The sequence below is a fragment of the Borostomias antarcticus genome, assembly GCF_949987555.1.
Source record: "Borostomias antarcticus genome assembly, chromosome: 16".
Classification (NCBI taxonomy): Eukaryota; Metazoa; Chordata; class Actinopteri; order Stomiiformes; family Stomiidae; genus Borostomias; species Borostomias antarcticus.
This window is the reverse complement of record NC_140249.1, coordinates 19,685,702-19,800,176: the sequence shown is the minus strand read 5'-3', so window position 1 is coordinate 19,800,176 and position 114,475 is coordinate 19,685,702. Positions and strand designations below refer to the sequence as shown.

Below are 114,475 nucleotides of genomic sequence, written 5' to 3'. Positions count from 1 at the left end.
TATCGGCTAAACTGCATCTTTCATGTTACATAATGGCCGTCTGTAGTACTTGATGAATGTGCCCTGGAGCGTGCTCCGCCCCCGCAGACAACAGAAAGAAAAAGGAGATGGGGGGGGGGAGGGTGGAGATTAGAGGGAGGCGTGTAGGAGAAAGGGGAGTAAGAGGAGATGAGAAAGAAAAGGGAGAATGTGAGTTAACTAAGCGCAGACTGTAGGTGGGAGTGCGGAAGGGAAGTGGGTGGTTGGGTCAGGGGAACGGTTCTTTGCCCAGCGGATCCTATTATAGGAGCCGACTTCCATGTCTTGCACTTTAACATGTTCTCCTATTGTGCAGCATCAGCTTAGCTTGGGGCCAGAGCAGCAGGACGGCCCAGCCAGAAAGAGCCTCTCTGCCTCATGACATTACTAAAACAGGGAGTTGTTGTTGTTGCTGCAGGGGGAGTCATATTTTAGCTGGTAACTGCATTCTAACAATTTACTGAATACTATGCTTTAACTGTGTGTGTGTGTGTGTGTGTGTGTGTGTGTGTGTGTGTGTGTGTGTGTGTGTGTGTGTGTGTGTGTGTGTGTGTGTGTGCGCGCGCGTGCATTTGTGTGTGTGTGCGTGTGTGACAGCTTTACTATCTGCCATAAGACGGAGGTGGTGAAGAATACTCTGGACCCCGTGTGGCAGGCCTTCAAGATCCCTGCCAGGGCCCTGTGTAACGGAGACTATGACAGGTACTGTAGCACGCCTGCACAGTCCACTTGTGTATGATGCATACTCATTTATGAATATGGAAGAAGAAACTACCCGCATTCTGACCTCTGCTCACAAATAGTCAAATAGTTCTTTGTTGTATTTGTGTTTTTCACACAAACAATTAAAATGAAGTTGGTGAAAACATCCTCCACATTATTGAACCCATCAGTGTGTTAAACTCTAAATGATCCCACTAGCTACGGTAGGTGAGAGGAATCAGTCCCTGTGTGATTGTGAATGCGGTAACTCAAAGCGTTTTGAGCCCAGGTGGAAAGGTAGAGTTCAATAAATCCAATCCGTCGTTATTGTAAAAGTCGATCCACCGTATGAGGGACCAGCTGGTCCGGCTCACAGCGCCCCCCAGGGCTCAGCCCCACGACATAACACACATCAGTCAAAGCCGTCACCGCTTATGAATAATCATTAATAATCTTCACCACACACATTTGGAAGCATATTTCCAAGTGCAGCTGAAGTTCCACTCTTCAGCCCCCATTGTATCTTGTGATCTTTTTATGATGCTGAATCTCAATATCGGACCCCCTCCCTGTCTGAGCGCAGCCTGCACAGAGCCACAATCATCCTCTTACACAGATGAGCAGCTCTCCTTTTAAGTAGACACATTCTTAATCAGCTACCTAATTGTTTTTTACCTCCGCCCCAGGGGCAAAGCCCCGCAGGGCGGAAGGTAATGTTTTCGCCCCTGTCTGTCTGTCTGTCTGTCTGTGTGTGTGTCTGTAGGCGGACAGGATTAAACAAAAACTACCGGCCCGATATGCATGACACTCGGTGGAGGGGTGCAGCATGGGCCAAGGAACTCACCGTTACATTTTGACCATGATTCATTCATAGGTGGCTCTATAGTACCCATATTACTGTAACTTCAGTGTAGTGGGGGATTTAGGTTTCAGTTTACTCATAGGTTTCAGGTTCTTGGCGCCACTTGCAATACCGAGCTTGGCCACTATGCCAAAAACTGGCTGTTCCTGGCCATGGGGGCTTGCTTCATGCGCCACTGAGCAACTTTCATTGGATTGAATGGGCCGCCATCTTTGCATGCCTTATCCACTTCTTATAATACATCCATGATCCAGCCATGATCAGTTATGCTCGTGTCAACAGGCTGGTGTCTATTTACTTTTTCAACTTGATCTGGAAGGTTGAACTCTAGAGCCCGCCTACCATAATTTTTCCGTCCGGTGGATGGAAGATGATGCTGCAGCAGTGTTATTATTTAAATCAGCAATATTTAAATTTCGCCTTGCGCCTGACGAGACTACTGGCTGCAGTGTAGAGAGCGACAAACAAGCTGCTAAAGCTATTGCTGATAATGGTGTTTTGTGCACGCAATACCACTTAGTGCATTATCAACTTGTTTGCTAACAAAGGCTAGAGCTATTAGTTAGCTGTTGATAACATGATCAGCTGTTGCAACTGGAACGCTCACCTCGGGAGTGACCATTGCCAGTTCCCACTCGCACCTCCCGAGACAAATGGAATGCACCACAACGTTATATTTCTCATTCATATGGATAGTTGAAGCGATGCATTCTGTATCATTCTGTACCATGTTTAATGCTTTATGTATATTATCTGTTAGTGTGAAGTGTGATGATTTCTGTACGGCAAAAGATCGAACCCAGCATGGGCAAGTGAGCGTAAAGGCAATACAAGCACACCGTGACACCTGTTATATAGACTAGTGTCTCAACTTGCATTTAAAGTCGCACCGAAAGGGAAGTTGGAGAACATCTTGCTTCTGTACTTTGACGTATTTCCGCCTGAAACGGGCTGCAAGGGCAGGACATACATTTAGATGAATTTCATTGGAACGTTATCGAGCGGGCGGGATATTCAACACTTGAGGCTGCAGAGTAGTTGACGTTTTGATTGACAGGGTGGATGTCGTGAGATTATTGGCCTAAAATCTAAGGTACCTGGTGTCATAATTGCACGTGACCTACCATTTTCCAGGAAGTAAGAAATTATATACTTTGATATAAGATTACAACAAAAGTAGAATTTTGTAATTTTTTGGCATACATCGTTGAATAGGTGAACACTATGACCAATTATGTCAACCAAAATGGGACAGAATGCTTTTTTCATTTCTGTGCGACTTTAAACGATAATGTAAACTTCAAGCATTCAAAGTAAACTGCAGACACTTTCAGGTGGATGAAAATAAAGTGCACATTAAAATGATTGACTTCATAGAAAACTATATAAATAGACTATAGATTTAACATGTCATTGGCTGTATAACTCCCATCTCAAATGTACATCTTGTAAACTACTGTCTGCAGACTAGCAACGTTTTGGTAATTGGAGAGGAAAGATGTCAAGCAGAAAGAGGAAACTACAGGTGGTGCTACAGTAACCAATTCAAAAAGCCAGTAGGAGAGCACAGCACATGAGAGGTGGTGGTGGGAGGTGGGAGGAAAGGTAGAGGAAAGGTAGAGGGAGGGGGGACGGGACGTGGAAGGGGGAGAGCAGTTGAGGGGGGGGGGGGACAGGGGCGGAGGTCTGCACTCTCTGAGTGCAAGCCCCTCTCGGTTACAAATACAATACTCTATTCCTAGGGCTTGTTTCTAATGGAATTTCCCTCCTCCCCACAGAAGCATAAAGGTAGAAGTGTACGACTGGGACAGAGATGGAGGGTGAGTGCTCACTCTCTCCTTCTCTCCTTCTCTCCATCTCTCCATCTCTCATTCTGAGCCCTGGATTTATACAGTGGCTATGAGAAGTATTCACCCCCCTTGTTTCACATGTGTTAGTGTGTTAGTGTTGCTAGTATCGCTTCCACCCCCCACTTGCCCACGCTGGGTTTGATCTCAGGTCCTCTGACTTGCCAACGAACATAACCACCTCTCACCTCTTTTTAGCCAGCTAAGTCACTGAAAAGCAGTTTGATGTTGCGGTGGGGGGTATTTATACTGAGTTTAACCCATTACGCTTTTTCACATTTCTTTGTGTTACAACATGGAATCAAAATGTATTTAATTTGTTTTATTTGTCACTGATAAAGTACTCTACTATAATGTGAAAGTGAAAAAATAAATCAACATTTTTCTAAATTCATTAGAAATAAAAAGACGGTAAATAATTGATTGCATAAGTATTCACTCCCTTTGCTTTGAAACTAAGAAAATAGTGCATTCCCAAATTAGGACTACACCATGAAAGCCAAACCAAGTCCAAACAGGACAAGGTTCTTGAAAAGCACCAATCAGGTGAAGGATATAAGACCATTTCCATTTACTATAGTACTTTTACGTATTTATCAATGACAAAAAAATAAATTAAATCCATTTTGATTCGATTTGATCCATGTTGTAACACAATACATTTGAAAAAGTCCAAGGGGGTGAATTATTAATTTACTGTATAGGCAGTGTATGTCAAGTGATTATATGAGTCAGTTAACAACTATTAGAGACAACAATTAGAGAATCAAATGTGTTTTTTTTAGCCACTGGAAACTCCTAACATATTAATGGAGGGTGTTTCCCAGGTGGAAGGAAGCTTATTGGTGTGTTTTGTCTCCAGTCATGACTTCATAGGAGAGTTCAGCACCAGCTACCGGCACATGTGCAGAAGCCAGTCACAGTTCCATGTCTATGAGGTGAGACTGTCACTTGATAGTGACACACACACAGACACACACACACACACACACACACTCACACACACACACACACACGCACGCACGCACACACGCACACACACACACACACACACACACACACACACACACACGTACTCACATACGTACCTCTCACACAGCTCCCTACACACACACACACACACACACACACACACACACACACACACACACACACACACACACACACACACACAAATATAGCATATGTGAAGCCTTTTACCTCTTGTAGTGCATTCTGTTGACTTGATACAGGCTGTTGATCTCCAGGGTTTGTCAGGGGGCCCCACACTCTTCTTTATGAGCCTAAAGGGAGTCAGACGTACATCTGGAGAGAAAAATGAAGTCAGGTTTGTAGCACCTACTGATGAGCAGACAGACTGAGTAAGGCCACTGAGCGATAGGAAGACAAAGAATGACCTATACTTCTGCTGCAGGGGCTCTTTTTGGACAGTGTACCTCCTTTGGGTACTGCGGAGTCTGATAATGATCTCTGCTCTCATCGCCGTCATTGCACAGTCAATTTGATTGATGAAAGGAGCCAGTCTCTGAGTCAGGATCACTTGGTTTCTGAGCTTTTGTTTTCAACTAGAGATCAATGGGATGCACTGGAGTGAAAAGGGCAATATTCTCCGCAGGTACTAAACCCCAAGAAGAAAGGGAAGAAGAAGAAGAAATACCTCAACTCGGGAACGGTGAGTCGATATGCAGCTCCACTCAGCTTAAGAAGGCCATCTACCTTTCACAGTCTCCTGATGCCATTCTCTTTAGCCGTATGAGTGCCTCTCTGTTTCTTTTTGGCACTCACCGCAGTCAATGATTTTAGTAGGACTATGGAAGTGTAATTTTAAAGACCGTCATGAGTTTGAAATAACAGCATACCAACTGTATCACAGTGTTGTATGTTTACAGCAGTGGGTACAGTACTTTATATTCGACAGCGTGCCTCCTGTTCTCTTGTCAGGTGACCCTGTTGTCATGCCTGGTGGACACAGAGCTCTCCTTCCTGGACTACATCAAGGGAGGGTAAGTTCCGAAACATTGTGAATGGACTTTTATGCCGGGTTTTCACGCATCAGCTGTGACAAGCGCTAATTTGAGAATGAAATTGTGTTTTGTCGTTAAGATTTGGCAGGTTGATTCTTGAAACGAATCTGCAGTCTGCAGTCACAAACAATCAAATTCCATAGGGCCTACTAAAACGGCTTAAAACCGCCTTGGCTGTTGGACAGTATGTGAACTTAGCTTCACTTCCTCTCCCACGCTCTCCAGGGAGCCTTGTACCGCAAATGTTCTACTTAAACTCTTAATCTTCGCTACTTGACTGGAAGCAAAGTGGCTCTCGGTTATTCCATTAGAATCTCTCCACCAACTGCCAGGCTCGCTTGCATTTCTAATGTGGTGTGGAGGATGGAGCCACTCAGAATTAGCATCAGCCTGCTCTCATTGGAGGGGATAGATGTTGGTAACTCCCCTATCAACTGCCGCTTTAGATCACTTGCTTTTAATCACACTGTGATCTAATCTTGCATGATTTAAAATGCAACATTCCACTGTGATTTGATTTTTCTCTCGCAGGACTCAGATTAATTTCACGGTGGCAATTGATTTCACCGCCTCAAATGGTAAATGTCTGAACTAGCTCTTTGCCCTTGTCAGTGACTTTACACACTTCCTTTAGAACAGCCTTTACACGTGTGTTTCAGTTAGAACAGCTTTTACATGTGTTTTACACTTCCTTTAGAACAGCTTTTACATGTGTTTTACACTTCCTTGAGAACAGCTTTTACATGTGTTTTACACTTCCTTGAGAACAGCTTTTACATGTGTTTTTATGTTTCACTTGCCTGTTTGTTTTTTTCTGCATGCGTCTGATTGTTTTGTCTCTTTGATCCCTTGTTTAGTCTCAAGCCTTTTTGTCTGTTTGTGTGTCTGACTGTTGTCGGTCTGTGTGTCTGACTGTCTGTTGTCTTTGTGTCTGACTGTCTGTTGTATGTCTGTGTGTCTGACAGTCATCTGTGTGTCTGACATCTGTCTGTCTGTCTGTCTGTCGTCTGTCTGTCTGTCTGTCTCTGTGTCTGACTGTCGTCTGTCTGGGTCTGACTGTCTGTTGCCTGTCTGTGTGTCTGACAGTCGTCTGTGTGTCTGTCTGTTGTCTGTGTGTGTCTGACTGTCTGTCTGTCTGTCTGTCTGTCGTCTGTCTGTCTGTCTGTCTGTCTGTCTGTCTGTCTGTCTGTCTGTCTGTCTGTCTGTCTGTCTCTGTGTGTTTCTGTCTGGGTGTCTGACTGTCTGTTGTCTATTTGTGTCTGACATCTGTCTGTGTGTCTGACTGTCGTCTGTCTGTGTGTGTGTGTGTGTGTGTGTGTGTGTGTGTGTCTGACTGTCTGTCATCTGTTTGTGTGTCTGACTGTCTGTTGTCTGGCTGTGTGTGTGTCTGTCTGTTGTATGTTTGTGTATCTGACTCCCTGTTGTCTGTCTGTGTTTCTTTCTGTCTGTCGTCTGTCTGTGTGTCTGACTGACTGAGAGTCTGTCGCCTGTGTGTATGTCTGTTGTCTGTCTGTGTCTATCTGTTGTCTGTCTGTCTGTTTTATTTGTCTACCTGTCTCACCTGTCCCTCTGTTTATCTCTCTGTCCATTTGGTATCAGCAATGTTGACTTGTTGCTCTTTGTTGTGCAAAGTTTAGAACTTTTATATTTATATATATTTATATTTATATACTTTCATATTTTATAACTTTTAACAATTATTAAGTTTCCACGCCATCAGGTTGTCTTTGATTCAGTGTACAGTAGCATGATACCCCAGGGGGACGGGTTGGAACGGCGCAAGACTGATCTCTGTTTTCGCGTATCTCTTCGGCGTCAGGTAACCCCTCCCAGCCCACCTCCCTCCATTACATGAGCCCCTACCAGCTCAACGCCTACGCCATGGCACTGCGGGCCGTGGGGGAGATCATCCAGGACTACGACAGCGACAAGATGTTCCCCGCGCTGGGCTTTGGCGCCAAGCTGCCCCCGGACGGACGGGTCTCACACGAGTTTGCCCTGGTGAGAGTTAGACGCCACCTCCTCCTCTTCTCCTCCATCGCCATCCCCCATCTCCATCCTCCTCCTCCTCCATGCTGATCTGCCACCCTCACAGCCCAGGCTAAGTCCTGTCCTTCTGCCACTCATAACTGACCTCTCCCTCTATACGTCCCATCCAGATGTTGCGCCCGAGGCCTCGGTAGCCATTACAGCTGCTTAGCTGTTGGGTACTACTCCCCCCAGAGGGGCCGGAGCCAGAGACAGGCCCCGTACGCATGAATCTAAGCAATAAGGATTTACAGAGTCAGCTTTTAAAGAGTAAGGCCACATGGGAGCAAAGAACCAGCGTTGGAGACGGGATTACACAAGCTCCATTTAAAAAGCTAAGAGGGGCTGTTCCACCTTCATGGGCAGCCAAGCAGACATGGTCACAGTGGTCTGTTCCCAAGATGCTGGGCTAATGCATTTTGTTCAGGGGTGAGATGAGTCCCAAATTAGTTTTGATATTGTGTTCTGAGAACAACACTGTGCTGTGTGTGCGGCAGCAATATCTTCATAATGGATTTGTCACTTTTCTTGTGCTGACCAGTGCCTCTGGTTTTGTATTCTTCATATTCATATTATGACAGGCTACAGACCAAGTCCCAGAATAGAGCATATAATGTTTCTAGTGTTTACTGTTCAGGCGTTCATTGCACTCTAAATAAGAATTCTCAGATGGGTGGAAGTTAGACAAAAAAAACAGTTTCTACCTGGATTGTGCAAGGCGATGATGGATGTTTGTAATCTTTGTGTCTGTGCAGAATGGAAACCCCCAGAATCCATACTGCAGTGGGATTGAAGGGGTGATGGAGGCCTACTACCAGAGCCTGAAGTCTGTGCGTCTCTATGGACCCACCCACTTCTCCCCTGTCATCAACCACGTGGCTAGGTAGGTCACACACTGTTATAGTATAACATGGAAGGGATAACGTATGGCCAGCCGGGGATTATCGAAAAAGAAGAGCCGGACAGTGTGTTCGGATGGTTTTGTAACTCACTGAAGGGATCTTCTTTTTCGATAATCACCAGCTGGCCATATGTTATCCTGCTTATTACACAGCTACTTACCAACAACATTCATTCTAATAAGACTACACTTTTTTTTATTTTTTTTTATTTTAAATGGTTCTGTGTACTTGCGCAACAGACATTTTCAGAGATTGAACATAGGCTACAACAGCCAGACCGTTATTGTTGACAATGTTCAAACTTTCAACAAACAACTTTTAACTGTCGCCCATAGACATGTTTAATGTATTGCCCTTAGCAGCGGTGAATATTGCTCTTGACCGGTGGATTATTTCTTGACAATTCACCTGCCAAGAGCAATATTCACAGCTGCTAAGGGCAATACATTATATGTCTATGTAGAATGTGCGATTGTCTAATCAGAATCGAGTATTTCAGAGAGCCATGCAATAAATAATATATATTATATGAAAATATATAAACCCGTGGAAATGGAGTGTACACACACACACAGGTCCACAAGCACATGCATACATGGATGTATGCAGGAGCAAATTGCACTCAGCTGCAGCACCGTATGGGCGTGTTTGCATTAGAATGTCATTAGCGCAATATCTTAAGCGAATAGGTCGTTAAGACGGAGCACATAGTGGGCGCAAATGACACGCAGTTCATGGTGCTATTTGTGGCCGCAATCCATTCTTTATGAATTCGCCCCATACTGTAAGACCAGTCGACCAATCAACCATTTATTTTAAATGGTCGATTGTCCGTTATTAGACACAGTCCGAGTCTGACCAGCTCCACTATGACCTGTGAACCTCCCAGGTAAGAGAGGAGATCAAAGTAAATGTGCTAATGGCTCTGCCCTCCCAGTGGAATCAATACTAACTCTGGTGGCATGAACGCATGTAACGATCACGCCTGGCCTTTGGAGTTTGAGTAAATCCTTTAGGCTTTGTGTGTAACCACCGTCTCTCTGTGATCGATTGAGCCCCCACTCAGGTCGCGGCAATCAGAGAGAATAATTTTCTCAAACACAGGTTGAAGAAAATAGCCACACATAAAAACAGTTGAATGTCACAACTCCCACCATCACAATGGATGAAACTTGGATGAAAAATCAGGCATTGGATTAGATAACCAACAGTGCACTGGTGCCTTCATATGAAAAAAATCTGGCTTCACATTATTAGATTAGATTAGGATGATATATTGGCGCCTTCCAGCATTATTCCCTTTACTGTATATTGCAACAGTAAACTGCTAATGCAGTCAGTGGTCTCCTCAGAATTAAGCATTCAACATTGGCAAGCGATAGCTGAAAAAAATATGCCTTCTAATATTGACCAGTCGAAAAACGATTGCCCAATCCACATGGTTGACCAGTAATGGGGCCGGCGTGCAGAAGTAAACCGGTTTTGAGTGTCTTTCAGTGTCTTAGGGCGCCATGCTCCACTTGGTGTTCTCTATTGGGAGACCTTGTTCGGTCATCAACAAGATAGACTGTAACAAGCTCCCCCCACCCCCCCGTCACTGATCACTGCCCCACATATCTCTCTCTTGGAGCTGTCCACCCACTTGCGCTAAGAATAGCTTCATTGGTCAATCGCTCCATTGGTCAACGACTGTTTCTTTAGTGTGGGCGACAGAAAAACACGCAGGAGACCCATTTTCACAGTAACAAGTCACACTAAATGTCAAAACAGACTGCTTGTATGCTTGTTTTTTTGCTATTCCACCGAGTGTGCAAGTGAGTGCAAGTGTTTTAACTGATGTAAGGACAAATCACCTGAGAAAGGGAGTGGTACTAATACTCTTCCTTGGGGTACTCCAACTGACCCAGTAAGGCAATGTTTTAATGAGTCAGGTGTAATTTTACACTAAGCATTTCATTTGGTGGCTGTACAGCTTTTGCTCTCAATTAGAATCACTGAATTGTTTGGGGCAACAGAAGGTGTGAACACCTTCTGCTACAACAAGGTTGACTCTCTGCACATCTTCTTTATATGTCTCCAGCTCTCACAGTAAAGGCATTTTGGGGCGGGGCTGGCCACGCAGTAGTCTGTGAAGACAAGATTATGTGTGAATCTTATCTTACCAACCACTCACTCCCTCTCCATCTCTCTTCCTCTCATTCTCTCTCCCAACCCTAGGTATGCATCTGCTATCAGAGACGGCTCCCAGTACTTCATCCTCCTCATCATCTCAGACGGGGTCATCACTGACATGGCGCAGACCAAGGAGTCCATCGTAAACGTACAAACTTTCCCTCTGATACAGAATTCTAATACAGCTGTGATTCCCTTGATGTGCCATGGAGAGAGCGCACAGACAGGGGCATTGCTCATTGTTGCATTGGGGCTAATATTGTACCTCACTAATTGTTATGGGAGTGCTCAGCAGTCCTGAATCTTATATTGCGAATCCTTGCTCTTTGGTTGCCCAATTCTCCCGTGTAATGTAATTGTGGAGTCTAATATGAGAACGATGATTACTAAGACTGCTGAGAGTAGCATTCCCATTCCTCATATGAGGCCAGATGAGGTTCCAGCAACACAAAGTTATGAAACACAGAAGAAAAAAAAACACGAATCACAAAACAATTTATCATTCTCTCCAGCCTTTGGCGTGCCACTCAAATGAAATTCAATAAACAAAATTGCAATTGAAAACCACCAGCAGGCTCATCTCAGGCTGACTGGTGCATGAAGTTAGAGAGAGCGCTCATTCTAGGATTAGTCCCCACAGAGGCATCACTGATGGATCTCTGACACAGTCTGTGGAGCTTTACAGAACCATAGACTTTGAAGCACTTAGGAGGAATTGTGAGGCATCTTTTCTGTCTCCTGTCCCCTCCTCAGGCTGCCTCTCTGCCTATGTCGATTATAATTGTAGGGGTTGGACCAGCGGAATTTGATGGTAAGAGGGTGTGCTGTGTGTGTGTTTTCATGTGTGGGTTTTCCATCCACCAATCCCTTTCCCTGCGTTCCCACACTTCCTATCTGTAGTCCCACATGTTCTTCCCCTCTCATCCTCCAGCTGTCCTTTTCCTGCTCTCTCCATCTGCCTCTCTCCCCGATCCAATTTGCTTCCAAACCCCCATAGTATGTGGATGTTTATTGATAGAAAATCTGATTTTTTTTCTGAATCAAAGTAACTATTCTGAAAATGAATAAATGAGGGATTCCTCATCTCTCGGTTGTACTTTTGTTGGAAAGACATTGATATTTACAATTTATATAACAGCCCTCAGTACACTTTGTCTTTCCCATTCCAATTCCCTGTGAGCGATTAGCCTGCAAAGTCAGTGGGCCTTAAAAATGTGTGCGCATGTTAGCATGATGTCCCTGTTGCACACATCGTTGGCTTCGCTCACTCATCGCCCTGCAGTAGTGTGCGAGTGACAGCCGATGCACCTCACGCACCACACTCTGTGATTCCGTGTACTCCTGCTGTATTTGGCATTGCAGCATCGCATGGAAATGTAAGGCTCTCGTCCAATAGCGTGCTACCGCGGCTCCGCTGTACACCGTACACAAATTACACGTACAGTAGGTGTCAAACTTGGCGGCCGACGTTGACGTGGGAATGTGCGTTTATGACGTGGCATGGATGTGTTTCTCTCCTCAGAAATGATTGAGCTGGATGGGGATGAGGAGAGGATCTCATCTCAGGGACGATTCGCTGAGAGGGACATTGTTCAGGTACGGAGGTTTCCCTCCTGTTCCACTGCCGCCCAGAAAGAAGAACTGAACATTCAGCAGAATGTCTCCATAGATCCCTTATAGAAATGGTCTATGTGTGTGAATGACTGTCTCCCTCTCTCACCTCTTCCCTTTCATGCTCAACCACACACACACACACACACACACTCTTCTCTCCACTCCTCTCCACTCCTCTGTGCTCCCCTTTCCTTTCATTCCTCCTCTTCTCTCTTCTCTCTGCTCTACTCCTCATCTCCTGTCCTCTTTCCTCCTCTCCTCTCTTCTCCTCTCTCCGCTCTCCTCCTCATTTCCTGTCCTCTTTCCTCCTCTCCTCTCTCCGCTCTACTCCTCATTTCCTGTCCTCTTTCCTCCTCTCCTCTTTTCCTTTCACCCCTCCACTCGCCAGTTTGTTCCGTTCAGAGACTATGTGGACCGGCGAGGGAATCACATCCTCAGTATGGCTCGTCTGGCCAAGGAGGTCCTGGCTGAGATCCCTGACCAGTTCCTCTCCTACATGAGGACCAGGGGGATCAAACCTGGGCCCTCTCTACCTCCCTACACCCCCGCTGTGCACCCTCACCTCAACCGCCGAGTAAGTCGGATCTGAAGGGTAAGACTTTGACCTTGGCCAGCTCTCTGCATTTTCTTCTCTCTACTACTCTTCACTGGAGTTCGATGGCAGACGGCAAACTGTTTGACTCTCATGTCACACTTTCCGGGAACTTTGGGAATACGTAGAGGCATTTGATCAGACAGGTGGAGGGGAAAAAAAGGGGGTTTTCTTCCATTTTCCTCCCAAGAGGTCAGAGGTCAGCATTCACTGTTCTGACACGAGAGGAGCTCATTGGACAGGAACCAAGTAGGAGCAGTGTCCAATCAAACCAAGGTGCAGTTTGTGAATAGAGAGACACAGTTCTACTTTCCATGTCCTGTTTCTACTTCTTCCTCCTTACGCCACATCTTTCACACAAACGATGGCTCTCTATGTTTACAAAGGATGAAGGTTTTTTGTCTTACTGGAGGATACATTTGTAACGCTCAACACAAACACATTAACAGACTCTTGTTTAGCTGGCTGCAGATACAGTACTTGTGGCTAGCAGCAAAGATACTTGTACAGAGGAGCCACGTCCCTGGCACAGTGTTTTTTAAACGGAGCATGTGCTAGTGTAGAGAAGGATGCAGTGTCGTCCTGCACTCAGGGCTGTGTCATTCCTCCACTTCCACCTTCCTTTTAGAACCTACCCATCAAAAGGTGTAATCTTCCCACTCTCGTTTCCCTCTCAGTATGCCTGGCTCAACTCGGCGGGGACTCGAGGGTCGGGTCATATCAGATGTAGCAGGGAGTCCAGCCTTACTCTCTTACTCTCGTTTAGATATATCCTCCACTCTCATAAGGATTCTGGATTTGTGGATCTCAATGCCCAGAAGTCAAGAACACATTGCGCATCACAGCGAACCACCCCCACCATGTGTGTTTGTCCTCTTACAGTACTTCTTTTAAAGGTGTTTTGAACACCATGTTTGTTAGGGGTGTAACGATATACTAATCTCACGATACTATACACGATATTGGATTGACGATAACAATACGATACGATACACTAAGGGCAGGTGTGAAGTAGGGCTGGGTATCGATTCGAATTTCAAGAATCGATTCGATTCTGATTCACAAGATTCAGAATCGATTATCACGATTCAATTCGATTCGATTCAATATCGATTCGGTTAGTGTTACTAAAACCTTTTTTTTTTTTGCTGTAACCTTAATTACATGCAACACATCAATACTAGGGCTGGGTATCGATACTGATTTCCAAAAATTAATGAATGAATGAATCATTGAATGAATTAATGAACTATTCATTCCTTCATTTATTCATTAGTTCATTAAATAAAAGATCGATTTTGGGATTCATTCTGAATCATTTGATCGAAAATCGATTCATCGATTTTTTTAACCCAGCCCTAGTGTGAAGCGCTGCAGTAGCGCTGCTGTTCACACCAATAGTGCATTTCTCCACATCTCTACTCCAATACACTGTGAATTTAGAGCTTAATTGTTGTAATATCATGGATAGGCCTAGAGACAAAAGACGTATTTGTTACCAGCGTTGTGTAGCCAGTGTTCACTGATATACAATAAACATATCACAATATTGTTTTCACCTTGACTATATGTATTGTGACGTTTCTGTATCGCGATATATTGTGGCACGATATATTGTTACACCCCTAATGTTTGTATTTCAGATTTTATTTTATTTCTACCTCTTCATATGTACTGGATGGTACTTGCCAAACACTGTATGATGAAGTAGCATGTTCCTCATGTGCTTTTTCAGCGTTCGATATTTGAACCTAAAAGTTAACAATGCTATGTGTTTCTCACTCTGTGGAAATATTTGCCAAATTTGTGATGATTTCGGCACTTTGATAGCTACCAATCAAAAGACAACTCACTCCATAGCATACTAACGGTAGATATACCATTCATAAAATGCTACACTGATGAAGAAACAAGGTGGTCATTTTTTTGAGTCTACTCTTTGAGAGCGACAGATCTCAGCAATTTAACATGCTGCTCTTGTCTTTTCTAAGACCACATATCAGTGATATCATTTGCATGTAGTTTATACAAAAGTTGAATTACTCAAGCCCAACCAGGTAACTGCACTGTCACTTTTAGCCAAATGTGAGGGTGAAACTCCAATTCACGCTGGCTTTTTTCACCTGGTTCTACTGTGTACTGTATATAGATGACAACAGTCTGCCACCAAAGCACACACCATTCAATTATTTCAGAACAGTTTTAGGTATGTGATCCCATGTTTGTCTGCCTCATGTACAGTATAGGTGTGACATAGATAACCACTGCAATTTGACATGGTAACTATTTTTCTGTATCACCAACTGTAGATCTGTTCACCTCAATCTGTAGCATGTGAGGCCTGTTCAGTCACACCAGGTGAATCATTGCCAGGAAAAGTAAAAAAACAAAACAAAAAAAACAGAAAAAAACACTCTTCTCCTATTTCAAGAATGCATGTTAAGAAACTATATTTTTGGGGTCTGCTTATAATCAGCTTATAAATGTCTGTATCCTGTTTATAAACTGTTTATATATTGTTGTATTTCTTTTATGTGTATACATTTGTATAATGCTGCTTGTTACTCATATTACAAGCATATAACCTTTTGTTCAGGGCCTGTAATCATATTTAAATAATGAATAACAGGCCTTATAGATGTATTAACAAGTTAATCATATTTAAATCATGAATGACAGGCCTAATCCAAATTTTTATGAATAAATAGTTTATGATTAGAAAAATAATCAGCATACAGTACAAATTCTTTAAACATGATTGCATAATGATACAAGCACACTCTTTGTGTGGAGGAATGTGTGACTCATCCCGGACCCTGGTATTCATATTTGGTTGAATAGTGATTTTAGTTGTCTGTTGGGGAGAAGGTTTGGCTGGTTAATGCAGGTCAGTGTTCCCCTCATTGTAATGTTTACTGTCAATGTGACCCTCTGAGAAAGTGGCTGTTGGACCGGGCAGCACCACCCAGCTATGGACTGCTTAGTCTTTGGGAGGACCGGATTGGACTGCATCAAACCAAACCAGAGTAAACCGGACCAGACCAGATAAGACTAGAACATCCCCTGTATACTGCTGGCACTGTGACTCTCACTCTAAAACAGGAGGCAGGGCACTTCATTTATTTATCACGACAAGATTTCTACTTCATCTCACACCCACATATATATACAGTATGTATTTATGTATGAAACATGCATGACACTTGCATAACAGAGGGGTGGTTCCAGTGAGGATAACTATTGCTCCTTATTTCTCAGAAAGGGGGGAAAAAGGGAGATAAATGATCGACATATATTATGAAAGTATTCACACACCCATGAATTGCCATCTACAAATGTAAGATTGTGCTGTACATCATTCTACAATTACCATTCTACAATTACAACAACTCTATATTCATGATGTAGATATGAGGGGATATGAAGGCAATTCAGGCATGCATGTGTTTGCCCTCAGGAAAATTATATCAAAGCTAATCTCAGTGTATGACTGTAGAGTGGAAGAGATTTCAGAATTGAAAGAATGTGTGCTGTGCATGCAAAACAAACCACTGTCTCCTCAAGTCAGGAGTTGTAAAATAATAATCTAAAAAGCATTAATTGGAGGGGGAAAAACAATCAAGGTGTTGGGTATATGGCAAGCAGTCCCATGCTACTGTACTTGTGAACAAACAGCTTTAATGAAGTTCTTCACTGCCTCCCACAGACAATGGTGTGCATCCATGTCACTTTGCCAAGACTATAACATGTGAGCATGCCAGCGATCCTGTGACTGCATCGGACCACCTCAAAAAGCCCACGTAGCTTCACGTTATGACATGAGCGTTGTTAACCTATGAAACTCAAAAGTGATTTTATCGAATGCTTGTGGTGGTATCCTACTGTTTTTGAATAGCATGCATCATGTTTGCATGTGTGGATTTTTCTAATGGAGATGCACCAGTAATTGTATGTGACATGTTTTGTGTTTCAGACTACTATGGAAAATTGTTGCCTTAAAATCTCAGTGAACTCTTGGAATCGGGCAATGCCTTCAGATGTTTTAATGACTGATTTTTGTGTCAGTGCTCAGTTGTTCTTGTATATCCATGCACAGCCACTCCTGTGTCAGAAAGAATCATCTTTTTGTTGTTCTCTCAGAAGTGGTGGTTAGAGTGATGGATCTGAACAGTAAAATCTGTGTTGTGTTATTCTCAGCCAAGGGGTAGAAGTCAACCAGTTGACATTATATTGTCCAACCCTGATACAGCTCAGCCTTTTTTCTTAAAGCTACCTTATCTATCAGTCATGCCATTCTTACACCCCATATACAGTATAGCTGGGAGATTTGGGTCATAATTTGCACGTAATTGTACGGTAAAATATACTGATTTTATTTAAACTAAAGCTATAAGAAATGTACAGTAACATAACATATTTTGCCTGATCATAAAACATTCAACTTATTACTGGACATCACAATCCTAATGGTAAGTTACACAGCACAGCTTTTACTGTTCTAAGTGGTGTAAACCACATGAAATTAATATATATTACTATTTCTGTAAGAATTTTCATTATTTCAATAAATATTAATATCAAACACATCTTTGCTTGTATGCACACTAACACAAAGGGCACATGTTCAGATGTTTCAGCGACATGAACATACATTTTCCGAACAGATTTCCAGACCTCATGATTAGGATGCTCAACTTGATGGACACAATTTGTTTATTTCCTGAATTTCAAATTGACACTTTTGACAAGTGGGCTGACAGTCGCAGTGTGTGGCTGCTCTGTAACGAGTGACAGTGTGCTTATTGTGTCCATGTTACTTTTTTTCTCTCCAACTTCAGACATAAACTTCAGTTGTCCAAGATTTTAATTGGCCCCTGTATTGAAGTTATATTCGTCCACATAGATTGTACATATATTTTAGGCACATGTCCCACTTGATAACCTTTCACTGTTCCAACTAATCAACTCCATTTAAAGAGCATATTGCACGTTGGAGACCCCAGTGAGTCAATGTGTAGGAAAAGTATGTAGGAATTAGATTTTCATAAAAATTATAGAAAACATACACTACAGTGACTTCTGGAGCTGTTTTTGTTACTTCGCCAAACCGGAAGTGACGTAGCAGAGGGGAGTCTTGAGTTCAACAACAGTAGAACAACATCAAAACAATGGCTAGTTTTGCGTTATCTAGCGATATCTATGATGTGTTCACATTATAACTATCAAACAGATGATTTGTGAGTTTGAGCTTTACCAATCAAGGGTATCTTTGTGGATGCTATAATTAATGTTAGTTTGGAAATAAGAATAACAGGAGTCACGCAAAAAACAGCCAAGCAGATAAGGTTAGGCTAGGATGATCTTGAATTGTAGGCTATCCAATGTTTACAGGTTCCAAAACAAAAACACTTAAAATCATAACCCAAAACAAGAGTAGACACTTATAAATAATAATATTCTATATTCAATAATCTAATTCAGTCCAAATGTTCAATTTTGTAGTCCTATCAATCGCTAGTTGTGCTTACATAGAGCATAACTGTTGTGGTTTTCACATGCCATGATCTTTAGAAACGTCTTTCGAAACAAAATAGCTTCCTCACTTGCTCCAGCACTAATGCGCACAGCGCGCAATCGTTGCTCCAGCACGCTGTGCGCATGCGTGCTGGAGCAAGTGAGGAAGCTATTTCGTGTCTAAAGACATTTCTAAAGATCATTACAGAGGCATGTGAAATACCACAACAGGCCTATGCTCTCTATGTAAGCACAACTAGCGATTCATCAAGACAGATTGATGAAAACAACCGTTTCGCGGCAGAAAATAGATTTTTAGAAGCTGCATTCTCGTTGCCCCCACCACCGCCATTACATGGATATACTGGCTCGCGCTGGATTTTAAATTTCTTCTACAGGCCTCCGAACTACACCAAAGTGATCTCGGTGAGTCAAACGTCTTATAATATGTCGTAAATAAGGTCCAGGTTGTCAAAAACGAGCATTGTCCTTTAAGTCCTTCATAATTGTTTGTTTCTGGCTGCCAGCTGACCCAGATTTAGGCCTACAGTATGGGCAACCCAAATTTATTATATGAGCTTGTGGGGGAAAAAGACATGCAGTAAAACTACAGTGCTATCCATCATCGCCTGAAGTTGCCTGACATTCCATGAAGTTGCCTTACATGATGAGAAAGAAAACACACTTTCCACTTGTGAAGGAATGCAATTCAAGTCGCGAATCAGAAGATAATAATGAATGTAAAGATGGATTTTTTTCAGATTTTATTTTTGAAGTTGAAAAAAAAGTTAATTCATTAAAAAATGCAACCTGCAATATGCTCTTTAAGTTGCTGTCTATAATAAAATGCATAAGTACAGAGCAAACATAATAAATGCGACCTTTGAATACCTGTTATAGTTTATATGCACAATGTTGTATAAATAAGGCTCACTTGGCTCATCTGTATGAGCAAAGCGCACCCACACTAGCACATTAGCACTGCACTGCTAATTAACTGGTGATTGTCATCTTGACGTTCTTACCATCTTGTTATTCATTTCACATTTAACTTGCAGAGTATCAGGGATTCAGCATGAGCAGATAGGAACAAGGGGGATTCAATATGGAAACACTCAGAGGATCACACCCTCCAGGCTCTAAGTGATGAGAGCTCCGGCCCACAGAACAGAGATTCAAAAGAAATAACAGGAACCCAATATTACAACAGCCAATATGAAAAAGGGCATCAACAAAGCTGCTGTTTACAGTACTGTAGGCATAGGACCATGTTGTGGTATTCATACCTTTCAAGCTGCTTTTTCGCAGCAAATGAGATACAACCCTGCGTAGGAAATAGGTAGTGATGAACGATGACATATGAAGGCCTACAAGCAGTCTGTATCGGCGTCTTGATGCGGCCTTGCCCAACCTCTAGCCCCACTGCCTAAACGTACAGTAAACCTCTGATGAGTGGCAGCTGGATGGATGGTCGTGGAACATTCATCTGTTGCTATTCTTAGAAATGGAATGATGTGTTGATGCTAAATATAGCAAGATCTTTTTGTGCTTACTTTTCACTTTAGACCAGGCGGACCATTCTTGGACTCTACTTACATAACAAATCTTGGGTATTTTTACTCTCAAACAAAGTGTGATGTCTAATTTGGTCAACTGAGGGGGAGGGAAATGAGTTGATGTTGGAGGCATGACATCTTGTTTGTGTGTGCCTTTATTAGAGCAGTGTGATTCATAACGAACTAGGAGGGCAGATGAGGAGTGAAGACCTCCGCCCACGGTGCATGTCGTCAGCATGTGCAGTGACATTACAGTACCGTTTATGAGCAGTGGGGTTTGGCCGAAGTCGCCTGATGAAGACCTAAGGGTCGAAACGTTGCGATATTTTCAATAAAGTGGACCGGGAGAAATCAGTGTGTGGATCTTTCCTCTTCTCACGTTTGGCCGAACTGCCACGCTCTTCACCTCTGCTCTCTAATCAGCTACCTAGCTAGCTAGATATGACATGACTGACAGCAGTAATTTAGCTAGCTATGAGCAAAATAGCTAAGTAGCTAGCTAGCTCAATCAATGCCTCCCTGTATGTAATCGATAGTTGATCTTACCTAGATAAAAGCTAGCAGTGTATCCTAACCATGGATATATTAAACATTGTACCTGTACAGTATGTGCCAGTGTGGTCTATCTAGCAATGTTAACGAAAGTCAAAAATAATTTGTGGATCCGCCCTGTGATTTGGATCTGTTCCAAAATTTGGCTCTTCCTTGGCCCACCCTTGCACCAAGTTTCATGACAATTGGTCTGGTAGTTTTTGAGTAATTCTGATGATTAACTGACTAACAGATAACTAACAAACACATGCCACCGAAAACATAACCACCTTCCCCCGGACTTCGTCTTGAGCGGAGGAAATCAAATAAGACTCATTCAATCCAAAAGATACACGGATGGCAGCATTCCTTCCAGGACTCTGGTGTCCAACAATGCACCGAGGAGTCACTCAAGCACAAAGGCACACTAACCACCCATATGTGAAGCAGGCAAGGTACTGTAGTTAGCATCACAGCAATGACCAGGTGTCGTCCCTTTACTTCCTAGTTGTGGTTCAGTGGCCTACTTTGTGTTTCACAACTGAACAGAGGCCAGAGACACACAAGCTAGGCTATTGTATACTAGACAAGTTAATTACATGCTCAAAATGAAATGAAGTAAGTAAGTAATAAATGATTCATAATACATTTACTATTTGGGGCTTGAAATATTAAAAGAGCTTGGCCATAAAATGTGATGTAAATGCATCTATTTATAGAGGAGCAGAGGAAGTCATGTGGAACGAGCTGCTCTGAGGTGTCTTATACTGTAGCTTTTAGACGAAAACGACAGGAGGTGGAAAAGAGGAGAGAAAAAAAAAACTCCAAACCACATCATTAAACTTTTATAGAATGCACCAGGACTGCAATAAATCATTTCCACATTGAAAAGAAGAAAGCCCATGCTTGACTACCACGTCTTTGCCACGGTCCCGCCATTGTCCCTAAAATCCTATACTTTATGTGATGGAATTGTTTTGAGTGGATGGAGAAAACTCCAGTCCTCCCGTCCCATCTTTTCTTGGTTAAGGTCCTCCTAAGGCTTTATCTAGTTTACTCTACAGTATATTCTTTAGGAGCCTATCTGCTTAAGTGCTTATTGTGCCTTACTATGTGATTACACTTAAATATTATATTATGGACTACAGGGATAGCTAACACATAATGGCCTATACCATGTAGATAACATCTCTGTAACTATGTATCTACACTACTGATAGTCATGTCTCTCTAATGAACTATTTAACCCATGTTTAGTGCTCGGTAAATGTTCCTAGCCAATAGACTTAAACATTTTACAGGAGCTTTCTCGATCGTCTCGTTGAGAGTGGTCAGGGAAGAATTTTTACAGCTCACCTTTTCGGCCCGAGTGTACTGTTTTTTGTGTTGCCTCTGTGTATGAAATGCCCTATACGAATAAAGTTGATTTGATTTATGATACATGAAAAACTTACCTAAATACACTCAATGAACATATACAATTGGACCACTCACGAAAACTTTGGCAGACACTGAGCTGTGAGTGTGCAGAAGCCAAAGGGTCATGACATACAACTTTATTGCAATTGTCCACATATTTATTGCGTTTGTGCACATCCACATTTATTGTGGTTGTCAACATATACTTAATATTAAACTTGTATATTGCCCCCAAACTAATGCTCTAGCTGTACAGTATATGTACAACACAACATCCGAGCCACATCATCAATTCAATCCATTGTGTTCCACTGCCATCTACTGTCGCCTTGTCATTGGTGGAGTGCAACAGGGAGGGAGACTGCAGTGTGTCCTGTCATAGACTAAACGTTCTGAATGACAGAACGCATACTATGACATTATAGAAGACATTTCATTAAGATTAAAAAGGATAATGACTTTAGTTTGACCCCTTTATTGTTTTAGTGCAGCAAGCCTTTTCAGGACACAAACAGGACCAGTGTGCAAAAGCACTCTTTTCAGCACCATGGACAGCGCCCTTTGCATTTAACGGTAGCCTAGTAATAAGACTATTTGGCCCTTGCTTATAAACTAAATGTTCCTGCTTCATTGCAAGTTAGCTTCAACGTTTTTGTATTGCACTTTGGCAGACAAGATTGAATCTTCTTATAGATTACGTATCTTTTTGGAACAAGCAGGCAGGGCTATGCTTTACACAAGCAGTTCCAAAAAACCTCTATACCCCCCCCCCCCAGTGGAGAGACCTCTAGATTCAGACCAAGGTGAATTAGAAGTATACATGAAAATAATATATTCTCAAATCATTTTTGTGCATCCATAGTGCTTATACATAGACCATAATTTAGATTCCCAGAAGCATAATGGCAAATTAATTGAGGTGCACATAGATGCATATTTCATATAAACCAGATTAAGAAACACATTACCCCTTAACTTAAGAATGAAAAATTAGTTTGACACATAATCAACATGCATCACAAATTGAGATGACAATATCAATGAACTCAGTCTCTACATTCCTACAAGTGTTTATTGGTCAGCGTTGAGTTCAGGCCTCAATGCAGGTAGTGAGAGGTGTTGGTCTTCTTCAGTAGGGGTGGTCACGGACATACTCCATGATGTGCTTCAGAGCCAGCCAGGTCTCAGAGGCAGTGGGGATGATCTGATTGGCAGGCAGGATGAAACCGTAATGACCGGTGTCCCTCAGTTCGAAGGCGAAGGAATACTTGATACCCAGGTTGTAGGACCAATCGATGCTGCCGCCACTGGCTTGGTCTGGGGGTAAGACACAAGTGGATAAGGTCTTTGTAATTGTATAATTACATAGCCCAATTAAAGTCATTTGCAGGGTTGCCAACTTTAACAAGCCGGTTGGCGTGAGATTGAGCTTTAACATGAATGCACACGCATGCACACACACGCACGCACGCACGCACGCACACACACACACACACACACACAGCAACACACACACTGCTTGCTCCGCACGCACGCACGCACAGCAACACACACACACACACACACACTGCTTGCTTATGGTTGTCCATCGTATCCGATGATGACAATCCTGCCTCTGCTATTCATGAGTCTTCATGTGGCTATAAAGTCCAATCCGTGAGCCACACTGTCTGCTACAGACAGAACAGGTGAAGGCACTGACTGGGGGTGTGGGTGTGGAACTGGCTTCATGTCTCTTCAAGCGTCTCCTGGTCCGTCGATCACCTCTGTCCTCCTCAAGCTTCTGCACCCCTTGTTGACAGAGCTGCCGCCAGATGGAACGTTGAGCGGCAGTGTCCTCTAGCTGGTTTGGGTTCAGGCTACACTTTTTCATGGTAGTCTTCAGTTGGTCCTTGTACCGTTTTTTCTGGCCCCCTGCCAGGCGACGGCCAAGATGTAACTGGCCATACAGCACTTTACGGGGTAGGCGCTCCCTCGGCATCCGGATGATGTGACCAAGCCAATGAAGTTGGTGCTGGGTGACTGTAGCCTCCATACTGATGCAGTTGGTCTTGCGTAGGATTTCAGTATGGGGCACTCGGTCATGCCAGGTTATCCCCAGGATGGACTGGAGGCATCTGATATGGAAGGCCTCGAGCATCTTGAGGTGGCGACTGTATAGGGTCCATGCCTCACAGGTGTAGAGGAGAGTTGTGATGAAAACTGCTAGATAAACTGATACTTTGGTGTGCAGGTTGAGGTCTTTATTTTGGAAGACCCTTCTCCTGAGTCTGCCAAAAGAGGATGACGCTTGTTTAATCCGGTTTTGTATCTCTCTGTCGATGCTGGAGTCGTCAGAGAGGAAACTGCCCAGGTATTTGAAGGATTCCACTATTGTAAGTGGTTTGTCGGAGACGGTGAAGGTTGGTGAGAGAGATGGAGGGGTAGAAGCCCACTGGCATATAACTTCAGGCTTTGCCACGTTAATGGAAAGACCAAGCCTACCATACGCCTTTGCAGCGGCTGCAAGGGTAGCTTGCAGGGCTTCCGGAGTATGGGCCACAGCCGCACAGTCATCAGCATACTGTAACTCGATGATGCGCTCAGATGTTACTTTTGTGACTGCCTGGAGCCTACGAATATTGAACAGATTCCCGTCAAGTCTGTAGTCCACAGTAACTCCACTATCCCTCTCGATGTCCTTGTGGAGCAGTAGCGTCACACACAGGAGGAAGATGTTAAAGAGAACTGGAGCAAGGATGCACCCCTGGCGTACACCAGTGCACACCCTGAACGGCTCGGATTCCTGGCCTCCGGTGGTCACGCGTGCCATCATCCCTTCGTGGAACTGCCGAAGGATGTTGACAAACCTTCGTGGGCAGCCAAACTTCAGAAGGATGTTCCATAGGATCTCCCTGTTGACTGTGTCGAAGGCTTTTGACAGATCGATGAAGGCTATGAAGAGGTCCTGTTGTTGCTCCCTGCACTTCTCCTGGAGTTGTCGTGCTGCAAATACCATGTCCACATTACTCCTGTTCCTCCTGAACCCACATTGTGACTCGGGCAGCAGCTCCTCCGAGATGTTCTTCACCAGCCTCTGTAACATGACTTTGGCCAGGACTTTTCCAGCAACAGCCAGTAGTGAAATGCCACGACTGTTGCCACAGAGGGACTTGTCTCCTTTGCCTTTATATATGGAGACAATGTTAGCATCCTTCCATTGCTGGGGGACGGTCTCATTCTTCCATACATGCGAGATGGTGAGGAAAAGCGCACGGGTGCAGAGGTAGCCTCCCTGTCTGAAAACCTCTGCAGGGATGTTGTCAGGGCCAGGGGACTTGTTGTTTTTTAGCGACCTGACTGCACTATGAACCTCTTCAAAGGTTGGTGGAAGGTCGAGATCTTGGATGGTGGGGCGGATAGGTAGTTCATCCAGGACTGAGGGATCTGTTGGGGAGGGCTGGTTCAGCAGTGTTTGAAAGTGCTCTGCCCACCTTCTCGTGATGAGTTTCTGGTCCTTTATGAGGGTGGTACCATCTTCAGACTTCAAGGGAGAGACGGAGCAGTTTCGTGGGCCGTAGATGGTTTTCACTGCATCATAAAAGTTGTGCATATCATTTCTGTCGGCACAAGATTGTATTTCATTTGCCTTTGCTATCCACCACTCATTCTGCAGGGCACGCAATCTTGACTGCACCTCTTTCCTGGATTTTTGCCACTTTTGTCGGAGAGTCGTTGATGTAGGATTATTGAGGACAGCACTGTGTGCTTTGTGCATGTCTTTGAGCATGGAAGTTATTGTGCCAGTGTTGTCATTGAACCAGTCCTGTTGCTTTCTGCCCTTATACCCGATGGATTGGGAAGCTGCCTCATAGAGCCTAGAGTTCACAGATGACCACTTTTCATCAATAGGGTCATCTGTGTTCAGGAGATGTTCAATGTCCTCCAGGTCTTCAGCCAGAGACAGACGGAGGTTGTCCCGGATCTCAGCCCTTTCTAGCTGGATGCAGTCAATATTCCTCTTCCCTGACCTCTGGAGACGGACAGCAGGGCGCACTTTCACCAGGAGCCTGGTCATGATGAGTCGGTGATCTGTCCAGCACTCAGCCCCTCTCATTGCACGTGTGCGTAAGACGTCTTTTATCTCAGAGCGCCTCACAATGATGTAGTCCAACTGGTGCCAATGTTTGGAGCGTGGGTGCATCCAGGATGTTTTGTGCTTATTTTTGAGTTGGAAGAGTGTGTTCGTGATGGTCAAGCCATGCTCGGCACATAGGCTTAGTAACCGCAGGCCGTTAGCATTGACCAACGCCATGCCCACCAATGACACCACTCCACACCTCGTTGTTGTTCCCCACTCTGGCATTAAAATCGCCCAGCAAAAAGATCTTGTCCTCCTTGGGTATACGACGGAGGGCCTCGTCTAGTGACTGATAGAATCGGTCCTTCACGTCGTCCCCTGATGGTAGTGTCGGTGCATAGGCACTTAGGAGGGTTGCATAGCGTTTCTTGGCCAGAGGGATCCTGAGTGACATGAGCCGTTCACTTATGCCAATCGGTGTTTCGGTGAGTCTTGGTAGGAGGCTGTTTTTTATTGCGAGTCCCACACCATGCTGATGTTGTCCTCCGGTGGGGTATCCCTTCCAGAAGAAGGTGTAAGTATCTTCCTTCAGGGAGCCTTCATCCAGGAACCTTGTTTCACTCAGGGCGGCAATGTCAACATTGTAGCGGTTGAGTTCCGCTGCAATGAGTGCAGTCCGTCGCTGAGGTCTTTCGGCGTTGCCGTCCAGCAGGGTTCGAACGTTCCATGTTGCCAGTTTAAGGGGGATAATTTTCTTTGCTTTATTTCGACCGCAGGGTGGAATGCCCCGACAGGCGCGGTAACCTGTCCAGGGTAGATTAAGTGGGCAATGTTTAGGCCACCTTTTCTAGGCCCCTCCCCCTAGGGGGTGAGCAGTGCACTCCTAAATAGGGCTGCTCAGTCGCACAGGGGTCTGCCGAGAGCAGCTGCCACTTGTCGGCTGCTAGCGACCATAGATAGCCCTGTGCCGCTGACGTGCAGGGGTCTGGTTAGAGGCTTCCAGTCTATTCGAACCTGCCCCCGTCACCAGGCACCCTGTCGCCGCCAGACTTCCCATAGTTTCCGGTGCTGGTCTCACCGAGGCAGAGGTGGATACCTGCGCAATGACCTTATTTAGAGTGCCGTTGGGGATGCGCATGTCCCAGCAGCACTTCTTCGCCGCAAGAGGGTGGGATCTGGTGGCAAGGGAAACCCAAGACGGCCAGCACTCTCCCACAGCTGCAGGAGGCTGCCGGAGCTCCAGTCTTTCGGAGGACCGCCTGTCGTGCGCCGCCTAGCCTTTGTCTTCCTAGACTTACCCACAAGGCAGCGGGACAGTGGTTGGTCAATGCCAGTGCGTGTCCACTTCACGTGGGCCTGCACATTTGACCTCTGGGGACCACTGCAGCTCCGAGATCCCCTTACAGTTTCGCCTGGGGCCGCGAGGTACCAAGTTTCCATGTGTGGCCGCGAGGAGGCACTGCAGGAGTCTTGGCAGTAGAGAGGCTATGTACCGGCAGGAGGAGACTTACGCACTCGGCTCCTCTTTTCACCCCCTGTGAAGGAGGCTAGCCGGCGGCAGTAGCTGAGAGCAGAAAGTAGCAAGCAGAGGCAGCGTGCAGCATGCACTACAACTACAACTACAAGTACTACTACCCCAGTAATACTGCACTATCGCATCAGCTGCCCTGTGCACTAGCACACACACACACACACACACACACACACATACACACACACAGGTTAGCTTTGTAGCACTGTAGTACTCACAGATGATCTTGCAGATGCTGCCCACTTTGTATCTGGTCCCGTGGAGAGAGGTGAGCTTCTTCACAGCAGCCCTGCCCACTGAGTCCTGTCAGAGTACCACAGAAACAGGACAGTCAGAGACAGCACCAGTACTGATAGAGGACATGCCAGTCTGGGACAGATGATGCTGTCAGGCATGCTGACAACACAGCATACAGTAGCAACAGTGATTCATCTTGGGATTATTGTCAGTTCAACAAATAAATTAAACTTATTACTGGGGATAGTTTGGGTGGACACTGGGAAGTGTGTGTGTGTTACCAGCTCAGTCTTGTGTAAAGCATCCTTGCAGGTATAGCCGTAGGGGTACAAGAGCAGTTGGTGGTAGGCGTGGACAGAGATGAAGGACTTGAAGTTGCCGTGGTTTTTGATCAGATTCACCACATTCTTCACCTCAATCTCAGAGTGGGCAGAGGGGCCACGGTAGGAGTCGGAGCAGGGGTTAGTACTGGCACCGGGGCCTGGGTGTACAAAGGTACCACGCACACACACACACACACACAGAAAATCACACAGGATTTCATTTTTAAGACCACACACACACACACAGACAGGAGATAAACATGGACGGCATTTCATTTGGCTACCAGTTGAGAAAGTCTGTTCCATAGTACTACCCACCACCAAAGCCGGCATCCCAGTTCCTGTTGGGATCAACACCGAGGCACTTGGAGCCAGGGTTCCTGGAGCGGGTCTTACGCCACATACGGTCCTGTGGTGAGAAAACACATAAGGTGCCGAATCGATACACTTCACCACCCCAGACTGACACACTTCACCACCCCAGACTGACACACTTCACCACCCCAGACTGACACACTTCACCACCCCAGACTGACACACTTCACCACCCTAAACTGACACACTTCACCACCCCAGTCTGTAAGACCAATCTGTTGGTCTACAATGTAAGTAAATGTCACTCACAATTAACACTACTCCTAACCAAAAACTTTGACACCAGTGAGCAGTGATATGCTGTGTGAATGAAACCAGTTGTGTTGCCAACTATTGTAAACTTATTATGACGTATAACTATTAAGCGGTGTGTAATCACCAGTGAGGACCTACACTGGTGTGAGAGTGGACGTAGCCGTCAGGATTGGTCAGGATCAGCAGGTAGATGTCCATGGTGTTCAGCAGGGAGGTGACGGCGGCATCACTACCGTAGTCTGTGGCAATCTGAACAGAAATTCAAGGCTAACTTTAGAAGCCAACTATAATTACAAAGTAAGTGTAGTCCAGTCAGGGTTACAATGTGGCTAGAAATGAATCAGGGACATACAGAGTAAACCAAGTGTGTGATCTTTCATAGATGATGTACTGTAGAGGTTTTAGTGTGACTCTCAGACTTGTTTTCCTGGATAATAAGCCATAATATAAAGCGTTTTATTTGTACATGTTAGCTCGGTACACTAACCACTTTAATATGAAGGGTGAGGTTGTGTGTTCTAGCGCCCTATACTCTCACCTTGTTGGCGGTCCACACTCCAGTGGCCTGAGACACCCACTCCCTGGAGTGAATACCGCAGTCGATCCACACGGCGGGACGCTTGTTGCCGCCAGTGCTGAACTACACAGGGGGGAAAAAACAATCATTACAGTATGTTTATTCCTGTATTCTATTTGTCCTGCTTTTTGTTTTAAATGTCTATAATGCCTCTGTGTCTATTGTGGATGATGTAGCATGTCCGTAGAATATTCTCTCCCCTATGATGTTTTTAGCCTCTCTCACTCTGAAATGTAATTCAATGCAATGTATTGCTTCATAAATGTTCTTAGCCGGTAGACAAACATACTCCTGGAGCTTGCTCGATCGCCTTGTTGAGAGGGGTCAGGGAAGAATTTTTACAGCTCACTTATCTGGCCCCCGGGTGATTACTGTTTTTTTGCTTCCCTCTGGAATATGTAGAGAGTGGGTCGTATGCCCACCTCCCTTGTTCTCTGTAAAGCGCATTGTGTTGCCTCTGGGTATGAAATGCGCTATATAAATAAAGCTTTGATTGATTGATTGATATAATGACTTGCTTTTTGTTTTAATGCTTTTAATTTGTCCTGCCTTTTGTTTTAAATGTCTATAATGTCTAGCTTTTTGTTTTAATGCTTTTAAAGTCTCATGTAAAGCACCTTGAATTGCCCTGTGGCTGAAATGTGCTATATAAATAAACTTGCCTTGCCTATGTCTATCATCAAAACACAGTGAAACTCGCGCTTATTCCCAAACCCTCCATATTCCAGTCAGATCAGGGTCGATCAATGATTTAACAGAATCAATTCTCACCTTCAGCACGTACATGGGTCTGCCCTCATAGGAAGTTCCGATCTGTTCCTTGGTGATCAGCTTAGGGTACCTAGCCACCAGGGTGTCCATCCAGGGGTAGATCTGAAACACAAATGATAGATCTCTAACACTGTGTGCTATGAGTATGTTAGTGATTTTGTGAGTGTATTTTTATTGTGGAATTTTAAACAGGATATACAGCACACAGCATACAGTAGAGATGATGAAATATCAGTATTGGGGTGGAGTGTCTGTGTCGCTTGTGATGAACACAATGGTTTGTGTGTGTGTGTGTGTGTGTGTGTGTAGGTTAGCATACAGTCTCCAGAGGGTGGTAAGCTCCGAAGTTGAAGCTCTTGGAGCTGTGCTCCTTCGCGTTGTTCTCCTCTATCTCAACCTTCTCTTCATCCAGGAGCTCCTACACAGGACACAACCAACACGCTGTCAACACAATGAGCACATCCCTCCTACACAGGACACAACCAACACGCTGTCACCACAATGAGCACATCCCTCCTACACAGGACACAACCAACACGCTGTCACCACAATGAGCACATCCCTCCTACACAGGACACAACCAACACGCTGTCACCACAATGAGCACATCCCTCCTACACAGGACACAACCAACACGCTGTCACCACAATGAGCACATCCCTCCTACACAGGACACAACCAACACGCTGTCACCACAATGAGCACATCCCTCCTACACAGGACACAACCAACACGCTGTCACCACAATGAGCACATCCCTCCTACACAGGACACAACCAACACGCTGTCACCACAATGAGCACATCCAGGACCCACTACACAGGACACAACCAACATGCTACTGTATCACCACAATGAGCAGCTCATTAATTTCTTACTAAACATGAGTGTGACGCATAATAAATCATTGTCATTATGTTATGTTCTTCCATTTTAGAACTGGTGAATCGGCATGTTTTTTATGTTCCCACCAGAGAATCAACGGGATTATGTACAGTACTCTCATCCTAACAGTGAATCAGCATTCTACTACTGTACCTAGACATGTCACATAGCACGTATAGCGTTGGTCAGCTAGGGTCCCCCTGACTGTATTTAGAATAGGGTCATTGTTGGACCTGCAGGTTGTTGATCATGACGGAGTAGGAGATGTTGTGATGACGGAGGTAGTCCTTGACAGCGTGCAGGCTGGAGCAGGGCATACGGATGTCCACGGGCAGGTCAGTGGAGACGGGGTGGAGCCAGAAGTCCAGCTGGGGGGAGAGGGGGTGGAAAAGGGCAACTCTAAGTTATAAGGCCAGTTAAACTATTGAAACGTAACCTGCAAACAGGCAGAACCAATAAGGTTAGAAGGATGGATCTTGAAGTGAACTCCTTTCATTGTTTCATTTATTGTTTTCATGGTTTCTTTTTATGCATCCTTATTATTCTTTATATCATGAATGTTTCTAACATTTAAGAATGAGCATTTCAGTATTCTGTGAACAGCAGGTGCAGCCACTTGGCTTTGACCCTGTTTCACTCAGTCAAACAGAACGATCTACAGAGACCTTAAACATTAAGCATATACAATTTATGAAATAATATAATGGACTACTTTGAGCGAGTGTGTGTGTGTTGTCACTGTATGCAGTATGCCTGACAGCATCATCTGTCCCAGACTGGCATGTCCTCTATCAGTACTGGTGCTGTCTCTGACTGTCCTGTCCCAGACTGGCATGTCCTCTATCAGTACTGGTGCTGTCTCTGACTGTCCTGTCCCAGACTGGCATGTCCACTATCAGTACTGGTGCTGTCTCTGACTGTCCTGTCCCAGACTGGCATGTCCTCTATCAGTACTGGTGCTGTCTCTGACTGTCCTGTCCCAGACTGGCATGTCCACTATCAGTACTGGTGCTGTCTCTGACTGTCCTGTTTCTGTGGTGCTCTGACAGGACTCAGTGGGCAGGGCTGCTGTGAAGAAGCTCACCTCTCTCCACGGGACCAGATACAAAGTGGGCAGCATCTGCAAGATCATCTGTGAGTACTACAGTGCTACAAAGCTAACCTGTGTGTGTGTGTGTGTGTGTGTGTGTGTGTGTGTGTGTGAGTCATCGTCACATCTCTACCTCCCAGTACTGATCTCTTTTCAGGTCACACAGGTACTTGATCTGCTCCTCTGACTCCACGTTGACCCTGATGACCTGGTCTCTGGGTGGAGAGAAGGATGTCATGAAATGACTCAGACAAAATAAGCTAGTTAAAGATTCTAGACAAATGGTGCATACTGGGACAGTTACATTTATAGTGCTTGCTTGCTTGAATTAATTTAAGGTAATTTGTTTTAAGCTAAACTTAAATTTATAAGATGATACTTTATTAATCCCCAAGGGGAAGTAAAGTTTGTCAGCAACAGCCATGCACAAAGAACATCCGTGTTAATCTACATGACCAAGATGGCAGACATGACATACTAAATCAATGCTACAATGTTAGATTGCCACTGTCTTCACCTTCTACACACAGCAATGGGCATGTACTGTTATACCACTGTATTAATTTCTAATGCCTCATGTACTTACCCATTGAAGACCCTCTCACACTGGGCAGCCGCAAGAAGCGCAAAGAACAGCACAACTCCCTTCATCTTGCCTGTACGGTGTCTAGTAAGACGCGCTACTGCAGGCTTGATGAGCACCTGTACTAACCCCTGCAACATGTGCATGATTCTCATTAAAGTTGCCACACAATCCACTCACATAAGGGATGTTTATGCTGAGTGAGGCAATCCTCAGTAGTTATTTTGGGGAATGGACTTAATAAGTTCGATTTGTTTGTTCCTTGGCTAGGCCCCTCGCTGCTACGGAAGCCCTAAGTGGCCATGCATTCATATATTTTTTCCCACGTTTTCTCGTGATAACGAGATAATTGTATTCGTCTTCTCGTGATAACGAGATAATTTTCTCGAGATCTCGAGATAACCAAACTTTGTTTTCTCGTGATAACGAGATCATTTAATTTGTTTTCTTGTGATAACGGGATAATTTTCTCGAGATATCGAGATAACAAAACACGGGCCTATAGCCTAATTGCAAGAAACACGATTCAGTCCGTGCAGCAATGTCGGAGAATATCAGACAGCAGCATTTCTATTCAATCAAGGCCTGACACAGGCTGAAATAGTTGTGTGCCTTGCCGTTACTTAAAGGAATATGCTCGTTTTTGACAACCTGGACCTTATTTACGACATATTATAAGAAGTTTGACTCACCCAGATCACTTTTTTGTTGTTCGGAGGCCTGTAGAAGAAATATAAAATCCAGCGCGAGCCAGTATATCCATGTAATGGCGGCGCACGGGGCATAGGGAATGCCGTTTCTCAAAATCCATTTTCGGCCGCTAAACGGTTGTTTTCATCAATCACATTGCATGAATCGACAGTTGATATTCCTCTACGCCAGCCATTGTTTTGGTTCCAAATAAGGGGTCTTGATCCTCTGTAACAAGCCTCTTTACAAGCCGCTCCCCCACTTGCTCCAGCACGCATGCGCACAGGCCAGCGCGCAGACTTGCTATTCTCCGTCTGTAGGCTACACTCGCGGCTCACATTCTCTGCGCTACGATCGGATTTTCTAGATCCTCTAAATCTGACAAATATTCAGCCATATTGCACACAATATTCTAGGCACCAACAATCCGATCGTAGCGCAGAGAATGTGAGCCGCGAGTGTAGCCTACAGACGGAGAATAGCAAGTCTGCGCGCTGGCCTGTGCGCATGCGTGCTGGAGCAAGTGGGGGAGCGGCTTGTAAAGAGGCTTGTTACAGAGGATCAAGATCCCTTATTTGGAACCAAAACAATGGCTGGCGTAGAGGAATATCAACTGTCGATTCATGCAATGTGATTGATGAAAACAACCGTTTAGCGGCCGAAAATGGATTTTGAGAAACGGCATTCCCTATGCCCCGTGCGCCGCCATTACATGGATATACTGGCTCGCGCTGGATTTTATATTTCTTCTACAGGCCTCCGAACAACAAAAAAGTGATCTGGGTGAGTCAAACTTCTTATAATATGTCGTAAATAAGGTCCAGGTTGTCAAAAACGAGCATATTCCTTTAAGCAATAAACTCCGCTTCGCGTCGTGCCTAACAACGCCCCCTAGCTGTTATAAAATCACTATAACACACGGCCTCGAGTGGTTTATTGCTTTTATACAACGGTTACTACATCTATTAGTGTAAAATAAACACACAGCAATGTAAAATATTAAGATTTATTCAAAACGAAGCATCATTCCCTCAATTCCGCCGAGCAAAATAGTTCCCCTAACAAAAGGGTTGCAAAGCAAAAACTACAATGTATTGGATCAAATGGGAGGCGCATTAATACTGAAAATGGAATGATATCCGGTCCAGGGTGTGTGTTACAAAGTATTTTAACACGGCTTCCAGCCAATCAGAATCAAGAACCAGAACTAACCATTGTATAAAAAGTATTTTAACACGGCTTCCAGCCAATCAGAAACAAGAACCAGAACTAACCGTTGTATAAAGATATATTAGTGTGCGTCATCCCAGAAGATTGTTAGCAAAGCTTCAGCTTATCGGCGGCGCAATCAAAGTGAGCCTGATATCGTCGTAAACTAGCTGACCAGCTACGGGGACCTGGCGACCGGATGATGATTGAGAGATGTGGGTCACTAGACATCTGGTGTATGAAGTGCAATCCTCCTTCTCTATATAAGAAGCTCCTCTCTCTCCTTGTATATCTCCCTGTCTCACGTGCCTAAATCACCACCCCTGTCGCTCTGTATCTCCAGGTTGTTTGGGACCATAGTCATGTTGATACTGTGACTTATTGCCAGCTTCATCAAACTCTTACCAACCTTCCTCCCTTACAATGTGAAGTTATACAGCTACAGGAGGGTGTTTGTAGGCTACTGTTGTTAAGCAACTGTTCTTTTAGCTCTCTGGTTTGAATGTTCGTTTGTAGCTGATTGAAGTGTGTCCATCTGGGAGTGTTATTGTACTGTAGGCTATGTCCTATACAGTAGGCTATATAGCCTACTGTATTTACCATTATTGTGTTGGAATGTGATGTGACTAGGCCATTGTAATACTGGTATTAAAAAATAAAATAAGAACTCTCCAACTTGCTTTTGATTTCTTGTTAGGAATAGTGCTTACTGTTTGACAAGAACCTGAACTTTATTGTTTTAGTGCAGCAAGCCTTTTCAGGACACAAACGGGACCAGGGCGCAAAAGATCTCTTTTCAGCACCATGGACAGCGCCCTTTGCATTTAATGGTAGCCTAGTAATAAGACTATTTGGCCCTTGCTTATAAACTAAATGTTCCTGCTTCATTGCAAGTTAGCTTCAACCTTTTTGTATTGCACTTTGGCAGACAAGATTGAATCTTCTTATAGATTACGTATCTTTTTGGAACAAGCAGGCAGGGCTATGCTTTACACAAGCAGTTCCAAAAAACCTCTATACCCCCCCCCCCCCCAGTGGAGAGACCTCTATATTCAGACCAAGGTGAATTAGAAGTATACATGAAAAATAATATATTCTCAAATCATTTTTGTGCATCCATAGTGCTTATACATAGACCATAATTTAGATTCCCAGAAGCAAAATGGCAAATGAATTGGGGTGCACATAGATGCATATTTCATATAAACCAGATTAAGAAACACATTACCCCTTAACTTAAGAATGAAAAATTAGTTTGACACATAATCAACATGCATCACAAATTGAGATGACAATATCAATGAACTCAGTCTCTACATTCCTACAAGTGTTTATTGGTCAGCGTTGAGTTCAGGCCTCAATGCAGGTAGTGAGGGGTGTTGGTCTTCTTCAGTAGGGGTGGTCACGGACATACTCCATGATGTGCTTCAGAGCCAGCCAGGTCTCAGAGGCAGTGGGGATGATCTGATTGGCAGGCAGGATGAAACCGTAACGACCGGTGTCTCTCAGTTCGAAGGCGAAGGAATACTTGATACCCAGGTTGTAGGACCAATCGATGCTGCCGCCACTGGCTTGGTCTGGGGGTAAGACACAAGTGGATAAGGTCTTTGTAATTGCATAATTACATAGCCCAATTAAAGTCATTTGCAGGGTTGCCAACTTTAACAAGCCGGCCGGCGTGAGATTGAGCTGCATGCACTTCCACGCACGCATACACACACACACACACACACACACACACACACACACACACACACACACACACACACACACACACACACACACACACACACAGGTTAGCTTTGTAGCACTGTAGTACTCACAGATGATCTTGCAGATGCTGCCCACTTTGTATCTGGTCCCGTGGAGAGAGGTGAGCTTCTTCACAGCAGCCCTGCCCACTGAGTCCTGTCAGAGCACCACAGAAACAGGACAGTCAGAGACAGCACCAGTACTGATAGAGGACATGCCAGTCTGGGACAGGACAGTCAGAGACAGCACCAGTACTGATAGAGGACATGCCAGTCTGGGACAGGACAGTCAGAGACAGCACCAGTACTGATAGAGGACATGCCAGTCTGGGACAGATGATATTGTCAGGCATGCTGACAACACAGCATACAGTAGCAACAGTGATTCTTCTTGGGATTATTGTCAGCTCAACAAAGAAATTGAAACTTATTACTGGGGATAGTTTGGGTGGACATTGGGAAGTGTGTGTGTGTGTGTTTGTGTGTGTGTGTGTTACCAGCTCGGTCTTGTGTAAGGCATCCTTGCAGGTATAGCCGTAGGGGTACATGAGCAGCTGGGAGTAGGCGTGGACAGAGATGAAGGACTTGAAGTTGCCGTGGCTTTTGATCAGATTCACCACATTCTTCACCTCAATCTCAGAGTGGGCAGAGGGGCCACGGTAGGAGTCGGAGCAGGGGTTAGTACTGGCACCGGGGCCTGGGTGTACAAAGGTACCACGCACACACACACAGAAAATCACACAGGATTTCATTTTTAAGACCACACACACACAGACAGGAGATAAACATGGACGGCATTTCATTTGGCTACCAGTTGAGAAAGTCTGTTCCATAGTACTACCCACCACCAAAGCCGGCATCCCAGTTCCTGTTGGGATCAACACCGAGGCACTTGGAGCCAGGGTTCCTGGAGCGGGTCTTACGCCACATACGGTCCTGTGGTGAGAAAACACATAAGGTGCCGAATCGATACACTTCACCACCCCAGACTGACACACTTCACCACCCCAGACTGACACACTTCACCACCCCAGACTGACACACTTCACCACCCCAGACTGACACACTTCACCACCCCAGATTGACACACTTCACCACCCCAGACTGACACACTTCACCACCCCAGACTGACACACTTCACCACCCCAGACTGACACACTTCACCACCCTAAACTGACACACTTCACTACCCCAGTCTGTAAGACCAACCTGTTGGTCTACAATGTAAGTAAATGTCACTCACAATTAACACTACTCCTAACCAAAAACTTTGACACCAGTGAGCAGTGATATGCTGTGTGAATGAAACCAGTTGTGCTGCCAACTATTGTAAACTTATTATGACGTATAACTATTAAGCGGTGTGTAATCACCAGTGAGGACCTACACTGGTGTGAGAGTGGACGTAGCCGTCAGGATTGGTCAGGATCAGCAGGTAGATGTCCATGGTGTTCAGCAGGGAGGTGACGGCAGCATCAGTACCGTAGTCTGTGGCAATCTGAAAAAAAATTCAAGGCTAACTTTAGAAGCCAACTATAATTACAAAGTAAGTGTAGTCCAGTCAGGGTTACAATGTGGCTAGAAATGAATCAGGGACATTCAGAGTAAACCAAGTGCGTGATATCATATCATAGATGATGTACTGTAGAGGTTTTAGTGTGACTCTCAGACTTGTTTTGAGGTTGTGTGTTCTAGCGCCCTATACTCTCACCTTGTTGGCGGTCCACACTCCAGTGGCCTGAGACACCCACTCCCTGGAGTGAATACCGCAGTCGATCCACACGGCGGGACGCTTGTTGCCGCCAGTGCTGAACTACACAGGGGGGGAAAAAACAATCATTACAGTATGTTTATCATCAAAACACAGTGAAACTCACGCTTATTCCCAAACCCTCCATATTCCAGTCAGATCAGGGTCGATCAATGATTTAACAGAATCAATTCTCACCTTCAGCACGTACATGGGTCTGCCCTCATAGGAAGTTCCGATCTGTTCCTTGGTGATCAGCTTAGGGTACCTAGCCACCAGGGTGTCCATCCAGGGGTAGATCTGAAACACAAATGATAGATCTCTAACACTGCGTTTTATGAGTATGTTAGTGATTTTGTGAGTGTATTTTTATTGTGGAATTTTAAACAGGATATACAGCACACAGCATACAGTAGAGATGATTAAATATCAGTATTGGGGTGGAGTGTCTGTGTCGCTTGTGATGAACACAATGGTTTGTGTGTGTGTGTGTGTGTAGGTTAGCATACAGTCTCCAGAGGGTGGTAAGCTCCGAAGTTGAAGCTCTTGGAGCTGCGCTCCTTCGCGTTGTTCTCCTCCATCTCAACCTTCTCTTCATCCAGGAGCTCCTACACAGGACACAACCAACACGCTGTCACCACAATGAGCACATCCCTCCTACACAGGACACAACCAACACGCTGTCACCACAATGAGCACATCCCTCCTACACAGGACACAACCAACACGCTGTCACCACAATGAGCACATCCCTCCTACACAGGACACAACCAACACGCTGTCACCACAATGAGCACATCCAGGACCCACTACACAGGACACAACCAACATGCTACTGTATCACCACAATGAGCAGCTCATAAATTTCTTACTAAACATGAGTGTGACGCATAATAAATCATTGTCATTATGTTATGTTCTTCCATTTTAGAACTGGTGAATCGGCATGTTTTTATGTTCCCACCAGAGAATCAACGGGATTATGTAATCTCACCGTAACAGTGAATCAGCATTCTACTACTGTACCTAGACATGTCACATAGGACGTATAGCGTTGGTCAGCTAGGGTCCCCCTGACTGTATTTAGAATAGGGTCATTGTTGGACCTGCAGGTTGTTGATCATGACGGAGTAGGGGATGTTGTGATGACGGAGGTAGTCCTTGACAGCGTGCAGGCTGGAGTAGGGCACACGGATGTCCACGGGCAGGTCAGTGGAGACGGGGTGGAGCCAGAAGTCCAGCTGGGGGGAGAGTGGGTGGAGAAGGGCAACTCTAAGTTATAGACTATTCAAACGTAACCTGCAAACAGGCAGAACCAATGAGGTTAGGAGGATGGATCTTGAAGTGAACTTTTATGCATCCTTATTATTCTTTATGAGCATTTCAGTATTCTGTGAACAGCAGGTGCAGCCACTTGGCTTTGACCCTGTTTCACTCAGTCAAACAGAACGATCTACAGAGACCTTATACATTAAGCATATATAATTTATGAGATAATATAATGGACTACTTCGAGCGAGTGTGTGTGTGTTGTCACTGTTGTGTTTGTGTGTGAGTGAGTCATCGTCACATCTCTACCTCCCAGTACTGATCTCTTTCCAGGTCACGCAGGTACTTGATCTGTTCCTCTGACTCCACGTTGACCCTTATGACCTGGTCTCTGGGTGGAGAGAAGGACATCATGAAATGACTCAGACAAAATTAGCTAGTTAAAGATTCTAGACAAATGGTGCATACTGGGACAGTTACATTTATAGTGCTTGCTTGCTTGAATTAATTTAAGGTAATTTGTTTTAAGCTAAACTTAAACCTATACGATGATACTTTATTAAGGGGAAGTAAAGTTTGACAGCAACAGCCATGCACAAAGGACATCAGTGTTAATCTACATGACCAAGATGGCTACATTTGGCAGACATGACATACTAAATCAATGCTACAATGTTAGATTTCCACTGTATGACAGTTTTCACCTCCTACACACAGCAATGGGCATGTACTGTTATACCACTGTATTAATTTTTAATGCCTCATGTACTTACCCAATGAAGACCCTCTCACACTGGGCAGCCGCAAGAAGCGCAAAGAACAGCACAACTCCCTTCATCTTGCCTGTACGGTGTCCAGTAAGACGCGCTACTGCAGGCTCCCTGAGCACCTATACTTATACCCCCTGCAACATGTGCATGATTCCCATGAAAGTTGCCACACAATCCATTTGTTTGTTCCTTGGCTAGGCCCCTCGCTGATACCTTCAGCTGCCTATCTGTTCTTTTTCCCCAGACACTTGATAGGCTCAAGTATACTGCACATATTACATTTTAAACATTTAACATGCAACTTTTTCATGACTGTAGGCTACATCCCAGTCCCTTTATAAGTGCCACCAGCAGTCACAGAAAGGAAAAGGATTTTAAAAGCTTGTAGAATAATGGTCAGATGATAGAACATTATCACTTTTTTTTAAATTAAAAATTGTAGATTTAAATTAGAATTATAAAAATGCTATGAAAATTACATTAAACATTTTACAAGTAGCCTAATAAAGTAGACCTGTGCAGAGTGAAAGCAAGTATAATTTCTCATATACCATAATGTATGTTTACATATGTTATTTAAATGTAATTATATTATTAAAGGCTATATAATATTATATATATATATATATATACATTATTACATGTAACTATATTATTATAGGCTATATCATATTATATATATATATATACACTACATTTTCACATGCATAGTACAATCCTTTAGCTAGAGGTCAAAGGCAGCACTTGTATTCAGAGCGTGCTCTCCGTTCCCGCTAAAAAAGAAAAAAAAGGTTCTATTCGCCTCACTCAGCTAGCCAACGTCCCTACTCAAGTTTTAAACTGCTAAACCTTCGGACATATATGAGCTAAAAATGGGTTATCTGAAGCAACTTGAAGTGGAGAACTTCAAGTCATGGCGAGGGGAGCAAGTAATCGGTCCTTTCAAGAGGTTTAACTGTATTATTGGCACGAATGGGTCTGGTGAGTAGGTGGTGAGTCTCTGTTAGCTATAGCTAACTTGAATGCTAGTGCTAGCTAACATAGCTAGCCAGCCACAAATCCCGCTAGCTAGCTACTGTAGCTGTATACCTTGCTTTCCCATTTAGCTAGCGAGCTCGTTTAGGCATATGTCATAAGACATAACCTGAGCTAGCTAACATTTCCCTGTAGGTAAATCCAACTTGATGGATGCTATGAGCTTCGTGATGGGTGAGCGAGCCGCTGCTCTCCGGGTGAGACACACCAGGGACCTGATTCACGGGGCTCACATCGGCAGAGCGGTGGCGGACACTGCCCGCGTCACCATGCGCTACTGCGGCGACGCGGGAGAAGAGCTCAGCTTCTGCAGGAGCATCTCAGGTGAGCGGCGTGGTGGGAGTTAGCTACAGCTACACAATGGTTAAAAGTAGCTAGTAGTAGTAGTAGTAGTAGTAGTAGTAGTAGTAGTAGTAGTAGTAGTAGTAGTAGTAGTAGTAGTAGTGGTGGTGGTAGTAGTAGTAGTAGTAGTAGTAGTAGTAGTAGTAGTGTAGTAGTAGTAGTAGTAGTGGTAGTAGTAGTAGTAGTAGTAGTAGTGGTGGTAGTAGTAGTAGTAGTAGTAGTAGTACTAGTAGTAGTGGTAGTAGTAGTAGTGGTAGTAGTAGTAGTAGTAGTAGTAGTAGTAGTAGTAGTAGTAGTGGTAGTAGTAGTAGTAGTAGTAGTAGTAGTAGTAGTAGTGGTGGTAGTAGTAGTAGTAGTAGTAGTAGTAGTACTAGTAGTAGTAGTAGTAGTAGTAGTGGTGGTAGTAGTAGTAGTAGTAGTAGTAGTGGTGGTAGTAGTAGTAGTAGTAGTAGTAGTAGTAGTAGTAGTAGTAGTAGTAGTAGTAGTGGTGGTAGTAGTAGTAGTAGTAGTAGTAGTACTAGTAGTAGTAGTAGTAGTAGTAGTGGTAGTGGTAGTAGTAGTAGTAGTAGTAGTAGTAGTAGTAGTAGTAGTCAACAGGCACCATTCACATAAAAATGTTTAAATTTTAGCATATCATCACTAACTGCAGACCGAGCTGAATAAGTTGCAATTAGTTAAAAAGGCAATACAAAACTAAGTATGTATTAACATTATACAGATGTTGATTTTTCAACATTTGCTTTATCTTTATGGTTCATTTATTTTCAGCCCTAGATCAGGATCATTGTAGGTCTCATCCAATAAAGACCGCCCACCAATAATGTCATGTAATAATCACATTCTCTCAATTTGGCCAATTTTGTCCTTTTTTGTTCTCTAAACATCTATTTAGTGCAGAAATGGAAGTGAGCATAATATTGTCTAAAATAGTCTTACTGTAGCTTGATCCAAGGCATTTGAAATAAACCTATATACTGTACACAAACCAATCAAAACAGTGTAATTACCCTGAATCGTGTGTCAGAAAAGCATGCATCAAGAGGTGATTTAGAATGCTGTGCGACAAATCAAAACAAACTGTGATAAACTAACTCATATGCATAGCTTTATGGTTAGGGAGAAAATTTGCTGATGAGGTCACTGAGTGACACCTGGGTCCCGAAACATTTATAAGTGCACCGCCCACATCACAACCTGGACAGGCCGCTGATGGCCTCATGACACAGGTTCTCGTTCCACTGGGCTGAGCCAGATGTGGGTCAGAACCAAGGTCCAGATGTGGGTCCGACCGCGAAGCTATAGCTTCCCTACGCTGCTGCTGTTGGGCTGCCATGTGTAGAAGCTGTGGGGGGACGGACTGGGAGGGCCATAAAGGTGGACCGTGGGGGTGAGAGGCAGTCCTTTTTCCTCCAGACCAGCGCCAGCTGCGCTCCTCAGGTAAGCCTGGAGGGCGGCCTGAGCCCTGGAGAGAGCTGTGTATGGTGAGACCTGTGTATGGTCAGTGAGAGAGAAGAGGAGGAGGGGGGCAGAGTGATGGTGGAGAGGGCGGCTTCGGGGCCTGTCGTAGCTGTGGCTGGGCGAGGGTGGAGGCGGCGGAGAGGTGGGGATGTGCTCCGGCTCCTCTTTTCCGCTCCTTCTTGACTTTGACTGGAGGAAGGAGGACAGGAGGTTTGGGGACTGAGACAGAGGTGACAGTCACAGAAGACTGAAGGAGGAGGCAAGGAAGCCAGAATCTCTCTGGGAGGGGTGGGATGATTTGTTGTGGTGGCCGTGCGCTGCTGACTAAGAGGGAGGGGGCTGAAGTGTGTGTGTGTGGGGGGGGTGAGTACCAATTTAGAGGAGGAAAACGGCCTGTCTCTATCTGTGTTCGGAATCGCTCCCTCGTTCCCTCACTCCCTATTCCCTATATAAGGTTCACCATGTAGTGAACTACCTAGGGAACGGAGGAAATGTAGGGTACATGCACTGTTCCCTGCAAATCAAGGTGAATTGTGGGTAATAAATAGTGGACTATATAGGGAACGAGAATTCCGTGGAGAATTCGGACACTACAAACAAAATGGCTGACGCCCTATATAGTGCACTATATAGTGAATAGGGAGCGATTCCGAACACAGCTTCTGTCTGTCGCTACAGAGGAGGTGGAGGGGCCCTTGAAGGTAGAGTGCAGAGCATCTCTTGTCCCCATATCTCTCTCACAGTCCCTGTCCCTGTTTAGATTGTGTGTCGGGTCTTTTGCTTCCGTTTTCTGCCATAGGACCACCGTGCCCATTCATGTGGGACACGGGTGCTGCTGCGGAGCTTTAGGGAGGGACTACCGGGAACATGCACACAGGCGGCCGACCGACCATACTGCATTTTGTCTCTGCAAAAAGAGAGAAGCATTGAGAGAAAGAGAGAGATGAATTAGGGGCAGTAAGATATTTGAGCTCTCATTTACAACACCAAGCACTGATTGTGATAAGTAGTTTATCTGGAAGTTCAGGTAATTCTATGTTCTTTATGTACCTGTCCTTTTCATCTTTGATGTGAAGGATTTCTCCTTTCCATGTCCTTAGTAAGTAAGTAAGTACATTTTATTTATATAGCGCTCTTCACAGCACGGATGCACAGAGTGCTTTACAGTAATACATTAAAATCAAACATAAAATATGCAATCCAAAAACACATTAAAACGAGAAACAAAAACAATTGCCTCTATCCCTCTCATCCCTGTTGTCAGCCCCTCACTGAAAACACAAAGAGAAACGAGCATTATCAAAGCATTAACAGAAGTCGGCTTGTGCCCTATCATGCCAGTACAGGGCATGACGCTTGTCTTAGAGAATGATTGTACGTATATTTTAAGAGTGCCTATTAATCAGGTCTGTTTTTTGGGGGACACGCATTGTCAGAACAATTGGTGCGATGAAATGATATGCTGGTACCACCAACTAAAACATTTGGTAGCACCAGTGCCACCAGTGGAAAATGTTAGTTTTGAACCCTGGTGAAGTTAGCATTTTTAATCTAATTTTGTATACAGCATAGCTGCAATTCTGGCATCACCAATGCATCAAAAAATATGATCTTGTCTTTCTAAGGAGATTCCTCTGAATACCGAATCAATGGCAAACAGTTCACCCTGGCCAAGTACACGGATGAACTTGAGAAGATTGGAATCGTTACCAAAGCTAGAAACTGTTTGGTGTTCCAGGTGAGTACTACTCAAACATTGACCTTTTTCCCACAACTTCCACAGTGTATAACCACTACAAAGAATCTTAGATTAGATTGTCATATGAAAATAATCAATATGAGATACTGCACCACATTAGACCACTGGCCATGCACACAAATAGCTGAGCAACGTCTTGCGGTTGGTTGATCTGTGTTTTGTTTTTCTACCCTCAGGGAGCAGTGGAGTCCATCGCCATGAAGAACGCCAAAGAGAGAAGCAAGATGTTTGAACGCATCAGCCAGTCTCTGGAGCTGGCGGGGGAGTATGAGGAGAAGAAGGCGGCTCTGCAGAAGGCCCGTGATGACACACAGATGCACTTCTACAAGAAGAGAGCCATCACTGCAGAGAGGAAGGAGGTATCTCTGGAGAAAGTAGAGGTGAGATGACACACATTGAAAATGAGCTACTTGTGCAAAAACCTCATTTGTATTATACACTGTCAGTCTTTACTCTATTTTTACTGGTCAGGCACTAGGTACCTCAATCAATCAATCAATCCACCAATCAATCAAGCAATCAGTCAATCATTAAAAAAATGATTGGATAAAAATGTATGTGTGTCCCTCTACCCCAGCAACTGCCCCACCGTATGCATGTGTGCCCCCACCCCAAGGCTGTTGCTGCAGAAAAGAATATACATTCTCAGTCAACTTGCCTCATTAAATAAGGGTTTAAAACCCCCCACCCCTTTCATGACCTCCAGGCTCAGAAGTACCAGGCGCTGCTAGATGACCTGAGCGAGAGTCGTCTGCAGCTGAGCCTGTTCCAGCTCTACCACAACGAGCAGGGAGCCGGCTCCCTGACGGACACCCTGAAGAAGAGGCAGGAGGCCGCGGCGGCCAAGAAAAGCGACCTGGAAGGCTGGGAGCAGATATTCAAGGCCCAGAAGAAAGAGCATGGACGCCTCGCCAGAGAGCTGCAGCAGATCGAGAAGGAGATCAGGTGTGTGTTTGTTTTAGAGAGAGGGGTGGGGAGAAAAGTCTTATCTCTTTGCAGAAAAGGGAGAGTGAGTGTGGAGATCTCCAGATAATCTCTGCATCGCTGCTTTGTACTCGTCACACAAACCATCATCTCTCCCTGTCTTATGCTGCTATTTTTGTCTCATGTAGATGCGGGTGCTCACCTAGCATTCTGGTTATACCACTTTTTTCAGTTTGAATTCCTGAATTTGTTAAATCAACTTCGCATTCATCTCTTTTTCTTTACCCCCAAGGGCCCAGAACCAGACTTTGTCCCAACGTAGACCCCTGTTCATCAAGGCCAAGGTGAACACCTCCCACCACTTGAAGAAGGCTGAGGAGGCCCGTGTCGCCCTGCAGAAGGACCAGAGGCTGCGGGCCAAGAAGGAAGAGGAGCTGGCCGAGTACCGACGGGATCTGGGCGAGCTGGAGAGGGCCTGGAGGGACTACGAGAGGCGGGCCCAGGAGGAGGAGGCCTCCCGGGGGGTGGACATCACCCTGAAGGAGGAGCAGGTGAGTCATTAAGAAAGACTAGGGCGAGTTTAGAGGTAGGTGCTGCTGAGTCATTGAGGAAGACTAGGGCGAGTTTAGAGGTAGTTGCTGCTGAGTCATTGAGGAAGACTAGGGCGAGTTTAGAGGTAGGTGCTGCTGAGTCATTGAGGAAGACTAGGGCGAGTTTAGAGGTAGTTGCTGCTAAGTCATTGAGGAAGACTAGGGCGAGTTTAGAGGTAGGTGCTGATGAGTCATTGCGGAAGCCTGGGGGAGATTTTAGAGGTAGGTGCTGCTGAGTCATTGAGGAAGACTAGGGCGAGTTTAGAGGTAGGTGCTGATGAGTCATTGCGGAAGCCTAGGGGAGATTTTAGAGGTAGGTGCTGCTGAGTCATTAAGAAAGTACAGAGTTTTTTGATGTAGATTTGAAGCACAATAGAACTCTTCCATTATAACATTGGCCAGTGTTATTGGATTGAAAAATTGTGTGTGTGTACGTATGTGCCACAGCTGACGCGTTATAAGGAGCTGAAGGAGCTAGCCAGGAAGCAGGGGGCCATTTTGAGCCAACAGGCTGAGAAGCTGCACTGGGAGGTGAAGGCTGACTGTGAGAAGATTGCCTTCGACCAGAGGAGGCAGAAGGAAGTTGAGGTTCTTGCATTTGCGTGAACTCTTTAAAATACATCAAAAGTAAAGAGTCTGGTAAAGAATGATAGTGTAGTTGGTATCGCACTATTCTCAATTGCTTAATGGTTCCTATTCTAGGCGAGCCTTAAATCCAAGCAGAATCAGTGTGAAGACCAAACCCGGAACGCAGAGAAACTGGAAGAGTACACCAACACCTGCAAGTATGTCAGGCCATCTTGTCCAAACGCCCTGCTGGTGGACCGTCTGTCCTTTCTATGCTTATTTGCTTTTGAGATATATTTTTGAGCATACGTACTGTATGGAGCATTAGAAGTGTGTTGAAGCACTTATTTAAAATTTTCCCTAAACTATCAATCAATTAAAAAATTTATCAAATTAATTACATGATCTGTAATGAATTAATTTAATTAATCGCATAATATTTTTGCTTGGAAAAGCCCCCAAATTAAGATATTTCAATTAAAAGACAACATTATTGTGGCAGATGAGTAAAGCATTGAATAGACATTATAAAAGGTGGCTTTATAAGTAAATATATTGTTTTATTACATTATTATTTGCAATATCTTGTTATGTGTAAGGCTATTAGTCAATCTGAGCAACATATTCAGCTTGCGCCAATACATCTATGGATTTTCTAAACTATTGTGCCTCTTGATGGCAGCTTGTAGCTGCGTTGGAGGATATACAGTAACTTGCAATACTTACATTAAGCTCTTGTCTTCTTCCATAGCAATTAATTTTGCAACCGAGTTTGTATATACAGTATTGTGTGTGTGTGTGTATATATATATATATATTAGGGATGCACCGATATGAACATTTTGGCCGATACCGATAACAGATATTAACATTGCTGTCATGGCCGATAACTGATATTTACCGATGTCGATATGATCTGTATAAAAACACATTTCTATGATAATCAAATGTTATACGTACTGAAAAACACATGGAAACACTCTATTTCCAAAACATTTAGAAAAGATGATACATCTTAGATTTACTGCATTGTTTCCTCTCAAAAACAACACACACAACAGCAGCTAGACAAAAATAATTATTGGTTGTTCACATCGGCCCTGTTTTGCACATCGGACCGATACCGATATACAAAAAAAATGACTAACATCGGCCGATACCGATATGCTTGCCGATATATCGTGCATCCCTAATATATATATATATAGTAACACCTTTATGTTCTGTATGCTAAAAGTGCAATAATTCCATAATCCTGCGTGTGTGTCAGGGCCTCCCTGGCAGAGGCCGGTCAGCAGGAGGAGAGCCTCAGCGTGGAGCTGCAGAGCGGCCGGCAGCGCGGCGCGGAGGTGACCCAGGAGCTGGGGCAGGTGCTGGAGGAGCTGAGCAACGCCAAGCTGGACAGACACGAGACGCACCAGCAGCAGCAGAGGAAGGAACTGCTGGAGAATCTCCGGAGACTCTATCCTGACACACTGGTGAGAAGCACATACAAACACACACTGGCACACACACACACATATGCATACATACACACACTGCCATCTTGGTGACTTAGTGGTGTCTCTCTTCAATAAACAAAATAGATGTTGCTTCACACCCGATATGGCAGTGAAATGTTACATGAGCGTTTCATCCTTTGGTTGAATGAATGAACACCGGAGCCCTTTCACTTCATCTGGATCGGTACATGGATCGGGTACATCAGGCCGATACCCGATGCGTGAACCACGTCTGGATCGGATCGGTCCAAACTCTTAATACAAATATTTTTGTCCTTCCTGTGCCCGCCCCCCCTCCTCTTCCCCCCGCTCCAGTATGGTCGGCTGGTGGACCTGTGCAGCCCCATCCACAAGAAGTACCAGGTGGCCGTCACCAAGGTGTTTGGCCGCTACATGAACGCCATCGTGGTGTCTTCAGAGAAGGTGGCGAGAGAGTGCATCCGCCTCATCAAAGAGGGGAGGGCCGGGCCAGAGACCTTCCTCCCCGTTGACTACCTGGAAGTGAGAGAGGGAGGGGGAGGGAGTTTACAGCCACACAGAGTACACACTCCCTCTGGAATTGAGTTGGTGGATGGTTATCAGCCTGAGAGAGAGAGAGAGAGAGAGAGACAGACAGAGAGAGAGAGGCTGACGGATGTATTCAAGTTCAGTGTTCAAAGAGTTTAAAATGAAGGCAGTACTCTGCCTCAGTGTAGAGTACTTTGGAGAGAGATTCTCACCATCTCTGTAAACTGTAAACCACCATCTCTGAGACTGTAAACACACACACACACACACACACACACATGCACGCCTCTTCCTCTGACCCCCTGTTCCTGTCCAGGTGAGCCAACTCAACGAGCGTCTGCGGGAGGTGCAGGGAGCTAAGATGATGGTGGACGTGGTGCAGTGCCCCGCGTCCTCTCCCATCGCCCCCCAGTTGAGGAGAGTAGTCCAGTTCGTCTGTGGCAACGCCCTGGTCTGTGAGACCATCAGAGAGGCCAGGAGTGTGGCCTTCGATGGGACACAGCGCCTCAAAGTGAGACCAGCCTCTGCAAGGGGAGAGGCCTTGTTTTGTTTGTATTTAAAGCAATACATAGTGTTTTCTCGGAACTGCGCCCCCACAGGCTCTGCGAGTAAGTGCACGGTCGTACTGTCGTAACGTTATCAGATTGTCGTTTTCTTTTTCTGGCTTCCTCCGTGACGTTTCGCTTCGGTTTTCTCAACCCCGGCGTGATGTAATTGAGCTAAAAAACGCATGATATCTATAGACGCCGGAATAGTTAGCTACTACTGTGTTGTTTAAGCACAACGTTGCACATGCGCACTTCGACTGAATGCTGCGTCCCGGGGGCGCGAGTTTTAAAAGGTAATAAATGTCAATGTATTATCTTTCTGAGTAGACTGTTTGGACGATTCAGCTTACTTTTAATAAATCTAATTGGAGAATTAGCACCAGACATGTTTGTAAAGGTCCAAATATCGCGATGTATTGCTTTAAATTGTTGAACATGTATTTAGCCAGGTTAGTGTCACTGTGATTAAACATCTAAGAGAGACCTGGCCAAGATAAAAGGAGCAACCAGTTGCAACATAAAACATAAAAAGGGGCCGCTGTGGCTCAGGAGGGTCAAATGATCACCGGGTCGGCGGTTTGAATCCCGGCTCCTGTCCACATGTCAAAGTGTCTTTGTCAGTGTGAGGGCCCATTCATAGCTACGCTAGCGCGAGCTACGCAAGGTGATGTTGACGCGTCCTTGCGTAGCAACATGTGTCGTGCAGAAATGTTTAACTTTACGCGAGAGCGCAAGTGCTATTTCACACAAACCGATAGGGGCGCTGACGCAAGGCAGCGAACCACTTGCGTAGAGCCGCGTTCACAGCCGCGTCAGCGTATCTTCCCGGTTGCAGCTCGCATCCAGTTTAAAACTCTGGCACTAGCCTACAGGGCAAGGAACAACCCCCTCCTACCTCCAGGCCATGGTCAAACCCTATATTCACTCCGAGGCCCCTGCGGTCGATCGACACGGTCACGGCTCTTCTCTGTCCTGGCCCCGCAGTGGTGGAACGAACTGCCTGTTGACGTCAGAACAGCAGAGTCGCTGCCCATATTTTGTCGCAGGCTCAAAAAGTATCTCTTCAAGAAGTACTACCACGATTCTCTCTCTTAAGCACCAATTGTATTTTAGATTGCTATTCTTGCACTTTGCCTTCAGCACTAGATTATGCTCTTAGTCACTTGTTTTAGAAAGGAGATGCACTTGTGAGTTCTGGCAAGTAGTAGTACATTGGCTTTTCCTACGTTAAATGCAATTATTGTTAGTCGCTTTGGATAAAAGCGTCTGCTAAATGACTAATGTAATAATAATAAGTAATAATCCTCCTAGAAGAATATAATGTGTCCTCTTATCTACAGTATGTCTGATGTCCCTGTGTGGCTCAGCCCATTCCTGTGGTCATGGATACATGATGTTCCCCTCATAGACTGTGGCTCTGGACGGTACCATGTTCTCCAAGTCGGGGGTGATCTCAGGAGGCTCCAGCGACCTGCAGACCAAAGCCCTCATCTGGGACGAGAAGGACATGAGCAAGCTGAAGAAGCGCAAGGAGCAGCTGACTGTCGAGCTGAGGGTTAGTCGACAGAGACTAGAGAAGAGAATAGTACGCAGAGCTGAGGGTTAGTCGACAGGCTCTAGAGAAGAGGATAGTACGCAGAGCTGAGGGTTAGTCGACAGAGACTAGAGAAGAGAATAGTACGCAGAGCTGAGGGTTAGTCGACAGAGACTAGAGAAGAGAATAGTATGCAGAGCTGAGGGTTAGTCGACAGAGACTAGAGAAGAGGATAGTACGCAGAGCTGAGGGTTAGTCGACAGGCTCTAGAGAAGAGGATAGTACGCAGAGCTGAGGGTTAGTCGACAGGCTCTAGAGAAGAGGATAGTACGCAGAGCTGAGGGTTAGTCGACAGGCTCTAGAGAAGAGAATAGTACGCAGAGCTGAGGGTTAGTCGACAGGCTCTAGAGAAGAGGATAGTACGCAGAGCTGAGGGTTAGTCGACAGGCTCTAGAGAAGAGGATAGTACGCAGAGCTGAGGGTTAGTCGACAGGCTCTAGAGAAGAGGATAGTACGCAGAGCTGAGGGTTAGTCGACAGGCTCTAGAGAAGAGGATAGTACGCAGAGCTGAGGGTTAGTCGACAGGCTCTAGAGAAGAGAATAGTACGCAGAGCTGAGGGTTAGTCGACAGGCTCTAGAGAAGAGGATAGTACGCAGAGCTGAGGGTTAGTCGACAGGCTCTAGAGAAGAGGATAGTACGCAGAGCTGAGGGTTAGTCGACAGGCTCTAGAGAAGAGGATAGTACGCAGAGCTGAGGGTTAGTCGACAGGCTCTAGAGAAGAGGATAGTACGCAGAGCTGAGGGTTAGTCGACAGGCTCTAGAGAAGAGGATAGTACGCAGAGCTGAGGGTTAGTCGACAGGCTCTAGAGAAGAGGATAGTACGCAGAGCTGAGGGTTAGTCGACAGGCTCTAGAGAAGAGGATAGTACGCAGAGCTGAGGGTTAGTCGACAGGCTCTAGAGAAGAGGATAGTACGCAGAGCTGAGGGTTAGTCGACAGGCTCTAGAGAAGAGGATAGTACGCAGAGCTGAGGGTTAGTCGACAGGCTCTAGAGAAGAGGATAGTACGCAGAGCTGAGGGTTAGTCGACAGGCTCTAGAGAAGAGAATAGTACATAGAGAACAGGAGCAGTCGTTGATCGCTGACTCTCTAAGACGTCCCGAATTGACTTTACGACGCTAGGATTTCTCTACGACTACGCAACGTCGTCTGCGACAACACATTTGTGGCGAAATCGTGGACAAATCGCACAGTCTATGCCCGGCTTAAATCATACGGACCTGACTGTGTCATGTGACAGGGGCTGATGGAGCTGACTGTGTCATGTGACAGGGGCTGATGAGGCTGACTGTGTCATGTCCTGTGTCATGTGACAGGGGCTGATGAGGCTGACTGTGTCATGTCCTGTGTCATGTGACAGGGGCTGATGAGGCTGACTGTGTCATGTCCTGTGTCATGTGACAGGGGCTGATGAGGCTGACTGTGTCATGTGACGGGCTGATGGAGCTGACTGTGCCATGTCCTGTGTCATGTGACAGGGGCTGATGAGGCTGACTGTGTCATGTGACAGGGGCTGATGGAGCTGACTGTGTCATGTGACGGGCTGGTGAAGCTGACTGTCATGTCCTGTGTCATGTGACAGGGGCTGATGAAACTGAAGCGGAAGGAGGCAGAGCTGAAGCAGATCCAGGTGCAGGCCCAGGGGGTCCAGACCCGCCTCAAGTACTCCCAAACCGACCTCGACACGCTCCGCAAGAAGGGCATCCCCAGCTGCCAGGCCGTAAGCCCAATCACGCCTTATATACTGATCCATGTCCTACAGTAACAGTGGCTGACTGACTAATACCACTAACTATCCTGTCACGCAATCTTAACACAATTAACCAGCATCACCACGGCTGTTGCTGTGAGCGATCAGGCTTTGAGCCTTAGTGCTTCGAACATCTGGAAAGACGCTATACTGTATAAACACAATGTATTATTCTTCATATTATCATGAAGCCAAGGCTCAAGCATGATCACGAGAAAGCGTACAGGTAGGTAAAGTTGCTAGAACATGTTCTCCAGCCCAGTGTGATGTGGGTGTTGAGTCCAGGAGATCTCCAGGCTGGAGAGTGAGCTGGCCAACCTGGAGGCCCAGATCCAGATGCAGCACCAGGCCTTCGAGGTGAAGGAGGCCAAGATGAAGAGGATCAAGGGCACGATTAACCAGGTACATAATCACCGCTATGCTGACTTGGATGAGTTCACATCTCTCAGACTTGGCTCGGAGATCCGTGGAACAGTCCCAAAAATGGTATCAGTCCAGTCCTGAAGTATTTGATCTACTCATGATCTCTGTATCTAATACCGGGCCATATATGGGTCTGAACTGAGCCATATTAGTGCTGCATCTGGCCCATATATGGCCCAGATCAGCCTGCTATCTAGGTATCCATGACAAGGACTTTCATGTGATTTGATGAACAAGCAGGAAGTTACTACTGTACATCTTACTACATGCTACATATGAGCATTGAACATGTGCACTGAAGTAGTAGTAATCTCTATGGTCCATGTGTCCAGATGGAAGACACGGTGTTCGCCAGCTTCTGTGCTGAGATCGGTGTGGCCAACATCCGAGAATATGAGCAGGTGCATCTCGGTCAGCAGCAGGAAGTGGACAGGAAACGGTACTGGATGATTCATATAACCTGTTTGGAAAACTCTACTCTGTCCCAGGTGTCTTTCAGTATCTCTATACATGGCACATGGACAATTCTTCCTAGATACTGTTAACTCCAAATGTATTTAGACAGGTGACACATTTTGTGTTATTTTTGCTCTGTAATCCATTACTGTGGATGTAAAATAACACGGTTATCAAGTACAGGCTTACTGAATTTGAAGTAATTTTCATATTGGGTGAACTGTTAAAAAATTAAGAAATTACAGGCATTACATTTCTTTAACGTGCCAAATGTTTTGGGCAGATCAGTTTGGACAGATGAATCTTATGTGCAATGAAGTAGTCATGTTTGTTCAACATGTTCTTATATACTTCTTCAAATGCTGTATATGCCTATTTCTTCATCCCTTTTTGATGGTTTATAATGGTAATTCGCTCCTCCCCAGGCTGGAGTTTGAGAGCCAGCACACGCGTCTGAACGCCCAGCTGGAGTACGAGCAGCGCCAGCTAGAGCAGCAGACGAAGAAGCTGAGGAAGCTGGAGGAGACCATCGCCACGGAGGAGCAGAAAGTGGCAGAGCAGAAGGAGGCAAACTTCTCTATGCTTTACTTTCTTTCTTCTCATTTCTTTTTACCTCTCTTATTCTATTCTCTTCACGGTCATCTACAAGTAGAGGGGCCCATGCGTAGAATGGAGTATACTTGTACTGAGACACAAAATATAGTTTTTTGTGTACAAAGCATTATGTATCAGCATTTGGACAAATGAACCGTGGCGACAGGCTCCCTCCATTGCTCTCTGTAAAGTGCATTGTGTTGCCTCTGTGTATGAAATGTGGTATTCAAATAAAGTTTGATTTGATTTTGATTTGATTTAGGAGGAGGAGAAGCTGCTGGAGGCCGTGGATGAGAGCCAGACGAAGGTGCTGGATCTGGAGAACCGTCTCCAGGGGAAGAAGACCCAGGCGGCCCACTCCAACGCCGATCTGGACCAGAAGACGAAGGAGCTGCAGGCGAGCAACAGGTAGAGCATTATGTAGTTCTGTCAGACCAGAGATGTCTTAAGAGCCAGCACAATACTGGAGTTAAACTGAGCAGCTATAGCAGCACAAATGATTACTGAATAGACTGTGTGTTAGTGCCTAATAGCCAAGTACTGTCTGCTTCCCCTGTTCCCCCCCAGTGAGCCAATAAGAACAGCTAAGAAACTCTTGACAGCAAGTCTCTGTCCACTCCTGAGGCAAAGATCTCTCTGATCCACGATGTATGAGACAGCGCCACACAATCCCAGTTCGCTAGCTCTGCTTTAGCTCAGTTTACTAACATAGCTCTGTGTTAGCTCTGTTTACTAACACAGTTCTGTTTACTAACAGTTCTGTTTACTAACACAGCTCTGTGTTAGCTCTGTTTACTAACATAGCTCCCCCCCCCCCCCCAAAGGGAGCTAATGAAGCTGCAGCGGGAGGTGATCTCAGTGGAGACAGCCCTAGAGCAGAAGCACCTGACCAGGCACAACCTCCTCCTGGGCTGTAAGATCCAGAGCCTGCCCATCGCTCTGCTGTCTGGCAGCATGGATGAGATCAGTGAAGTGCAGGTAGGACAGCACAGCGGATCAGACAGGACTGGGGATGAACCTCACAACCTTTATTTGTCTGGCTTCATTATTTAAGACCCAAAACATCCCGTGACCCCCAGGTTACATCACTGATGATTGAGTTACAGTTGGGAGCCTCTAGAAATGATCAATGCTGCGGCATTTCACCATCGCAGTATTTCACAGGGAAATCAAAAGCATGTGTGTTGTTGTGTACTGTGTGTGTGACTCTGGTCAATAAAAAGACCTGTGAGGTCCTGTAATTATTAGAGAATGTGTACTGTAGAATGCGGGCGCGCGATTTCTGACAGTTAACTGACTGTTGCTCGCATTGAATAGATAACCTACTGTAAGTTCTAACTTACGAATAGGATGTAAATTCCCATTGAGAATGAGTTGAAATTGCTGGGTACTGTACATTAAAATGACTGGTGTGGCCAGGGCCTAAGGTGTTGATGTGCATTACTGTTCAACAGGCCTCCCAGGCCAACAGCGGTTAGTCATTCCTACAGATGGACTCAAGATTTATTTGATGGGAATTGGCTTAAAGCCGCTTGATCTGCGTGTCTACTGTGACTGTGTGTGATCACAATTGGTGCTGTGATTGATTCCTCTGACTGTAGCTGGATTCTGAGTCTCAGAGCATCTACTCCGCCATGGACATCTACGAGAGAGAGGCACGCTTGGTCATCGACTACTCTGACCTGGGAAGAAACCTGAAGGTAGACCTCATCACTTAGGCTGTGTTCCGAATCACATATTTCCATACTAAATAGTATGCCAATATAATAGTATATAACAATATCCCAATACATAGTACATAGTACATAGTGCCAAATGCGAGGGCTGTTTCCATTTAATCGACTGGTCGAGTGTTTGGTCGATGTGCTGTTGGTTGACCAAGATTTGTTTTGGTGCAGAAAAAAGAAAAGAAAAGTTTTATTTTTTGTTATAAAAAAAAAAAAAATCTTAATGAAGTGATATATTAACCGCTGAGAGCCAAAATTACAACAGCTTTCAGCCTGCTTTAAAATCCCTGCTGTCGCTGCCAGCTGATGAGAAATGCATTCTATGCATTCTATGATATAGCTTGAAGTAGGCTAGTATGTCCCATTATGCATACTGCATACAAAGTACTTACTTAGTACTAGTCTTAAAGGTACAGTGTGTGATTGTTGGCGCCATCTAGTGGTGAGGTTGCAGATTGTAACCATCTGAATAAAATTAGATGCTGCAGCATGGTGGCCTCCGTAGAGGAGGACCGGCTCCCAATGTAGATATGAATGGTTCATTCTGAAGTAACGAAAACACAATTCTTATTTACATGGGATTATACACTAATTACAACATATCGATAATATATTAATATTATATTTCATTTCTGCCAAAACCGTTATGCGAGATGCCACTACATTCTACACAGTGTACCTTTAAGAAGCTTTTGCAATGAAGTGTGTGTGTGTGTGTGTGTGTGCGCGTGCGTGTGGGTTAGTTTGCACGATATACCGGTACCAACGGTCTACCGCGGTGCCAAAACGTCACAATGCCAACTATACTATAAGCTCTATACAACGGTACTACCGTGGAATACGGTACTACCGTTAGACACGGCAGGGGGACAATGTTACCTCTGTTCCCAAATTCCCTGGTTTCTGCTAATGTGAAGACTGGCTCGCGACACCGTTGTGCCGCTCCCAATTTGTTGACTCGCGCACACATGCAACTCAGCAGTGATATTGACGTTATCTGTATGTCTGGGCGTGAGCCAGTCTTGTTCTCAGTAGGCTATCGTAATGTCGGAAGCATTCCCTAGCTCCAAGTGCGCACCATCAAATGTAACATTATTGAAGAAACATAACTCTAAAAGTTTAGTATGGAACTATTTTGGTTTTAAACCAGATAAACAAGGAAACGCTATAGATGATGGCCGTCCATTGTGCAGGCGATGCAGCAATGCCGTACAGGCAAAAGGAGGCAACACATCAAACGTAATAAAGCATCTAGCCTACAATCTCGTCATCCAGACCTTGCACTGGAATATAGACGAGCTAATGAGGTTAGTATGACTTTAGCAGTGTTCTTGCCATTAGCTAATATTACAAAAATGAATGAATAAACCTCTTAGCTAAAGCGTGTGCTGCTGTTGCTAGCTAGCCAGCGGGCTAGCTTAAGTAACTTTAGCCTACCTGCTGTCATGTCGTCATGCACAGCTGTTGAATGAAAATTGTCGTCCTCTTATTCCAACTCCAAACTCCTTAAAATAATATGAGCTAGATTATGTAGGCTGAGACGAATCCAATGATAATCCATTGATATCCACCTCTTGACATTTGGTCATTTGATCTGGTTTTGACTTTCACAAAAGTGAAAGCTAGATAAAGCATGTTGATGTCACTGCCATCAACCACAACCCAGTGGCCCTCCGCTGACCTTCACTGGTGGTTGGTGATACTACACTTGTGTGTATACATGGCTGATTCTGTAGTTGTTTTAAATATTTAATATTAATAATTAATAATATGCATAATATCTTTTTACTTACCTGTAGAGCTACAATGTAATGCATTAAATGCATGTTATTCATGCACCACTCGTATAAAGTGATTACAGTGTACTGTAATGTACTGTAAATACATTGCATGTTCATAAAAATAAAATAAAAATGTAAATGCTGCGGTATCGTGATACTACTTGGTATCGTGATACTTTGGCTGTAATAGTATCGCAGGTCAAGTATTGGTATCGTGACAACAATAGTGTGTGTAGCATCTGCAGGGGGAGAAGGAAGTGAATGCCCAGCTGGAGAGCCTACAGGAGGCTGTGTCCTCTGTGGAGGCGGTCCTGCAGCAGTCCACGGCCCCAAACATGAAGGCCATGGAGAAGATGAGGACGGTCACGGACAAGTTCCAGGGGGTGGTGGACGGTAGGATAGAGAAGCTTACACACACCCCACACATGCATTCCCACACACACATGCACAATGCTCACTCACTAACTCACACTATTTTTCTCTCTCTCTTTTTCTCACACACACACACACACACACACACACACACACACACACACACACACACACACACCCATCCACCCACACTCACTCACTCACTCACTCACTCACTCACTCACTCACTCACTCACTCACTCACTCACTCACTCACTCACTCACTCACTCACTCACTCACTCACTCACTCACACAAACACTCACCTTCCTACAAATATGCCTGAACACATGGTTACAATAAATTCTCACAAATCCTGTCAACTGGGTTTTTTTCCAACTGTGTTTTGCCATCTGTGTTTATTCTGTCTCCTGCTGTTCTATGTCGTAGCCTTTGAAGCCAGCACCAAGGCTGCCAGGAAGTGTGGCCAGGAGTTTGAGCAGGTCAAAGCCAAGCGATTCCGTCTCTTCAGCCAGTGCTTTGAACACGTGTCCATTGTCATCGACCAGATCTACAAGCAACTGTGCAGGAACACCAGTGCCCAGGTCAGGCTTCAGCTACTGTACATCACTACTCACTTTTCATTGATAAATAAAAACTATGTAGTGTGATTTTCTATTGTTATACGAAAGGTCAGTTGCTGTGCTAGGGTGGGAATCGCAGAGTAACTCACGATAATGATGTTATCACGATACAGCGATTCTGCGATACTCAATACATTGCAAGACGATTTGTCTACAATACATAACAATATCTGTGTAACTGAGGGAAAAAATATCACTGAAAAGACATGTCAGTGTATAATAAACTGCTAAAAGGCCTTACTGCCAGAAAGTGGAACCGTTTTGGAGTTTAAACGGAAGGATAAGCAAGCGCCACCAATGAAGTAGTGACTCTGGTAAGTCTTAAATGGTAGGCGCACGTAGCTCAGGAAGTAGAGCGGCCGGCCGGGGATCGCAAGGTCCCCGGTTCAATCCCAGATCCCAGAAAGTGTGCCGAAATGGCCTTGAGCAAGACACTGAACCCCAAAATCTCTCGCATGCGGCACGGTGGCGTAGTATTGTCACCTCACAGGGCCTTTCTGTGTGGAGTTTGCATGTTGTCCCCGTGTTCGCACCCCATAAAGAACCCAACATGAAAAACATGCTGAAGAACAGATCGCTAACGCTATCCAGCCCAGGTGAAGATGGACAGGAGCACTTGGTTGGGGTTCGTTGGTCCCATGCACGCTGCCTACTGTCTACTCCCGGCTGCCCTTGGGGGAAGGACGACGGGATGGGTTAAGAGCAGGAGAAAAATGTCATCGGTAGACGCTCCAGCCACTTGTGTGTGTGTTTGTGTCTCAGCATTGCCACCTACAGTGTGTGATGTGTGCGTACTCACTGTGTGACAAGATGTTTGTTTGTTTTTAAATGTGCCCGCATTTTAAAATAAAAATATTGATATTTGGCACTGTATCGAAAACGCATCACAAAGAAGTATGACGATATATTGCCATATCTATTTTTGTCCCACCCCCTTGTGTGTGTATATGTGTGTGCAGGGGTGAAAATTAACTTTTTGGCTCACGGTGAGTCACCTGCCAAGGGGACTGTAGATTAAAAAATCTACCGGCCAAGTATTTTTTTTTCTTTCAGATAGCCTTCCGAAATCTAGTCGCCAATTGGACATTTTATCTGCATTTGGCCAGTGGCAGGTGTTAATTTTCAGCCCTGTGTGTATTCTACCCTTTAGGCCATCTTGAGCGCTGAGAACCCAGATGAGCCCTACTTGGACGGCATCAACTACAACTGTGTGGCTCCAGGGAAGCGCTTCATGGCCATGGACAACCTGTCCGGAGGGGAGAAGGCCATTGCCGCTCTGGCACTTGTGTTTGCCATCCACAGGTAACATCAGTAGGGCAAATGATATGCCTATCAAACACAGGTGCAATAAGCAGTCAAACTTCAAAATTGATCATGGACATCACAAACGGTCAGATCTACAGTAACTCATCTGTCTTGGCAAAATATTTAGGAATAATCAAAAAAGACCAATCGTCCGCGGTACATACACTCCTCCTTTCCAGGTTTATAACAACTTTGGACAAAACAGAAACTAGTTTGTGTCCAGTTTAGAGTGTGTGTGTACTGTATGTAACCCTTTTTCACACTCATCTGTGCATGTCAGCTTCCGTCCTGCTCCTGTCCTCGTCCTGGACGAAGTGGATGCTGCCTTGGACAACTCCAACATTGGGAAGGTGAGATGCCTTCTTTAATCCCAGCTGTATAAATGATAGTGATTAAGTAGGATGGCGATCGCTGCCATCGGGATTGTGGTTCAAGATGATGATGATGCTCGTGCAGCGACCAGCAGCAGGTGGTTTCTCCTCCACCAGTTGCCTTCCGGAGACAAATACATTTGAACTTGAACTTGAGATGATGCCGGTAAAGATGATGATAATCTATGAGGAACAATGGCAATTGATTGAAGTGATGACTAAGGACATCATAGCAGTATGTAGAAGGTAGTGTGGGTGTGTGACCTGCAGGTGACCAGCTTCATCAGGGAGAAGTCCAGAGCGAGTGTCCAGATCATCGTCATCTCCCTGAAGGAGGAGTTCTACTCCAAATCCGACACTCTGCTGGGGGTCTACTCTGAGGTACCTCTCCACGATAGCCCTGTAACTAACATACTCATAAATTAAAGCTTTTTTATAGTTCAATATTCACCTTTACTTGCTGTTAGTTAATGAATTGGCCTTAGCAAGATCCCAAAAATCGTTTTTGTGACATGAGACTGCATGAGACCCTGTGAATTTGTTATTTTAGAATTTTGGTGTACTGGCTAGTACACTGGCGGGAAAGCTTGTGGTGGAAGCGGAAGTGACGCGTTTTGCGTGTCACAATATCAGGAAGACAACAAACACTTTGCCCCGCGAATTTATCTACATGCACAAAAAACAAAGAAGACCGGTATTTACCTGCATTGAGGCCATCCTTCCAGAAAGTCCATTGAAGTAGCTACAGTCTTCCAATCCAGTCTGCTCCACGCACGTTTGTTATCATATTTTTTTCCCATCGTTACAGCGAGTGAGTGGGGAATTGTGGGAAGTGTGGTTCTTAAAACGCAGTGCCGATTTTATCACGACCAGAGGGGCCGCCAAATTGCCAAGATATCTCATGTAGCTTTAAATTCATATTTGGTTGCAAATGCTTTGATCAAGAAAGGCTGGAACCCATAGACATCACCAGACGCCAGGTTTCATCCCTGGTGATGCTCTGCCAGGGCTCTACTGCAACTGTCTTAAGTTCCTGCTTGTTCTTTGGGCGGTTTCCCTTCAGTTTTGTCTTCAGCAAGTGAAGTGCATGCTCAATTGGATTCAGGTCAGGTGATTGACTTGGCCATTGCAGAACATACCACTTCTTTGCCTTGAAAAACTCTTTGGTGGCTTTCGCAGTATGCTTTGGGTCATTGTCCATCTGCACTGTGAAGCACCGTCCAATTTCTGAAGCATTTGGCTGAATATGAGCAGATAATATTGCCCAAAACATCAGAATTCATCCTGCTGCTTTTGTCACCCCATCAATAAATACAAGGGAACCAGTTGCATTGGCATCCATAAATGGCTGTGCAAGACTATTGCAAGCCCTATACAACTTTATTGTCAACTGAAATTTGTCTTCTGTTCTACAATCTCAACCACCCCGTCCATGACGTCCTCCATGTTGCCTCCTCCATATGGTGTTGCTTAAGTCGAGCACAGGATCAGCCAGCGTGAGCAGCGCCCCCTGGATGTTTGAGCTTTGCAAGTGCATGATGGATGTCTTAAAAAAGTCCTGGAAAATGATCTCTAGAAAGGAGTGGGAACCATGAGTATACAGTAGCCATGCTCTTTACACACAACCATGCTCAAACCGTGCCGTCATTCTGCTGTAATGATGTGTCTTGGCATCGCTCTCTTTCAGTTCAACGAGTGCATTGCCAGCCGTATGCTGACCATGGACCTGACACCCTACCCCCTGAGCGAAGACAACGGAGAAGAGCTGTGACAGAGGAAGCCCAAGTTTGAGGGGCTAGATGTTGTTTAATTGTTTTTGTTTTGTTTGTTGTTTAATGGTTTTAACTTGAAGATTGCTCTACTTTTTGAGTATTTGTCCTCTAGCGTTCAATGTTTTAGCTATTGGTGTTGCGTGGCTGTTCATGATTTTATTCATGTTTAACAAAGACTTTCCCTCTGAAAAGTGTCTGTGTTTTGTATTGCAAGACCTCCTGGCTAAAGCCACAGATTCAAACAATAATAATAATAATAATAATAATAATAGTAATAATAATAAATATAGCTGCAAGCAGCAATAACGGGGCCAAGCACAATGAACGCATCAAAGCCAACGAGCAAAACACGCCATAGCTACATTGGAGCTATGCATGTGAGCATCTATGTCGCCTGACCAGGTGAATCAGGTCAAATTCATGCAACAGTATCATCATCACCATGATCATCATCATCATTATACAATTGCATTCACATTCAATTCATCTGACAGCGTCAAGTGAGAGTCAGGTCCTTTTTAGAATCTCATTACATTCATTCTATTTTGGTACATATGTTTTAGAACCTTTTTCTCTGCATGTCTACATGCCACATGATCATTCTCCAGGCCTTCCATCTGCCTGGAAGGCCCACCTTTACCATCAAGTCTCAGTGCGGGGATTTCTTGATAATTCAGCTACCTATGAAGAACACTCACAACTTTTGTTTCTCTCTACACCTCACAGTTTCCAGAAGAATGCCCCCCCTACACTTGGTGTAAGTAGGCTATGTAGTCTGTGGGCTACTGTCCTCTCCCAGGATGAAGTGTTTAGATTAAAGGCTAAAACCCTCTCCCTGGTTGAAGTGTGTAAGCTATATACTGCAAAAAGTACACTTTCCAAACTTGATACTCTTTACCACTCTACCATCCAGTTTGTCACCCATGCCACATACAATACACATACTGCACTCGTTACTCTTTGGACAACTAACCTTCCCATCAAACCTGTCATAACATTCCCTAGTTTAATCTCATTTGCACCCTTCTCCAACTATCACCTCTCTACCTATGTCACATTTTACACTAAATGCCTCTCACACACTGACTCCTACAAAAGCCAGTTAATTTACAATGGCTCTATACAATATCCAGTCTTAAAGCAGACTTCAAAGATGTACACACACATCAATTCTTTATGAACGCTGATTGCATTTGTATAACAGAAACATGGCTAACATCTGCCATAGCCACATTTGAGCTATGCATGTGACTATTTCTCTGCATGTCAACATCCCACCTGGTCATTGTCCAGGCCTTCCATCTGCCTGGGAGACCCACCTTTACCATCAAGTATCACTGCAAGGATAGCTTGACAATTCAGCAATCTGTGAACAACACTCACAATTCTTGTTTCTCTCTTAACCTCACAGTTTTCAGAAGAATGCCCCTCTCCTACCCATACATTTGGTGTAAGTAGGCTATGTAATTTAAGGTCTACATTTCCATCCAATTGACCTGAATGACAACTGTCAAACTGACGTGGAGTCCATATACATTCAATTGTAGTGATCTTGATTATTTCAGTTAAACAAGCACATTCTTCATATAAGAAGAGACGGCACATTGGTTTAATTCTAGCAATGAAAATACAATGAAAGTGCAATGGGGGTCCCTTTGCACAACAATGCTTATATAAACATCAAAATGTAATCTGACAGTGTTGTGCCCAATTAGTAAGTTGTAGAGCATGCCATCCGCTACCCATACAAGCATTATGAACCCCATTTAGCCACGGGGGGCGCTACAGCAATCAATTGCGTTTAAGCCACTTTTAAGAATTTTGGCTTGTTATAGCGCCACCCTTTGGCCTAACTGCTTCATATTTCTTGAGTTACCTCAAGATATGCTCTGGTACTACTATATCTGTTTTAGGAAATACCATCCAAGCGGTTAGGCCTTAACAGGAAATGAGCTCTCTAGCGCCCCCATTCAGTTTGATCTGGCCAGTAATGGAGGCTTTGCCTCAGGCTGACATTGTTGATATGAACACAAAGTTTTGTGGTGTTCCATCTATTCCATCAGAAGTAATATGCCTTTTTGTGAAAAGCCACACCCTCTGCAATATTCAATTGCTCATAGTGGCTCTTTTCATCAAGTTTTCTAAATTATGCCGAGATGGAACTTTAGATATTAATTGCTAGATTCTACCTACTGTGCTTCATGTAGATTGACAAAACTTTCTAGGAGGAGATAGATTTTAAGTGTTTTTCTACAATTGCAAAATTGTTGCAAATTAACATAATCTGAAGTTATGGCTCTTTGAGGCAAATTTATTCAACCTGATGAGACATATATGCCTCCAAAGCGTCATGACTCTAGCTCCAACGGGGCATGAGATATGACCTTTCAAAGTTAGCATTTTAGCCCCTTTTATGTATTTTGGCTTGTTATAGCGCCACCCTGTGGCCAATCAGGCTCTTCTTTCTCGAGTGACCATTAGACATACCCTGGTACCACTGGACCGTGGTTCGGAAAGCTCTGCATGGCGGTTAGGCCTAAACTGAAAATGAGCTCTCTAGCGCCCCCATTTGGTTTGATTCGGCCAATAATGCAGTGGCCGCCTCAGGTTATATCTGCACAGATGTCTACCAAGTGGCGTGGTGTTCTGCACAACCCTTAAGAAAGTATACCCCTTTATGTGAAAAGCCACGCCCCATGCCATTTTCATTGGCTCATAGTTGCTGTTAAATGTAACTTTTTCTACTTTTGCCGAGATGGAATTATAGATATCGGTCCTTAGATTGTGTGTACCCAGTATCATGCAGATTGGTCAAAGTCTCTAGGAGGAGATAGATTTTAAGCGTTTTTCAAAAAATTCAAAATGGCGGAAAATCTATATAACCGGAAGTTATGGGTCTTTGAGGCAAATTTGTTCATCGTGAGGAGAGACATATGTGTGCAAAGTGTCATGTCTGTAGGTCAAACGGGGCCTGAGATATGCCTGTTCAAAGTTCGGAACTTCAGTCGGCTGCTATAGCGCCCCCTTTTGGCCAATCAATGTGAGACTTGCTCCATGGCTTCGGGCCATAAGCCTCTACCATCGTGCCAAGTTTTCGTAAAAAGTTACCAATCGGCTATAGGGCCTGGCATAGGCTCCCATGGCGGAAAAAGAATAATAATAACACTACCAATTACAATAGGGTCTTCGCCCCTACGGGGCTTGGCCCCTAATAAATGTTATTTGTATAGCACCTTTCATACAAATAAATGCAGATCACAGTGCTTTACAACAGAGAGTATGCATGCACGGAGTGCTTCACATAAAAAAAGACATAAAATAAACCAAAACAGGAAAATAAAATGGAAGATAGAACACATGTACAATAAAATATACAATAACAATTCAAGTAAAATACAGTGTAAGCATGACAATAAGATGGAAGATAAAACACAAATCTAACCTTAACATGTTACTTCACTGTGCAAAGCGACGGGTCAACAAAAGCTAACCTTCATGTAGGTTACTTAGTGATTCAAAGTGACGGGTCAATCGCGTAAGACGCACCTAGTCCCACAGTACTAGGTTGTAAACGCACCAAATCATCTGACATTCAACCCGCTAGACGTCCTTTGTGTCCCTATGTCTGACACCGTCTAGATGAAGAGGCCTATAGCTCCCTTTGGGCTATCTTGTATGATCGAAACCTCTTCATTGGCTATGTCCTATAGCGTACTAGGTCAAAGCATACGATCTGCGCATTCAAACAATTACTGGCTTTTCACAGTGCACACTTTAATAAAATGTTATACTGAAGATAAACATAAAAAAGTGCAGTAGCCCGCAAGTGCAAAGGGAGCTAGTTAAAGGCTAGTGAAGAGATACGTTTTTAGCTTTCTTTTAAAACTATTCGGTGAACTGGCTTCCCTGATATCTATTATTGTGTTCCATAGCTTTGGGCCATAATTGACAAAGGCTGCACTCCCTATCTTCTTCCAACTATTGCTGGGAACTTCTAGTAGAGCAGCAGTGGATGATCGCAGTGTTCTTGAAGGCACGTAGTTGACAAGGGAGTTAGCAATGTAGCTTGGTCCTCGCCCATTAAGGGCTTTGTATATAAGGAGGAGGACCTTGAAATCAACTATAAATGTTACTGGAAGCCAATGCAGAGCAGCTCAGACTGGAGTAATGTGCTCTCTCCTCTTGGTTTTTGTTAAAAGTCGGGCTGCAGTTTTGAATGAGCTGAAGTCTGTCAGTGTTTTTTTGGGGGAGGCCAGTGACGAGTGCATTACAGTAATTCAGTCGGCTTGAAATAAAAGTGTGAATCTTTTTTTCTGCATCCATTTGATTTATAAATGGCAGTACTTTAGCTATGTTTCTAAGGTGGAAAAGTTTTTTGTCACCTTGTTAATATGGGCCTTGAAGCTTGGATCTGAATCTAGGATAACACCAAGACTTGTAACCTCAGGTTTAATCCAGGATGTCAATTTGCCCAGATTTTTAAACAGCATTTCTCTTTTTGTTTTTGGGACGATCAGTAGGATTTCAGTTTTGTCCTCATTTAGCTTTAAGAAGATTTATTGCTCATCCATTTATTTATTGCTAGAATACAGGTAGTAATGGAGTTTATAGCTTCAGCATGGTTCAGCAGAGATGTACAGTTGTGTGTCATCCGCATAACTATGAAAATTTACATTGTGCTCTCTAATGATATCCCTGAGTGGCAGCATGTATAGTGAGAATACGTAGTAATGGACCAAGGCAGCTCCCTTGTGCAACCCCAAAGCAGGTGTCATGCTTCTCAGACACATGATCTCCAAGCCTGACATACTGTAGAACTTTCTCCCTTTGATGCAAGTTCTGAACCAGTTTAACACAGAGACCAACCAGCCTTTCAAGGCGATTGATTAGGATGTCACGGTCGATCGTATCAAACGTTGCACTTAGATTTAATGGGACAAGAATTTAGACCTTATTTGCATCAGAGTTTAGTCTGAGGTTGCTGATTATTTTTTAGTAAGAGCAGTTTCAGTGCTGTGGTGTGTCCTAAAACCTGATTGAAGCTCCTCCAGGATGTTATTTTCTTTGAGAAAGGAGTTTACTTGTACTGAGACTATTTTTTCAAGTATCTTACAAATGAATGGGAGGTTGGATGGGAGGTTGGATATCGGCCTGTAGTTGCTTAGTGCATTAACATCTAGGTTGGGTTTCTTTAGTAGCGGTTTTACAACAGCTGTTTTGAAGGCATCTGGGAAGATGCCTGTTTGAAGAGACATGTTTATGATCATCTTTATTAATTATTCAAATGATGTAAATTCACCCAAGTCAATGTCATTACAAACAAATTGAGTAGAGAAAATGACTGCATTCCCTCCTACTTGTTTTGTCTAACTGACTGATAAAAAGTATAGTTTGGAGGACAAGCCTCCATCAGTGTTGCTACACCAGTGGAGTTGTTAAGCCAGGTCTCCACTAAAAACATGCAAAGCAAATTCTTTTTACTGTAGTTATCAGATCATTAACCAAAAGGGATTTGTTAGACAACGATCTGACATTGAAAAGAGACACAACAATAATACAACAATCAAGATAAAATATAATAACAGCAACAAAAAAATACACAAATTAATAAATATATTTTTGAAAACAACTTTGTGCCAATGCTTGACTAAGCCGTTTGATAAAAGCCACAAGGTAGCAGCATTGATTCAGTTCAGCCTTGTTGGATCAGATGCATGAGGACACGCCTTCTCTGGCACGTCAGCATCACGTGAGCAATATTTACGGAAGTAAGCTCAACAGCCGCATTCATGCCAACAGCGAGGGTGGTGGTGAATAACGTTATAAAATTATAGCAAGCGATATTTAGAATGGATTAACCTTAGCATCTATCCCCAGTGTCTGGTAATGTCTGTTGGTCTGTGCGAATAGCCACAAAACGAATATATACAGAAAACGAGGTAGAAGGTGGATGTACCGATGGTTAGCTATGTAGCAATATCGACGTTAGCTATTGGAATAACTGAGCTAATTCGTGTTAACTAGACCTGCAAGGCCAGGGTATTGCTTGTAAACCAAGCCAAGTCACTGTCTGCATGATATAATCCCACACAAGGATTGCTAATGTGAGCAATTGACATCCAAATACTTGAAGTCTGATATATTGATCGGCAAGCGAACTCGTTAGCTCGTTTGCTAGTGCCGAACAAAGTGGAAAATGGGTGCCGAACAAAGTGGAGATTCTGAGCAAAAGCACTCTGACTACAGTTCTTCAGGTAATTCATTGCACGGCAGATAGGTTCCTACTTTCATTCGCGGCTGGTCATTTGACTTGAGGTGTTGCAAATCTATGGTGTGGTGGGAAATTAGCCTGGGTCCAGACCTTTGAATCCGCCCACTGAGTCGACGGAGTGTAATGACAATTCTGTCTGATATCAGGCAGGGATTTATGGGAATTGTGTGAAAATAGTCATCATATGATACTCTTCCAAGTAAAATCATTATTTTCAAACCTTCACAATATGACTTCATGCAGTACGCTATTTGCACATACAGTATTTCCATTTTGGGGGGGTTAATACACCTAGCTGAACAAAATTCACAATTTTTGAATCAAAAAGTGCTGAAACTTTTTTGCTTTGGATGTCAGTAATTCCCTTCTGGTTCTTTGAGAAATCGTTTACATAGGAAGGATGCTACATGTTGATCTGGATCATAAGAAATAGGAATATACAAACAGTACACTTAATGCAATGCATTTGATATTAGGAACGATTGAATGTTGAACAGTGGTGATGTTGATGTTGCAGTGGTGCCTTCCCCTGCCAAGCACAGGGCTAAGATGGATGACATTGTGGTGGTGACCCAAGGCACACAGTCACTGCGCAATATCCATAATGATCCTGATGTCATCAAGCTGCAGGAGATCCCCACGTTTCAGCCATTGTTGAAAGGTAACCACAGACCCCTCCTCCATCCACACTCCCAAATAGCCAATACATACAGTACAACAAATAACAGCAACATCATGAATTCATATAATGGGTCATGTTGATGGGACTAAGATCAATTTAACATTCACAACATACACTATATCGACGAAAGTATTGGGTGCTTTTATGACATCCCATTCTAAATTCATAGGCATTAATATGGAGTTGGTCCCCCCTTTGCAGCTATAACAGCTTCCACTCTTCTCGGAAGGCTTTCTACAAGATTTTGGAGTGTCTGGGAATTTTTGCACATTCATCCAGAAGAGCATTTGTGAGATCAGACACTGATGTTGGACGAGAGGGCCTTGCGTCACCAAGTGCAATGCCGAGCGTCGGATGGAGTGGTGTAAAGTGCGCCCCCACTAGACTCTGGAGCAGTGGAAACGTGTTCTGTGGAGTGACGAATCACGCTTCCCACAGAAAATTCCCACAGACACACTCCAAAATCTGTTATAGCTGCAAAGTGGGGTCCAACTCCATATTAATGCGTATGCATTTAGAATGGGATGTCTTAAAAGCTCATGTAGGTGTAATATGTAGGTGTCCCAATACTTTTGTCCATATAACGTACACCTGGATGGATATTACGCTGTCACACTGCGGCCCTGTACAGAGATGCTGTGACACAACCTCTAATGCGCTGCACATCACTGTTCCTGTAGGGGTCCTGAGTGGCCAGACTTCCCCCAGCAGCGTGTGTCTGGAGAGGCTGGACACGGCTCAGGTGCTCCAGCTCTGCGTCCGCTACCAGGACCACCTGCACCAGTGTGCCGAGGCGGTCGCCTTTGACCAGAACGCCCTGGTCAAGAGGATCAAAGAGGTACTGTAGTGTTCAAATACACCTGGGGCCTACACTACGAAGCAGGATTACGGGGTTTGCACAATCATTTGAGGTTCAACCCTGGCTTGTCAGTTTCATGACGGTGGTGTGCTTTTTATCGTGTTATATCACCATGGAAATTTATGTGGCTAACCTAACCTGCTCTCGAGCAGGTTATATTCCAGATTATGGATCAAAACGTATTAAGGAAAATCTCTTGGAAAATGGCATCACCGTTCCTAGAAGATCCCGTGGACCCGATGCACAAATCAGTATCAGTCATTTCATATGAAAAATACAGATTGTCAGCAGAGAGGTAATGTTTTTTGTCATCTTCTTGAGCCATATTTTGGCAGTGCGGTTAAAGTCCTGCTGACTTGTGTTATATTGCTATGGTAGTTTAATGTATTCTGTGGGTGATGCGAAGAACCAAGTAAAAACTCCTTTTTATATTTTCAAGTCTTTATTGCTGATTTATTAGGCAACTTATTTTCCCTTTCATAGGAACAAAGATAAGTACATTTTAGTTGAATTGTTAGCCTACCCATGCCTGGCATTAAATTACATTATACTGAAATACCCTCTTTTCGTAGGCTACCTCTTCACCTCGAGCTTCACTTTTTCGATCTTAATCTTTTAAAAATCTTAATCTTGAGTTCTAAACCCCTCTTGTATAGAGACCTCACATTGTCTGCTCCAACCTGAAACAAATAAATTATAGTCAGCACTTGCTTAGCATTGTCCCTTTGCAAGGCTCACAGGGTCGCAGCTGAAAGAATAAGATGTAGGCATACAATTGCTTTACACGCCATAAGAATGTACATCTAAGCAACACATTAAGTTCATGGTATAATACCACCCCTTTTGCCGTGAATGCACTCATAGCTAGAAACCTGGTTGACTTATAGAGTTGATAACAACTTTGTGACACCGGTTATGCCTGATCTCAGTTGTTAGGTTTAGTCAAGCGAGCTAACAAAAAGTTGTCCTGGATATAATAATAATAATAATTAATAATAATAAAATGTTGTTTGTATAGCTCCTTTCATACAAATAAATGCAGCTCAAAGTGCTTTACCACAGAGAATTGACATGCACACAGGACTATGTACAGGTACATGTACATAACTTGCAAATGCTGTAGTCCTCCATGAGAGCAGTGAAAACAAGCGCCAAGGGAATGCTTATGTCCAAGTCATGCCAAACAGGTGAAAACATTCGGATTGCGATACATTTCACAGGAGAGTATACTGAGTGTGGTAAGATTACACCATGTGCTTCCCGTCTCAGAAAAGCACGTTTATCATAGTTTTTCTAACGCATTTACGTATGCCCCATTGACTTCCATTGTCCAGCCCAGTGAGAGCCTGCATAAAAACTGCAGCTAGCTCTCTCTTCTTGGTTCTGGTTAATAGTCGAGCTGCAGAGTTTTGAATGAGCTCAAGTCTCTGTTTTTTGGGGGAGAAGCCAGTGAAGAGTGCATTACAGTAATGAAGTCGGCTTGAAATAAAAGCATGAATCAATTTTTCTACATATGTTTGATTTATAAATGGCTGTACTTCAGCTATGTTTTTGAAAAAAAGGTTTTCATCTCCTTGTCAATATGGGATGTGAAGCTTAGAACTGAATCTAGGATAACACCCAGACTCAGGTTGTGTTGAGGTTCCCCAGATTTTTAAACAGCATTTCTCTTTTGGTTTTAGGGCCGATCAGTAGGATTTCAGTTTTGTCCTTGTTTAGCTTTAAGAAGTGATTGCTGATCAATGTATTTATTTATTCATATAATCGAATTTATAGCTGCAGCATCATTTGGTTCAGCAGAGATTTACAATTGCATTTCATCCGCATAACTGGAAACATACTATACATTGTGCTCACTGAAGATATCCCCTACTGGCAGCATGTATAGTGAGAATAGTAATGGACCAAGGCAGCTCCCTTGTGCAACCCCAAAGCAGGTGTCATGCTTCTCAGACAAATGATCTCCAAGCCTGACCTGTAGGTCTAATAGGACAGGAATTGAGACCTTATCTGCATCAGAGGTTAGTCTGAGATTGCTGATTATTTTAGTAAGAGTAGTTTCAATGCTGTGGTACTGTATGTCCTAAAACCTGATTGAAGCTCCTCCAGGATATTATTTTCTTTGAGAAATGAGTTTATTTGTACTGAAACTATCTTTTCACGTATCTTACTAATGAATGGGAGATTGGATATCGGCATGTAGTTGCTCAGTGCATTAACATCTAGGTTTGGTTTCTTTAGTAGCGGTTTTACAACAGCTGTTTTGAAGGCATCTGGGAAGATCCTGTTTCAAAAGACATACAGTATTTATGATCTTCAGGACATGACTTGAAACACTGCCGAACACCAGCTGCCGAACACCAGCTTTATTTATATCATCTTTAATACTGGCTCTAATTGATGTTATTTTGTTATCTAGAACAGTGTGAGTTCTTCACATTTTGGTGCTGAGAGCTGTGGAGGAGGGGGGGGCAGTGTTAATTAACTGGTCTATAGCGGAGAATAATACTCTAGAGTTTCCAGCATTCTCTATAATAATCTTGGAAAAGTAATCCTTTGTTGCTTTGTTGTAGGCAGTCGTTGCTTCTTTGTGTATATTACAGTGAACTGTGAGCCTATGTTTCCTCCATTTTCTTTCAGCTGCCCAACATTTCCTCTTAATTTCATTAACATTGCTATTATTCAATCATGGGGAAATTCTGTCAGTTGACCTCTTTTTAACCTCTAGTGGAGCAAAGGTATCTAAAGCAGTTGATCAGCCCTGTTCTTATTAGTTGTTATTAAGTCCAGAGTGTTACCATGCTGATGACTGGCTTTATTTACATGTTGGGTAAGTTAAAAGCTGTGCAGTAGATTCATAAGCTCCATAGCTTTGGAGTCATTCTTCTTATTAATATGAATGTTCAGGTCTCCATTCAAGATGTATCTATCATACCAATTGAGATCAGCTCTGAGAATTCCTGTAGAAATTCTGATGAATATCTTTGTAGCCGATATAATATAATGATGAGCACAGATAATTCTGCTTTGAGCTCAAGAGCAAGGTATTCAAATGATGTAAATTCACCCAGGTCAATGTCATTACAAGTAAACTAGTAGAGAAAATATCTGCAATCCCTCCTTTCTTGTTTTGTCAACGGACTGTAGATCATCTATAAAATGTATAGTTTGGAGGACAAGCCTCTATCAGTGCTGCCATGCCAGTAGAGTTGTTTAGCCGGTCTTGATTAAAAACATGCAATGCTAATTATTTTCAGTTATCTGATCATTAACCAAAAAGGATTTGTTTGACAACGATTTGACATTAAAAAGAGCTGATTTCAACTGTAGAGATTCTGTGACAGGACAGGAGACTGGCCATGGCTGAACATTGACATTTAAGATTACCGAGACAGGCGCTTGATGGTCTGTGATTTCTACAATTAGTTTGACCATGTCACCAGCTCCGTAAGATCACCAGTATGTTCAAAGGAGTGGCCTGGGGTCTGTCTCATTTCTGGTGGACACCTGACTACTGTATGTCGAACCTGCTTCGTAGTACTGGCTTCTGCAGTCTTAATGAGACAGCAGCCTGTGAGCAGCCTGTGTTGCCTAAGCAACCTACACTGGTTTGCAAAACTATCAAAGGATGGTAAGTCTGTGATTTGTAAGCCTGGGTGAATCTGGCTTCTTTCCTTTGCCTTTCTCTCTACCCCCTCTCTCTTTCTTTGCCCCCCCCCCCCCCCCCCCCCCTCTTCCCAGATGGACCTGTCGGTGGATACGTTGTTCAGCATCATGCAGGAGCGCCAGAAGCGCTACGCCAAGTACGCCGAGCAGATCCAGAAGGTCAATGAGATGTCCATGATCCTGCGACGCATCCAGATGGGCGTGGACCAGACTGTGCCGCTCATGGAGCGTCTCAACAACCTGCTGCCCGAGGGCGAGCGCCTGGAGCCCTTCAGCATGAGGCCCGATGGGGAATCCAAGTAGCCTTCTCTCACTCTCACACACACACACACACTTTTTCATGGACCACCGGGTCCCCATAACCCCCCCTCTGGACAAATCAAAGGGAGAACGTTGAGCTCAACCAGTACCTTGTGTCTGGACTTCCATGCTCCGTTCTCCACCTGGGAAAGATTTATGTCAATTGGTCCAACAAGATCTTAGGTTCCTTCTTAACACATCACATCCTGCTTCACTTGGCCATGACGATCCCCATCTGCCCCTCAATAAGCCTTACTCAGACCACATAACTCCCTACTTGGACTGTCCTGGTCTGTGTGGGCTTACATGGCCATTTCTGGCTGTTCTCCACTCATTATCCTGTTGGATTTGGAAACGTGCAGAAGTTCACATTATGCACTGAAGGCAGTCTAGTATGATCACTGGTTCTGGATACCTGATGAGGCGTTGAGGTGGTTCATTTGACATCATGTCCAGTGAGGTTTGTGAAGAATTTGGCCCGAATGACTCCCAAAAAGGACATTTTTATGTGACAAATAATGCTGATTGTCATATTGAACTATGGGCTTTCTCAAAACAATTAAGAATTGTACTATGTTCTCTGTATGTGTGAAACAGTGAAGTAATGTATGGGACTAGCAACTCTCAAGTTTACATGAAAATACTTTCAAACCCAGAACACTTCACTTTGTGTTTACAACGCTTGTCATGTAACCAGCCTATCTTATGTGTGGTCTAGTTCAGTCAATCTCTTTCGATAGAAATTAAAAAGAGGCATGAGAATTGATAAACGTCGACGGAAAAACAACATCAAGCCACCACTGTGCTGGACTTCAGCTCTAATCATTTGTCATATTGAATATGAATGATGTAATATGTAAAATATCAATTTAATATGTTTTACTTTCATTTAGCAAAGTAACAGTTGTGCTTTGAAGCTATGGATATCCCTATGTGTTTGGTCAAGAGCTTTTTGCTTTAATACAGTTACAATATGTCAGTTCTCTGTGTAAAAGCACTAACAACGTGCACATGCTTCTTGTCGGCATTAATAAATTTTCGCTCTGAACCAAATAACTGGTTATACAGTACCTGCAATCCAGAAAAGGTTGGCTCACAGGCTGACTGAGTGTGTCTTTTCCACCCTCTAAATCTGTTTAGTCATGCCTTTGGAGAAATTCCCAGCTTGCAACCAAGAAATGTAGCTATGGGCTGAAATGATTAATTAACATGTTAAATTTTTTCTCTGCTCTCTTCTGTGTTCTGGGTCTGTACTAGTGCAGTCGTCTGAAATGACACTGCACTCCTTTGATATAGGAGTGTCCTTTCATGTGGAAATGTATTTAAACATTGTAATTGCTAAGGGGTATTGTTGGGCCACTGGAATGGAAACATGAATGTGATTGGGAACAGAGCAGGAAGAGCCATATTAAGTTCCTTCGGGTCTTTGTACTGTGAAATGAAGTCATCTGTGATATATTTTATGCAAGATGATCCAATATTCTTTATCACCAGAAAATGTTTTTTTTTTTAAGGAAATGGAAGCCAATTTACTATAAACCAAGGGGGAGTTAGAGTTAGTGTGGCAAATTGTGACCAATCAAAATTGGTCGAGAGAGAGAGAGGAGAGTACATGTACGTACTGTATGTGTGCAACACATCTGGCATGGAGGGGGATTATTAACCTTGAAATGCAATACAAACCATGTACTGTAGGAAAAACACCTTTTTAAAGCCACCCTGTGGTAGGAATATTGTTTTAAATTGGATATAATTTATATGGAATCTCCCATTATTTCATTATTTTGTACTATTGTAAGTGACTGCCTGAGGAAGGGTGGTCTTTAGATATTTTTGTCACTACTGAATCTACAGTATATTTGCATTATTGACATTTCACATGGATTCAGTGCTTTCATTTTTTCTTTCAAACCAGTCCCCTCCGTTGATGCTGTAGGACTCCCTCTGCGGAGTCAACCAAACAATTCCCTGGTGTTTCCGGAAACATGAATGTCACTGTCAGACATAATGCACCAACAAATAAACATGTGTTGCCTCATTGCAACATTCTGTAATTTCAACTGAAACATTCACATTTTTTAAGTCAGTCAACTCAGTAAGTTGATTATATCATACGTACCATACAATAGGTCTACACTGTGTATCAAAATACTGGATGACTAGAAAATCTACTAAAGCACAACTTGGATTAATGTGCAAAATAAAAGACGAGATGAAACGTGAAACAGTACTATAGTCACGGCTCTTGCTGTCCTCATAACAGAGGACATTTGGGGGTGACTCACAGTGATTCAGAGACATGGGGCAGCTGTCACGAAGGGAGAGTGACGGCAGCATGGCTCATCTAAAAAGGCCTGTGGCTAAACAAGCAGCATCTCATTACAGAGCTGGTTTGGGTTGGCTCTGGATGAGAACCATGAGCTGACATTGGGTCATAAGGTGGGAAAGAATCATGGGTAGGAGGACTTTAATTTTAATTGATTGCAGTTTCTCAAGGTTTGAATGAGTAGGTTTGCTTGGTCACGTAATGTACCAGTTCAAGATGACCAGATGGTGCACATTTGTTATATTAATATTCTTCTTCAAAAAGGGCATGCACTGTCCGTGTAGTCTTTTCCAGTAGATATTATTTTCGGTGAAGGAAATGGCAATTAAAATCTGCAAGATACATCATCCATGGATATAGAAGAAGAGCAGAAAAGCTCTATGTGACAGGAGCCATGTCAGTCACAGTCTCATTATGCTATTCACTGAGACAGCTGAGTCATTCAACCCCCAAGGCCCACTATTCTGTCTTTAAAAGGTCTCTGTGACATTCACTCAAGTGAGCCTGATGGCATACTCTGATATAACTGTAATATGTGTTATACCCAGGATTTTGGCTTATACAGCAGTATGCAATAGTGCTGAATAGAATGTGCATAATACCTGTACATCAGTTCATGTAATATAACATACAGTACATTAGTTGCACTATATATGATAGAATATGGAGTCTTTATATGTAGAATTTAGTTTTTTTTTTTGGTTTGTTGTGTGTGAGGGAGTGTGTAATGTTATTTGACCGTACATGAAGGGATCTGACCCCATGTTACTTTTGATCTCCTATAAAACACATAATAAATGTAGGTCTAGATGGGCCTGTATGCATCTGTGATGATACTCAATGATGAGTCCGCGACACACAATGAGTGTGACTAGGATAGAGCACATCTGTTGGACCTCACGACATGACGGTGCCAAGTAGAACTTCATTACTGCTCCCATTCACATGCAGATGAGCCATTGTGTTCCCCCTGTGCACAATCCTCTTGAACATCCACTCACTGTAGATGTGAAGCTGCTTTGAAGCTTGTATTGAAAGGAAAACAAAAGGGTTCTTATGAAAATATGAATGCCCAACATGTGATCAGTGATAATAGAACTGAATTCAAGGGCAATATTCAGGCCTATGTGTTTGCATTAGGCTGGCAGTTACCGATTGTTATGGTATGACTAACCGATCATCATCATCATGTTTCATGAGAATAAGCTGAGAATTCTCTTCGGTTGGATTGTGTTCAATTTTATTGTTGCATATTTCAGTCCATGAATCAGAAATCCACTGAGGGCTCCTATTTCATGTGGAAATGTGTGTATTTTCCCTATGCCCATGCTCTGGTTCCAATTAGTTGGAACAATTCTTCATTAAATATGGAGTCGGCACAGCTCTCTTCACAACTCTTCAAATTAGCAGATATGAAATATTCAGTCTCCAGGCCCACAGGGCTGTACATACACTGCAGGATCTGGCAGGCTGACATGCTGTGATGAGTATGAGAAGTCCTTTTCATATTGTGTTCCACTTTGCTCACCTATGACTAACCTGACAATTAAGAATACTCTTTGTGCCAATCAAGCATGTAATATTATTGCGGACAAATATAATGTAATTGGCTGCTAGCCAATAAAAAGTGTCCCCAAGAAGAACTTTGTCCCTTAACATAAACACAATACTGACGCTACCTCATTAAAAAAGCCAAATTGACTTTTTTCCCCCACAATTTAGGCCTCTGTATGACTTTTTTTTTTTTATGTTTACCAAGTGCTATTCATCAACTTGATTGCTTACATTCCCTGTGTACCTCAAGGGCCCAGTATTACTTATCCATTCTAAGTATAGGAAATTAGAGAGTTCATTAATGATAATCATTTGTACCAGTGGAGCAGGGTAGTGGTGGATAATATTGATCCTTTTTTTTTTTTTTTTTCTTTCTTTCTTAAAACAAATCTACTTGAACTGACCTTATGATGAAATGTAATGGCTTGGGATTGGGTTAAGCCTACAACTGAGCCTTGTCCATATTCTCTAAACTTCTCAGGTGTTTATTTCCTTTGAGCCTGTACTGAAATGATATTGTAATAACTATGTGAGACAACTAATACATTTTTCATTTATGATGGAATTCCATCTAACAACAACTAAAGGTGATTACACACTGCCCCAACCAATGCCAACCAACACCAATGTTGGATTGGTGTGCCATGTTTGTTAGTGACTGTTTGTTTAGGTTGGATGGAATTTTTGTTGGTGAATCAAACATTCTAACAACAACTGCCAGCTTTATAATGTTGTGCGTTGGGAGTTGGTTGGCATTGGCTGGGGGAGTGTGCAGGCACTTTAAGGAGGAGGATGGGAAGATGCACTGCTCCACATTACATTCAGTATCTCAATACTGGTCTATCCGCACCTGCTGTGCGTATGGTGTGACGTAACCCTTCTGGCTTGTGAGCACCACAATCTGAATTAGCGTTAGAATTACCGTTCTGCGTAGCAACTTGTCATGTTTTTTTTTTTTTATTGCCGTGGATATGCCCTGCGGTCCCTGTACTGTAGGTTGCATTAAAAGTGAATTATCCATGGATGCCCTTGAGGACGACTTAGTATCGGCTCATCAATTTTTGATTGATTTATTCATCATAAATTAGCTTAGTCTCCAAAGTACAGATGAACCCCTGAGGTGTAATTGGCTCTCCTGCTGCTAATCACTCATCATCATCAATGCTAATTGTTGTGAGCTCGTTTGCCATGCTAGTTGACGGTGACATTGCTGCACTGCGTGCCAAACCTATCTGGTTTGATGTTCATGTTAGGTAGATGTTCATCATTATGATGATGATGATGAAGAATAATGATTCTACATTTAGGCCTATCCGTATTCTCTGTTTCTTCTTCTTCTTCTTCTTCGTGTAGGTTAGATGTTATATCCTCTCCCCCCCAGGCTCGGGGCCACGGGGCTATCCTTTTACTACCCCGAGCCTGGGTGAGGGGTCATATAGGGGTCGTATATCCGGGCACACCTCCAGGAGCCATATCACTGTTTCGTCATCCACAACTGTCAGGCCATGGATTGCGTTGGGTGTCCGGTATATCGGACAGTCCTGGATGATGTGGTCTGCGGTTTGTTCCTCAGTGCCACACTTGCACGCCGCACAGGATACCAAGCCCCATCTGTGCATCGATGAGCGGAAGCGTTCTGTTTGAGAGGACCCAGTATTCGAGCATTATTGCACAATCCATTGATGGTGTGTAGTTGGGCTAATTCATTCACTTTTTTTTTTCTCATCCAACTACAAGGTTGTAATATTGGTGTCTTGTGCAGATCATTTGGTGCGTAGAATCGGATTAGGGCTTACAAGGGCGAACTCCTCCACGCTCAAGGCAATTGTGTTGAAACAGCCGAGGTGGTGTGTTGGGGAGTCCTGCTAGACGGTGTGCTTTGAATGATTCAGAGTGCTCCATTTATACTGCAGCTCATTTGAAATACCAAACACGGGCTTCACACCGCCAAGCCCCACCACCACAAGCAATCTTATTATTCTGCCATTCATTTATGATTCATATCTACTTGATATGAATATTACATGAACATGCCACAACTCAGGGTATGTACAATATGTACACTGCATATCTACATTATACGGGTGGAAGGCTAATTGTAATTGCAAATGGAGTGACTCTAGCCCACCACTCCCTTTTCTGATTTATGGAATGGTGTGTTGGAGCCAGCGCCCACAAGCCACAACCCTCCCTTAAAATGACCTTGTGCTCTTCGGTAGAAGTCGTTAATTGGTTTAAATCTGCCTTTAGGAGGCAATTGTTTTGCCACAGGGGATTGGTGGGAGGGAACATAGTGATGACATGTTGCCCCTTTAAGTCTGGAAAGGGAGGGGAGGAGGGAAAGGGAGGAGAGGAGGGAAAGGGAGGAGAGGAGGGATTGAGGACCAAATCCGATGAGGAGCGGTGTGTGACACCTTGGTGAGGAGAATCAGCGAGGGGAGGAGGAGTACTGAGAGAGAGATGAGAGAGGGGGACGGAGGGGCCACCGCTCTGTTGCCAATGCTATTATGAGTGTTTACAGCACTTTTTGAGAGCCAGTCGTCTGCTGGTGTGAGTCATGGAGATGAGTTAGACTGGTAGCTGACACAAAAGCTCCCTAGCGCTCGCAAAGACACTAAAAGACAGCTGAGAGATGAATAAACATGCAGTTGGCAGGTGAGTCTGTAGTTTGGTTTTCTTACAAGTTGTTGTACTAGCTGTCCCATTTGTTAAATCTCTTTCTCTCTCTCTCCCTTCTCTATTTCTGAATCTTTCTCTAACAAGTTGAAAAGGTATTTCAGATGGACCTGCGAGAGTTGATGTCTTGTTTAAAGTCTTGTTCCTCTCCTTTTCCTTCTCCACTCTTTCTTGATTTATTCTGGTCTTGATTTCAAATGAAGTATTGAATAATGGAAGTACAATGTAGAAATGCACAGTATGTACTTTTATCATAGAACGCAGTATGTCCTCTTTCACTTGCTGCCTTTTTTGTGTGTAACGATGATGAGGGAGATATGTTGGGTCTCAGCTGACAAAGAAATAGCAGAAATGTGCATATACCCTGACATGCAACTGTAGCTCTTTGTAATGCGTGGCAAAACTAGAGCTGTGAAATATAACGTCACGTTTAAATTTCCACGACACAAATAACTGTTGACTGTCTGCACCTGGTCCTTGATTTGTTAATTTATTGAGCAGATATCACACCCTAAGTCTCACCATATTGATTGGCTTAAATGCTTATTTCTCACCCTCCAAGAGGATGTCTCTGCTATATCACAGGTTTTATCCAGTGACTTTGGCTGAGAAACAGCAGCTCAGCCTCGGACACAAATCCCTAGCTTCCCCTCTGCTGATAGAGAAAACCTGCTTTCATCGCACTGCTGGATTAACTGCTCTTTGTCCACCAATTAGTCCAGGCATTTTATGAGACAAAAGGGGTCAATATGGAAAAAATTGCAACAGAAATTATTTCAACTGTTTTAGTCTCATATATATGTTCTTTATAACATATCAAAAGTCCGCCAAAATCCCAGTGGTGGAAAGTAATGAAAATGCTGATAAAGGTATGTGACAAATATCACAATTTCAAATTTTCGCCTATGTAAAAAAAAATATTTATGCATGTTTTCTTATCTGATGTCAATCAATCAATCAAAGCTTTATTTGTATAGCGCATTTCATACCCAGAGGCAACACAATGCGCTTTACATAGAACAAGGGAGGTGGGCATACATCCCACACGCACCTGTGTGATTTTCTCCCACAGGTATCTGAAGTGGACCCTTTAGCACCTGGCTTCTCTGCTATGGACGGTTCTACAGTATGACTCAGACTGTCCTCTCCAGGATTCTACTGTTCTCTACAGGGCTGTAGACTGTTCTCCAGGGTTGTAGACTGTTCTCCAGGGTTGTAGACTGTTCTCCAGGGTTGTAGACTGTCCTCTCCAGGCTTCTTCTGATCTCTCCAGGGTTCTTGACTCTCCAGGGCTCCAAGCAGTTTGAGTTTGAGCTATTTGATTAATACACGTTCGATTTTCTGTTGCAATATGTATGAGATTCATCCCTTTTCTCTTCACCAAATGCCAATAGCATAAAAATATATATTTCTGTATATGCACTGTGATGCATCCTATATAGTTTCTGGTTGATTGAGGACAGTGTTGAACCTTTTGTGTGGACATCAAACAAGAAAACATGCATAAGTCATTTTTTTACATTGGCGAAAATGAGAAATTGTGATATTTGTCACATACCTTTATCAGCATTTTTTATTACTTTCCAACACTGGAATTTTTGATATGTTATAAAGAACATGTGTATGAGACTAAAAAAGTAGAAATAATTTCTGTTGCAATTTTTTTCCTTATTTACCCCTTTTGTCTTATAAAATGCCTGGACTATATGGACATCAGACAAGAAAACATTTTTTTACATAGACGTCAATGGGAAATTATGGCATCACCTATTTGAGCATTTTCAATACTTTCCACCACTGGGATTTTGGGGGACTTTTGATATGTTATAAAGAACATATTTATGAGACGAAAACAGTTGAAACCATTTCTGTTGCAATTTTTTCAAGGTTATATCATAAAATGCCTGGACTACAAGTGTGTTTGTGTGGGGCTTGACCATTAATACCTATAATGGTATTATATGTTGCATCCTAGAAGACATGTTCCTCTGTCAAATGCAACAGCTTGGAGCGGCTTTTGCTAAGCTCTCGGTGTTGTAATGTTCAGTGGTTATTGATGTTAGCTCTAGTCTCGGCCCTGCTTTGTCCCTATCTATGGAGGTGCTAGATAAGAATTAATGGAGTCCTTAAAATTCAAAAGCACTTTTATTGACGATTGGATTTAGGCTACCGTCTTTCTCAGTAAAGGACGTGTCTGGATGCTTCTTTAAAAAAAAAAAAAATCTTTCCCCTTTTTAAATCTTTTTTCCCCTTTTTAAATCTTTTTTTTGGCTCGGCCACTGGATAGTCATCAACACAGGCCCTGGTTGCATATACCATCTCTTTACTGCTTCCTGTCATCTTCCACTGTCTCTGCTGGGGAGTGATTTTACTGTAAGATGACTGAATTAACTGTGATCAGGGTCTGACGTTTTAAAACACTTATTTTCTAAATATTATCTTAAATCATGGTACTTTTCTTTTCGGACAGTATACTGTATGAGCTAAGCTAAGTGTACACTGTTTAAATGTATAGTAGAAGCTAGATTGAGAAACAATGGACTCCAATTATTACAGTTTCCTCTCCTCTCATTCAACTGCTTTCAAAAGTAATTGAGTTACTTTACAAATTACTGCATATAAACAGTAACTACTAGGGAAAGTAACTTTTACGTTGGAGCGTCTCCTTGTCCTTGATCAGTGACGCTAGCACTGGGGTCTTTAGATTACAGTAGCTTTGTGCATGTTATTTTACTACTGTAGGTGCTTGTAAAGATTACAATTACTATTATGTGTTAAGTTCTCACACCTACACATAGTAGGGATGCTCTGAGACGTCATTATCTGTACAGTATCTGTTCATATATATTTCCTAATCTACTGTAATTTAAGAAAAAGGACAGCCATTAAGGTGTCATCATTTTAGCCACAAAGTTACACTTTTTTCAACTGAAAAAAAAAAGCCAAGCCCACTGCCCTGGCACTATAGCGTTAAAGAGTTAAGACAAAGAGTCAAGCCATTATATGTACAGTAAGCTACACAATACTTTCATTAGAATTTGGCCTACACCCCACAATGGCAGACATGTTAGCCTACAAAACTGTGAGATCACCACACCACTCTATGGATGAAATTGACACATAATGCTAGTCTATAATTAAAAACTGCACATTCTAAGACTCCTAACTACAGATTCTAACTGACTCCAGAGGCAAGAAAGATGATGAGTTCTCAATTACGTGTCATTCTGTCTCTTTCCCTCTTGTCTCTATCTTGTCCCTCATCTCCCTCTCTTGTTTCCTCTCTCTCAATATTTATTCTGCAGTTTTGGGATGTTAAAAGTTAACCGTTTAACTGATAACCGCTGATAAGAATTCTAACCCATTAATCTTATCAGTTAAAATTATCAATTTTTAAATTCATGTGCATAGCCCATCAACTGGGATGTGGGGGAAAACAACTTTTAAATCCACCAGTAGAGGGAGCTGTGCTACCATTTCAGATGACAGCTGTCACATGACTAGCAACGTTCGCTCTTACAGAGTCAGATGACAACATGAAGCAAGCAAAATGGAGTTTGGACATGAATGAAGTGCACTGCAAAATGTGCAATGCTGTCTTAAAACTTGGCAGCAGTACTACAACAATGCAGGAAGTACCACAAATGTAGTAAACATCCACAAGCCACATTTAACCTCAGACTGTGTGTAACCTATTTTTTGAAGTTATTGTCTAGAGTCAAATTGTCTAGAGTCAAATAATGATAATTATCTAACGTTATGGCTATGTTTTTTCCCCATAACATTACTGCAATCGATATAAAGTCTGCCGGTCGAACACGCTTCCAAATCCATACCTACCTACTTTATCTGACAACGGATGGGCGAAAAGGTCCTTAGGTGGGGATTAGCGTGCCATCTTCTGTGATTCACTCACCAAGATAGCAATATGCTAATGCAGATGGCCCCGAATAATAAGTAATTTCACCTAGAATTTTTTTTTTTTTCCATCGCATTATCTGTGCCTTTCCTAATAACATATCTGTATTTGGGATGATCTCTAGCACATAGACTACACTTCTGATTGAGTATGATTTTCAAAGTTATTAATTGTTATTTCTACAATAATATCCTAATTTTGTTACAGAACCTTCAAGTCTAGAAGGTAACAAAGAATTCCCAAAAATCACAAACTATGTACCTTCTTGGTGCTGAATGGAATGGAAAAATCCATTGTTAAGTGCACCCTAAAGGGTATGGTCCATGTACTCTACTCAAAGTAACTCAAGGCTGATAGACTGTACCATACAGCATGAAGTGAAGTAAATAAACCTCAAGTGATAGCTTTAAAACTTTCAACAACTTTTAGCTGAGACAGATGTGATCCATACAACATCTGCTGGACTGGCAGACTGACGATGGCAAACAGATGTTCTCCCTACAGTGAACCACAGGGTGTCTGGGAGATGGAAGAACTGAGATGAACTGGAGAGGAACTGAGACGGAAATATCACAGAACAGATAGGCCTACAAAGGGAGAATGTCTTTTCATAATCTGAAAAGAAAATTACTTCTCGCTACATTCCAGCTGCCACCTTCACTATGGATACTTATCTGGCATGCAAAGTAGCCCCTGCTGCCACATTTTTGTTTGAAATCAAAATAATGAGCTGGTAATACCCTTTGGAAATAACAGCTGGTTGATCTTCGAATAGAGAAGTTCCATCACAGGCAAGTCACTCCTCGCTCAGCACCATGTCGATGCGAGCAACAGAACACGACATCGCATGCTTGCTGTCCTAACTGAAACAGTTAAATTTCCTGTTCTGTTACGTCATGTGTCTATATTCCCAACTGAAGACAGTTAAAGAACGAACGCGTGTCAGGACATGAGACGGGAGGAAAATTTGAACAGGGCGAGTGTCAAAAGAGCAGTTAAAACGTCGCGCTGCGTCGGTCCAGTTAGGACATAACAATAGAAAACAAAGCAATGGAACGCATTTTGACGCTGAGGCTCGCTCGCGTCGCGTGTAGTTAGGACAGGCTCTCAACCTGTGGAACGATTATTGGAACTACTGTACTGTATCTTTAAAGTTTGTCATGATACACCATGGTATTCTGGTGTCGTCTTCATTATCTTTTCTCTGCGGGTTTGCACATTTTACTGTGTGATCGCTTGCAATAATGACTCAGCAGAGTTGCTATTATCTGTCATCCTGTCATGCAGAGTAAGGCTTTCTGCTTTACTTTCCTTGAGAGGGAGTTTTCCCTCCCACAATTGGACAGAGCAAAAATCCCAAGACAATTACATACTGTACTCGAAGGGGTAATTACCCTCCAAACTGTAGTCTCCACATTGAGGGAAGGACTGAGGAGACAGAAAATGAGGGAGGGAGGTGTGGACACTGAGATTAATGTATCTGCCCTTGCCTGGCTGCTGGTCAAAGGAAAGCATTGGCAGAGACTGCAGAGAATCCCCTGGAGCCTCTTCCCATGCATGCCAGATTTACAGGAGCACTTGTGGAGCAGGCTCTAGGGACACATCCAGATGAGTAAAGATACATAAAAATGATTCTTGCTACAAAACACAAATACTCCATAACCAAATACATCAAAATAAAATACAAAATGCTGGTGTCAATAAATGTATTTACAGGAAGTGGAAAGGAAATGTTTTTTTCCATTGATATTCTTAATATTTTTCACAAACTAAAGTTTTATACTATGACACTACTTTTGACTTGACACTAGCTGAAGTGCACCCCCCCCCCCTCAAAACGCCTGCCTTCACCTTTACTGTATAACAGGCAGCTGCATCTCAAACATCTAATAAGATGTGCATGACACACATGCTTCATTCTGTTTCAAATTAAAAAGTTGTTTCTGCTGGAAGGTATTTTAAATGGCACTCACGTATCTTGTCAAAATTTTTATTACCATCCATCCATCCATCCATCGTCATCCACTTATCCGGGGCTGGATCACAAAGGCCCCAGACATCCCTTTCTATAGCAACATCAATCAGCACTCCCTGGGGGATCTTTAGCCGCTCACAGGCCAGTGTGGAGATGTAATCCCACCATCTGGTCCTGGGTCTGCCCCACAGCCTCCTCCCAGCTAGACATGCCTGGAATACCTCCCTAGGGAGGCGCCCAGGAGGCATCCTCACTAGATCCCCGAACCACCTCAACTGGCTCATTTCGATGCAAAGGAGCAGCGGCTCTACTCCGAGTCTATCACGGATGACTGAACTTCTCACATGATCTCTAAGGGAGACACCAGCCACCCTCTTGAGAAAACTCATCTCAGCCGCTTGTATCCTTGATCTCTTTCTTTTGGTCATGTCGTCCTTCATGACCATAGGTGAGAGTAGGGACGAAGATAGACCGGTAGATAGAGAGCTTTGCCTTTCAGCTCAGCTCTCTTCGTTACAATAGTGTGGTAAAGCGATTGCAGAACCGCTCCTGGTGCTCCGATTCTCTGTCTGAACTCCCGTTCCATTGTCCCCTCATTTGTGAACAAGACCACCAGATACTTGAACTCCTTCACTTGGGGTAAGGACTCATTCCCTACATTCCCCCATTCGGAGTGGACAATCCACCGGTTTCCTGCTGAGAACCATGGCCTCAGATTTAGAGGTGTTGATTTACATCCCAGCCACTTCGCACTCGGCTGAGAACCGATCCAGAGAGTGCTGGAGGTCACTCCAGACTCTCCCCCTGCACACTCCAAACCCTGTGTCTCTAGCGCCCCCACACGTGGAGGTGACTTTGCTCTAAGTTTTGTTTTAATTAGTGGATCTGCCCCATGATTTGGATCCGCTCCAAAATTTAATGGGCTCTAAATTGGACCATGCTACACCCCTCCACCGAGTATCATAAAAATCGGTCTGCTAGTTTTTGCGTAATCCTGCTAACAAACAAACAAACAAATAAACAAACAAACTAACCAACCAATAAATGTATGAACAAACCAAGAAACCGACACAGTACCAAAAACACTATGCTGTCGCTGGGGTGGAGGTAATTGGCTTCAAGCCAAGATAGCTCATATAATTCTATGTGTACTGCTGCTCTACTTTCTGCAAGTTGTTTTGAAGTTATGGCTATTATTTGATTCAACCTCTTGGATTGAGACAAAGCAGATAAAAGAAGATGGGGGGCGGGGAGCCATGAGCAGGATATTGACTGGAAGAACAAAATTAGAATTGATTCTGTGAGAGCCGGGAAGTTGCTTTCTAGTGCCTGCAGTGAATTTGTTATCCAGCGATGTTTGAGGAACCCTCTGTGGCATAACTAGTCTGTCATTATTCTTGCAAACAGGCTTGCAGTCTGGAGCAGATTGGAAACTAAACAGACATCGGGCTGTATTAAATCTGCAGCATGTAACCTCTGCAGTATGAGTCTGCTATGAGCGAGCAATGAGTGAAAATTCCATCTGCCAAGTTAAATTCAGTCTGCTTCAATCTCACGGTTTGTGGGTTTGGGTATGAATGCCCCGTGTTGCTGATTGGATCTCAGCGCTCGCACACACTTTGAGGTGTGGCCATGGCAAGTTTTATTTTTGTTTTTTATTTTATTAATGCTCTGGTATCAACCCGACACCAAATTATAATATTATATATAATAATTTATAATTGTTGTAGCAGAGCCAAACTGAAGTCTACAAAGACGCAGTTTTCACAGAGGAGCTCAGTCACTTATCCCTCTCGATTTATCATAGTTTATGCTAAAGGTTAGTATAGAGGTTAATATAAAGGTTAATATAGCAATATTTAAATGTTTAAAATCTTACGAAAATTGTACATAAGGCAGCTTTACAATGCAGCTTCTTTCTAGATTCCCCCTCACCACCTGTTAGATGCCAGATGCTTTTGGACAAGACAATAAATAACCTTTGTACTCAAAGGTGTGTGGACAAGCAACAAAATGCATTGGACATCTCTGTTTTCTATCACTCAGTTCATGACCCCAGCTCAAAGGTGAACTGGAACACAGACAAAGAGGGAAGATTTACAACAGTCCTAAGAGACTCAATGCTCTATCTGTGTCATAGCATAGCATAGACAAATCAAATGTCTTCTACTAAAGTGACGTTGAGTGTTAATTTAAAGTTGTTCTTGAGTGGAAGATATGACTTTTAACCATCTCCATTGTTTAAGAAAAGTGACTTTTATTATACAAGACCGTCCATTTTGCACAACAATTGTGGCAACCATCAAAAAGGTGATGAATTGTATGGTGATGATACCGTGAAGTTTCATCAAATTCCTACAGTATTTAAAGCGAATTCACTTAAGTCTTTTATGTCAATGACAGGGAGTTCTGACAGTGTCATGCATACAGTAAGGCAACAGGATGGCAATAAAATAAAATGTGATTAACTTACTGTAACTGATGTAAGAAAAACTAGGTTTTATAAAGAGCCTCTGAACAGACTGAGTGACAAGCGGAGGGATTTGAAGGAATGATGGGTGAACCAGGTTGGGCTCGGAGCAGAATGTGGCAGCTGGAACGATGCGACAGCAGTTACCAGTGACACTGGAATCACTGAGGAACACATATGAAGTGGTGACATTCCCTTTCTCATCCCTCCATAATTCACACTGTCTACTTTCCATCCTAAAAACACAGCGGGGTGCCACTAAGTGTGACAATCCAATTGCATTTCATTCCACTACAGTAGGATTGCATTCTGGAGGGGCTGCCGAAATATAGTTCTGTGCAACGCTGAGACAAGGCAAATGAATGTCACTACTTTCTAGAGTGCATTGACATAAGCAATTGGTGGTACTTTTAACTATTCTCAAAATAATCACTCATCTCCTCCTTATCCCACTTGGCCATGATTAGTCCTAATACACCATCTGCCACAATTGTGTCCATCAATCCCCAAGATTAATGTAAAATGCTGCAACTGTCTCTTACTGTACCAATTAGAGCTATATTACCAGACAACGGCTCAGAATGCCATACAGAGTAGGCTGCAGGCAGTGTTGAAATAAGTTTCTTTCCAGGAGGATGTCAACTTCCTGTCTGTCTGATTTATAGCCCTGTTACTAGCCATCAATCTAGAATAACAGTGATCTCTGGAGGATTTATCAAGCCTATTATATTGCACTCATAGCAAGATATGGCTCTAAATTATACCCATGGCAATCGAGCAGACACCGGTTGATAAATGGTGCCAGCAGTTAGTTTACAGAAGGTAATGTGGCTCATATCTCGCTGAATTTGACCCCAACCATAACCAAATCCTATTTAATTTGACAGATGCAATATCAGATATGGTTTTAAAACACATTTTGAGATATTCTGGGCATCCTCAGTGCCACATTAGTCAGCTCAACACTACTGCACCCTATCATTGACATTCTCATTACTCCAGTCGCTATGGAGACCAGCATTTCATCCAGACATGTGTAGGCTATTTCATCTGGCAATCTTTATCTTGAGACAGCTGCACTTTAATTGGGATTTACGCTGTAAACCTTAACAAAATATCTCCACCGATTTTAGTACTAAGCAGTTCAACTTATGAGAGGGTTTGCTAATATGTGTTTTCTCACTGCAAAATTTACCTGGAACCATACAAAATAATAGCTTTTCTAGCAGTTGGATATCATACACTTAGACTGGGTGCAACACACACGTCCAGAATGACAAATGGCATGTGTCACACCTCCGGCCATTGTTGACTTATCACAAGAGGGCAGTTTGTCATCAGAAATGTAACTCAAACAGTTCCCAACACCTCCCCCCCCCCCCCCAAGTCCACTATGCTGACAGGAATGTGTATCGGGTCTCCAACAATATCATATTCCACAGCCTGATGGCCCTCCAGCCACTGGAATGCAATAACAGGGAATTGATTATGTGTGCTGCTACACAATTTCTCCCTGCATGCCCAGAATCCCCTCTCCACAGACACTCGTATGGCCCTGAATGATTTGTTTTAGTTTTATTTATATGCATTTATTTTATTAAAGTTGTATTTATTTGCACATACAGCAATACAAGTTACCAGTTAACATACAGGTACTTTTTTGTTGTTTATTTTTGCACAAATATTCATATAAAATAACAACAATCGGATATAAATTAAGATGTGTGCAGTTGAGGTAAGAAACCTGAAAGGGCATTATAAAAGAAAAGACAAATGTGCAGTCTATACATGACAAGTGTCTGTCCGTCCATGTTTGTGTGTGCGTTCGTAGCATGAGATTTAGGCCAATCTGGAGTAGCCAATATTGTTGCAAATCAGCACAGGGCACTGCATACTTCACCACATGGGTGTGATTTTCTTTTAAATACATAGGTATATTTCTTTAGATTATACAGAAGGTTGTTCCAAAGAAAAGGACCTAGATACTGTAAGGTCCTACAATAACTGGAAATAGTGTCCCTAAAGAAAAAAGTATGTAGATCAGATGACATTCTTGTTGCATAATTATCTACTTGGTTGTTGGGTAGAGTACAAGCGTTTGTGGGGGAGAAGATTTATTCAGTACTGAAAAACAAATAAACAGATCTGGAGTCATACGTGTTGAGGATTTCAAAATTATGGAATAAAGGTTCAGAGGTGGTAAGCAGTTCTGAAATGTTTGCTATTCTTACAAACCATTTTTGTAGAGTAAAAATATGTTTGAGGTTGGTTTTGTAGGCACTGGCCCAGACAATATTGCAGTAGGACAGAAAGGGATATACTGGATATGAGAATTTTCCTGGGTAGCATGTCTGATTTTGCTGATGACTCCAGTATTTTTGGTAATTCTACTGGAGATTAATATGATTTTTCATCGAGTATACAGAGGAATTTTGCATAATGTACTAAGATGGGGAGAAGGCGGTACGTAGCTCAGGAGGTAGAGCGGCCGGCTGGGGATCGCAAGGTCCCCGGTTCAATCCCAGCTTCCGGAGTGTGCCGAAGTGTCCTTGAGCAAGACACTGAACCCCCAAAATCGCTCACGTGCGGCACGGTGGTGTACAGTAGTACCATGGATATTGTGTAGTACCTATCTATAGTACTGTCGCCTCATAGAAGGTCTCATGCAGAATTTGCATGTTCTCCCCGTACAGAAGAATAGATAGCTAATGCTGTCCGTCCCTGACGAGGATGGAGAATAGATAGCTAATGCTGTCCGTCCCTGACGAGGATGGAGAATAGATAGCTAAATGCTGTCCGTCCCTGACGAGGATGGAAAGGAGCGCTTGGTCGTCCCATGCACGCTGCCTACTGTCTGCTCCCGGCTGCCCTTGGAGGAAGGATGACGGGATGAGTTAAGAGCAGAGGAGAATTTCATCAGTGACAGACACTGCTGTCACTCTGTGTGTGTTTCTGTGTTGACGCTCACCATGTGCTGTGTGCAACCACTGTATGACAATAAAAGTTGTTTGTTAAGATGTTATTTCATTTCATGTCATTTAAGGTGCTATTTCATGTCTATTATTGTGTATTAATAGTATGTAAGAGAGTATGTTTGTTTTTTGTTTAGCATTTTAGTACATTGCAGAGAAGCATCTATGGTTCTTCAAAACAGAATTTGATGGACTGTAGTGTGATACATTTATGAAAAGGACTGTTTTTTGGAATCTAAGGACGTCATAGGTACTTTCCACAATACACAATATCACAGTCCCTAAGACCCCCCAAGCCACATAATCCATTTTCCACCTCTCAGCTGAGCTTAGACAGAACACACACTAGACAGAACATGCTAGACCCATCATTACTCATACCGAACACAAGGCAATCTGAGACCCAATCTGAGACCACAATAAAACATGGTAACAAAATGGACTCCATGACCCAGCAGCCATGTGAGGGTACAGTATAAAGGGAGAGGACACTCAATGACAATTTACTACGTTCAGCATCACACCCATTTGGGAGTCGAAGGATGTGGACATCTTGATGAACACGCATAGGTTGGCGAATTACAGACTTGGCATCATATAGAAGGTGATTGTTTTGTTTATGGAACCCGTCTATTGCCATCTGCCTTCCAAGTTCCAGCAGGCAGGGTCTCATCAGGACAGTATGAGTCCAGGTTACAGATGTCATTGAAGTAGAAGCAGGTGAAGAGTGTCAGCTATGAATGTGGATCCACTGCCAAGACTCAGTGTTGGGTCCTGTCCTTTTCACCATCTATATTAATGATATTTTCTTTGCACCAACTGGTTGTCGTACTCATCTATATGCTGATGATACAGTTGTCTATTGTATTGCGGCTACTGTGCAGGAAGCCATTGAAAACCTGCAGCTTTATTTTAATGCTGCAAGAAGCTCTCACCAATCTGAAACTAGTCCTTAATCCTAGCAAATCTAAGTTTATGTTGTTTTCTAGAGCCAGGATTACTGATTATGATAGGCTCCATTTATTAACGGCTAATGGCTCGCGTATTGAGAGAGTCACTGAGTACAAATTGTTTATTTTTAAAGCCATTATTGGTAAACTTCCACCATACATCTTGTCTTTGTTGGACTGTAGCCTTGGTACCTACCAGCCCCGATCAAACGATCGGCTTGTTTTTAGGGTTCCTCGAGTGCATTCTGAACTTGGTAGAGCTGCTTTTTTCCATGATGCTCCTCATACAGTACCTGGAATACTAAAGACTCTAAAGCTTGAGGTACTTCCTTCAATCGCAGAGTTTAAATCCATGGCTCTTGACATTTGTACTTCGACCTGTAACAGTTTTTAATTATATATTTTGTGTGAACTCGTCAACACTGTACATGAGGGAAACCGCAGTGCTTTACGAGTATAAACAAAGGTTTGAAATGAAATGAAAACTGCTACTATTTGCACAGAAATTTAATTATTTTATTTTTCTATTTTAACTACTAATATTTTGGCGCTCCACCAAAAACACTTTACACTTCTTCTGAAGCTTACTTACAAATGCTTTCTATCATTAGGATTACATACAGCTGCTTCTGTAGGATCACAACTGATGCCTGAACTCCATGGTCTTTCTTTAAATAGTGTACACACAGTGTACTGTAGGATGTAGCCTATTCATATAGGACGCCGGTACACAGCTGGGGGAGAACTTTAAACTTGACTCACTGGTCCCACATGCATCTTTCATGAAATCTGCCCTGCTTGTCCAGCAGCAGGAAGAGGATAACTGCTGGGGCCCGGTGTCCAAGACACTAGCAGACCCTCTCCTCCTTGATGAATAAGTAAACACATTCAGCTGGGCATGGATGCTGACAGTGAGCTTCCAGTCGATAACTAGCAGATTTGTTTTGCTTTGAATGTTTTGCTGTTTACAACATGACGATTGCCCAATCCCCTTCCTGCATACATAATGAAGGCTACTTACATGTAAGCATTTAGATCACATAAGACCCAAGTAGACCCAAAACTAAGATAAAAAGGAATCCTATATGCATTTGCAGCCTTTGGCTATGTGTACAGTATATTGTGTCCACTATGCCACAAATGGTAGAAATGAAAGATACTAATTAAATGTTTCACGAATCTACAGAATATTTCTATCTATCTATCTATCTATCTATCTATCTATCTATCTATCTATCTATCTATCTTATCTATCTATCTATCTATCAAATACCAGTGATTAAAATACCAGTGATTTATCCCTGCAGGGCTGCACTTGTAGGCTATAGAAAGCATTACTCACAACACCAGGGGAAGATAAATTGATTGAATCAGTTAAAATTCACCATTCAAATCATCACTTCCAGTGTACACCAGAAAGTGAAACAAACCTTTTTTCATTCATGCCAGAAATCGAATGTGCCCACTGAAGTAACACTTCCAACTCTGTTTAAACACCTGGACAACTATTGATCTTTAAAGCAGTAGTTTAGTTTTTAGCCTTGCTATAAGCCCTGTTATAAGGTTATTTATAATCATATACAACGGTCCATATAACGTTTTTGACAGACTATGCACTCTTGAGATATTAGTGCCCTTTGCTCATGTCACAGCCAAGTACACAATGGATCTCTATGGGCATATATATTTCTGGAACTGCCTCCCCTTAGACATCAAAAGAGCTGACTCAGTGGACAGTTTTAATATGTTGTTAAAAACTCACCTGTTCCACAGTTATTTTATTTTATAATATGTCTTGCCTTCTGTGTTGTTTTTAATGTTTTAATATTGCACCTTATGACTATGCTACTATTTTATGTTTCGATATTGTACTTTATGATTGTATTTTCTGTTAATCTGTTTTATCCCCTTTTAAATTTATTTTGCTCTCTTTGTACAGCGCGTTGTAACCTTGGTTTTGAAAGGTGCTTTCATAGATAAAATTGACTTACTTACTTACTTACTTACATAGAGATCCATTGTGTACTACTTAAATGTGACGTGAACAATGAGCACTAATATTTCAAGAGTGCAAAATCTGTCAAAATGTTTATATGGACAGTATATGATTGTAAATAAAATCATAAATAACCATAAAGACTCTAGGGCTTATGATGCTAAATACCAAACTACTCCTTTAAGATCTACACAGGTCTGTTCAAAATGCACTTGCCTTGACACAGTTGCATCTACCTAGGGTCCTCAAGAATGTGTCTGAAGTAGAATTAGTGATCGGAAACAGTTTTGTTTTAATAGTATTGTGAGTGGAACACTCAACCAAAACCAGTCGATTGCCCTGTATTAAAGGGATGGTGCCTCTCTTATGAGATTAATGCTTTTGGACCCAATAATGGATGCCGGCTCCGTCCAGAGTGTTATCTGAGTATTTACCTTTAAGGTCAGAGGGAAACATGAACGCTTTGCAGTTCCATCAGTAGCTAGCGTAATGAGGACGGGAGGTATGAGAAATGATTCATGTGTGAGCGAGCCTCTCCCAGGCCCTTCACAGCAGTTAGCACTTTGACCCAGATTAGCACTCTGCCAGAGGCCCACTGGGGAGGAGCTGGAGATGGAGGGCCATGATACTGGCTGCTCATTTCCGCACACTGGGCAGATACGTATTCCCCACACGAGTGTCTAGACAAGTTGTAAAAAAACAAAAACAAAATGAATGCCTTAAGTGCTTATGCCTCTTTAAGACCAAAGCTGTAATAAGAGCTGAGGGCGCAAGGAAAACCGTAATAAGAAAACCAACATTGACAATACAGTAGGGTCCTAACGCATTCAGTGCTTGGCCCCTAAATGATTTGTCTACATAGAAAAGTTACACTTTTAAAGTATTCACATACTGTAGGCTTGGACAGCATAAACACTTTCTGTCTTCAATTTATATACAGACATTCCTGTACTCCATATTTAACCTCCATATTTAACCCCCAAATATTGATTGATAAGTCAATGATGAAGGCTGTTGATGTGCTGTATTCATACTCTCATCTCCATTTGAATGTGACCTATGGGATAGTGTGCTTGTTATTTGTTCCTCTCAGCAATACATTTTCACCCGTCTTTCATGGTGTAAATTAAGTGTGTATGCATTCATGCCTCCTTGTTGTGTGCATGCATTCATGCCTTCACTTTTACCTTTTTTGGCAGTTTTGCTTTTGTGCTTGAATACCATCTGAAGAACATTGTCATACAGGTGTTTTGTACATCAAATGTACACTCTTGCTATTGTGCTAGCCCTGTCTCTGCTTGTCTATAGGGTACAACATTTGCATGACAGATACGGTACATGCAACGCTCGCTGAGAAGATGACCGTTTCTCTCCCCAGACAGCACTCAAGCTCAACACACTAAATTCGATTTGATTCTGTTGTTTATTCAATTTTCAGGCCCAACGACACATCAGACTAGACTGTAATTGGCTTTGCCTTGCAAGGGAGCTCCTTGTTTTTCATTTTGAAGCCTTCTCTCTGTGTAATGTCAGCATCGCATGAACAAGATGGCATCCTGGGAGCAAAGACAATTTGTGGATCCATTTTTGCACATGAGTTGCTAAGGTAGAGGGTATAGGTGAAGATAGATGTTTTTTCTCCCTTTTTCATTAATAAAACCTGCCATCACGTTTTTTTAAGCTTCCTTCTTAACAATGTATAATGTACTTGTTGTTTGCTTCTGTTGGGGTTATACTGTAGGTGGGTACTAAGCAGCTGCGTAAATAGAGGTGATGAGGCTTCTATTAATTATTCTTATACCAAAATGTAGGATGATTTATATTCTGTTATTCATTTGTATTACTAATATTTAAGGGTCCAAGCAGCCGCTGCTGCGGCTGGACCCCTATTGCTTTTGTTCAAGTTCTTTCTTTCTTTCTTTCTTTCTTTCTTTCTTTCTTTCTTTCTTTCTTTCTTTCTTTCTTTCTTTCTTTCTTTCTTTCTTTCTCCCCTAAAAGTGTTTGTGCAGCAAAAACTATATGCTCAAAACTCACAAAAATTGGCAGGTGGGTTGCACATCCCACCCACTACTCAGTTACATAAAATGGCACTCATTGACCTCAAGGTGGCGCTATAACAATCATGTTTACGTTTTCACAATTATCTCAAGAACGGATTGGCATACAATCGAAATCCTTACAAAATTTTAATCCATCAATTAATCTGCATCTTTACTCCAATGCTCTTCTAAACATGTAACATTTTGGGGCTTTTCTTAAATTTTCTCAAACACCTATTTCAACAAACTTGTCGGAGACCATAGGGCCAATTGTCCTGAAAATTTGGCAGGATCATCTACGGTTTTCGCTGATCTAAAGTTACCAAAGAAATTTTGATACTTTGATCCATTTTTAAATTACGCATCTTTAAACCTATGTTGTTAAGTTCAATTTTACATAAATGCTCATAAATCAAAAATGGCTAAAGCGATGGTAACCAAACTTGGTGCATGTCTTCGGATGCTAGGTCTGAGCTTCGGTACGCAGTTTTGGGATATTCCGCCACTAGGGGGCCCCACAAATGCAAAAGGTTTATATCTCATAATCTGCTACATGGATTCATACCAAATTTGTCTTGCATGATCTAGGGTCATTACTCAGCCAATGCATAAACTTTGGTAATGATTGAATAAAGTGGCCATGGCTTTTTACAACAAATCTACATTTCTAGACATTTCACATTCCAATTTTTTTTAAATCTAAATAAATCACACGTGCGTCCTACTGAGCTTAATTTTTGTCAGCACCTCCACTGAACTGTGACAAAATTTTGCCTCACTGCAACCTATGGTCAATTCAAAAGTCTGTCACTCTATATTTTTCAGAATATGCAAAATCTGTCAACATCTACATCTCCAAAAGTCTTCATTCATATGTTGCCACGAACCAGAACAACATTCTTTGGATACTACATATTAAGAGTTTAAAACGGTGTTCAGATCAGTCAAACAATGAATACTCGGCAATGTTCAGTATATTGCTGTAATTTGTACTGCATGCACAACATTTTCTATTTCATCTAATCTTTTAAGAAATTTCACCAACATATTTGACAACAACCAGAAACCAGGATAATGATGTGATTTTTTTCTAAAATGTATCTCCAACAGTTAAACTGTTATAATGATTTACATTTTAAAAAGAGAAAGAACCCAGTTTTGCACATGTAATATTATTGCCTCAAGTTGTGCTATGCGAAAAGCCTGTGTGGTGGCGCATTGGTAATTCACATTCTCTGGAGATTCAGAGGTTAACGGTTCAAATCCCCAGGTTGTTATGTCCCCTTGAGTAGATGCACCCTCCTGTTGTGAATGCTTGTACTTTAAAAGTTTTGAACATGTAATATCATTGCCTCAAGTTGTGCTATGTAGAAACCCTGTGTTCCCGTTGGTGGGAAGTGGTCAATCGCCTTCTCTGGGGATTCAGAGGTTAACGGTTCAAATCCCCAGGTTGCCACATCTCCTTGGGTAGATTCAATGATGAGTATTTCCACTTTTCAAAATCGTGTTTTTGTCCCCCCCACTTTTTACAGTCCGACAACTAACAGCAGGCTATAGCACAAGAAATCATGCGCGCACTAGGACCCCGCAGAAGCAGCCCTCCTCAACCCCCCTCCCCGTCCGCTTACTCAGAGCTTCTAGACTCAAACAAGACGCGCATGCCGCACACATGTATCTCTACTTTTGTACAAAAAGAAAATAGAAATAAAAAGGAGACAAAGCTAGATTTAAAGACTTCTTAAAAAGAAAGAAAGAAAATGTGGGTTGATTAGTGGTTACTGGTATTTCTACTCTGTTTGTTCGACGTTAGTTTGTTCCACCTCTGTGTAAACTAACTTTCGTTTTCTGTGGTAAATGAGCTAGGCTAGCTAACGTTAGTTAACCTCAGAAGTAGAAGAAGCTATTGTAGCTAGCTAACTAATATGTGTTTAGTTAGAAACAATGCAGTGGTAGCATCTGTTGTGAACGCTTGTGCTTTAAAAGTTTTGCACATGCAATATCATTGCCGCAAGTTGTGCTATGTGAAAAGCCTGTGTTCCCAGTGGTAATAAACCTACTCTGGAGGTTAACGGTTCAAATACCCAGGTTGCTACGTCCCCTTGGGAAATGGACCTTCCTGTTTCTGCCCATCTGTTGTGATTGTGCTTTAAAAGTTGACATGCCATATCCTTTGCTACTTTGTTCATTTTCAAGCTCAATTTCTCAATCTCCTGTGACAAATCTCAAATATCCAATATGTGCAAAATAAATACAAAAAGTAGGCTATATATTAAATTTAAAGTCGCACAGAAACAGACGTTTGAGATCATTAACTTCCGTAGTTTGACGTATTTCCGACACAAACAAGCTATGAGGGTGGGACATAATGTTTATGTATTGGGTGGATTAATTTGATTGGAATATTGACAAGTGGATGGGTTTTAAGAACTTTAGACAGATTCGATAGAAGGATAGTGTTGATTGACGGGTGGATGTCGTGAGATTATTGACCTAAAATCTAAGGTACCTGTTGTCTTAATTGCACGTGAACTGTTTTCCAGGAAGTAAGAAATTATATACTTTGATATAAGATTACAACAAAAGTAGAATTTTGTAATTTTCGTTGAATAGGTGAACACTATGACCAATTATGTGAACCAAAATGGGACAGGATGCTTTTTTCATTTCTGTGTGACTTTAAGTAAACAGAATTTCATTCAATTCATAATTCATCCCATCAAAACCTTTTAGCCATGTCTCTATTTTTCTCTTTACAAAGTGCTTGGACCCCGATCATTGGCGCTTGCGGCTATATTATTAATATTTGATTGTGTAGTCTAATATTTATTTTCATAATAATAAAATCAACCATTTTGACAGGCTGTCTTGGGGAAAAGCATAATATTGTAGCAGAGGAATGATAATATAATTATTTGTTTTCTGTGCTTTTCCTTAGTGGCGGTCTGACCATCAGGAGGCTAATGTGGAAATTTCTGGACAAGATGAGGTGCTTCAGGAAACCCTCCATGATTCAATTCCTTGGGTTCCTCATCATATTTCTTCTCTTTTTAAACCTGTACATGGATGATGGATATGTTTTAGTAAGTACAGTACCTATGGGCAATATTTATTGTAACTATAATATTCAATATTCAAGATGTGTAATGCTGTATACTGTGTATTTTGTTGGCATTATTTCAGGAGGCTGGTAAAAGGCAACTGAGAGAGACGTTGATACATCCAACAAAAACAGAGAGATATGTTCATACATTCAGAGATCTCACCAACTTCTCTGGAACCATCAACGTAACATATCGCTACCTTGCTGGAACCCCACTGACATGGAAAAGTAAGTAGGCCACTGTCGGGACAGTTCACCGAAGTTAATCATTCAAAATCGTAATCATATTGCTACTTTGTCTCTAATTTGACAAGCGTCTAATAATTGACTGTTCCTATTTACAGAATATCTTACCATTGGGTTGTCATCTGTCAAAAGAAAGAGAGGGAATTATCTTATGGAGACCATCAAATCCATTTTTGACCAGTCCAGTTATGAGGAGTTGAAAGAGATTGTGGTGGTTGTCCACCTAGCGGACTTTGACCTGGCCTGGTGTGAGAATCTGGTCCAGGAAATCTCCAGGAAGTTTGCCCACCACATCATAGCTGGACGGCTTCTAGTAATCCATGCCCCTGAGGAGTACTACCCATCCCTGGATGGATTGAAAAGGAACTACAACGACCCAGAGGACAGGGTCCGTTTCCGCTCCAAACAGAACGTGGACTACGCTTTCCTCCTAAACTTCTGCAGCAACCTCTCTCATTTCTACATGATGCTGGAAGACGATGTGCGCTGTTCAAAGAACTTCCTGACAGCATTGAAGAAGGTGGTCACCTCCAGGGAAGGTTCCTATTGGGTAATGCTAGAATTCTCCAAACTTGGCTACATAGGGAAACTCTACCATTCTAGGGACCTGCCTCGCTTGGCCCACTTCCTTCTAATGTTCTACCAGGAGATGCCCTGTGACTGGCTCCTCATTCACTTCCGGGGTCTGCTGGCTCAGAAAGATGTGATCCGCTTCAAACCCTCCTTGTTCCAACACATGGGGTACTACTCTTCTTATAAGGGGGCAGAGAACAAACTTAAGGATGATGATTTTGAGGAAGACTCCATTGACATTCCGGACAACCCTCCCGCCAGCCTACATACAAACATCAATGTATTTGAGAAATATGATGCCACCAAGGCTTATAGCAGCATTATTGATGAATACTTTTGGGGTAAGCCCCCTTTCACAGGAGACTTCTTTATCATAGTCTTTTACAAATCAACCAAAATTAGCAAAATTAAGATCGTCACAGGAACAGATGATCGACAGAACGATATCCTGCACCATGGAGTTCTAGAGGTGGGAGAGAAGTTGGTGGGGACTAAGCAAGGAAGAAAATGTACTTCATTCATCACATTAGGGGAGTTTAAAAATGGCAACATTGAAGTCCACGATGTGGACCACAAGATTGGCTTTGACATTGACTGTGTGCGTATTGTGGTGACTGCTAGTCAGAAAGAGTGGCTGATCATCAGGACTATAAGTCTATGGACAAGACAGCCATCCAATCAATGAGAGACTGACCATCATAAGGGTGAAATTAATGTATTGATACATCTTCTTGAATTCATGACATTGTTTGCAGTTGATTTTATACCAAGAAATGTTGTGGATTTGAAAGAATCCATTTGATATGGGTTGTTCAAAAATATGTCTCTTTCGATTTCACTTTGAATCAAATAAAGACTCCCCACAAATTTCCCTGAAATCATACCAGCTGCTGACCCCTTGTTCCTGTACTATTTTTTTCCAAGTTCACCTATTTCTGCTGGCTTGCTTTTATGAAACTTGGCAGGCTGATAGATGGCTATCCCAAAGTTACCCACAATAACTTTGGTCTCCATAGGCCCATGCCTCTAGCGCCACCATTGGGTCAAAGTCGTGATTTTTAAATGTTCATAATCATCTTCGGGTCGTCCACAGACGGGCCTCCCATCTTTGTCTCCAGTTATCCCGGTCCTTCATACACTTGGCGATATAATTGGAGGTCTTCACTTCCGCATCCTTCTTAAGTATGTCCACAAATGTTTTGTAGGACATCCTTGCGACTTGTGCCCGCGCCATGGAGATGGCCACTATAACACCAGCTTGCTGGTCAGAAGCTCACGGTGTCAGTAACAGTGCCCAGCCAGCCTCATACTCCTTGCTGCCATCTTCCCACTCACACTTGGCCTCTCTCTGCTCAGATCTTCAATACTGATGAGCACGTTATGACTTATGTCCAGTGCTGCACGTACCACTCTGGTGTAGCATCCGTCCAGCGACCTCTGCAGGGAGTGGCTCAGGGTCCAGCACTCACAGCTATACAGGACAGCGGCCTCCACAGTGGCGCCGAAGAAGTGGAGCTTGGTTTCACAGGGGATGATGGATTTCCACACATTCCTTATCTCATTTAGAGCTCTCCACGTGAGCGCCTTCCTTACTTCCTTATTTCATAACCTTTGCTCCAAAGAGACATGAAACTAGTATCATATGATGTGGAAGCATGCGCTGATGAACAGATTGCAGAGGCTGTTTTTATTATATGTGCCCACAAGGCCTGTAAGGCCTACAAAGCTTATTAGGGCTTAAGAAGTTCTATATGACCTCTTAGACCTATCAGACCTCTAAGATCTACAAGGTCTATAAGGATTAAAAAGGCTAAAAGGCCTATAAGACCTACAGTATAAGGGGGGATTCTGACTTACACAAGCGTAAAAACTGTGTAAAGACAATTTTGCATACTAGGAGGAGTAGATAAAATATTAAATGTCAAATGTAACTGTTTACAGTAGGAGGAGAAAATTCAAGAATATGTCTTATTGTCTAGACTTGGGAGTTGGACCCACCCAAGATTAGGCCCTACAGCATGAGCAATTGCTACTGTATATTTGTGTTGTAGAGAGAGAGAGAAAGGGAGCGATACTCGCAAATGAAATGCAAACATACAATAATAATGGATCAGAGGAGGAAGCGCCCTGAGCTTCATGAATACAAATGGCCTTCATTAGTGAAGCCCCTGGAAGCAGAGGCCCATGCCACATTTTGACAGTTTACCCACTGTGTTTGCTTTGGTCTGTTCAATCAATCAATCAAAGCTTTATTTATATAGCGCATTTCATACCCAGAGGCAACACAATGCGTCTGTTGTGATCATGATTAATTCAACTGCTCAGCCTGGCAAACGCAAATGTTGCAATGACCTTGTCTGTTACAGTTGTAGCACTCTAACGATTACTAGTATGGAAATACTGTATGACTACAGTATATGACTAGGTATAATTTATGATTATACATGCTTATCACAACTATGAAGGAATATGGATTTAATAACATTAAATCAACTCGTAAGGGGCACCACCCTGTTCTATACAGGGAAACGGATAACCTTTCTCAATAGTCTAATTTAGCAATCTCTTTCTGAAGGAGGAAGTCTTTGACTCAATCAAGTGACCTAAAGACCATTTGATGACACTGCAACGACGTGATCAAAGCTTTTAAAATGTATTGAAGTTATACTTATCAATTAGTATTGATAGTATAACAATGCAAAGACGCTGACTCGGACTGCGAGGAATCTGGGTGTGACCCTGGATGACCAATTGTTGTTCTCCGCACATATCACATCCATCACACACTCCTGCAGATTCATGCTCTACAAAATCAGGAGGATTCACACTTTCCTCACTAATGAACTGGCGCAGGTGCTCATCCAGGCCCTGGTCATCTCCCGCCTGGACTACTGCAACTCCCTCCTTGCTGGGGCCCCGGAATCAGCCATTAAACCCCTGGAACTTGTCCAGAAAGCTGCTGCTCACCTGTAGTTCAACCACTCCAAGTTCTCCCACACAACTTCCCTTCTCTATTCCCTACACTAGCTCCCGGTAGCGGCTTGCATCCAGTTTAACAATCTGGCACTAGCCTACAGGTCAATGAAAGGAACAGCCCCCTCCTACCTCCAGGCTATGGTCGAACCCTATACCCCCTCCCAGACCGCTACGCTCTGCTACCTCGGGATGACTGGCTGCCCTGTCACTCCAAGGCCGCTGTGGTCAATCAACACGGTCATGGCTCTTCTCTGTCCTGGCCGCGAGATTACTTTTCGCAACTTTTCGGGGTTAGGGGTTAGAGTTAAGGTTAGGGGTTAAGGTCTTCCTTAACCCTAAACTCAATGGTGTTATCGCTAAACTGGGTTGCGAAACGCGTAGACGTGTCCTGGCCCCGCAGTGGTGGAACCAACTGTCCTCTTCTTCAATAACAGCAACAAACAAACCTGTAGCAGCTACAAATTAAAAATATCATTAAAAAAAATCACAGCATTGCGTTGCACTATAGGATTGTGGGTGGTGTATTTTTTCCTGTATGAACAGCAGTAGTTTGAGGATATAGACTTCAAAATACGGTAAAAAATGTCACACTATATCTACCATGCCATGAAAATGTTGTCATTTTTTTCATGAACATTGGAGATTTATTGAGCGAGTATTTGCAGTTGCTGCATACAGTACTGTTTACAGTAAAACATGTTGAAGCACTGTGTGCTCAATGTTTGATATTACAAAAATCTGTGAAGATAGTGGTGGAGAACAGTCTGAAGATGTAGTGTAGGGTGGGGTGGGGTGTCAATTGACCAAAAAATGTGCGAGGAGCAGGGTTTAATAGGTTTTACAGTTTTTGAGAAAAACAGAGTGATGGACTTTATAATTTCTGACAGCTCAAAGCATTATGGAAGTTTCTGCTCACTTGGGCCTACGGGTTGGTGGTGGTTGCAAAGTGATAGCATATATGGCTGATTGTTTATGATTTTTTAAAGTCTTAAACTTTAGATGGTTGCTGTAGTGCCACCATCAGGACTATTGGCCCCCAATGCCAGTTGAGGACTTCTGGCATGGGACTGGACCTATGTGCAAATTTTATTGATTTTTCATGCATGGGAAGTCAGACTTCCTAGGAATAATAATACTAATAATATTGGCAAATACAAGAGGGTTCCTGCAGCTGAGACTGCCGGCCCATAAAGATAAAGAAGAAGATGAATACTGGGAAACACAAGAGGGACTGGCAGCTGAGACTGCCCGGCCCCTAATAAATGTAGAAATTAAGAAATTAAGAAATGTAGAAATGTGGAAATAAATAAATAAATAATGGATAAATAATTTTTTGATCTGAACCATTGTATATGATCATAAGTACAGGTAACCTTAAAACAGGGCTAAACATGATTTTTCCCTTTACTACTCCTTTAATAAGTGTATAACCATGTTGTTTCCTCAGGTAGGTTATAAGAGGTAAGTAAGGTAAGTGTATAACCATATTGTTTCCTTGGGTAGGTTATAAGAGGTAGGCTAAGTAAGGTAATAAGTGTATAACCGTTTCCTCAGGTAGGCTATAAAAGGTACAGCAAGTAAGTTAAAGGAATATGCTCGTTTTTGACAACCTGGACCTTATTTACGACATATTATAAGAAGTTTGACTCACCCAGATCACTTTTTTGTTGTTCGGAGGCCTGTAGAAGAAATATAAAATCCAGCGCGAGCCAGTATATCCATGTAATGGCGGCGCACGGGGCATAGGGAATGCCGTTTCTCAAAATCCATTTTCGGCCGCTAAACGGTTGTTTTCATCAATCACATTGCATGAATCGACAGTTGATATTCCTCTACGCCAGCCATTGTTGTTTTGGTGCCAAATAAGGGATCTTGATCCTCTGTAACATGGTCTTTATAAGCCTCTCCCCCACTTGCTCCAGCACGCATGCGCACAGGCCAGCGCGCAGACTTGCTATTCCGATGTGTCGTTATTTCTCGAGACTTCCAGACGTGCATCGTCTGGCCTCAAGTCCCACTCAGAGCAACAAATGCATTCCTCCTCTGTTGGCATAGGGTGACAATGTAGGCAAAAACACCACCAGTTACCATCTCTTCGGGAGCGTGCAGCGGTTTGTTCTCGAGCCAGCTGTTCCTCTCTCTGTCTCCTCACCCTCCTTTCAAGGAGCTCTTCGTCCGTATACTCTGGCTCAAAACGATATGGACGTCCGTCATATTCTAATTCATTTTCTAGATCCTCTAAATCTGACAAATATTCAGCCATATTGCACACAATATTCTAGGCACCAACAATCCGATCGTAGCGCAGAGAATGTGAGCCGCGAGTGTAGCCTACAGACGGAGAATAGCAAGTCTGCGCGCTGGCCTGTGCGCATGCGTGCTGGAGCAAGTGGGGGAGAGGCTTATAAAGACCATGGCCGTGTCCGAATTGCATACTACTTGCTATATAGTAGGCGAGATGCAGCATGCTGCATCAAAACTGTGCATACTGTATTTCGCCTACTATATAGTAGGTACTATATAGTAGGCGAAATCGGCGAAAAAATGGGCGTAAATGTAGCATAGTCCAGAGCATACTGTTCCGGAAGTCGAGAGGTGAAACGTCACTGGGCTGTGAGAAAAATAAAAAAAGATGGCGAACGAAGAGATCTCCGGGACCGCAGCGGGAGTTTTCAAATGTAAGTATTGACTTAATTTGTCGATGGAAAAATTATTTTTCCGGACAGATATCTTAGTTATAACGACACAGAGCTACAAATGCAGTTTTGTGTATAAAGGTGGGGTAGAAATGACATTTCGAAAAAGAACGTCATGATAGCTAGCTGCTTGCATTGATCTCTGTGGTGGACGTTACGTTAGCTAGCTAGCCCAGTTAATGTTAATAGGCTGCTAACGTTACAGGTGTTCAGACGGCTCTTGCTCAAAACGTATTCATGTCAAATCTTAGATGTTTCTATAGCTAGAATCGAGAGAAACAGACTAACATTTCCATGTAATATGACCATGATCGCTTAAGAAATGTGCAAGAAATGTCGAAATTGTGATGAGTTGTTAAATGGCTAACCTAAGCCATCGAGCCTAACGTTACTTGAAGTTGTTTAAACAATTGTCTGTTCATTCCATGATTTAAACGAGTTCAACTGTTCATATATCATATATTAATATTCATTGTCCCATAATACTTCTGGATGTATTACAGGGACCAACGACCACACCAGGGACGATGATCCTCTGGAGGACGGCTGCATGGGTGGTCCCCATCGCCTCTTCCAAGACCCCTTACCACTTCCACGAAGCGGCTGTGGCCTCCCCTCCCTCTGTGCTGACCCCAGTTCTGGGGCTCTTTAGGTCCTATGAGGTTAGATAAGTTTTCTGGTGTCATACAAACTGTGAGTCCCTATCAATATCTTTGCTATCATGTAGCCTGTAGATCAAAATCACCTTGTACATGGCTACAAGGTTCTCTGCGTGCTTTATCCAGGCTGTCTCCGTCGTCCCCTGCAGCCCAGCTTCTTAGATGTAGGTCCTACATAAATCAATATCCAAAGTAAACAGACCGCTGGATTGCTTCTGAACAACAATGCATACGTTAGTTAACTTACTCCAAGCCTTTCAGCGTGGTTTCTCTTCCCCGTAAACAGGGAAGAGTTGGCCGTCCTCCAGAGGGATGACCGGCTGATGTTGAATGGGGGAGAGAGAAGGCAGAGATGAAGGCTGAGTGGAGGGAGGAAAGGGGGTTGTTTAAGGAGAGGGAGGACCGGCTGATGTTGCTTCTAGAAGCCTCAGTCAAAAAAAACTGTTATCTTGTTCCATTATTGTTTTTGTTATTTTTTATTAAATGTATTTTCTTGAATTAAATTGGTGTTTGTGTGTCATTCCTTGTAATGTCTTCCCAGTCAAAGAACAAATGTCACTATACCTAAAACCAGTCATTAGAGTAAAAGAACATTCCTAATGGACATTGTAGTTTGCAATTAGGCATAAAAGACGGAACACACATGTTGGTTCACAATGCTTCATTGGAATTATTCAGAGACGGTTATGAAAGCTTCAGTTTAATGTGTCTGACTAACGACTACTTGATAAGGGAGTTACATGTCCAAAGCGCTCTGCGTGTTGTAAGACCTTCCAAGTAACTGTACATGACCTGTAGACATATCAAGACAATGTGTCTGATGTGTAGATATTACACTTTGTTGAAATGTTAATACATCAAGAAGTAACCTTTACATGTATAATGGAAGAAACACAACCATAAACATTTCTTGGATATTTTTATTACACAATGGTCTTCAAATATACTTTTGACTTGTTTATATTTGGTCAGATCATTAGCTTTCCTTGCAAAAGGTACTGACAGGAGAACGCTGATCTGTTGTCTCCCCCCAAAATACTTAAACTGATTACTATGTACAGTGTTACACATACATTTAAACAAATGCCTCAAGGCTGCCTATAACCAACTGATCAGTGTTTAAAGCCTCAAGGCTGTCTATAAGGAACAAGGTAAAGCACACTCATGAACTGATAGACTGACTACTTATGGCAGGATGTGGGTAGTCGTGCTCACCAAGAGCTGGGATCCAGGCAGCTTGTGCTGGTGCTGATGCTGCCGCTGCGAGACACTTTGTGAGGCCATCTCCAGGGTTGGGATGATCTGCAGCAGCAGGACCATGGCCCCCATCAAGGTCTTCAACCTTTAAATGGTTAAATGCAATTAGGCCTACTGTAAGTCGCTTAGCAGACACACAAAAGTGTCTGCTAAATAAATGACTAAGGTAATGCTGGCAAGATGACAAGACCATTGTAAAGGGTGAGTACTGAGAAAAGCTCTAAATGCAATGAATTATTATTATTGTTATTGCTATTATTAGCACCTCCATGGTCTTGCCCCATCCTCCTGACCATCACCAAGGTTCCTCTGTGTCGATTTTGACAATCTGAAGTCCCTCCTTGTGTCCAGCCGTCAAAATAGGTCCTCAGCAGGGACGTGGAGGTTGACTTGGTGAGGACCTCTGTCTTCCATGTGAGCCTACAGGGGGAATATTATTAGGGCAAACTTTAACTCATTTGTGCGTATGGCATATACTTGTCTTTACAATGTGATAATAGATAGATGTCATTATCTGTAGAGCTAAAATGTAACATTACAAAGCAGGCGTGTAGTGATGAGTAAACCCAGGTAAACTCAGTTTACCCACCTCTTTAAAATGAGTTGAGTTTTATTGTTTTGCTTACCTGCCTCTCAGAATCTATTTAATATAACATCCCTGGTACAAATGTAACAGTATAGCTAGCCCCAAGCCAGCACATGCGGGGCTATCAACTAACCTAGCTAACTAGCGTAGCTAGCAAGCTAACGTTCAATATTTACCTCAACTACAAGCATGTCGAGAAGATCTCATGACGGCTCTTCTCCTTGCAGCGTTAACACGTCTTCTCCTGGCGGCAGCAGCAGCCGCACATCCCATGCCAGGAAAAGGCTACATTTTTGTGGATAATACACAAAATGATCACAGAAAACACCGGATAATTGTACCATAGCTTCGCGGGAGTAAACAGTATCGTATCCCGTCACTTCCGCTGGATGACTCGAGTAGCATGCTGTATTTTCTCGCATACTACACGCGTTTTGTGGAACAGTAGGTACTATATAGTATGCAGTATGCATACTATATAGTGCCTACTATATAGCATGTAGCAGGTAGTATGCAATTCGGACACGGCCCATGTTACAGAGGATCAAGATCCCTTATTTGGCACCAAAACAACAATGGCTGGCGTAGAGGAATATCAACTGTCGATTCATGCAATGTGATTGATGAAAACAACCGTTTAGCGGCCGAAAATGGATTTTGAGAAACGGCATTCCCTATGCCCCGTGCGCCGCCATTACATGGATATACTGGCTCGCGCTGGATTTTATATTTCTTCTACAGGCCTCCGAACAACAAAAAAGTGATCTGGGTGAGTCAAACTTCTTATAATATGTCGTAAATAAGGTCCAGGTTGTCAAAAACGAGCATATTCCTTTAAGTGTATAACTATGTTGTTTCCTCAGGTAGGCTAAAAGGGAAGTAAGGGAGCTAGGTGTATGACTATTTTTGTTTCCACATGTTTATAAGGGATGTATAGCTGGTAAAGTTAGTCATAAGAATTCAATTTAAGTTTAGGCAAAATATGTAGTAAATAACCTCAAATAAAAGCTGAGTATTAAAGCCCATATTGAATGTTTCATTTCAAATCCGTGGTGTACAGAGTCAAAATGATGAAAATGGTATCAATGTCCAAATATTTATGAACATGAACTGTGTGTAGGCTATACCGTATACAGTATCTTGCACACGTATTAAACGCCACCATATGGTTGATATACACATTACACCTAGGCCACTACTGATGTCTTTGGGGAAAAAATGGTAGGCTACCACTGCTTCCTAGACCGGTGCCATAGTGAGACTTAAAATTACAAAGTCAATATCAGCAACCAAATGCAAAAGATATATACTCATATAAACTTATTAGATGGGCAACTATATGCATATAGCTATATAGCTATATACAGGCACATGGAGAGATGTGTGAAATGGAAACACGAGTACCTTATGCATCAAATGGCCTCTCCCCCTGGCTGTATCACCAATTGGACCCCCGTCCTTACCAGGTCGCTACAATATATTATAGAAAACTGACAAGTCTTAGTTACCTATTTTGCTCACACGTCGTTATTGCAAATAAGAAACTGTACTTAATGGACTTTACAGTAGCCTACCTCTAAAAAAAGATGAATGGATGTGAGCACCATCTGCCAGTAAGGCGGACGTTCAAGGCGCTCTACCACCATCTAGTGGCGGACCAACCACTATGGGACCAACAGCCATATCCCCAGAGAGTATGGAATGCCAAGAGGGGACACTTAGGTGACTTTTTGGCAGCCGCCTGTAGCGGGTGCTCATGTAGCGTTTGCGCCATAATGGACTGTCATCTGCTGCCGAATTCATAATCAGGTCAATATGAAGACGATAAACAGCTGCTGAAAAAACATCTGGAAAAATGTGTGTTCTGCAATAAATTGTCAGAACTATCAGAGTGCATGTCCAGAGCTTGCCTTTCACTGGTTCCCCAAAGATTCTGACAGGTAATTGTTTGTTTAACATGTTCACAAAAGTTACATTACATTACAATAATTTAGCAGATGCTTTTATCCAAAGCGACTAACAATAATTCAATTTAAGTAGGAAAAGCCAATGTACTATTACTTGTCAGAACTCACAAGTGCATCTCCTTTCTAAAACAAGTGACTAAGAGCATAATCTAGTGCTGAAGGCAAAGTGCAAGAATAGCAATCTAAAATACAATAGGTGCTTAAGAGGGAGGATCGTTGTAGTACTTCTTGAAGAGATGAGTTTTGAGCCTGCGACAAAAGATGGGCAGTTAGTTCCACCACTGCAGGGCCAGGACAGAAAAGAGCCGTGATCATGTCGATCGACCACAGGGGCCTCAGAGTGAGCAGTTGCGAGGGGGTATAGGGTTAAAAGTGTAGAGATAAAAGTTTACTGGACCTGTCAGGTTTTAGCTATGGTCTTGTTGTCCTGGTCTTCTTTAAAAGAAGGTAAAAAGTGTGCTTTGCTGGTGAGCCGGTTAAACGTGGAGAGATTAAATTGAAGGGACCTGTCAGGTTTTAGCTATGGTCTTGTTGACATATATGGTCTTGATTTACCAGTGAGCCAGATGTGTGCAGAACCTGTGAATCCCTACACTGGCTCCCTGTAGCGGCTCGCATCCAGTTTAAAACTCTGGCGCTAACCTACAGGGCAATGAAAGGAACAGCCCCCTCCTACCTCCAGGCCATGGTCAAACCCTACATCCCCTCCCGACCACTACGCTCTGCTACCTCAGGGCGACTGGTTGCCCCGTCACTCCGAGGCTCCTGCGGTCGATCGACACGGTCACGGCTCTTCTCTGTCCTGGCCCCGCAGTGGTGGAATGAGCTGCCCACTGATGTCAGGACAGCAGAGTCGCTGCCCATCTTTCGTCGCAGGCTCAAAACTCATCTCTTCAAGAAGTACTACAACAATCCTCCCACCTAAGCACTTATTATATTATATTGCACTGTACTTTAGATTGTGATTCTTGCACTTTGCTTCAGCACTAGATTATGCTCTTAGTCACTTGTTTGTTTTAGAAAGAAGATGCACTTGTGAGTTCTGGCAAGTAGTAGTACATTGGCTCTTCCTACGTTAAATGCAATTATTGTTAGTCGCTTTGGATAAAAGCGTCTGCTAAATGACTGTAATGTAATGTAATGTAATGTAATGAATCCCCAGTCTCATGGGGATATGCTCTGAGAGGCCTCATGAGAGCTACAGGGTTTCTAGTAACCATTTTCATCCTAGCCAGTTCAAGAGACCAGATGTGTATGTATTATCAGAATAACAACATTCTCATGTTTTATATTGCTTAACATTGAAAATTGAAAATGAAATTTGTCAGGGACAAGCACAGCTATGCTAGGGAGACTTCTGATAATGGAACTGCCGGTGACTCGGTGGAGGAGCCAATGGACCGGTCAGATACTGACAACCTGGGCGTTCATGGTAAGGTATCTTTGGTGCCGCTTTACTTTTAGGGAACTTTGATGGAGAATTTATACAGATTTCTATTTACACCATATATATGCGGTACAATGAATTACCCCATGTGTTTTATTACCCATCAAGAAGAGCCAATGGACTGTTGGCTAATGGCTAATGTGAATCTGGGTGGTCAGGGAACAGCGCCCAGCTGCAGCCAGGACCAGCTATCCAGGATATCAGCTATCCATTATGATTATTGATGATTATTATGATTTAAGATTAGGTTAAGTTTTGAATTTTGATTTGATGAGTATGTATTTTGTTCTTTCAGAGCAGTGATGTTGTGCTGCCGTCTCATGTTAATGGAGGGGGGGGGGGTTAATTACCAGTAGTATGAAGGTTCTGAGTGAGTGCAATAGAGTGGTGTGTGACAGGAAGAGGCACCAAGAGGCACTTATCTACATGCTCAAGTTATTCTTACGCATAGCTTTGTTGTTTGTTGTTGTGAGGAGAGAGAACTGAGAATAATTGTTACCAGGTATTAACATGAGTGGCCTGTTTCACTTCCTGCCCTATCATGATAGCAGGTTTGAAGGAAGGCCCTATGCTGCTCCCATCCTACCTCCCAGACATAGCTCCTTGGTGTTACTGAAGATGGCTAGTCTTAGGTTATATATAGGTTATATATATATAGGTTATAGCTTGTAATGGGTACAGTATGAACGTTAAATGAAATTCTGTGAAAAAAGGGAAAACCTTGAGGGTAGGAGATAGGTTGCACCCCTGATGCACCCCTTTTTTTCTTTTAGGGCTTGGACATATTCAAGCCGTCCTGCTGGCTCATTTGGGTTCCTGTGTTTTCTGTTTGACAGTTTTCTCAGGTTTTGTCTGGATACAGAACATTCTCTGTCAAACCATCTGTCTTTTTGTTTCATGCTGAATTTTTTAATTTGTGATATTTTTTAATTTAGATTTGTTTGCCAATTGGATAAATATACTATTTAAGTGCTGTGTGGCTAAGTTTATGTTTTCCCCATCAGGCTGATACTGGGTGCTCAGAAAAGTATCCAGCATGTTGTGAACTTGAGCACAGTCTAGTGCAGCAGTGCTCTCTTCTGTCCGTTTGTATTTTCTCGGCAGAGGAAACAGCCTTGGCTCTGGATTTGGATTTACAATGGGTGACAATTACTTTTTCAGAAATAAGGTTATTTGGCTATGGTCTAACAAGGGAAGTTGTGGTGATACTATAAAGGCATTTATATATTGTGATTCAATATCAGTAATGGAATAATCTACAACAATACCTAGCACAGGCCTTTACACATCTGTAGTACCCGTTTGCCAGTTTTGTTTACCACAGTGTCATAGCTTTGTCTTTGTGTGTTTATGTGAGTCTGGTCCAAAGGGGAATGTCTGAAAATATGTTTGTTTCCTTCAAAGTTAAGGAAGTCTGGCTCTCTACCAGTTCTGGCATTAAGATCAACACATATTAAGATTGATCCTAAACTTTGGAAAAAGGAAATTTCCTTTTGGAGTTCCTCAAAAACCTCTTCTGCATATTAGGAGGAGTTTGAGAGCGGAATGTAGATTGCCCATAAATAGACATCTGTTATTTTCCAGAATTCTTGAATGAATTTTAATTCAAATGTGTTTTTTTCCTTTTTTAACTGGTGAGATGTGATCTTTATATTCTCCTTTGTACCATAGTAGGAGACCACCTGAATCTCTGCCGTTTTTAATATGGTTGTGTTTTACAGAGGGAATAATAAGTTCTATATAATTATTTGGACAATTTGTTTGATTATGATTTTGATTCCAAGTTTCATTCAAAATGATTAAATCAATATTTTTAATACTATCTAAAAATTCAGGGTTTGCTGATTTCAAACCAAAAGTTGAAGAGGATAAGCCCTGATTGTTCCAGTTACTTATCGAGACAGATGCTATTTTCTATTCCTTAACAGAATAGTGTACCACTAGAAAATACCTGATATGCAAAACAAATAAAAGCAACATAATGGAAAATGTTGTTAAGTGATGATGAATAATTCTAAGTGTTGGTTGTTATATAGTATACATTCTATTAGCTCAGTAATTTAGTGCAGAGTAGTGTGATGACATCTCTTATCTGGTTTGGGTTCAGTTCAGTTAGTGGAGATGTTCTGAGTCTGGCGGCCTGGGTGCAGTGGGTCTGGGACCCTGAAGAGGTAGGGCCGGGGTGTAGTGCAGTTCAGTGGGTCTGGGCCCCTGAAGAGGTAGAGGTGGGGTGTAGTGCACTGCACCCTGTCTTCCTACTCTGGGTCCCCTGGCTTGTGGTGTCAGGAGGGGAGGGGGGAGGGGCCATGGGAGGGTTGGGGTGTGTGGAGGAGTAGGAGAGTGAAGATGTCAGGGCGACAGGGCACTAGTTTCCTACTCTGGGTCTCCTGGTGTAGGGACTGCGTCAG

General features: G+C 43.1%; 6 protein-coding genes and 1 long non-coding RNA gene across 7 annotated transcripts in view; 4 read left to right on the top strand and 3 right to left on the bottom strand.

Moving 5' to 3' along the window:
* Positions 1-12,758, top strand: part of LOC311319661 (copine-8-like) — a gene marked incomplete at both ends in the record, with an annotated part of 43,934 nt that extends 31,176 nt beyond the window's left edge. Inside the window, 12 exons of the mRNA XM_084451257.1 lie at positions 616-720; positions 3,361-3,402; positions 4,292-4,367; positions 5,045-5,101; positions 5,371-5,432; positions 5,985-6,031; positions 7,273-7,454; positions 8,237-8,364; positions 10,601-10,703; positions 11,309-11,366; positions 12,078-12,151; positions 12,558-12,758. Of these exons, the coding sequence (XP_084307383.1) occupies positions 616-720; positions 3,361-3,402; positions 4,292-4,367; positions 5,045-5,101; positions 5,371-5,432; positions 5,985-6,031; positions 7,273-7,454; positions 8,237-8,364; positions 10,601-10,703; positions 11,309-11,366; positions 12,078-12,151; positions 12,558-12,758 (1,135 nt within the window). The remainder of the gene's footprint in view (positions 1-615; positions 721-3,360; positions 3,403-4,291; positions 4,368-5,044; positions 5,102-5,370; positions 5,433-5,984; positions 6,032-7,272; positions 7,455-8,236; positions 8,365-10,600; positions 10,704-11,308; positions 11,367-12,077; positions 12,152-12,557) is intronic.
* Positions 12,759-22,905: 10,147 nt separating this feature from the next.
* LOC311319232 (carboxypeptidase A2-like) lies at positions 22,906-32,536 on the bottom strand (the record flags this gene model as incomplete). Its single annotated transcript, XM_084450726.1, has 11 exons — positions 22,906-23,098; positions 27,591-27,675; positions 27,891-28,090; positions 28,251-28,341; positions 28,701-28,811; positions 29,101-29,202; positions 29,911-30,012; positions 30,230-30,328; positions 31,029-31,163; positions 32,019-32,100; positions 32,472-32,536. The coding sequence occupies 11 exons, from the start codon at positions 32,534-32,536 to the stop codon at positions 22,911-22,913; spliced, it is 1,260 nt and encodes a 419-aa protein (XP_084306852.1). The 3' UTR covers positions 22,906-22,910.
* Positions 32,537-35,681: 3,145 nt separating this feature from the next.
* On the bottom strand, positions 35,682-39,992 carry LOC311319324 (carboxypeptidase A2-like). Its single transcript, XM_084450849.1, has 11 exons — positions 39,911-39,992; positions 39,447-39,528; positions 38,975-39,109; positions 38,378-38,476; positions 38,067-38,168; positions 37,830-37,931; positions 37,506-37,616; positions 36,964-37,054; positions 36,616-36,815; positions 36,191-36,275; positions 35,682-35,944 (listed from the first exon to the last, which is right to left on the bottom strand). Exons 1-11 carry the CDS (start codon positions 39,973-39,975, stop codon positions 35,757-35,759), a joined length of 1,260 nt encoding a protein of 419 aa, XP_084306975.1. The 5' UTR covers positions 39,976-39,992; the 3' UTR covers positions 35,682-35,756.
* A 787-nt stretch (positions 39,993-40,779) lies between these two features.
* smc1b (structural maintenance of chromosomes 1B) lies at positions 40,780-61,904 on the top strand (the record flags this gene model as incomplete). Its single annotated transcript, XM_084451364.1, has 25 exons — positions 40,780-40,888; positions 41,078-41,266; positions 44,368-44,480; positions 44,678-44,881; positions 45,208-45,446; positions 45,718-45,976; positions 46,463-46,603; positions 46,718-46,800; positions 47,853-48,060; positions 48,400-48,585; positions 48,908-49,102; positions 50,548-50,694; positions 52,315-52,452; positions 52,768-52,884; positions 53,238-53,344; positions 53,787-53,928; positions 54,218-54,363; positions 54,780-54,933; positions 55,557-55,655; positions 57,700-57,856; positions 58,264-58,418; positions 59,608-59,759; positions 60,043-60,112; positions 60,404-60,514; positions 61,821-61,904. 25 exons carry the CDS (start codon positions 40,780-40,782, stop codon positions 61,902-61,904), a joined length of 3,705 nt encoding a protein of 1,234 aa, XP_084307490.1.
* A 5,819-nt stretch (positions 61,905-67,723) lies between these two features.
* On the top strand, positions 67,724-75,082 carry borcs5 (BLOC-1 related complex subunit 5). Its single transcript, XM_084451177.1, has 4 exons — positions 67,724-68,159; positions 68,694-68,837; positions 69,539-69,696; positions 73,459-75,082. Exons 1-4 carry the CDS (start codon positions 68,102-68,104, stop codon positions 73,684-73,686), a joined length of 588 nt encoding a protein of 195 aa, XP_084307303.1. The 5' UTR covers positions 67,724-68,101; the 3' UTR covers positions 73,687-75,082.
* A 24,438-nt stretch (positions 75,083-99,520) lies between these two features.
* Positions 99,521-101,164, top strand: LOC311319152 (alpha-1,3-mannosyl-glycoprotein 4-beta-N-acetylglucosaminyltransferase C-like; the record flags this gene model as incomplete). Its single annotated transcript, XM_084450617.1, has 3 exons — positions 99,521-99,640; positions 99,741-99,888; positions 100,005-101,164. The coding sequence occupies 3 exons, from the start codon at positions 99,521-99,523 to the stop codon at positions 101,162-101,164; spliced, it is 1,428 nt and encodes a 475-aa protein (XP_084306743.1).
* Positions 101,165-108,086: 6,922 nt separating this feature from the next.
* LOC311319679 lies at positions 108,087-108,928 on the bottom strand. The gene is made up of 3 exons (XR_014630832.1): positions 108,830-108,928; positions 108,333-108,487; positions 108,087-108,152 (listed from the first exon to the last, which is right to left on the bottom strand). It is a non-coding gene; the product is annotated as an uncharacterized lncRNA (long non-coding RNA).
* Between the last annotated feature and the right edge of the window lie 5,547 nt (positions 108,929-114,475).

Coding starts and splice junctions, on each gene's coding strand:
- LOC311319324 (XM_084450849.1), bottom strand. CDS start 39,975: ATGAAGGGAGTTGTGCTGTTCTTTGCGCTTCTTGCGGCTGCCCAGTGT. Junction 36,276..36,615: donor CCTTACACAAGACCGAGCTG/GTAACACACACA, acceptor GTGCTCTGACAG/GACTCAGTGGGCAGGGCTGC. Junction 35,945..36,190: donor CAGCATCTGCAAGATCATCT/GTGAGTACTACA, acceptor TCTTACCCCCAG/ACCAAGCCAGTGGCGGCAGC.
- borcs5 (XM_084451177.1), top strand. CDS start 68,102: ATGGGTGCCGAACAAAGTGGAGATTCTGAGCAAAAGCACTCTGACTAC. Junction 68,160..68,693: donor CTCTGACTACAGTTCTTCAG/GTAATTCATTGC, acceptor TTGATGTTGCAG/TGGTGCCTTCCCCTGCCAAG. Junction 69,697..73,458: donor TGGTCAAGAGGATCAAAGAG/GTACTGTAGTGT, acceptor CCCTCTTCCCAG/ATGGACCTGTCGGTGGATAC.